Source organism: Protopterus annectens, chromosome 5.part0 (genome assembly GCF_019279795.1).
Source record: "Protopterus annectens isolate FY-2018-M chromosome 5.part0, PAN1.0, whole genome shotgun sequence".
Classification (NCBI taxonomy): domain Eukaryota; kingdom Metazoa; phylum Chordata; order Ceratodontiformes; family Protopteridae; genus Protopterus; species Protopterus annectens.
Genome location: NC_056735.1, coordinates 936676135 through 936820313, shown reverse-complemented (window position 1 = coordinate 936820313; position 144179 = coordinate 936676135).

Below are 144179 nucleotides of genomic sequence, written 5' to 3'. Positions count from 1 at the left end.
TAGTTAGGTAGGAGTTTAAATCCTGCACTTGCCAACTGTGTGTGTGTCTGCTCTCCTTGGGGAGAGTGCAACCTTTTTGGAGACTACTAACACCCGTTAAAAGTGATATACTCATCTTTGTCAAGTCTGATGATGTCACCATCCTACAAATACACCTGTGGGAAGGTAAAATCCCAGTAATGTGTATAGCATGTTGTGTAAATGCATACTGCTGTAGTATCATACTTTAGTTAGGTAGGAGTGTGAATCCCGCACTTGACAACTGTGTGTGTATCTGCCTCTTCCTGGGGAGAGAGTAACCTTTTTGGAGACTACTCACACCTCTTAAAAGTGATATACTCATCTTTGTCAAGTCTGATGATGTCACCATCCTACAAATATACCTGTGGGAAGGTGAAATCCCAGTAATGTGTATAGCACATTGTATAAATGCTTACTGCTGTAGTATCATAATGTAGTTAGGTAGGAGTTTGAATCCTGCACTTACCAACTGTGTGTGTCTGTCTCTCCTTGGGGAGAGAGCAACCTTTTTGGAGACTACTCACACCCCTTAAAAGTGATATACTCATCTTTGTCAAGTCTGATGATGTCACTATCCTACAAATATACCTGTGGGAAGATGAAATGCCAGGAAAGTGTATAGCACATTGTGTGAATGCGTACTACTATAGTATCATAATGTAGTTAGGTAGGAGTTTGAATCCCACACTTGCTAACTGCGTGTGTGTTCCAGGTGTGTGAGAGTGTGTGACACAGTTTTGTCGGTTCCAGCTTTGGTACCGCCAACCACTTCGGCACCGATCATTGTGTCAGTACAGACCATGACCTCGGCACCGATGACTTCTTTGGTGCAGACACCCGTAGCCCAGTCTCTCTTGGCACCATTGTTCTCAGAGCGGACTGGTGAGATGGGCACCAAATTTGCCTCTTCTGTGGACAGGCCTGTTTCTCCCTCAGTCTCTGTGAGGTCCACTAGAAGCCTTTCCGAACATGATGTGTTGCGGCTTGTGGATCAGGTGCTCTTGGCCAGAGGTATCCCACACCCCAGGAACTCTCCTTCCTTGGGAGGTGATCACCCGTCTCCAAAGACCCCTTCTTATTCTCCTCCTTCATTGCCTTTGAAGTCCGTGGATATAGCACAGTCTTCCCCTTTTGTAGTTCCCTTTATGGATCTCACTAAGGAACCGCAGTTGCCTTCATGGCAGGAAAGCTTTGCTACGCCTCAGGATGTCAGTTGTGACACTCATAGTTTGCTGCTTCACAGCCATCCAGGGACTCCAGGCCGGCAGGCTGAGCCACTTGGGTGACCCCTGTCCTAGACATTCACTCCTCTTCAGGTGGACTAGCCTTCTAACTGATGGAGAAGGCTTTCGCTGCTGGTGATAATGGACTGTCTATCCCTCCACCCTCCTCTGGTACACTGGTTTCACAAGACACACTGAGTGGACACCAGGTGCAAGGGCCTTAGAACATATTCCCACTGGAAACCCTTTTTCTGCTGTCTTCCCCAGCTTCTCCCACTGAGGAAGTCCACCATAAACATTTGTGTAAGAGGAAGCACATGGACTCTACAGAGGAGTCCCTCACTGAAGACACAGATTTTGATGAGGGGGAAGGATCCCCTCGGTCACCCTCTGAGGTATCCTTTGGTGATATCCTCGAAATCCTGAAACAGAGAGGTGACTGGCAGTCTTCTGATCTGACCTCTGAGGAATCTGTGTTCCTGCAGGCCTTTCGTACCTGGCCCCCTACCTCCTGGGTTACTCCACCTGCCAATGAACTTGTCTGGCTTATCGTGCAGCATGCTTGGAAGGCTCCTGACACCATCAAAGCTATTCTCCGGGGGCCAGATAAGATTTTGTCCCCTCCTGCTATGGATCTCCATTGGTCAAAAGGTCTTCCTGTGGATGCTTTGGTAGTGGCGGTCGCAACAAAAAAAGGATCTGGCAGAAGAAGAAAGCCAGACTGTCCATATGCCTAACAAAGAGTCCCAGGCCCTGGACAGGATAGGGAAGTGCACCTTTGCATCAGCGACCTTTACTATCAGGTTCCTGAATTATATGGCACACTTTACCAGGCTTCAACAGGATCTGATTTCTGAGCTCTCTGAAACCTTGGCTGGGCCTCTGATGAGGTCCGTGACAAAGTGGCCTCTCAGCTGCTACCATTGAGTCAATATCTAACTCCTCTATGTGACTGATATCTCACACATCAGAAAGAGCAACTAGAGCAGCAGGTTCAGCTGTGGTCTTGAGACGATATGCCTGGATGTGCTTGTGCAATTCCGTGGAACCCTTTAAGGCTTCCTTTCTTAACATTCCCATTGAAGCCTCCTCGTTGTTTGGACCCAAAGTAAAAAGCTCACTGGCCAGATGTGAACAGGACGGTAAGACCCTTTCTGCCATAGGTGTCCGCTATTCTTCCCATCAACGTGCTTTTTCCAGAAACCAAAAGAGTGGGAAGATATGGTTCAGGAAATCTCAGGGTCCTTTCCATGACACACAGGCCGAGTTTTCCCCTAGAGGCAGAGGGGGAAACCCACAGGGAAAATGCTCCTTTTGGGGCAGAGGGGGTCCACATAGCCAGGGTTCCAGGGATTCCTTCCCTGGCCAATCCTACCAGCACTCCTGAAAAGCGGCCCAACTCCTTTCCTCTGGAGGTAGTTGGGGGATGTTTCTCCTTGTACCCTTCTGCCTGGCTAACCATCACCACTGATTCTTGGGTACAAAGGATTATAACCAAAGGTTATCATATCCCCTTCGATCTTTGTCCTGTCCTTTCAAAAACCTTCCTGATGTTCCACCCAGTCAAAGGGAAGAAGCAGCACTAGAGATAGAAATGCTGCTAAGAAAGAGAGTCATCCAAATAGTCCCTCCAGACCAGATAGGATCCGGATTCTACTCAAGACTATTTTTGGTGCCAAAGAAAACCGGGGACTGGAGACCAATTATGGATCTCAGTGTATTGAACAAGTTTGTGAGAGTACAAAAATTCTGGATGGTCACAATACAGTCTATCCTCCCACTTTTGGAAAAAGATGATTGGATGTGCTCGATACATCTTCACGATGCGTAGTACCACATAAAAGTGGACAGGCCATCAAGAAGATTTTTGCACTTCCATGCGGCAGCCAGTCACTACCATTTCAGAGTACTGCCCTTTGGACTCTCTACAGCCCCCAGAGTGTTCACAAAGTGCATGGCACTTGTCACAGCTCACTTGCAACTTTAAGGATTCCAGGTGTTGCCATACCAAGACGACTGGCTCATTTCCATTCCCACCAGACATCTACTGGAAGAAGCCCTGGCATACTCTCTCCTCGCGGCACAAAGGCTAGGCATAACCATAAACTGGCAAAAATCCAATCTCACCCCATCTCAGTCAACAGAATTCATAGCGGTTATCTTGGACATGAAGAACTGCAGAGCTGCTATTCCAGAGCACAGAATTTTAAGGATAAAGCAACAAGTGATTCCAATCCTTTCAAGAGAGAAATCCACGGCTCACTCGGTTCTACAGCTGTTGGGTTCCATGGCAGCCTCCATCACCATTGTCCCCCTGGCCAGGTTTCACATGAGGCTTTTACAATGGCTACTGCTCACCCAATGGTATCCCTTTCAGCATCCTCTTTCAGCCATGATTTGAGTAACCCACAGGTGCAAACAGGATTTAAATTGGTGGATGACACACAATCTGTCACAATGGTCTCACCCCTTCTCCCCCCAAGGCCACAGTGACCACGGATGCTTCCCTAATAGGATGTGGGGCTATGTCAGGGACAGAGAGTCCAAGGCACTTGGTCCAAACTGGATGCCCATCTGCATATAAATGTTTTAGAGCTGAGGGCGGTGCGTCTGGTGTTGCAAGCATTCCATCCCCTGCTGCCGTCTGGGACAATTGCAATTCAATCAGACAACATGGAGGTGGTCTGGTACATCAACAAGCAAGGTGGAACCAAATCTTACCCCCTTTATCAAGAGGCCATGAGGATATGGCAATGGGTGATGGCTACCAATCGTTTTCTTCTAGCAAAGCACATTCCCGGGAGTTCCAACATGATAGCAGACAGACCCAGCAGGTGCATTCTCCAACCTCACGAATGGTCCCTGAATCCCTTGATAGTGGCGGAGATCTTCCACTGCTGGGGCCATCCTTGCTGCGATCTCTTTGCATCCGCGAACATCTACAAATGCAGCAACTACTTCACCTAGATTCCCTCTCCGGGACAGTCACCCAGGGATGCTCTAGTCCACAATTGTCCCTTGGGTCTTCTTTACGCATTCCCACCCTTTCCCCTCATTCCCCAGTTTCTGAAGAAAGCCCGTCAGTTGAAGAGCAAGGTGATCCTCATAGCACCATATTAGCCTTGACAGATTTGGTTCCCCTTTCTTTGGCCTCACCTACTAGATTGACCATGGATTCTCCATCCAACCCCGGAGTTGATGTCACATCCACAGAACCTGATCCATCCCAATTTGAACAGCCTAAAGCTCATGGCTTGGCTACTACAATTCCCTTGATTGCCAGGCAGAATGATCTTTCTTTACCAGTACGTGACATTCTCATTGCATCTCATAAGTCTTCCACTAAAATTACTTATCTGAGCAAGTGGAAAAGATTTACCTGTTGGCTGAAAGATAAACAAGTAGATCCCTTCTCAGCACCAGTGTCGATAATACTAGACTATCTGGCCAACCTTTTTCAATCGGGTCTATAGGCCTCTACAATTAGAGTTCATTTGGCTGCAATCTCTAATTTTCATGAGGGTGTCCAAGATTCCTCTCTTATGTCCCACAAACTGTGCAAAACCTTCATAAAAGGTGAGAATCATCTGAAGCCACCTTTTAGGGAACCTATTCAACCATGGGATTTATCATTAGTTCTATAAGCTCTGACAATGCCACCTTTCGAACCAGCCTCTTCTTGTGACCTCAAGCATTTGTCATGGAAAACCTTGTTTTTGTTCGCCATTACTTCTGCCAGACATATTTCTGAGCTTCAAGCTTTATGTATCAAGAGTCCATACTTGATTTTTAGAATGTCTCTGAGAACTAATCCATCATTTCTGCCAAAAGTGATCTCTGAAATGTCCATTAATCAAACCATTGAATTGGCAGTTTTCTTTCCCAATCATTCAAACAGAGGAGAATATTGCCTACATACCCTAGAAATCCACAGGCAAATCCATTTTTACTTAAACAGGACTAGGTCCCATTGCTATCCTGTCCCCTATTTCCAAACTTCTGGAAAAGTGTGTCCACCTTCAACTCCTGCCACATCTCTTAGACAACAACCTTATAACTCCTACACAGCATGGATTCAGACCAAACCACAGCACTATGACAGCCCTCTTATCCTTCCTGGAGACTGCTAACACTGCACGTGATTCCAACCACATTGTCTCTACCCTACTACTTGACCTCTCCAAGGCCTTCGACACTATCTCACACAATCTGCTCTTAACCAAATTGTCAAAACTTAATCTCTCTCCTTCTTCCATAAATTGGTTCTCTAGCTATCTATCTAATAGAAACCAAGCTGTAATATGGAAAAAGGCCACTTCCCCTTTCCTTAGTACCCCCACTGGAGTTCCTCAAGGATCTATTCTTGGTCCCCTCCTCTTTAATATATTTATAAACGATTTCCACAAATCAATTCCTTTTGCAAACATCATCCAATATGCAGATGATTCTACCATTATCTGCTCTGCCACCTCCTCCTCTCAGCTCCAATCACTTACCCAGGAAGCTTTTTCAATTACCGAACAGTGGATGAGAATAAATCACTTGGCACTCAATGTCTCCAAGACTAAACTTATGGTATTTACCCCCTCCAAATCCACGTCCTTCAATATAAACTCTTTCTCAATTACCAGCCAAAATAACTTACCCCTTGAACTAGTGACTGAAACTAAGCTACTTGGTGTACTAATTGATAATAGGCTTAGCTACAACTCCCATCTACAACTAAATATTAAAAAAACTCATCAAAAACTAGGTATGCTCTACCGTCAGAATCAGTACCTTACAAGCTCCTCCAAAATCACACTCGCTTCCTCTTTTCTCATCCCCTCCCTTCTCTATGGGGCCCCACTACTGACCAATCTTCAGTCCTCTCAAAAAAACCAGCTCTCCTCCTGCTATAACAAAATCGCCAAATTCGCAAATGGACACAGGTCCTCCACCCACCACTGTTCCTCTCTCCAAACCCTAAACTGGCTCGAACTACCTAATCATCTCACTTATATACAGCTGACTTTCGCTCAAAAGCTCATTCTTAGTCCTTCTCTTTGTCCCTCCCTGTCTTCTGCCTTCAAAATGCACCTGCCAAACAGAGTATTAAGGTCCAACAATCAAAACCTATTAGAAGTCCATAAACCATCTCATCCCCCAGGTAAACACTTATTATCCTTCAACCTTGCCCGCCTCTGGAACTCACTCCCACCATCTATTCGTACCACCTCTAACCAGTACACATTCAAAAACTCTCTCCATACATACCTGAGGTCCCAATGTGATTGCTCTTGCTCCCTCCCCTCATAAATTTATTATATCTCATCATCTTATACACTTTGATACATATCTCTAGCTAACAACCTTATCTTTCATCAGCATATCTACTATGTAAGGTTATTTGATGTCTGCTTGAATAACTCCTATAGATGTATATCACATTACTCTCTCTATTTTTCTTACCTCTCATTTAGCACACTGTATTGATTTAAATGCTTTTGAATTGTGAGCTTAAATGTTTTATGTTTTACTCTGTACAATCTTTTGTAATTTTTGTAATTTTTGTATGTACCTGATTTTGTCTGTATTGGAGCTTTTCTCCCCAGGACTCCATTGAAAACGGGTTCTTTTGGCCCAATGGACTATCCTGGTAAACCAACTGCAAATAAATAAATAAATAAAATCCGACCAGTTATTTTTGGCCTTTTCTGGACCTACATTAGGATCTGCTGTTGCTAAGGTTACATTAGCTAGATGGTTAAAGGACTGTGTGACCTTCATCTATACACAACGCAATATCTTGTTGCCTACTACCATGAATGCTCATTCAACAAGGTCGGTGGCAACTTCTGCTGCCTTCCATGCCAGAGCTTCTTTACATGACATCTGTGCAACCGCAACTTGGGCTACACCTCATACCTTCATCAATCATTACAAATTGGATTTAGCCTCCAGGGGAAGAGCATCTTTCAGTTCTATGGTGCTCAGGAATCTCCTTTAATGAGAGCCTCCCAGGAATAGAGGTAGCTGGGGACTCTGTCCCATGCATAAGGAATGAACGAGGAATAACAATATCAGATAAAGAAGTTATGTATTACCATAACGTTCCATCTGTATTGTTGATCCTCGTTCAGTCATTACGAGCCCACCTCCTGTGGTTTCTAGTGGATCTCATCATCCGGCTCTCTTAGGTTATTTGACCAGAGATAGCCTCTACCTTCCTTGACTTGCAAACTCAATCTGAGGTAACAGGGAGAGGGGGATTGTGGGTAAGAGTTTAGCTCGAGAGTTTGAAGCGGACGTGAGCTTGGAATATGGCCGGCTCGGTTCCGAGGTCATAACCAATACTCATGCGTAATGACTGAACGAGGATCAGCAATACAAATGGAATGTTATGGTAAGACATAACTTCTTTTTCCTGCTAGAATAGCTGCTTCTCTTATCACAGTCATGTAATATAATCCCACAACAACTGTTGGTCAACATCCACAGAACAAGTTGTGTGGTATGGTATTCCCAAGTTTCCTTTACATTCACTCATTCTAATGCATGATATAATTATTTAAGTACCAACGTAATGTATATCTACCATGGCATAGTGATGCTTCATGTTGTGTAGTGTGTGCAAGGTCCGGGGTTCGAGACTTACAGATGTGTTTTATTTTGTTCCTGAGCAGAAGAAGGGCCCTCACATACAGAGTGACTAAGGCACTTTTAAGCAGTTGTAAGCTGGTTTGCGTGGGTTTGAGCAATGCCTCACATAGCTTAGCCAAGCGCAAACAAGCGCAAACCCGCGCAAACCTGCTCACTACTACTTAATAGTGCTTACTCCCGCTCACCCTCGTGCTAATTTCTTTGAAAAAAAAGAAAAATGGGGAGATAGGAAAGTGGTGAAAAAGGGGCACAAAGAGGGAAAGATAGTATGGAAAATAGCTTGGGATGTGCAGGACAGGTGTAGGGAAGGTCCATAGCTGCCCATTTCTTCAACAGCAACAGCTGTGCATATGCAATACATTTGGAGCTAGCTATGAACCTTTCAACCCCTGAGAGAGGGGTGAGGACAACAAAGTATGTTGTAATGCCAATTAAACAACATTTCATGTGTCCAGTGGACATGTGTGCAAAATAGGCAGCTATGTATGGGGCGTAATTTTTTTTTTGGGAACAGATTGCCCCTTTTTTTTTTTCAGGTGAGAGTGGAATGTGGGGTAGGGGAAGTAGGTATATTTGGGAAGGTAGGCTGGGGAGGTAAACAGACAAGACAAACAAGATGCATACATGGGCGGTATATGACACATGTGGTGGGTGAACACCTTTGACGGGGAGGGATGTTTGGAAATTGCAAGCCCATGAGCCCCCAGATGGAAACAGTGGGACTGAGGTCCCCACCCATGGGCAGTCACCACTGCACCTTCACGGCCCAGAAGGTGGCTGAGCTGGGGGCTGTGTAGGAGGGGCAGGCTGACCCATGAGTTGCACCACTCAGGCCTCAAGCTGGCATAGAGGTTCTGCAACAGAACGTTCAATCTCTCTATGCACCACAGCCAGGACCTTACGAAGGGTAATAGGTGCCTCTCCGTCCACACATGCTCAGGGGGGCTGAGCCCCATCCCCTGCAGCTCTTCCACCTGGAGGTGGCACAGGGCCAATGGAGGAGGAGGTCCCGGGCTGGGCACTGGATCTGCTGGTGCCAGGTACCATGGCCAGCTGAGGTGGGACAGGTGGGTCCGCTGGGACCAGCCTTCCCATATGAACTATGATGTTCATCGTGTTACACTGCTGCAGTCATCACACTTGGGTTATCCTGCAATCAGGCGGTCCTGCAGTTGGACAGAGTTCCAAAGTCTTGGTCCGGCGTCGGTTGCTGTTGCTTCTTCCCTGACGTCAGTGTGCCAGGGGTATATAAGATGCATCTGACGCCATTTTCTTCAGTCTTTCTTGCCGCGCGGTGCCCGAAGCAGAAGCAGTCCGCAAGTGCCGGTCGGCCGACTCCTGAGATTTTCAAATCGAATTTCAGACCGAAGTCTTCAATAAACCTAAGTACCCCATTGGGGAACCTTTTCTTGCCTCATTCCGATGTCAGAAAAAGTTAACAATTGCATTTCTTGTGGGAAGCAAATACCTTATAAGGACTTTCATTCTTATTGTATTCCTTGCCTAGGCCCAGACCACGATGTCACAGGTTGTCGGTTTTGTGCTAGGTTTAATAAACAAACTATTAAACGTCGGTTTGATTTTGCCCAACATTATTTTGGTAGGAAATTTAATTATACCATGCCGTCGGAGCAACCGACGACCGGAATGCATAAAAAACGCAAAGATAAGGACAGGCAGCCGAGACCCAAGCCAGACTCTGAGGCCTCTGCTAGGCCAGTTCTCTGGTTTTCAGTGAGGGACCTACGCAGCCTCTGACGACCGCTGAGTTAGAACCCCAGACGACATCCGATTCACAAGCGGAGATTGCTAGGCCTCCACAACCTTTACCTTTAGGCCCATACAACTCCATGCCTGAAGGAGATTCCGGTGCAGTTGAAACGCCTTCAATTGCAGAAGGTGTCTTCAGACCGACTACACTCACTATTAAATCCTATGCAAAGCTGAAAACTCCTTTAAAAACAAAGAAGACTGTACAGCAGTCTCCAGTACAAGGCCCCATGCCTGACAAACAGATGCTTAAGATGGCTGAAGACTTAATTACCTTAATAAGGGGTTCCCACCCCCCTCCTGATAAAAGGCCAAGACAGGAGGAGGACTACGCTTCCTCTGACCAGGTTTCAATTTCCTCAGACTCTTCTGAGGAACAGGAATATTCCTTTCCCCCTTATGAAGACTCTGATGTTGAAGAGTCTATTCCTTCTGCATCTCCCCCAGAAGACTACTCTTTTGGGGAAACCTTACATACAATGAGGGAACATTTCCACTGGGAAGGCCAGGATTACTTTGATTCTAAGAAAAGGCTCCGACAGTTCCTTTTACTACCCCAGCAGAGACCACTTGCTATTTCACCTGTGTTAGACATTGTGGATGATGTTTATTCAGAATCTAGTCTTAACCCAGATTCACTACCTCCTGCACCAGCCAAACCAGACAGATACTACAGAGTCCCTGACTCACACAAATTCCTGTATAAAAGCCCTGCTGCTGACCCAGAAACCATTTCCCAGGATCCCAAAGGGGTTAAGGCCTCTATTGCTAAAAATCCTGTGCCCTCTGAAAGGGATTCCAGAGCACTAGACAGATGGGGAAAGAAAGTATATACCTAAACTACTCTAGCTATGAGGGCCTTAAATTATCAGTTTCACATGCTGAAATATCAACAATATTTGATGTCTCAATTAAAACAAAAAATGCTCACACATACAGAATAGCCTGATTACAAGGAAATGCAAGACTTGTTGCATGCAGCTGAACAAGTGGGAAAACATACTTTGCAATGTGGATTTTATTAATTGGAAGCTTCTTGTAGAGCAGCAGTGACAGGGTCTGTCATACGTAGGCATGCTTGGTTAAAAGAACAAACTTTACCTGATCATGTTAAAGCAAAATTATTGGATGCACCTTTACAACAGGATGTTTTATTTGGTGTAAAAGCAGAAGTTTTAAAGAAAATGGAGGATAAGGCAAAATCTATGCAGACGATCAAGGATTTTTTACAGGTTCAACCCCCTCATTTCAGCATAAATTGGCCAACCAAAAACTGGTCCTTTCCAGCTTCTGCCAAACCACAGAGGGGCAGATACAGATGCCCAAGGGGCAGAGGCCAGTCACGAGGCTCTTGCCAGCCTCGACAATGGGGTGCCACAACCCAAAAAGGAGGAGAAGACAGGTCTCAAACTACCAGAAGACAAGCACAATGACTTACCCCTCAGACTTCCAAGCAAAACCCTCTTGGCCACTCCCTTGGGGGGAAAACTAGCATTTTTTGCAGACAATTGGCACATCATCACAAAAGACAAATGGGTCCTAAATATTGTATCTCAAGGATACAGATTCCACTTTCACACTTTACCAAGGATAAAAGGAATGCCAAACATGCCACCAAATCAATAGGCAGAGGCTCAAAAGCAAATTTCAGCTCTCATGGACATGAGAGCCATTCAACAGGTTCCTACACAGGAGCAAGGACAAGGATTTTACTCAAGACTGTTTCTAGTTCCCCGAAAGGACAAAGCCTGTAGACCCATTCTGGACCTCTCAATTCTAAACACATACCTGGAAGTACCCAAATTCAAGATGCTAACACTACAGCAACTTTTTTCCATGCTGGGCAAGAAGGCTTGGCTAGTAACTTTGGACCTCAAGGAGGCATACCTGCATGTCCCTATCAGACAAAATTCCAGAAGATACCTCCGATTTATAGCAGGTTCAACCCATTACCAATTCTCTGCACTGCCCTTTGGCTTATCTACTGCGCCCAGGGTCTTCACAAATTGCCTGGCACCAGTAATTGCATACTGCAGACAAAGAGGGATTCAAATATATCCATACCTGGATGACTGCCTTATTCATGCAGAAAGCAAGGACATTCTATTAAAGCATCTGGCATTTGTCAAAAACCTACTAAGTTGCCTAGGGTACACAGTAAACGTAAAGAAGTCAAAACTAGTGCCCTCACAAGACATAATATTCCTGGGTGCCAGCTTAAATACAATGGCCCAGATGGCTTATCTCACGCCAGACAAGCAAGGACAACTGACTCAATACTTCAAAATGATGGCAACAAAGACCCAACTCCCTGCAAGAAAAATTCTGCAGGCCTTGGGATTCATGGCATCTTGCATACTACTAATACCATTTGCAAAACTGCATATGAGGAAATTACAATGGTATCTGAAAAGCATATGGACTCAACACAGCCACAGCTTGGAAACAATAATTCCACTCATACCCTGCCTTCAACAGGAGTTTCTATGGGGGGCTCAGGCATGTCAACTCAACAAGGGTCAGCCTTTTACCTTACACACAGCCAGGCAAACTATAAGAAGAGATGCATCAGATTATGCCTGGGGAGCGCACATGGCAGGACAGTGTATTCAGGGCAAATGGTCTGCAGACCAAAGGCATCTACAAATCAATCAAAAAGAGATGCTAGCTGTACAAAATGCCCTAACACCTTTCAAGGACCTCCTACATCCAGGACAACTCCTAATAAAGATGGACAACACCACAGTGATGTGGTACATAAACAAGCAAGGGGGCACACACTCCTACCCCCTATGCAGACAAGCAATGACCTTGTGGAACACAGCACTGACCTACCAAGTTCAACTACAAGCACAATTCCTGCCAGGAAAGAAAAACACATTGGCAGACGATCTAAGCAGATACATTATAGATCCTCACGAGTGGAAACTAGATCCACAAGTATTCGCAATGATAACTCAAAAATGGGGGAGCCCAGACATAGATCTGTTTGCTTCCCCCAAAACTACCAACTACGGAAATTCTGCACAAGGACATACCACACACTAGCTTGGAAAGTGGAAGCCCTCTCATTCAGTTGGAAAACATTGGCAGTGTATACCTTTCCTCCACTGTCTCTTCTGGCAAAGGTGCTGCTGAAAGCCAGATTAGAGACGCCACAAATGATACTCATTGCTCCAGACTGGCCACGCCAACAATGGTATCCAATACTAAGGAACATGGCTCAAGGCCCACCATGGATTGTACCTACAATTCCTCACCTGCTCACTCAGCAAAGCAATCAGATTCTACACAGCCAGCTCAAGACTTTAAATCTGGCTGCATGGCAAATTGCCTAAACAACCAGTCAACACTTCTGTCTAAAGCTGTGATGGATGTCATTCTGGAGGACAGGAGACCCAGCACCAGGAAAGTCTATTCAGACAAATGGAAAAGATTCTGCGCCTGGAACCAGGCTAAAGGCCAAAATCCCCTTGTACCAAATATTCCTCAGATTCTTCAATATTTAACTGAGATGTTGCACAAAGGACTTTCCTTCTCATCTATTAAGATCCACGCCTCAGCTATTTCAGCTCAATACAACATGGATCCTCCTATATTTTCACATCCATTACTAAGACAGTTCCTCAGAGGGGCTAAGAACATAAGACCGCCCCGGAGAGCACCAACACCAACTTGGGATCTCAACTTTGTTTTGGAAAATGTTACACTACCACCCTTTGAACCAGCTTTCACAGCTAATCTACAGTTCCTATCATGGAAAACTGCCCTGCTGCTAGCAATAACTTCAGCACGAAGAGTCGCAGAACTACAGGCCCTAATGGCAGTGGAGCCTTTAATCATTTTTCATCAAGACAGAGTCTCTTTACGAACTAACCCTTCCTTTATGCCAAAGGTGGTATCCAGTGTGGCCCTAAACCAAACCATTCATTTGCCTACCTTTTATCCAAACCCCCAGAACAAAGGGGAAAGGCTCCTACACTCTTTGGACATTCACAGGCAATTACGTTACTACTTGGATAAAACTAAGGCTTTCAGAAAATCTGACCAGCTCTTTGTATCCTATGCTGCAGGATCACAAGGAAAAGCTGTCTCAAAACAGACCATTTCAAAATGGATAGGACATTGTATCCATTTCTGCTACACACACCATGGGAAATCTGTGCCTGGTAACATCAGGCCCCATTCCACCAGGGCTACAGCAACATCAACAGCCTTCCTCAGAGGGGTACCAACCAAGGATATTTTGGAGGCTGCAACTTGGAGTTCAGTGCACAGCTTCACCAAGCACTATCACTTACCTCTATATTCTAAAACAACAGCTGGCTTTGCCGCTGCAGTTCTGCAGGGCCTACTAGCCTCACCAAACACTGTTTAGTTCCACCACCCATCCTTAACTTTGGGATTCAACCCAAGTGTGATGACTGCAGCAGTGTAACACGATGAACATAGTACAGTTTTGTACCTACCATAAATGTAGATGTTCGAGTGTTCACACTGCTGCAGTCCAGGTTACCCTCCCTCCATCCCCTCTGAACTAGCTGGAGTTATCTATACCTTTCTATCCTATACAACCTTTGTGGTGTATTTGCTTGTAACTGAAGGAATTGTTTTATTTTCATATATATTTTTTTATTAGTAATAGGTATTGCCTACCTATTGGGGGCACCTGACATCTGGGGCAAGAAAAACTGAAGAAAATGGAGTCGGATGCATCTTATATACCCCTGGCGCACTGACATCAGGGAAGAAATGACAGCAACCGACACCGGACCAAGACTTTGGAACTCTGGCCGACTGCGGGACCGCCTGACGGCAGGATAACCCAAGTGTGATGATTGCAGCAGTGTGAACACTCGAACATCTACATTTATGGTAGGTACAAAACTGTACTTTTTGGAGAGTTTAATAAAGATATGGGTTAGTAACAGACAACAGCATTCCCAATTAGTTATAACAGCATGCAGAAGTATTCCCATTAACCCAACACACCAGATTTTCAACAATTGAAAAGCAAGCATAACACATGCATATATAGAACAATAGTAGACATCACAACAGCATGCAGATTTAATTGATGGCAACAGGCCACCAATATTGTGGTATTTTAACAGGGCACATACATAGAAATAAATGCAAATATTTATAAACCAATAGGACATATGTCCCAACAAATGTTTTGAGATTAGACATATTGATTGAGGTGTGGAATTGTATTTTTATGCACATACAGCTGGGTGGGAAAAGATAGCTCAATTAACAACTTGTATATCCTTCTAGTTTTCACTACATTCCTATTAACTGCAGTTATATGTCCCTTACATGTATTATTACACTACTTAATGTCCTTATATTGTGGAAATTGATTTTGCTAGATCATTATATTCATGAGCTGTATCTTACATACAAACTGTCCAAGATGCAGATGTTACTGCAACATATTTTGAGAATTGCTCACACCCACTACTGCTAAGATGGTACACTGACAGCTCTACTTTCATATCATTATCTAGATATGTTCAGGTGAAAGTATCAGTTATATGTTAACAGCTCCCTACATTTCTGGCAGCACACTGATATTTCTGGAAAACACAATACCAAGCTACTCATGTGCCAGCTTAACCTGTACATGCTGGGCATGAACCAACAGTTGAGGGCTGTAAATATGCATAAAAGCTACTGGCACTCCCTTCATCCACATTATATGGGCCTACCCAAGTGTGGGTTGACACTGCTTAACACAACACTACTATTTGTAGAATGCAACAGTACAACAACATATCAATGAAAATGACACAGACGCACTCCTGGAATTATACATTTATTAAAGGATTATTACACCTTTATTTATTGGGTTAAATCACTTTTTGAAGGCTCTCTCATTTATTTTATATAACAGTAAATGCAGAATAATTACTAACCAGCCTCATGATGCAGCCTTTGCAGCCTATAGGCTTGCACATTCATAGCCCGGTCATCTGCAGCTGTGAAGTAAATGCAGTGATATTGAGATATACCTATCCATAGTATAGACAAGCATGGCAATTCATAACTACTTAATACAATGGCTACTTATTCAGTACTGGAGCATTAGGCATCCTACGGGATTCCTGGATCCACCAGTCCAGTTCATCCCCTCTATGCCGCTTCAGGTCAGAATAATGGTGCCTGACCTGCTCACCAGTCCAAGGAACACCAGTGGCACTGGTGAGATCACGGGCAAGACTGTTCCAGGCCTTTGTTTTATGTTGGGTACCCTGGTACTGGCCCTGCAGGAGTCTTTGCTCATGTTTGTGGACGAGGAGCCAAACCATAATTTTGGACTCCTGGATGCCCTCACCTACACCAGCCATGCTGACTGCAGAAGGAAGCTACAACCAGTTATAGCAAGTATTCCCGCCTGTGGAGATTAAATATTCCTCATTTCCCGCACTTATTTGTGATTGGCCAGTTTTGAAAAAGCTCAGCTGCGGGCACGCCTGCTTAGCTGATGTTGGCAATGTTTAAAATCCCTTTGATAGATATGTCACTGCTGAAAATGCATGTTTGTGAAATGCTATCATGGCTTAGTGGTTAAGTACTGTGACTATAGTGCACAGTATCTTGCGTTCGAGCCCTGTCACTGCTTTTTCTATTTTCCTGCTGGGCAGAACTGACTGGTTAAGGAACAGTAAAGCAGGTGTAAGCGTGTTTACTCGACTTTGCCCGACGTTGCGCTGGTTAGCATGGATTTGCGCGAAGGTAATCAGCAGTAACATGCGGTGAACCTGTGTTACTACTCCTTAGCATTGCGCAGCTACACGCAAATGTATTTAAATATGCTCAATACTGGTAACATGTGGTTAGCAGTGCTTTATATTGCTTAAAATAAGGTACTCATGCCTCAGAATGCATAAACTTTACACCTTCATATATATAATTCATGCACTACTAAATTTAACATTTCAATGCTTTTTGCAAAACTTATACATAATAAAATGTCAGGAAATGTTTTAGTATACGGATTTCCCACAGAGAATGGAACCTGCAGTAGTGGGACTTGACCTGGGAATGCCTCCTCTTTGTGCGAAAGCTCTAACCACTACGCTATTGCTATGTTGCTTAATTTGCATATATTTTCTTGTTATCCTCTTCTAGTGTCTAAGCTGCTGTAACTGTAGCTAAGCAATGGGCAAACCTGGGCAAACCTGTGCAAATATGCACAGCTATATCGGAAGATAAAAAAAATTATTTTTATTTTTTATTCTGTTAGTTGTTGAACATATGGAGGAGTGTAGTGGTACATTGTACACATATGAGCGAACTCGCTCATTTAAATGTGAAGTTGCGGCATTTCTTCATTGCAGGGGTGTGGATATTTAGACTGCTCGGCAGTCCGACACGCCCCCTAAACTCGACCAAGATCCGTGTAGGCTTTGGAGTTGAGGCAGCGTGCCCTCATTAATATGCACGGCGTGCTGCCATCATAATAGTACACTGGAGCTTCCGTGCAAGACTAATCTAGTCTTACATGGAAGATTAGTAAATCCGGGGGCTTATATATTTGATACTGTTTAATCTAGTACTACTGTTAGAATCACTCCTATTTTCCTTAAATGTTATGTCTAATAGTATCTGAACAAACATCTGAAAAATCTTCCCTTTTAAGATTCAAACTTTCCATAATAAATTGTTCTGATATATTAACTTTTGTTATTAATAAAAAGAGACAACAACAGAGAAACATAAACCTAAATTATTTATCAGAAGTGTCATTCCATAGACTAGTATATAAACTATCCATTTGGTAAACTGCAAGCATTCAGAACTATTTAATAACTAACTGTAGTTTACAATGCAATTCACTATCTTTTGCTTATTATCTAACTTATATTCATTGACATCTTAGCACATGATTCAAAATATTATGAGTATTTACTTTTAGATGGGAAGAAGTAACCTGGATAGTTCTTAGAATTTTCAGAACTCCCATTGCATCATATAAGTGCTAATGAGTCTTAAGTTGTTTCAAGCTGGTCTTCATGATAACAGTTTGAAAATGAACAGTCCATCAGTTAAAGTTCACACAAAAATGCTTAAAAGTGAATTCAAGCTACCTCCACACCACACATCAATCCCTTAACCCCCTCCAAACCTCCAAAATCTAACAAAAAAATCTGAAAATATTCCAACTACTAAAAAGCCATTACACTCAAAGAAATAACATTTAATGATTCAGCAAGCACTATTTATATGACATGTCTAATATGAAGCAGGCTGTATTTTTAAAGGAAATGTAGCATATGTCATTTGTAAAGGAAACAGCATATAAGCTTAAATTAAAAGAAGGACAGTTATGTGTGAGCCAGGTTTTACTTATAAATGTGTGAATGTTACTCTAATTTATTTGATATCATTCAAACAGTAACTTTTATATATATGAAAAAGCTATATTTTTTATACTTTGTTTATAACATAGCATGTCTTTCCTGGGTGCTATTGCATGTCTAGTATATCAGTAGCACACTACTGGACCATTTTAAGAACCCAGAATGCAACTTCACATGCCTCTTTATTTGCCATTTGTTGTGTCCTGTATTACATTTAATAACACATTACTCAACTATGACAAGATATCAGAAAGTGTTACACCTAACAAGTTTCATCATAAAAATTAACTTTTAATAAAATGATTAGTTTAATCTTTCAAACTCTAAATGAAAATAAGTGGCTTTAATTTCATATATACCTAAAAGAATCAAACTCTAACATTTTGAAAAGGGAACTAGTAACCATATGAAGTAAGTAAAGAAAGAAAGAAATGATTTACCTTGTATAATAAGCACCTGTTCATAGGTATCAAAGCACTTCCTTAAATTAATAAGAATTCATAACTATGAAATACAGTGATTTGCATTTGTCATTCAGGTTTTCACTGTTCTTGTCTTTTATTAATCAACCATCTCTTGTTGCATTTTTCTTCAAAGAAGAAGATAGATTTCAGTCCATTTTTTTTGTTTTTTTCTAGGATTTTAGTTTTCTATATAAAGTCCATCGCATCTTCCAATCTGTTAAAAATCTTCTTTCCTTTTGGAAGGCAAATCCTTATTTATGCTGGAAACAAGATTTGTGCTGTAATACTCCCCCGGGTTCACTATCCTTCCATGCAGGACTAGCTTAGTCCTGCACGGAAGCGGCCGTTTAGGAGCAGGACAGCAGCGTGCCATGCATATTAATGAAGGTGCGCTGCCTGAGCTCCTAATCTTACACACAGAGCATGTAAGAGTGCAGAGGGCGTGTCTGAGAGCAGAGCTCTCAGAATATACATGCCCCTGCAATGAAGAACAGCAGACAAGTTATAAAAGAATGAACGAGGCCGCTCATACGTGTTTGCATACCCCCAGCAACATCCCCCACGTGTACAAGAGCAATAGTTAAAACAACAAATATAAAGATTTTTTTTTTATCAAACAGATTAAATTTAACCATAGGTGCGCAGGTTTGCCCATCACTTAGCTACAGTTAATGCAGCTTAAATGGCAGAAGAGGATAAAAAGCAAGATATATTTAAATGAAGCAGTACAGCAATAGTGTAGTGGGCAGAGCATTTTCCTTACGAGCAGTCATTCCCAGTTCGAGTTCCTCTGCAGCACATACCATTTTCCATGTCAAATCACTTTATGACCAATATTTTTAGTTGCATAACCTACTAAATAACATATATTTGTGAACTGGAGTACTGCATTAAATGCAGATGTGAGATGTCAGTGTCATAATGTTGCAAAGTCCACAAATAATCACACGTGCCCCATACAGTATATGTACGCAGGAATCAGGGATACAAATGGAAGGTAAAATGTGTAATGAATGATAACTCCATACAGCTTCCAAATCCCCCACCTTCCCAAGAACCATTAGAGTTTACTGTCTAAATTAGTGCTGTGGTAAGCGGAAGTAAGCACTAGTAAGCAATTGTAAGCATATTTAAGCAGTAGTAAGTGGGGTAAGCATATTTAAGCAATAGTAAACGGGCTTAAGCCCATTTGCTTGGGGATAAGCAATGCGCACACAGGTTAAGCAATATTTAACCGAAGGTTAGTATAGCTTACCCTCGCGCAAACCCACTTACAAGTGCTTAAAAGTGCCTTAATCGCTATGTATGCAACAGCCGCTGTTCTGGCCAGAAACAAAATAAACACCCTTTGCAGGTCTTGAACCCAGGACCTTGTACACTATAGTCACAGTAGTTAACCACTAAGCCATCACAGCAGTATATAAAATTGAGGTATCACCAAACAAATCCTCACTATAGGAAACTCAAACTGAACATGTGAAAGGAATCTATATACAGTCTTATGTTGTATAACCTACTACATAACATAAATATGTGAACTGAAGTACTGCAGTATGCCCAGATGTGAGGTGTCATTTTAATAAAGTGTTGAAGTCCCCTAATAAACACAAGGACCCCATACAGGGTATGTATACATGAATCATGGATACCAGACACATATATAACATGTAATGAATAATAAATCAATGCCAAAAAGCAAATATAATGCAAATTAAATATTAAGCAACGCTAAGCATTGCACAGCCCAGCTTAGTAAGTGTAAGCAATGTGTAGGCCAGATAACTCAATTTGCCCGTTAAACAATGCCAACCTTAGGTAAGCAGGTTTGCCCATAGCTTAGCCTTTTCAAAGCCATCCAATCACAGCAAAGTGCGGTAAATCGGCCCTATTTAAACCCAACAAGTGGGAATACATCTCATAACTGGTTGTAGCTTCCCCTTGCAGGCACTATGTCTGGAATGGGAGAGGGTGTGCACTTTTGGGCGCAGCACTGGGGCATCCAGGAGTCCAGAGTCATGGCAGGACTCCTTGTCAAAGATGATGAGCAGAGACTGCTGCAGGGCCAGTATCAGGGTTCCCAATATAAAGTGGAACCCTGGGACCATCTCACCCGTGACCTCACCAGTGCCACTGGCATACCCCAAAATGGTGAGCAGGTCAGGCATTAATGTGCTGACCTGAAGTGACGAAAGGTGGATCTTTTGGATCAGTGGACCCAAGAGACTAGGAGGACAGGGGAGGTCCCAGTTCTGTGCAAGTATCACTCCACTACCTGTTTAATAATTGCCAGCTCATGTATATTATGGATAGGTATGGCTAAATATTCCTCTTATGCCCTTCACAGTGGCAAGTGATCGGGCTGCGAATCAGGAGGCCCATGGGTGTTGCTTGAAGAGGTTGCAACGTGAGGACGGTTAGTAATACTCTTGCATGTATTGTCATAGGAAATAAATCTAAAAGTATTAGTAAGTTAATTGCCTGTATAAAACCTGTATTGTTTAAGGCAAGTACTGCATACACCAGAGAATATGGCAGGAAGAGTCTCATATAGGTTGTATGTAAATAAAAACATAACAGCCTGACAATAAAGGTCTAACTGCTGGACTGCAAGTGTTTACTCTGCTATCATATGGTAATGTAGATTTGCAATCACTTAATAGTACTGTTGTATTAAGCACTGTTACCCACACTTGTGCAACATAAATAAAATGTGTAGGAATGTCTGTATATGACTGGTGTAATCCCCAGAGGTCATTTAGTACAACCGAGAGAGACATAGACAGAAAACAGTGAAATGAGAGACAACAAAATCCAAATAACACATGCAACTGAGATGTGAACTGTTGTATTTTTACCATACACAGCCATGGTTTGAATCCTGGGAGTGGTAGTAGGCTGCATACAGAAACATACCCCACAACTGTACAGATATGTCCAAAATTTCCAGTAAATCGCCCCATATCTGCTGCCTGTCACCTTGTCCCCCTGGGAAATCAGTGGGATGATCCCAGATGTTTAGGCAGCAAACAAGAAATACAACTAATTGTCACACATCTATAAGAACAAACCTGTCACTCTAGCAACTCCCTAAACTGTTATGAGAGTAATAAGCCAAGTATGTCCCATCTACACCCCCATGTTGTCAAGCTGTGACCACAGTGTGTACAGTAACAGAGTGAGATGTATGTGCATAATACTAATGTGGAATCTGGTAATTTGTGTGGCAACATTCGGGTAGTGCTAACAAACATTGCTCCCACAGGTCCATCAGATATGAACACTGTGCCTAGAAATAAAAGAATGATACCCTGTACTAGTGTTTACTCTGGTATTGTATGGCATTGTGAGTGTTCCAGTTGCTCTGAATAATAAGGTATTACTCATCACTGTCACCCACACTGTGCTACATAATATAACTGTCTAGGAAATCCTATATAAGTGTTGTAATACAAGGTCAGAATGTAAAACCATAGGAGAATTATAGATAGAAATCAGATAAGAGATATACAGCAATTATCTATATAGCACACACAACTGTGATGGACAGTGTTTTATTTTGAGCAGACACAGCCATGGTCCGAATCCTGGGAGTGGTGGTAGGCTGCATACAGAATCATACCCCACAACTGTACAGATATGTCCAGAATGTCCAGTATATCAGCCCATATCTGCTGTCTGTCACCCCGTCCCCCTGGGAAATCAGTGGGATGATCCCAGATGTTTAGGCAGCAAACAGGAAATACAACTAATTGTCACACATCTATAAGAACAAGCCTGTCACATTAGCAACTCCCCAAAATGTTATGGGAGTAATAAGCCAGGTATGTCCCATCTACATGTCCATGTTGTCAAGCTGTGACCAGAGTGTGTACAGTAACAGAGTGAGATGTATATGCATAATACTAATGTGGATTCTGGTCATTTGTGTAGCAATTTTCGGGTAGTGCTAACAAACATTGCTCCCACAGGTCCGTCAGATATGAACACTGTGCCTAGAAATAAAAGAATGATACCCTGTACTGGTACTGTTTACGCTGGTATTGTATGGCATTGTGAGTGTTGCAGTTGCTCTGAATAATAAGGTGTCACTCATCACTGTCACTCACATTGTGCAACATAATAGAACTGTCTAGGAAATCCTGCATAAGAGTGTTGTAAGTCAGTAAGGCTGATGAGAGCAATAGTCTAAATATGTCCCGGTTCACCTGCATATGGTCAAGAAACGGCCAGAGTCTGTGCAAAAAGAGATGGACAGGTATGTGCATAACATCAACCTGGAATCTGGGAGTATGTGTAGAAACAGTTAGCTAGTGTTAACAAACAATTCCTCCACAGGTATACCAGGTAAGAGGTGTATACTACAGGAAAAAACAGTTCATGTATATAGTTGTCGACAGCCATACCACTCTCCAAACTAAAGCAATAGGGTATTGTACTAATACTTGTAAGGTACAGATAGCAGCACTGACTAGGAAAGTAATGCGAACTGCAGGTATATGCTAGTTGTTAATTGACATCTTTCTCTCCCCCCACCATATCTGCAACAATAAACTAAATACCCAACTCGATTGGTACGTGCTGTCTTAACTGTAATGTTGGGACATATGTCCTATTCTTTGATAATTATTTAAATCTGTTTCTATGCATGTGCTATGTTGAAATACTCCAACATTGGTGGCAAGGTGCCATCAATGTACCTGCATGCTGTTGTAATTACCACTGTGGTCCCATACATGCATGTGTTCTGTTTGCTATGCAACTGTTCCATATCTGGTGTCTGGGTTAATGGGAATATCTATGCATGCTGTTATACCTAATCCTGGAATGTGTTGACTATTACTAACCCACATATGTTGATAAAACATAAACACCATAGCACGTATGGGAATGCGGGTCCCAGCGGACCCACCTGTCCCACCTCAGCAGACCATGGCACCGGGCACCAGCATGTGTGTGGCCCAACCTGGGGCCATCTCGTCCATTGGTTCTGCACCACCTGGGAGTAGGCGATGACAGGAACCTGTCACCTGTCGCCAGGTCTGGGTCCTGGTGCGTAGCGAGCTCAACTAGCAGTTTGAAGATCTGCTAAGCCAACTCAAGGGCCGTGTGTCATGATTAGAGGGTCAGCCTGGCTTGCCGACTCAGCCCCCAGCACAGCCACCTTTGGGGCTGTGAAGGCGCAGTGGTGACTGCCCATGGGTGGGGACCTCAGTCCCACTGTTTCCACTAGGGGGCTTGTGGGCTTCTGATTTCCTAACACCCCTCCCCAGCAAGGTGTTTACCCCCCACATGTGTCATATACTGCCCCTGTACACATCTTGTTTGTCTTGTCTGTTAACCTACCCAACCTACCTCCCAAAATATACCTACTAAACCTTCCCAACATCCCACTCTCACCTGAAAAAAAAATGGCAATCTGTTCACCAAAAAAAATCTCGCCCCATACATAGCTGTCCATTTCGCACACGTGTCCACTGGACACATGTAATCTGGTCTAATTGGCATCACAGCATATTATTGTTGTCCTCACCCCTCACTCAGGGGATTGAGTATCCAAATCTACCTCCAAATTCAATGTATATACACAGCTGTTTCTGTAGAAGAAATGGGCAGCTATGGACCTTCCCTACATCCTTTCTACACATCCATAGCTATTTTCCCTAGTGTCTTTCCCTCTTTGTGCCCCTTTTTCACCACTTTCCTATCAATCTTTTTTTCTTTTCTTTAAAGAAATTAGTGCAGTGGTAAGCGGGAGTAAGAACTTTGAAGCAGCAGTAAGTAGATTTAAGCCTGTTTGCGCGGGGGTAAGCAATGCCTACACAGGTTAAGCAATTGAGAAGCAAAATCAGTATAAGAAACTGGAAATGGAAGTTAGTAGTGCTTACCTCCATGCAAACCCGCTTACAAGTGCCTTAATCACTCTGTATCAAACGGCCCTTGTTCTGCCCAGCAACAAAACAAACAGCTGCTGAAAGGCTCAAACCCAGTACTCAGCACACCATAGGCAAAGTGATTTACCACTAAGCCGTACCAGCTATACATAACCCAGATGTTTTTACAAACATATCATCCAGCACACTCATTTAACAGTACAGGAAAGTATTTAAACATGTAGATGTATATGCGTGTGTGTATGTATATACATATATATATATATATATATATATATATATATATATATATATATATATATATATTTATATCTAAATAGATATATACATATCTATATATGTGTGTATATATATATATATATATATATATATATATATATATATATATATAAATACATATGCATGCATCTATAGATATATATATGTCTACAAATATATATCTATATATATATATATATATGTATGTAAGCATAAATATATATCTATATATGTATATATACAGACATATATCGATAGATATAAATGAGAACATAACAAAAATATATATGACCACATGCACCGTTAATGGGGGTGAGGGGGCCCAAGCAACATATATCTTGTACGTATAGATATTCCCTCTCTACAGCCAAACATGTCTGCCCTGCAATACAATACCAACTGTTGCAAATCCCATACCCAGGGCCTGACACAACATGGGCACAAGATGTTAACAGTACTCCATCCCACCTGTATGATGTCAGGCTGGTATCAGTAACATATCATGCAGTACAGTCTGGCTACCAAAGGGAATGTGCAATGTGGAAGCAATCAACTTTCCTAAGATACATATACACAGACACATATAAGCAGATACACACACACACACACACACATATATATATATATATATATATATATATATATATATATATATATATATATATATATATATATATATGTGTGTGTGTAACTACACATGCGCACACACAGAAATATATATAGGAAGATACATATGTAAACGGTGCACACAATACGGAACAGCCACTATGCCTACAGTTGCCACCTTACCAACTAGACACTGTATGACCCACCCATACAAATGGCAAGTGTTGCCTGTAATATATACCCACAGAGAGGTCAAAGGATATAACACCACACACAGGTTTGCGTAGATGGGAAAGCTTTATTTGTGTACTATTACAGTTGCATATGCCATGTCATATAGCTGTTTAGACTCGGAAATACATATAAACAGACTAATGCAACTGTCAAACGGACAAATTAATTCAGTATTCTGGAAAGGATTACATGTATTGCTGCCCAGGCCAAGGCCTTCAAGTAGTACAACAGCAAAGACAGACTGGTCCACAGGATAACAATCAATCAACAGTAAGTAATGCAGATGTATAGTCCAGCAGTCTCTATCTACACTCTGTACGCAATCCCTAGGGGGTAAATACCTCAGTTGACACAATGGGATGTATCTGTTACATAACAAGGCATAACTGAAACCATCACAATCACACTGACAAACAGAACAATCTGTATGGCAGGAAGCAGTAGGCCTGCACTAACCCAAAGTGAATTGTATGGTAATGTACATTCAGATACCTTAAGGCAGTTTACCCCTGATACCCCCACATGTTTTAACAGCCTAGGTTAGTTATGGTGCATTCCCCATAGACTGACATACAGGGCCATATACCACTGTTACATACACTGGCCTCTGGACTGCATAAGGGCACACATGTATTGTGCAGATGAAGTCCACACATACATGGACCCAACCCCAGAATATGTGTGGGGGCCAAACCAGGAGTGGAATGATGGCAGGAATGGCAGCATGACATACTCACAGGCCACTACATAACAACCCCTGACAGTATGTCATATGGGCAAAGCCTGGTGTGTAGGTGGAGGACAGGCCCATTAGTGAAATAATGATGTCATACACTAAGCAAGTTGCTGGTGTTACAGGATAGTCTGCAACATACCCTTAGTCAGGAATATGAAGTCAAAACACAAATGGATGTAGCCGTGTACTGATAGCACTCAACACACACACAGCCAGAGATATATTTGACACAAGACCTGTGTGGTGAACAGGCAAAACATAACACGCACACCTCTGGCCATCAAGTGGATAGGCACACAGTTAAGAGCTATGCAGACAGACTGCAGTCCGTGTTAAACTAGTATGTACACACAGACCCTGTAACACTGGTGCTATACAATGCATCCAACAACAGTACTCACACTCTCTGTTTGTAGTTCTGAAACCTCATACAAATAAGTAGCTGGCCTGAGTGTGCAAGTCCTCTTGTAAGAGGTATTGCTACCTGCTGTCTGTAACACTGCCACCCACAAACAGGAAGGGTTCCACCATACAGGAACGGTAAAGGGACCACGTCCATATGAAGTAGGGATTTATAGTAGTGTGTTGCCATGACCGTGGTAATTGGAAGTACTACACAGCTGGCTGCATGCAGGTAGCAAGTGGAGGACACTGACTGGTGCAAAGGCCATCACCTGATCATGTGCATCATCCACAAAAGCCATGCTGCAATCTATTCCAGGCAGCTCAATCCATTTACTGGAGAGAGAAAGAAAGAGAGCGACGCAGAGAAATAAAGTGAAAGAGACAAATAACCATAAACATACAACAGCTCCTGAACCACAACAACACCAGTAAGTACAACAACGGAAGCAGGAGAAGGAGTGAAATAAACTACCTTCTACAAGGATACTATCCACAACAGACCTCATCCCCACAACAGGTATGTGAAGAATATATGCATGTAATTGACTGTAGTTCCAGGTCCATAATACTGGGGTAGATGATGTTGAATGGTATACATGTGCCAACAGGTGTTGCTGTTGTAATGATCTTCAGCTGAACAACTGCTATGGAGATTAGGGTCTGTCCCTGTGGGTAGTGGGCCACCCGTCAACTGTGTAGAGCAGCACCAACTGACAAGATGTATGCCAATATAGTGTGTGGTGTGTAATGGAAGGGATGTATATTACTGTGGCCAATAGCTGGTGGTGGAAGTAATGCCATAATCATGGACATGCGGGTTCCACAGCCCACCACTTGAAGGACACTCAGGTTAACCTGTATTGTAAAATGCTGAAATGCCATAGGTGTGTAATAGGGTTACCTGCAATCTGGCCCTACATATACCCCGTAATGTTAGTTTGTGTCCATATATGGCACCTGCCTGTGTTGTAGCAAGGCAGAACAGTGCAGCTGTGCAGGAAAGAGTTTTGAGATTGCGGACTTGATGTCTAAATGTACCCCATATATAGGTATGTATATGTGTACATATGTATATATATATATATATATATATATATATATATATATATATATATATATATATCATCATCTTCTTTCGGCTGTTCCCAGTTAGGAGTCGCCACAGCGGATCATCTGTTTGCATTTCTTCCTGTCCTCTGTATCTTGCTGTGTCACACCAACCACCTACATGTCCTCTCTCACCACATCCATAAACCTTATCTTAGGCTTTCCTCTTTTCCTGTTACCTGGTAGCTTCATCCTTAACATCTTTTTCCCAATATACTCAGCATTCCTCCTCAGCACATGTCCAAACCAATGTAATCTTGCCTCTCTGGCTTTGTCTCCAAACCTTCCAACCTGGGCTGACCCTCTAATATACTTATTCATAATCTTGTCCACCCTTGTCACACTCAGTGCAAATCTTAACATCTTTAACTCTGCCACATCCAGCTCTAATGCTTGCCTTTTTGTCAGTGCCACTGTCTCCAACCTATATAACATAGCTGGTCTCACTACCCTCTTGTAGACCTTCCCTTTCACTCATACTGGTACTCGTCTGTCACAAATCACTCCAGACACTCTTCTCCACCCACTCCATCCTGCCTGTATTCTCTTATTCACCTCTCTTCCACATTCACCATTACTCTCAACTGCTGATCCCAAGTATTTAAACTCATCTATTTCGTAACCTCTACTCCTTTCATCCTCACCATTCCTCTATCCTCCCTCTCATTCACACACATATATTCTGTCTTAGTCCTGCTGACCTTCATTCCTCTTCTCTCTAGAGCATATCTCCATTGCTCCAGGGTCTCCTCCACCTGGTCCCTACTCTCACTACAGATCACAATATCATCTGCAAACATCATAGTCCACGGGGACTCCTGTCTGATCTCATCTGACAACCTGTCCATCACCATTGCAAATAAGAAAGTGCTCAGAGCTGATCCTTGATGTAATTCCACCTCCACCTTAAACGCATCTGCCACTCCCACCACAGACCTCACCACTGTCACACTACCCCCGTACATATCCTGTACTATTCTTACATACTTCTCTGACACTCCTGACTTCCTCATACAATACCACAACTCCTCTCTAGGCACCCTGTTATATGCTTTCTCTAAGTCTACAAAAACTCACTGCAACTTCTTCTGACCTTCTCTGTACTTCTCCATCAACACTCTCAGAGCAAATATCACATCTGTAGTGCTCTTTCCCAGCATGAAACCATACTGCTGATCACTAATCATCACATCCCTTCTTAACCTAGCTTCCACTACTCTTTCCCATAACTTCATGCTGTGACTGATCAATTTAGTCCCTCTGTAGTTACTACAGCTCTGCACATCACACTTATTCTTAAAAATTGGTACCAAAACACTTTTTCTCCATTCCTCAGGCATCCTCTCACTTTCCAAAATTTCATTAAACAATCTGGTTAAAAATTCCACTGCCATTTTACCTAAACACCTCCATGCTTCCACGGGTATGTCATCTGGACCAACAGCCTTTCCATTCTTCATCCTCTTCAAATCTATCCTTACTTCCTCCTTGCTAATCCATTGGACTTCATGATTCGTTATCCTCACATCATCCAACCATCTCTCCCTCTCATTCTCTTCATTCATCAACCCCTCAAAGTACTCTTTCCATCTGCTCAACACACTCTCCTCATTTGTAAGTATGTTTCCCTCATTATCCTTTATCACGTTTACCTGCTGCACATCTTTCCTAGCTCAGTCCCTCTGTCTAGCCAATCGGTACAGGTCCTTTTCTCCCTACTTAGTGTCCAACTTTTCATACAACTCTTCATATGCCTTATCCTTAGCATTCACCACTTCTCTCTTTGCCATGCACCTCATCTCCTTATACTCCTGTCTACTTTTTTCATCTCTCTGACAATCCCACTTCTTCTTTGCCAACCTCTTTCTCTGTATACTCTCCTGTACTTCCTCATTCCACCACCATGTTTCCTTGTCGTCCTTCCTCTGTCCAGATGTCATACCAAGCACCTTTCTAGCCATCTCCCTTTCTAGCTCTGCTGTAGTTACCCAGCTATTTAGTAACTCTTCACTGCCACCCAGTGCCTGTCTTAACTCTTCCCTGAACTCCACCTCACAATTGCCCTTTTTCAATTTCCACCATGTTATTCTTGGTGCTGCCCTCACACTCCTCCTCCTCTTCTTGATCACCAATGTCATCTTACAAACCACCATCCTATGCTGCCTAACTACACTTTCCCCGGTCACCACTTTACAGTCTCCAATCTCCTTCAAACTGGCCCTCCTACATAAGATATAATCCACCTGTGTGCATCTTCCTCCACTCTTGTATGTCACCCTATGCTCCTCCCTCTTGTTAAAATACGTATTCACCATAGCCATATCCATCCTTTTCGCAAAATCCACTACCATCTGACCTTCTGCATTCCTTTAACACCATACCTACCCATCACTTCCTCATTCCCACTGTTCCCTTCACCAACATGCCCATTGAAATCTGCTCCAATCACCACTCTCTCACCCTTGGGTACAGTCATCACCACTTATCCAATTCACTCCAAAATTTTTCTTTCTTGTCCATCGTACACCCAACTTGTGGAGCATATGCACTAAAAACATTCATCATTACACCATCAATTTCTAGCTTCATAAACATCACTTTATCTGACACTCTTTTCACCTCCAAAACACTCTTAGCATACTGTTCCTTTAGGATAACTGCTACTTCATTTCTCCTCCCATCCACACCATGATAAAACAATTTGAACCCACCTCCGATACACCTAGCCTTACTCCCCTTCCATCTTGTCTCTTGCACACACAATATACCAACCTTCCTTCTTTCCATCATATCAGCTAGCTCTCTCCCTATACCAGTCATACTGCCAACATTCAAAGTTCCGACCCTCACTACCACAGTCCTAGCCTTTCTCCTCTCTTTCTGCCTTCAGCCATGCCTTCCCCCTCCTCTCCTCCTTCAGCCAACAGTAGCCCAATTTCTGCCTGCATCCTGTTGGCTAACAGTACTGGTGGCAGTCATTGTTAACCTGGGCCTCGACCGATCTGGTATGTAAATATTTACTGGTGTCCGCATGAATGATTTGGCCAAGTTTTATGCTGGATCCCCTTCCTGACACAACCCTCCCCATTTATCTGGGCTTGGGAGCAGTACAAAGAAATGCACTGGCTTGTGCATCCCCAGTGGCTGGGTTTATATATATATATATATATATATATGTATATATATATATATATATATATATATATATATATATATATATATGCATGTCCACAGATATACAGATACCCATATGTAGACATATGTATATAAACACATATATGCATCATATATATCTACACATGTCTACATATATACAAACACACACATATATGTATGTAAATACACGTTCCCTATATTACCATCACAATGTTGCATGCTATGTGCGAGGGAATAGCACACATAGCAATACACATAGATATATACAGCTGACAGGGTGTGCAACATGGACGGGTATGCCACATGTGAACCCCTTGCTGGGACCACATCACCCTTCTCTGTGAAATAGGAAATGGGAATATGGGGAAGTATGGCAGGTATAGTTGTGGAGGTGGTCTGAGTTGGTAGATATAGAGGACAGCCTACAGGGGTGTTATACAACACATGTGGTGGGTAAATACCCTAGATGGTGTGTGTGGTCTGTGATGTGGAAGCCCCATAGGCCCCAATATGGACACAATGGGAACAAGCCTCCCACCCACTGCTACTCACAAAATCAGTCCATGTTCAAAAGGTGCCTGGCCTGGAGGCTGAGCAGAAGGAACATGTTGACCCTGTGAATGTGTACTGGGTGCCTCAGGGTGATGTAGTATATCTCACATGTGTCTGTGTAGCCTGCTATGGTACAGACCCTGGACCTGACCTCGGAGGACAGGATCATGTCTGTGTGTGCCCCCGGGGGGGGGACAACATCCCCTGAGGTGTTCCACCTGAAGGTAGTGCTGGACCAGTACGTGAGGAGGCCCCAGGGTGGGTCGCACATGTGTTGTGGCCTGGTAACATGGACAGATGAGTTTGGAGAGGTGGTTCTGCTGGCAAATATTCCCTAAACATATGATTGTGTCACTGTTATAGAACATATGTGGGTAGTAATAGTCTACACAATCCCAGAACATGTCCAACAGCATGCATAGATATCCCCAATAACACAAAATGTCATATGTGCAGCAATCACATAGCAAGCATACCCACAGGCATATATGGAACCATAGTGACCCTGACAATGGCATGCAGGTGAATAGTCTGTAACAGGCCAGAAATGATAGTGTCCACACAGGAAACATGACTACAAACACATAACACAAAGTGTGGTACAATACAATATCTGTCCCACTGATAGGTAAGCTGTAGCCATACATATTGAGTTGTGTGTACAGTTTGTTGTCACTGATATGGAGGGGGGGGTGACAGAGATGTGTATTAAGAACTGTGGTAACCTTGGTGTATGAGTTGCTCAGACCTGTTTCCATCTTTATGTCTTTCAGGCAAGATGTCACATGGATGGCTCCCATCTTATTCAGCTGCTGAAAATGAAATAGTGCTAACCTATCTAATCCAGCACTACCCTGTCCTGTTTGGCTGGGCCGCTCATGAGCAGCATGAGCAGACCGCCCTGTGGAATGACCTAGTCCACAGGGTCAATGATGTTGGACTGCACAACCACAGTTATGAGCAGCTTCGGCATCATTGTTCTAACCTGCTTCACAATGCCCGTTGGCATGCTGCTGCAGTCCAGGAGGATCACCTTGCAACGGAGGGGCCATGCCATCCATCCCCACCTGACATGTGTTGAGGAGCTCCTCACCAGCCTCATGGCACCTGCCAGTCCACACAGCCAATGGCCAGACACCATTGTGGAGGTGGGTGCTACTCACACACCGGCTGAAGAGCATTCAGGTAAGGCCACAGGGCACATCAGTAGACCACTGTTGCATATGCATCTACATCTGTACAGGCAGATCATGCATATATGACATCATATTTATAGTTTGTTGCTACATAGTAGTAATAAACAGATGTGCATATGTGTTAGTATTGTGGACATGTACTGTTGATGTACTTTAATGCTGTACCCACCCTGTAGCAATGCCACAGGTGTGGCCACTGACTTCACATCTCTCACCCTCTTATGTAGGTCCCTCCGGTATACCACTAAGGCAGCAGCCTGTAGCTGGTGAGTATGGTTTATGTTGATGCTTGCCAATACACCAGGCTTGTAATGGCTATGGTATATTCCATGCACACATCTAACACACCTACCCAGAATGCATGCTGCACATGTGCATGTATTGTTGCTGTTAAATGCATGGCATCACAGTGGTGACCATAATGGGGTACTGGAAGGGTATGTCAGACACCTGCAAGATAACTAACATCTTGTCATTGCGGAATGTGTCCACAGGGATTAACATAATGGTGGGAGACATGGCCTACAGTAGGGACATGTGTGAAACATCATCCATATACAGTGCAATAACAGTGTATATACCAGTAGTACAATGGCAACTGTTACAGATTTATACTATGGCATAATGTATTACTGTGGTCCACATTATTAGCTGGGACTAGGCTGTAACACGTGGTGTTCAGTGTATGGGACACTGCAAACTGACACACATGTGTAGGCCTTACTTGTCAAGCATCTGCAAAAAGTCTGAAGGTGGGGGGGGTCAGCATGACACACCAGTACACTGCAGCAGGGATCCTAAGGATGCTAAGAATGGCTGTATCTGCACACATTCAGGTTCAGGAACTGTGGCAGATGTAACCCTACCCCCACAGCAATAGTGACGGCAGTGTGTGAACACCAAGGGATGTGCACATGAGTAGACCTTGCAATCATGCAGATTTTTGGGACAGGTGTAGGGCAGACTGAACATACACTGGCAAATGCAGATGGCCCATGCTAGTATACCGCTTCCAGGAGTAGTGACTGCTGTAGTACACATAACAATAGATGCAACAAACCGTCGTGATAAGGGTGTGCACACATATGCACACACAGAGTGTATGCATCAGTCAGCATCTGCACACCTAACATATTCCATTGACACTGCATGTGAATGTACAGGACATATGTCACATATCAAGCTCCTGTACTGTTAATATATGCAGTGATGTGGTCCCATGGCAGATCAAGGAAGGGTGCGTCATATCAGTAAGGGTGTGTACACTCCCCATAGCCATGGTATGGTCTGATGGTTGCCAGTGTAATAGTACTGGATTGGTCAAAGATGGTCCACTGATGTTGAGATCTGTAAACTAGACATCATGCATTCACAAATGACATCTGTCCACATATCATCCCAGGTATGTGTTGCTGAAAAACATAGGGGCTGTGAGCATTAGAGCTGACATAACTGACACAGTACTACACATTCAGCAATGGGTTGTACACCTTTGCGATTTGGTGCACAGTACATGGCAGGGTGCAGAGCAGGTGCACAGGAATACTGTGTATATGGGTGCAGTGGTATCCAGGGGAAGGAGCATCACCTACTTACACAGCACATGCATCACACACATGTACACTGTTGCTAACATGGATTGACTATAGCTGCACTGCATGCTGTTGTGTACCATATGTTATACATGTTGACATATGGGTAATAGGAGGACTGTGTGCACTATCTTTGTGCAACCTCACGTGTGTGTGTGTGTGTGTGTGTGTGTGTGTGTGTGTGTGTGTGTGTGTGTGTGTGTGTGTGTGTGTGGATGATTATTTTGTCTGTAGGGTCACTCTGGTGAAGTGGAGGGAGGCTGATGCATGTAGGATGTGTGTGTACATGTGTGTTTGTGTGGGTGTCCATGTATGCACATGTGTGATTGTGGGGTTTTTCATACAGCAGTACTTCCCTTTGGGATCATACAGTCTATGAACATGGACTGACACATGACACACCAGGAATACCGGTCATGTATGTAATCACAGGACAGCTGATAGTATAATAAGGTCTGTAGTATGGAACATGCATTGGGAGGGAAGGTAGACACCAGGTATACCCTTAATATCGCATTCAGCAGAGAGGTGACTGACAACCCATGTATGCAGCACTACAGATGCATTGGGGAATTACTAGACAACACCAGGGAGTGTATCCATATATTACAGTTGTCACATGATAGGTTGATTGAGCAGCATATCTGGCATGTACTGAGCAATACTTACACATGACACTCCAGTGCATGATATTATGGAGTGAACATAGTAGCCCCTCACATATAGGGGCCATGTTCACGATGTCTGGACATACATAGGGTAAACACTGAATGACAGCAATGAGGCCATGTAAACACACTCCACTCAGGTCAGGGAGGTAATGGAGTAACAGGTCTTGTGCTGTGATCACTTATCTAGGCATTTAGTGGAATGATATGTTAATGAGTGGTATTACTGAGTGTATGTTACCAAGTGTGATGCAGGCTGGAAAATGCATGGGAATAAATGTGGGACTGTCTGTAAAGTCACAGACAGGTAGGTATTATGGCGGTGTGTGTGTGTGTGTGTGTGTGTGTGTGTGTGTGTGTGTGTGTGTGTGTGTGTGTGTGTGTGTGTGTGTGTGTGTCAATGGATGATTATTTTGTCTGTAGGGTCACTCTGGTGAAGTGGAGGGAGGCTGATGCATGTAGGATGTGTGTGTACATGTGTGTTTGTGTGGATGTCCATGTATGCACATGTGTGATTGTGGGGTTTTTCATACAGCAGTACTTCCCTTTGGGATCATACAGTCTATGAACATGGACTGACACATGACACACCGGGAATACTGGTCATGTATGTAATCACAGGACAGCTGATAGTATAATAAGGTCTGTAGTATGGAACATGCATTGGGAGGGAAGGTAGACACCAGGTATACCCTTAATATCGCATTCAGCAGAGAGGTGACTGACAACCCACGTATGCAGCACTACAGATGCATTGGGGAATTACTAGACAACACCAGGGAGTGTATCCATATATTAGAGTTGTCACATGATAGGTTGATTGAGCAGCATATCTGGCATGTACTGAGCAATACTTACACATGACACTCCAGTGCGTGATATTATGGAGTGAACATAGTAGCCCCTCACATATAGGGGCCAAGTTCACGATGTCCGGACATACATAGGGTAAACACTGAATGACAGCAATGAGGCCATGTAAAACCACTCCACTCAGGTCAGGGAGGTAATGGAGTAACAGGTCTTGTGCTGTGATCACTTATCTAGGCATTTAGTGGAATGATACGTTAATGAGTGGTATCACTGAGTGTATGTTACCAAGTGTGATGCAGGCTGGAAAATGCATGGGAATAAATGTGGGACTGTCTGTAAAGTCACAGACAGGTAGGTATTATGGCGGTGTGTGTGTGTGTGTGTGTGTGTGTGTGTGTGTGTGTGTGTGTGTGTGTGTGTGCGTGTGTGTGTGTGCGTGTGTGCGTGTGTGTGCACTGTTATGCAATGCTGTACAGGTCTTAAAGTGTGTTTCTTGTTTTCCCCCACAGGTGGCAAGGTGGGTCAGGGTCCCTCCTGCATGCAATCTGATGTTGGTGTCCATACAGACACCGAAGATGATGATAGTACTGTTGAGGCACAGGTGGGGTTGTAAGGGGCCAAAACAGTGCCACTGACATCCCCCTTTTAGCCACTCCAACCCCACACACAGTTTCAGTGCCTATACATACCCCATCACCAGTGGCCATAGCGGAGGAACAGCTGGCGTTTAGTGGCAGTGCACAGGAGAGTGTGGTAACCATGCCTACTGTGTCTGGTCACAGCAGGCATAGCCGGATGTCCAACAGGGTACCACATAAGCAGATGTCCCATGGTAGGGCCACTTGTCATCATGCCCCTGGCATACACGGCACAACTGGTACCAGCAGGCACATGTTTCAGGCTGTCATGGTGGCACAGGCACGTATGGAACATTACACCAAACAGGGCCAGAGGCTGCAGAGGGCTGCTCTCTCATCTGCAAGCGACAACTTCCGTGAACTGTCTGGTGCCATCCGTGCTTATACCGAACTCATGGATAGATGGTCTGGTGAGATGATAGCCCTCATCGACCGTGGTTTGTCCAGGCTTGAACATTTGGTGAGAGTGTGGCGATGGCTGTGTGGACGTAGGCCAGCAACACCAACAGCTGGCAGTCAATGTGGACATGCTAGGACACTAAGGCACTCCCGTAGTGGCAGTACCAGGCTCAGCCCGGGTGAGCTGTCCACACCACACCACAGCAGGCTACAACCATGTAGTCCTGGACAGTCCCACGAGGGACCTGGTTCCAGCGGACATCTGTCATCATCAGAGGAGAGTAGCACATCAAGGCCTGTACCTGGACATGTACATGGAACCCCTGGCAGGCAGAGTCCACGTGTCCATGGCCAGAGGCAGTGAACTGCACGCTCTGCCAGGTATGGTCTGCAGCTGTTCATAAACACCTGTGAAGGGCAGCCACATGGCAGAACTGTGTGCATGCATACCCACACTCTATACAAACACACCTAGGGCAACCCCATACCTACACACACAACATCATCATGCCGAGTTCACCTCATTGCACCCCTCACCCACACACAGTGTCACATGTATGGCCCACCCCCGGCCTCTGGCAAACCAACAACACACCCTGTGCATATGATGATACCTGTGCCACATCCCTGTCATCCATAACATCAATGCAGGGACAGGCTAATATGGTTCTGATGCACACAGTGACTGTACTACAGTGTACCAATGTACTGCAGTGTAACATGTTGTCAGGAGAAAAGTTTAACACACAGATGTCAGGTAGTGCAGCCATCCAGCAATGATGCATTATAGCTGTTAGTAACACTGGTTGATTATGGTCTCCATAATGTTATCCATTTGTGTTGTAGGTGTACATGTGCCAGCAGGAGGATGGTCTGCATTCATATTCCACAATGGGTATGGCACTGTGGTGACACCATGGCTGTGACATATCTGGGTTACAGTTGAACACATGTCACAGATTTGTATAACAGTTATTGCCTGTGCCACATGGACAGGTGACCTGCTGGGACATGTATAATCTGCAACCTGATGTAGACTCATCCACATACATGCACACTCTTACTTGGCAACACTGGGACTAGACCCCTACTTAGGTATGTAGTGCTACTGAAGTGTGTAGCTTTCATTGCACACACCACACAGCATTAGGGTGATGTGTCTTCTGGGTTACATGTTACATGCAGAACTTCCCAAGACATGTACAGTATGCTAATGCAGGATGTAATGGTTGTATATGGACAATACATAGTGTGACATACCATCATATACACATTAACAGACACATAACAGGCAGACACAAGTCTGAGAGACCTGGGCCTATTGCTGGTAACTAACTTGACCGTGTGTCCATGCATAACTGGGCTGGATTGTGGTATCAGTTACCTGTATGGTTGATGGTGACAGTGGTCAACATAAAGTGGTACATGGGACACATACCGGGTGTACCTTGGTGTAATAACAGTGTACACAGTACCCACATCCCCCAGTGGATATTGTACTCTCTGAAACTCATGATGACACTCTGACATACCCACCATCACACATTGCCCACGACTGTGAAATAACCCATTCTATATCCCAACAGTGGTACTACAGGGATATGCATCTAATGCACATGCCACAGGCATAGTAGGGTGTTGCATAGTCATGCCTCACCTATGGGCAGCAACAACACTATCTGTACTACTGTGTGGCAATGGGTATTGTAATAGGAGTATGCGGCCTCGGAATGCTGTACCCTACAGATATACGGACATACACACATATACACAATTGCCAGAACTCAATGGGTATCCCATGCCTATCGACCCATTTGTACAACACTGTTGTGCTGGTACTGCAAGGCTCATGTAGCCGGTAGGGAGAGCAGTGTAACAGGGTATATGTAATGGCCCATACAGCAGCAACCACAACTGACTATGGCAATGGGTGTTGTGGTGGTTGTGAAGGCCCTCATGGAATTCACAAGTACAGGTGTACTAACACACAGACACTGCTATCCTCAGTAATGCACATGTACACATGTGTCAGTACTGGGGTGCATCGCTGCAGGTGGTCATAGCTGTGTACCTAGCTATTGTCCATGGAGAGATGGAATGTGTAGGGGATGTGTGTACAGTGGTATCCTGCCACCTGCCATGTGGCAGCAGGCAATCTATCGACAGACACCACTATGGTGACCCTCAGGGTGAGAGTGACATGCATCACCCAATTCTCTGGGTGCCTCCTGCACATGGCCACTGAGGTGATTAAGTTGCATGTATGCAACATGTTTTACAACACATGGTTAGTGCCTGTGATGGAGACCTGTACCCAAGCATGTTCTGTTGACTGTGGTAGTGTAGTGGAGGTACCCGTAGCATGTGGTGAATACAGGGTGTTGCTTCCTATATGTGCCAGCTCTTACACAGTTGGGCAGACATGTCAGTGTCAATCAAGCATAGGTTGCCTGTAAATATCCCAGCTGGATACTTGCCATCTGTACAGGGACTGACATTCATCAGCTTGGCAAGTAGCTATGCAGTAGGATGAATGAGTGGACAGATAGAAGTTTGACAACAATATGTATGCATTAACTACATGTTGGAAGCCCACACTAACATGTGCTGTACAGACAGTAGTCTACAGTTACATTCCACATGTTGGATCATTATCCAGTAAGGGATATATACTGTGACACAGCTCACACACCAGGGACACAACAGGGAGGCCTCAGACTCCAGCTATGCCTGCAGGTGTGAATGTTGTTAGTACTACATTTAGCACTCTACTCTTCCCTGAGAAAGCACTGTCAACAGTGGTACCACCATGATACACTACATGCCAGTGTGACAGCACGTACCCTGGGCTACTACCCCTGTATGTAACACATTCACATGGATTACTGTGCTGTGCAGGCCTCATGTACATGTGTGACCCAGACATGACCCTCACACCCCTTTCTACTGTAATGACAGCACACAGGCGCATGTATTGCACATGGCATTACATACACCTATTACAGATGTGATTACCCTGCTATGTTATCAGACTGGGTGTTGATAACTGGTTACCAGGGCTAAGCCATGCTTAGCAGGTATCAACATTGCTCCAATATAACAGCTAAGCTGACTTGCACACTGGTAAGTGAAGCCTATACTGTGTAAGCACCCATACGTTTACCAGTAGCTTAGCACCACTTAGCGCAAACCCGTGCAAATGCACTTAAAGCTGCACAAAACTGCCTTAACCACCCTGTATCCGATAGCCCTTGTTCTGCCCAGCAAAAAAATGAACATCCCTTGCAGGTCTTGAACACAGGACCCTGTATACTATAGTCACAACACTTAACCATTATGCCATGACCACTGTGAAGACAGCTATTGTTTTTCCCATATATCTGTCAATATAGATATTGATTAGTATTGAACAATTGCCTTTACTTCCACAATTGTGTAGTACTTTTTCTTAATATGACTGTTGCATCACATATGTTGTTTTATCATAATGTACACATATCAGATACATACGGTGAGATACATCTGGAAAGGTATACACAACCGTGATGTTTACACATGACAGGAATATGGATATATACATATACAGATGTTGATATATGTCTACATGTACATACACATGTATAGTCATACATATGTCTGTATACGCATCTGTATAGTGCATCATATATATGGCCATGTGTAGATCTCTTTGTATATACATATATATGGTTTACATGCATATGAGTGAACAGCCGATGTCCGAACGTGAACATGTCGAAATTAGAATCCAAAGATCGCAATATGTCGAATCTACAGATGCCGAACATGGAATTACCAAATGCCGGCCAGGCTAATATTCTCCCCTCTCGACCCATGGTAGCACTTGTTGTGGCGGTTGTGCGACTGGAATTTTTAATTCGACATTTCAGGTGACATTACAAGAGTTAGTGCCTTTGAGATTTGACATTATGGTTCGGAATTACAGCGGTTCGACATTCGGTCACATGACCAAACACATGTATTCCCATATATATATATATATATATATATATATATATATATATATATATATATATATATATATATATATATATATATATATATATATATATATATATATATATATATATATATATATATGTACATAGATATATATATATATATATATATATATATAGCTATACATGTATATATAGCTATATATGTATGCACATCCTATGTGTACAGATATGCCTATTTATGTAGATATATATGTAGATATCTAAAACTATATGTGCATACATATCTATTCTGATATACCTATTACTGTCAATATATATGTAGATATCCATAAGTATATGTGCATATGTATCTATATATGTGTAGACATATATTGCTGTGTATATGTATATATCTGAGTGTTTATATGTATATATATATATATATATATATATATATATATATATATATATATGTGTGTGTGTACATTTTATATATATATATATATATATATATATATATATATATATATATATATATATATATATCCATCTATGTATGTCGATATGTATATGTGTATATAGCTATATAGATGGATCTAGGACTTCTGAGCGAAAGATCAAAAGCCCAAATCCATTACCACTGAACACACTTTAACGAAAGCGCTTTCATCAAAAAAGCGCTTTCGTTAAAGTATGTTAAAAAAAAACACAAAATCTTCTTGAATGTAGGAGGGCAAGCCCCCCCACAGCCCCCCTACTTTAATATTCTCACTCCGAGGTTGCACTACAGTGGGGAAAAGGGAATTTTCCCTAACTGCACCACAGTACAACCGGAACAACAAGCATACTTATGCGAAAGTGCTGCTTCGGTGAATAGCACTTGCGCGCAAGTATGCTCACCAAATTGGGATTCGGCGAAGGGTGCAGTCGAGTATCTGTACGGATTCCATATAGTACATAGATAAATATATATACATATATGTTCACCATATGTCCAGAACATGGAGTGGAGTCCTACCTCAGCCCCAATAAGCCCAACCTCTTAGTGCAAGGGGATGTCAGGTATGTATTGCAGGTATATATGTAGACTGTTGCTGCTGTAATAGGGGTTGTCTTAACAGGCATGTTGTGTGTGGGAGGTCACACCTGCTTTTAACATGTGCACCACTGGCTACTGACAGACATACTAAGGACATCATAGTACAGTACCACTGCTAGCACAGTAATGATCCTGTGGAGTACAGCAGAGATATTACCAATATATGTGGACAGTCTGGCACTCTGTGTTCAGTCCAGAGGTGTACACATCCCATTCATGCGAGACATGTGGACCACACCTCCCACTGTGGATGTTAATAGCCATTTTATATCACGTAAATACTGGACTACATATGCCCACACAGTTTATGCATGCACACACGCCAGTCACATAATACTTGGTGGTGCAGGGGTCACATGGCTACATACTACCCAGTAGTTAGTGACATACATCTGTACGGAATCCCACTGCTTTGTCAGAAATACACAACAGTTATGGTGGCCTGGCAGCAGTATGTCTTGCAAATAACTGGACATATCAGCACACTGGATAATTACACTAGGCTGCTAGGCATGTCACAAAGCACTGTGCAAACTATGGGCAGACTGCCACAACATTGGACTACATTTTGTATGGGGAACTACACATGTACCTGTGATTATAGCAGGCTCTACACTCATGTTACAACACAGAGTAACAGACTCCTGTGTGAAAGTGCACACCCACAACCAATGTAAATACAGCCACAGCCACATATGGAACACATGTTAAATATGACACTATATGGACTGTCTGATAAACACCATCCTCATATGTGCCACTCACACACTGACCCTACATACACTGGGTCATGGCACTGTGTGGTCCGATGGCTGTCTGTGGTATGAGACACGTGTGTGTCTGGCCCTACAGATGTGAGCCAATAAGGTACCATTCACTGGAGCAGCATGTCACATCAGATAGAACAGGACCGACAACAATGGCATCTACCACAGTCTGTGCACAGCCCAAGGTACATATGTGCAATACACATACTGTCGAAAATCACCCTAGGTACACAGACCCCAGTACTGTACATACAACCACAGAATGGCCAAGCTATGTCCTCAGAAACAACCCCTACTATACATAACAAGTCTAGCAGTCTGATATCTGACTGGCCTGTTATCAGGTATGATGTCAATAAATAGGTGTACAGGACATATGCACCTCTTACAGCAGGACATATGTACACAGGTTGACAGACTTGTGGCTGGAACTACAAACACTGCCCCAATATTGGCATGTTGTTGTGATAACCTCATACATTTACTGTTGTACCAAAGTTTCTTGTGACATATGTCCTATGAGGGATATGAAGTCAGTAACTCTCATAGCTGTCACCATGTACTGACTGCAATCCTCACACTATGCTTCTGCAGTTTTCAGATAGGTGTTCTGTGAATAACACAAGAAACAAAAGGCTCCACATACTGCCCAGTCTGCTGATGACCCTACAGATGGGGGTTTCCTCAAAAACATAGCACTGTCATTACAGGTATTAAAACATGTAGACCAGCCATATCCACACACACCCTGTTAAACTGACATTACTCCAAATGCAGAATAGCAACACTTACATTCTGTAGTCATGTCAGGCACATCCCCCTCCTGTGTGTTGGCCTCTTTCCACAGTGTATGTTGTTAGAGGTAAATCCCAAATCCCTCTGTGATGCTGTTTGCTAAACATCAGATCTAGGTCCTGCTCACAGTGAATGAAAAGGCCCAACACCAACATGATGTTCCTAGATATTTGAGTGTGTTTACATGCAATTGGCTATGGGAATGTTACCACAGTTGTTCCACATGCAGTCAGCTAGAGGAGTGCTGCAATTCATGCAGAGGCTATCAGCTGATCATGAGCATCACTTACAAAACACAAGCTGCTGCCTAAGCAAAGCCGGTGTAGTTCTCCACATCCACCAGAGAGGGGGTGAGAGAGACAGACAGAAACAAAGTAAGTCAGGGAGGGGGGTGGGAGAGTAAAACCTAAGCATGTTTGTGTCACACACCTACCAATACATGGTTTCAAACCCCTGACTGACTATGTATTGCTATCACATGTCTATGCAGTTATTGAATGCTCCACATAGCTTACATGTTGAGGAGCTGTCCAAACATATATGTGATGGTGAATGACATCTGCAACAGTGATATGGTAGTGATACGATAGGTGTAGTACACATGCCTGTCCACATGAACGAACAGGTGTCAGCGTCAACACAGCCACACTCTCTCAGGGACTCACACACACTGACACACTTGGCAGGGTCAGGAATACACTTCCTAACTAGTTAGTTTGCCACAATACAGTAATGTGCAGGTATCATATGCACCACAGGGGTTATCCGGAGGTTATATGGGCAAAGGGTATGTGAAGGTGTCTGACATCAGACAGCATGCTTCAGTATGCCAATGGGAGTTGTAGTGAGTGTGAATGTGGTCAAAAGCATCATACACCACACACACACACACACACACACACACACACACACACACACACACACACACACACATACACACACACACACAGACACAGGGTGCCAGTACTGACATGCATGCATGCATTGCTTCACAGGTGTGCAGTGGATAACTGTGCCAGAAGGCTATACAAGGCTAGGTGAAGGGCATATGTTGGCATCAGGCCACATGACAATGGTCTGCAGTGTGGCTCAGGGGTGCAGTGTCTGGATTGGCCAACACAGGTGGGTATTGTATTCACCATCCAGTCACCTGGGTAACTATTGTGTGTGTGGCCATTGCCGTGCAATGCTTGCCATGTATATGTTCTTTAGTCCATGACATGGATGCTGTCTGGGATGTGCACACATCCCACATGCATGTACAGTGACATATGGAACTGTACCGGGGGTGTCTGGCCCATGTTGTGTACACAGATTGTTATCATCAGATGTGCCAGTCCTGGTCTTATGTGATGGGAACTGGTAATGGACAGCAGGTTGACCCTGCACCTACAGTGATAGCATGATACAGGTATTCCCTGGTGTCGGTGGCATCTGTCCATACAGGGCATGTGTTTAAGGCATGGTATGTTCTTTGTGGGTCAGGTTTGATGGCACTACAGGGGAACATAGTGAAGGCACACTGTCTGTATGTATGTGCCTATTGTACTGATGGACAGGGTGCCATGCCCTCTGTAGTCCACTGCAATCACACCATGGTTACTATCTGTGGGCAATATGCAGGGTACTACCAACATAGCGTTGTTGCCTAGGCAAGTGTGTTTGTGTATGAGACATGGATTGAGAGTGTTCTCTGGGTAATATAAGGGTTGCTAACTGTTCGCCAGGCCTTGATGTCACATGTAGGGGTATGGATTGGCACCCCAGCCTCTCGGCTATTTCACATCTGTTATCCTTGCAAGGTGGACATTGTGACATATAACAGAACCACCATATAAGAAATATGCAAAACCTGCTTCACAATGAGTCCAGTTGTTACACACTTACAGCCACCTCCACACAGGATATGAATGACAAACACAGACCCATTTGCCATGTCTGGGATTAGAACTCCTACCTAACAAGTTTATTATACTACAGCATTACACAGTTAGAGGAAGCACAATGGAGATTACTGGAGTACTCCTTCCCCAAAGGTGTATTTCACTGGGAAGGACATCAGCAGGCTTGCCAACGAAAGTCAATGGAGGTTGTAGTGACTGCAAATGGCTTCAACACCATTGCACCCTACACAGACAATGAAATACACACACAAACATCCACACTTGCCATGTGTGGGAATAAAACCCCTACCAAAGTACTATATCACACTACAGCATTACACTGTTTATTTATTTATTTATTGGCATTTGTTAATCGGGTTAGTCCAGCTGGGTTTGTGGCCCATTTTCAGTGGAGACCTGAGGAGAAAAGCTCAGAGAAATAAAAAAACAATTTTAGAATAAACAGTTTAAAAATAAATGCAAGGACAGTTTTACAATTCCATAATACTTAAAGTCAAGAAAAAACTAATTCTAATACTGTAGAGTACCAAAGTATGTACAATATGTACAAAAGAGAAAAAAAATAAAAAAAAGCAATTTGGGCAGAATATATTTAGACCTACCATCTGTAATGACTGACATATGTAGATATGAGACACACTAATTCTAGTACTGTAAAATACCTGAAATATATACAATATGTACAACAGAGAAAATATTCAACAGATATGTTTAGACAAACATTGTGCAAGTAGGCGTAATACTAAGCTTAGAAGAGCTAGTATGGAAGGAAAGAAATGAAGGAGTAGGCGTTAAGTTAAGTTGGGGTTTGACAGGGACATGTTTTGGAGTTAAGTAAATGAAGTTTAAGTTTCTCCTTGAAGTGAGATGGGTGTACAATGCTACAAATATCTCTAGGAAGTTTGTTCTAAGCTTGGGCCATAGAGTACTTGTAAACAAATTTACCTACTGCTTTTTTGGGATAGTATATTTGTAGTAGTTGCTGATTTGATGTCCTAATGGTACTGGGTGGAGAGTACTTAGTAATGAAGGAAGACAGAGCAGGACATGCTAGAGGTTTATGGACTATAGTGTGTAACACTTGCATTTGGGCTAGTAACAATAGATGTGTTATAGGATGCACCACGAAGATTACCAGACTACTCCTTCTCCAAAGATATATTTCATTGGGCATGACATCAGCAGGCTTGCCAAAGTGGTTCAATAGAGGTTGTGATGACTGTGAGTGGCCTCAAAAGCATTGCACCCTACACAGACAAAGAAACATAGACACAAACATCCACACTTGCCATGTCTGGGAATAGAACCCCTACCAAACTACTATATTACACTACAGCATTACACTGTTATAGGATGCACCCTGGTGATTACTGAACTACTCCTTTCCCAAAGGTGTATTTCAAAGTGAATGACATCAGCAGCCTTGCCAAAGTAGGGCATGTGAATTGTAGTGAGTGTGACTAGCCTAAAAAGCATTGCTTTGTACACACACAGACAGACAGATAGACAGACACACACACACACACACACACACACAGACACACACACACACACACACACACACACACACACACACACACACACACACACAGAGTTGCCACATCTGGGATAAGAACTCCTACCTAACTAGTTTATCACATAACAACATTACACAGTTATTGGACACACCACAGATATTACTCGGCTACTCCTTTCTCAAAGGGGTATTTCAAAGTGAATGACATCAGCAGCCTTGCCAAAATAGGGCATGTGAATTGTAGTGAGTGTGACTAGCCTAAAAAGCATCGCTCCCTACACAGACACACAAACACACACACACACACACACACACACACACACACACACACACACACACACACACACACACACACACAAAATTGCCATGTCTGAGATTAGAACTCTTACCTAACTAGTTTATCACACTACAGCATTATGCAGTTATAGGACATGCCACAGACATTACTGGGTTGCTCCTTTCCCAAAGGTGTATTTCAAAGTGAATGACATCAGCAGCTTTGTCAAAGTAGGGCATTTGAATTGCAGTGAGTGTGACTAGCCTAAAAAGCATTGCTCCCTACCCAGACAAAGACACACACTGTTGCCATGTCTGGGATTAGAACTCCTATCTAATTAGTTAATCACATTACAGCATTATGCAGTTATAGGACACGCCATGGACATTACTGGGCTACTTCTTTCCCAAAGGTGTATTTCAAAGTGAATGACATCAGCAGGCTTGTCATAGTAGGGCTATGGAGAGGGCAGTGTGTGTGCATGGGCCATAACCCATTCATCTAGAGGTAGACACACTACACTCAGGCACACACAGGTTTATATTCTGCAGGTATGTGTATACAACTGCTAGATGACTACTGCCTTGTACAGTCATGTTGCACAGCTAGCACTTGACCATAGAGTCTGTAATGCTGAGGGATACCAGTGGCTAATTTCTACAGTGAGTGACATTTACACATCATGTGGTTGTAGCCATCTGGCTGTATGCTGAGTGGGACAGGCCTTGTGATGGAAGGCTCTCTGTCACTGTCAGTCTCTTCCACACATCTATGTATGTGTACTTTTGGCATATTATAGTAATTTGTCCTTGGACATATGTGTGTATTCCTATCCCATGTGTGTGCAAAGCATGACTGGTGCATACTAAAGAGTGTATGCACTAACATCTGCAACTGTCAGATATGTATGGTCCACTGTTGTTGGCAGACGTGGGCTTCATTTGTTTAAGTGTGTGAGCATGCCCAGTATGCCCTTCTGTATTGAATGTGTGGATTCATTCCAGATAGTTTGTACTCCAGTGCAGACCTTTGTGCTCTACACCTACAGGTAGCAAACTGTTTCTGCAGGATATCTGTAGATCAGTTGGCAATATGGGGTCAAACTGTGCAATGGATAGTGTATACTGTAGGTGATTGTGTCTGTGCTGCTTCTGCTACATGGTACTGGTGTTCGCAGAGATATTCAGACATGTGTATACTGTGACGTTTTATGTCCTCAAGTACTGTCAGGTGGACATTTTTGCTCACAGTGATATCCTGGGGAACACAGGGTGAATAAGCTGTGTCCAGTATTGCGGTCAAAAGCCTACATATTTAGGGAAAGTTATACCATTCTGGAGGGGGAGCTGCAGACACTTGCTGCTGGGTCTGTGTATCCAGTTCAGCACCTTGGTACAGTGATGGGAGAGGATCACATACCTGTACATCCATCAACATGACAGTATGGCCTTATGTTGCTGTGGCAATACCTCACAGCTATACAGATTCACACAGGTTACCCAGAGGCAGGGGTCATAAGTCAGGACATTACCCCTATTTTGTTTACGGGGAGGTTTGTAGCCACCCATTTCTGTGTTTGCAGCCATGGATAGTATGTGCACATGGCTGTGTGTCCGACCTTGCACATTCCATGCTGCCCATGCTCCCACACCCCCTCTATTATTCTATCCTCTTCCATACATTATGTATACATTCTCTGATACTTTCCCTATAGTTATCACCTTGGCACAGCTGTGTTATGGTGTTGGTCCACAGTTCATGCAGTGGGACATGGTGGACATGTTACTGTGGTTTTTCCACATGGCCTTGCATATGGCTTATGTGGAGTGTGTTATGTTGTTATTTGGGTGTCCATTACACATTGCATACATTGGCAGTACGGGTGAGATGCAGGCCTTTGGCAGTGGCCTGTAGGCCATTTGGTGGTGATGCAGGCCAGCTGTAGCAGGCCATTGCATTCTGTCAGTCCTACAGTCCCAGACTGCCATACAGTATATTCCCCTGGGGTGACAGGGTAGATGTGCTAGGTGTTCATGCCAATACTTTCTATCAGTATTGATCAGGTGGTGTGGATGCTGGCAGGGTGCTGTTTACATCTGGGGACACACCTGCATGGGACACCTGCACTGCATGCTGCATTCCTTCGCTATTGCCATGCACAGGTGGGGGTCATATTGTACCCATTCCCAACAGCAGGGATAATATATCTGTGGGTGGTGTTTGGGTGAGCTGGGTGCATGTGTGCTATGGACACTATTTGCATCTGACTCACAGATATGCATGGGGCATTCCAGTTATCCTGGCTTGTGCAGGGACATCAGCCATTTTCCAATACATCAGTCCTATCACCTTTGTGATCTGCAAGTGCTCGGCCAGACGACATTGGTATTCCCTACTACAAGCCCAAATAATGTGGTGCATATCTGTATGTACAATTCCAAGGATGTGTCCATTTCACGGTTACACATTATATACTGCATGTCTGCGGTACTTTTCCCTGTGTACCGCTTGTATATCTAGCCCAACAGTCATGCCATGTCCATCTTTCAGATGGTGACACATATTACCACCATACATTTACAATGGCTTACTGCTAGCATGTGTTATACTGGGGAGCATTGTCGTTGGCATTGCAGTTGTGAGGACTTGGCCCTGTCATCGGCAGTAGTGGGCAATGGCCACCAGGTCAAACCTCCACATGCATACATACTGACCACTCTCACACAATATAAAACACACACCAACCTAACACACCCATACCTGCATATTGTACAAATGCTACAATCTATCCTGATACTTTGGCCACTGCAGGTCATCTGTGCTCCACTGGTATTATACCTACACACACTTGTTACTACATGCCTACATTGGATTAGAGAGGGGGGGGCACACCTGACTGTTACATGTCTACATCAGATTGGGGGGGACACTAGACTGCTTCTACATATCTACACAGGATTGGGGGAGGGAGCACACCTGACTGTTTCTACATTTCTACACAGGATTGGGGGGCACACCTGACTGTTTCTACATTTCTACACAGGATTGAGGGGTACACCTGACTGTTTCTACATTTCTACACAGGATTGGGGGGGGGGGCACACCTGACTGTTTCTACATTTCTACACAGGATTGCAGGGGCACATCTGACTGTTTCTACATTTCTACACAGGATTGGGGGAGGGGTCACTCCTGACTGTTTCTATATTTCTACACATGATTGGGGGGCACACCTGACTGTTTCTACATTTCTACATAGGATTGGGGGGTGGCACACCTGACTGTTTCTACATTTCTACACAGGATTGGGGAAGGGGGCACACTTGACTGTTTCTACATTTCTACACAGGATTGGGGGGGCACACCTGACTTTTTTTACATTTCTACACAGGATTGGGGGGCACACCTGACTGTTTCTACATTTCTACACAGGACTGGGAGGGGGTACACCTGACTGTTTCTACATTTCTACACAGGATTGGGGGGCACACCTGACTTTTTTTACATTTCTACACAGGATTGGGGGGCACACCTGACTGTTTCTACATTTCTACACAGGACTGGGGGGGGGTACACCTGACTGTTTCTACATTTCTACACAGGATTGGGGGGGCACGCCTGACTGTTTCTACATTTCTACACAGGATTGGGGAAGGGGGCACACCTGACTGTTTCTATATTTCTACACAGGATTGGGGGGAGCACATCTGACTGTTTCTACATTTCTACACAGGATTGGGGGAGGGGGCACACCTGACTGTTTCTATATTTCTACACAGGATTGGGGGGCACACCTGACTGTTTCTACATTTCTACATAGGATTGGGGGGTGGCACACCTGACTGTTTCTACATTTCTACACAGGATTGGGGAAGGGGGCACACCTGACTGTTTCTACATTTCTACACAGGATTGGGGGGGCACACCTGACTTTTTTTACATTTCTACATTGGATTGGGGGGGGCACACCTGACACTTGTACACATTTGCTATGACTATACTGGTATGTCAGGTACTCCATTTCATTCTGTATTCTAACCTATCATGCTAACTAGAGGCATATCAGTGTACTACAGGTCTTAGGTTTGATTAACCTACATATCAGTTTCTGACTTCCTACCCTTCAGATCTAACATCCCACTGCCTGACCTGATGTAGTCTGTCTGTGTAGGCCTGGGGGAGGGAGGTTACCCATAGGCATCATTCAGAGGCCTTAGAACAACCTTTGTTTGTGTTCGTCTACACCTGTCCTGCTGGCTGAGACTGTGGTTGGGTATGTGAACCTCCCTGACTGGCATGTGTGTGTCATATGGACAAACATGGGGCCCAGCCCATTTCCTGCAGTGGGTTTTGTCACCATGTGTAGTACTGGCTACTATGGTGACACCAGTATTTTTTACAGATCTCATGCTGCCACTATAGGTGTCTACTATCTTCTGGCATCCTATTCAGCCACCTGATTCCCTTGCATGCTCACATCCATACCATAGATACAAGTAACAACACATACTACTCCATTCAGCAATTGGTAAGGAGAGTGACTTACCTTGTGGGTGTGCCAGTACTGAGGATGGTGCTGGCAGGCTGCCTATGTCGGATGCACATAGTACACTCCCTATACATAGTTGAGGACAGGTAGTGTCATGTGTGGCATCCCTTTTACTGTATGTGTAAGTCAGAGAGAGGTGTCATTCCCTGGGTCTCTACTGTGTCAGTGTATGCTATGCACTGCCTCTTTGCCAAGGCCAGGGCATACTGGGCATGCCTCCATCTGCCTACTGGGGCAGACTCAGGTTGTTACTCATCTGAGTCACTCTGTGCCTGTGCAGGCCTTGACATTAGTGGGGGGCTGTGTGGCCCTGTCCCATGCTGTTTCTGCTGCAGCTGTTTCCGCAGGATCATATTGTATAGCATGGCACATACGATGACAATTTGAGTACATGTAGCTGGTGAGTACTGCAAGGCTCCACTGGATGTGTCCAGACACCGGAACCGTGACTTGAGCATCCCAAACACACTCTATTATGATTCTGGTCTGTGCGTGTGCCTCATTACAGAGTTTTTGTTCAGGTGTGTGTGCATTTCTGATGGGTGTCATCAGCCATGGCTCCAGTGCGTAACCAGCATCCCCCATTAGGTGACCATAAGGGATTTCCCCATTGGCAAATCACTGGTACGGCTGCATCAGATGCCAGATGTGGGAATCATGATAGCTTCCAGGGCAGCCAGCACACACATTCGTTATAATGCCCTGGGCATCACATACGACCTGGCAGTTGATGGAGGATAAGCCCTTGCAGTTGATGTAGACCCTACCCCACTCACCGGGTGGTGCTTTGATGGGTATGCACATGCAGTTTATAGCACCCACTACCTCAGGGTATTCTGGTATTTGGTGGAAGAGACGCATTTTGCTGGCCAGCATCTCACGGGTGTTGACGAAATATACATGCTCACTGGCATGTGCTGACATGGCATACAGGAACTGATGGAATACCCTACATGCTGATGCCTGTGAGATCCCCATGATATCCCCAGTTGGCTTTTGGGAGGTACCTGTGGCTAGTATTGCTAGGTCTACACATACCTTGGTATCCACTGGGATGGGTTCCCCTCTGTTAGTTCGGTGTGTCAGGCATTGCTGGCACAGCTCAGCAATTTGCTGTAGGAGGTCCCTGTCCACCCTATAGTGCTCCACAATCTCCAGCTCATGTAGCCCCTGGTAGGTTACCCTGGGTCTGTACATCCTTCTCCATCTCCTCACTGTGGATTGGTCGATAGCATTCTCATCCTCACTACCCTCAGCTTCTTCCACATGTTGATGTCTGATAACTGCTGCAGCCCCTATCATTTTGTTGTTTTTATTAGTTAAAATTTCCCCACTTGTATACACAGGTGGTGTACAGTATGTGGGGAAAAAGCAGAGGGAAAGGTGTTTGCATAGTCTATAGTAGTGTTCTGGGCTGGGCTGGTCTGCTATCTGTGTAATTGGCTGATTCTGATACATTTCACCTGCCAGTTATGCTAGTTCTCCTAGATTACCTTCCTACTGCTGTTTTCCCTTCCCATTGCCTATCTTTTTAAGACTGGGGGTGTGCCACACAAACACAGTGCTCAAATGTGCACAGAGTTGCTATTTCTTGGTTTACTTTTTCTTTTTCCCTTTAAAACCTTGTGTACGGTGCGCACACCCGCTTAGGCAATGTAAAGAGTGCTAGGCAGCCTCAGACACACCACCTTGCTTAGCTCTGCTAAGCTAAGGGCAAACCCGAGCCACACGGCTCCAGTCTGCTTACAGTATGCCTGACACACACCTCTATGATGTCAGCTAACTCCTAGACTTGCGCCAAGCTATTCCTGCTCTTACACTGTTGCGTGCTGACTAGCATGCAGGGAAATCTGGGATTCAGTATCATTCCCCTCATTTGCATAGGATGCCTGCTGATGCATAGTTACAGGTCCCACACTGAGCATCCCCCCTTAGCAACCACTGTTCACTGGCCATGTTGTCTTCTGCCTACTATTTTGGTTAGAATGCTTATTTTAGGTTTTTTATTTTATTTTTCGCCCGATCCCATTTGCGCGCCACTGCCCTATGCTTAAACAGCCGAGATCGGCTAAAAAAATATACATATTATTTTTTTTATTTTTGCAACTATTTTTCATGCCAATGGCCATATATTTGGCTAGTGGCATGCTTTCTACATAATATCCACCCTTTATTTGGAGCTGTCATGGCTCCGTTTTGTAGTTTGCAGAAATGTATTCGGTTACTAACTGAGTACATTTCTGCAGATTACACTAGTCCTGCACGGCCGGCTTCCAGCTTCCTGGATCACAAGTTCACCTCATTTGCATGGATTTCACCTGCAAATGGGGTAGTTTGCATACAGGAGCTGAGTCTGTGCAAGACTAGTGCAGGAGCGCTCGTGCACGTCCCTACAGCTTATTCCTGGATCGCAAGGAAGACATATTGCTTGCTGGAGCTCCTGCAATAGTCCTGCACACTATGCAGGGCTTGTGAATCTGGGGGACTGTTTTTCTTTAAGCTTTTAACAAGTGGAACACATGCTTTTCTCTTTGACATCACTAATGCTGAATTGTCATTGTCAAATCTTATAGTATTTTCTTTAATTTTAACTGGCTAATTAGGCCAAGCAGCTTTTAAGACTAAATCCTTATATTGACTTGAGAAAAATCTTACAATCACTGACCTTGATGAAGGTGTCTGTTTATTTTTTTTTAAGATGAGTTAGAAAGTGATCTATGCGCTCTTTCAATGCCAAAGTAAAAAGCTTAAGCAGGTTCAAAGTTTTAGACAGTCAGGTATTAAGGAATTGAATCATACTGCATCCCTCTTATTTTTCAGGAATCCTATAAATCCTGATTTTATTCCTTGAAGATCTGTTCTCCAAGTCTTCTATTTTTTCCTGGAATGAGTTGCCTTGTTTCAGAAGACATTCAGTGTTATATTCATTTTCAAGTAATCTTCCATCAAAATCAGACATTGCCACTTCTATACTCGAGATTTGGAGGATTGTTTATGAGATTCACTCAGTGCTTCAACTTGTTTTGTACATTCCTCTTTAAAACTGCCCATTTATCTTTCTAATTTGTATATCTTTTCAGATAACTCACTGATATTAATATAGCCTGTATGTCTTTTTCCATAGTACTGTCCTGTACACTGGGCTTAGAGTGTTTCATTCTGAGACAATTAGTTCTATCTAGTTTTCTTGACGGAAAAAAAGCAAATAAAAGAGTTTCAAACTTGTTATTTTTTTGTACTAAATCTTTCAGCAGATGTTCAACTATAAATCCATTAAGTTTTGAAACGTTCGATTTGAGTTTTTTAGTAAAAATCTTGTCAGTGATGTTACAATGAAGCAGAGCTAAAAAACAGTTCTGCTAACTGCTCACTATCTTGGCCATGGCCCTCACCCTTGCTGTTTTTTGATATATGTTCTACCCATGTTTTCTCCCTCTGAATATTGCCATACTCTCCTCATCACTTCAGTCTCTATGGCAGACCTTCCAGCTTTTCATCTAAATCTAATTCTAACGGTAATTGAACTACAGATCACTGTCATTGTCACCATCATCATCATCAGTCCCCTCTTTCCCATTCTCTACATGGGGTCATGGTATTGCATCAACTGTCTCCAACTTTCTTGATTCATTGTCACTCTCTTAACTTCTTTAACAGTCATGCTTGACTGTCTCAGGTGTTCTCTCACACAGTCCATCCATCTCTTTGCTGGATACCCTTATATAATTTTCCCTTCTTCACGTCTCTCCCAAATCTCCTTCACCAAATCATCTTCTGCTTTTCTGCACATGTGCCCAAACTACCATAATTTGTTCTCATTGAACTCTCCGCAGTTGGAGCTACATTGGCTTCTGCTCTGATATCATCTTTTTTGTCTGGCCCACATTGTGCTTCCCACCTCTCATCTAAAGCACTTCATTTCTATCACCTCTCACTTCCTCAACTGCTCTGCCTTCACGGTCCAAGTTTCTGAGCCTTAGAGAATCATTCATCACACCATTGTTTTGTATACTTAACTTTTCCACTTCTTTGATATTTTTCTGTGGCAGATTTGCCCTGACACTCTATGACAATTAGCCACAGCTCCTCTGATTCTAGATGTAACCTCCTTGTTCAGACTTTCCTTCTCTACAACAATCCCTTGTAGACAAAGATGTTAGGAAGTGTACTGTCTGTATGCACTTCAGTACAGTTTTTCAAAGATGGTGTAGCAGACAGGCACTAGGACCCAGGGAGAAACCCAACCCAAACTGAAAAGAAAAAAATATATAGAAGAAAATAGTCTCATATTGCAAGAAAATGTCTTGACTGTCATTTGCAGATTATTGGAAGTGTGAATGATTTCCTTCTGTTTCACCCTGGGAAGATGAAAGGCTTTAGTTAAATAATTAACACTACCTCTAAGGTGGGGGAAGGCCTCAAGAAATCAGACTGACGTCTTAGTTCTCTGATGCAGCTTTCCCTTAATCCTTTAACCTCTACTTCTTCTGTGATTGGTAGACCAGTCTCAGTGATTACCTCAGCAGAAGGAGTTTTGCGAATTGTGGCTGTTGATATCAGCAAATTCGGAGCTTCTACAAATGTATTTAGCACTATCAACTTTTTTTACAGAGATATGATATTATGTACTGGCTGATGGAGTTGACTTGCTTCTGTATTTTCTTGTTAAACTGCTCTTGAAGATTTAGGGCAAGTTAATGTAAGCAGTGAAATGCAATTTAGAAAGCATTTAAAATTTGAAAGTTTCAGAAAAGTGTTTTTTTTTTTACAAGTTGTCAAGTGCTATGTCTGTGTAATGTATTCCAATTTAATGGAATAAATTAGGGTAACAGCCAAGACAGCAACAATGCTGTAGGTGTGTGTATAAATAAATATATGCATGTACACTTGAGTGCACACACTTGTGTGTATGAATATGTATATGTATGCACATCTTGTGATAGACCTGGCTTGTCAGGGGCAGTGTAAGTTTGTGTGTTAATCTGTGGAAAATGATACCAGCAGTTTTACCTGTAGATGCACACTGCAATGGGGGGGGGACATAAAGAACTCTTCTAGCCAATGTGGGTACTGGGGACAGTTTGGCCATTCTTTTTTTAGCTTTCCTTATTAATCAAACTCCAGAGGTGAGCACAGAAGGTCTCCCTCACTTATCTAAGGATATTGTACTGTCTAGGTGAAAGAAATTGGAATATGTCTTTGAGAGACAATCTTTTCAAGATTAACATATTTCCAATCACATCCCATACTTCCATTCCAAAACCAAAAAGTACTGCTACCTTAAACCCCCTCACATACATTATTACTTTCCTGGAAACACTTGTCCTAGGCAGGGACATCCACCCCAACTGAGGACCATCAGCATCTGCCTTTCTCAATGATACATCTCACTCCTCATGTTAGTCTCCTGTTTATTTCTTTATCTCTCTAAAGCTTTTGACACTGTCTCTCACTCGAAACTTCTAACTAAACTTTCCAACCTCCAGCTCTCCACTTCCTCCTTGAACTGGTTCTCATATTACTTCACTAATAGGCAACAATCCATTCGCTGGCAAAGTGTCTTCTCCCCCTTCCAACCTGACGACACTTGTGTTTCACAAGGATCCATCTTACGTCCTCTCTTGTTCAATATTTTCACTAACAATCTACGTTCTGTCTGTAACCTCTCAACACTCCTTCAATATGCTAATGATTCTACTCTTACTACCACTGCCCATAGCATCCCTGATCTCCTATCTCTAACTTAGAACTCCTTTTCTTCAGTCAAAGCATGGCTCTCTGACAACAAAGTCGTACTTAACCCTAAAAAGCTAAACTCCTTCTCTTCCTTCCTAAAACACTGGCACATCACAAATCCTCCTTTTCCATCATCTCCCTCAACAATACCATCATTAAACCCGAACCCCATACCAAACTACTAGGTGGTATTATTGATGATGAATTAAAATATGACGTGCACTTCAAACAGTGTATAAAAAAACACACCAGAAACTTGGTCTGCTCTATCATAATCAGAAATTCATTACACATTCTTCCAAAATATCCCTAGCCCATTCTCTTCTGTTACCTTGTCTTTTGTATGCAGTCCCCATTCTTACAAATACTCAAACTACTCTACTCTCCAAACTTGAACATACTTGCAATAAAATTGCCAGATTTGCCACTAGTCTCCCTTATAATTCCTATCACTCTCACCCTTATAGCACTCCAATGGCTCGAATCCTCTAACCAACTATTACTTCAGCAACTGTACTTTACACACTCCATTCTGAATGACCCCTCTTCCTGCCCCTCTGTCTCTAACCTTGTATATTATTACAACCCCCATTGTGACCTTTCCACTCAGCCGACAAACTCCACCTTGATATCTACAAATCTGACAAGAATATTGGAAAATTCTTCTATAAGTACTCTGTAGCCCATGCTTGGAACTCACGTCCCCTTAATATAAGACAGAGCTCCCAAAAATACCTGTTTAAACATGAACTTAAACACTATCTACTAAAGATGTGGTCCTGCCCGTGTCTAACCCCCACATGACAACTCTATGACTTTACTCATCTTTTACTCATCTAATCTATACCATAGGTTCATAGTGTGTACTAGGCTAATAGCCCTGGGAATTATACAAGCCTAGCCCATAGAAGTGCCCTGGCATTGTGCAGCCCATCATTAGTTTCCAGTGCCTCTATCAAGTAGAGCCACTGCAGTGATCCCTGGGATGAACTTTCTGTTACCCAGCCACTCATCAAGGTTTCTCTTGAAGAGGGCCAATGAGGTGCTCTGCTTGACATGAATAGGAAGATTGTTCCAGAGTATGGGCAGTCTCTGGGTGATGAACTTGTCCCTCCACCATGTTCTGTTGATTGTGGTAATGAGGTTGAGGTCTCTGGAGCATGTGGTGCGTAGGGATTGGGATTTCTTTAGATGTAGCATTTCTAACAGGGCTGGGTCAGACATGGTTTTGCAAGTCAAGCAGAGATCGCCTCTTAGTAGATAATATGAGACAGAGAATAGCTGGAGTTTTTTGAGTCTGTCCATGTAGGATGTGTTTAAGGTCTAGGATCCCCTTCATGAGATACTTTTGTGGCCTCTCCAACTGTTGCAGGTGTCTAGTGAGATAAATGCCAAATGGGGCATTATACTCTATGATTGGTCTAATGAGGGAAGAGCAGAGAGAAATGATGAGCTCTTTCTTCTTTGATGCAAAACCCTTGGTAATGAGATGTGCACATAGAAGAACTTTCTGACCACAGTGGCAATGTGGTGGTTGAAGGAGAGGTTGCTGTTGACCTGTGTCCCCAGATCTCTTATAATGCCTTCTGTGTTCAGTGGGCTACCATCGATGTGGTAATTAGTGGGAACTGAGTTTTTCCCAAAGGGGATGACTACATATTTTTTGGCATTAAGCTTAAGGCCATGGTTTCAACACCAGTCATTGGTCTCAGTGAGGCCTTTCTGTAGGATGTCTGCATCACTTGGGGAGCTAATAATGGCTCCCAGCTTGCAGTCATCTGTGAATTTGGTCAGCCAGAGTCCGCCCATGTTGGCTTGGACTTCTGAGAAGTAGATGCCAAACAGGAGATGACCCAGGACTGATCCCTGTGGGACTCCACTTGTGACTGGTTGGCAGTCTGACTTGGAGTCTGCTGCTTTCACACTGTGGGTTCTATCTGTGAGACACTTTGCAACCCACCTAATGATATAGGGGTTGATGCCTAGTTTGCTGAGTTTATCAATAATTCCTGAGTAAGGAATGGTATCAAAGGCCATGGCCAGATCGAGGTAGCCTTTATGAACTGCCTTACCTTCATCCACTGCGTTGGTGACTGACTCAGAGAAGTCAAACAGGTTGAGCAGGTATGATCTACCTTTCACAAAACAAAATTGCATGGGATTTAGAGTTTGGAGATTCCCTATATTTTTGTTAATTAGGTACATGATGATGCACGCCATAGCCTTACATATCACACTCATCAGGCTAATGGGGCGATAATTCCAGGGTCTGTAGTCACTCCTCCTTTATGAAAAGGGATGACTGTAGCAGTGCATCATTCGGTAGGGACAAAGCCTGAGGCGGGGCTGTGAGTGAAAAGAGCACACAAATGTGGTGCCAGTTTACTTTGTAATTCATGTAGAACACAGCCAGGGATATTGTCAGGTCTCCTGGAAGCTTTATTTTTGGCCTTAGACAATGGACCTTTAATCTGTGCTACAGTAATGTTGGGTGCCTGGCATTCTTCCAGTACTGAGACTAGTCTTTTGTAGGGGAGAGAGGGGTAAAGTTGGCACTGAATTTGTCGGCCAGTATGTTGGCAATATCTGTTGGCTCAGTATAGGAGGTACCATTGTGCAGTATCTCAGAGCAAATCTGGGTATTGCCATGGAGATCCTTGATATAACTATAGAAGGCTTTGTGGTTGTTTTAAGTGTTTGCCACAATTCTGCCTTCATAGCTGGCTTTGGAGGTTTTGATGAGGGATCTCAACTTTTTTTTGAGGCTAATAAGGAAATTCTTCCAGTCTTGGGACTTCACCTTTTTCTGCAATGGTTTCTTCCTTCAGTTGTAGAGTTTATTAATGGCAGGTGACCACCAGACTGGCTTCCATTTTTTGGAGGAGAGCATCTTGGTTACTACCCCTTTCTTTCTCCTCTTCTCTTTGTCTTGTAATTCTATATCATTTTCTTTCCGTATTTTAAATTCAATATATATTCCTGGATTTAAAACATAATAATTGTATCAACACCATGTCTCTTTCTGTCAGATACTTTAAGTGTAGCTCGTATCTTGTACCAATTCTGTAATCTTATTTTTACTTTTATTATTATTCTCTTCTTCAGTATGAAATGATGTCAACTGTTGCTAATATTCATAGGTTCATAGGTTCATAGGTAGGTACTAGGCTATCTGCCCGAGGGCATTTATAAACCTAGCCAGAGTGTGTCGGCTTTCACAGCCCCATTGAGTAATTAACTGATCCTCTGTCAAGCAGAGCCAATGAAGTGATCCCAGGGGTGTATTTTCTGTTACCCATCCACTCGTCAAGGTTATCTTGAAGAGTGTTAGTGAGGGGCTCCGCCTGATGAAATTTGGAATTTTGTTCCAAAGCATGGGGAGTCTCTGGGATAGGAATCTATCCCTCCAGCATGTTCTATTTATTGTTGTGGCGAGGTTTAGCTCACTAGAGCGCATGGCTCGCAGTGACTTGGATTTCTTTAGGTGGAGCATATCCATCAATTCTGAGTTGGACATGGCTTTGTAAGTCAGGCAGACATCACCTCTAAGTAAGCGATATGCCACTGAGTACAGCCGGTGTTTTTTCAGTCGGGCTGCATAGGACATATGTTTGAGACTAGTAATCCGCTTGGTGAGGTACTTTTGTGGTCTTTCCAGCTGTTGGAAGTGTCTTGTGAGGTACATCCCAAATGGGGCATTGTACTCTATGATGGTTCTAATGAGTGACGAGTAGAGGGGCACTATAACCTCTTTATTTCTAGATGTGTACCCTTTAGTAATTAGATGGGCCACATAGAAGTATTTCCTAACTACTCTGGCAATATGATTGTCAAAGGAGAGATTACTATCTACCTGGGTCCCCAGATCTCTTATTACCTTTTCTGTATTAAGGGGGCTGCCACCTATGTGGTAATTTGTGGGTGTTTTCTTTTTCCCAAATGGGATGACTATGCATTTTTTGGCATTTAGTTTGAGGCCATGACTTTGACACCAAATGTTCATCTCAGTAAGGCCCGTTTGGAGGATGTCCGTGTCAGCCAGAGAGTCAGTTATGGCTCCCAGTTTGCAGTCATCGGCAAACTTGGTTAGCCATAGTCCTCCTGTGTTTGCCTGTACTTCTGAGAAGTATATGCCAAACAGTAGGGGTCCCAGGACTGAGCCCTGTGGGACACCACTTGTGACTGGTTTAGAGTCGGACCTGGAGCCCGCTATTCTTACCATGCTGGTTAAAGGCCAGATTGCTGTCTACATATGCTCCTTACTGCTGGGTCAACTCTTAGGGGCATTTATCAATGGTACAATTAACTTTCATCTCAACAGACACTTCAAACTTTGCTTTAGAAAGAGTGACTACGGGAATAAAAGTACAGAGACTTTAGAACACAAAAGACAGACCAAAACACATACACATAAAAGATATGCTAGCTCTTATAAATGCTGTCAACTCTCTCAGTCATCTGTGGTCCCCCAAACCTCTACAATTGTTTACATACAGCACCACAATGATGTGGTATATAAACAAGGAAGGGGGATCCACATCTTACCCTCTGTTTAAACTGTACATGGCTGCCTGCAATATAGCTTCTCAGCACAATCTCACTCTACAGGCATTTTACATATGTTAGAGCAAAACTGTATGGCAAACAAGCTGAGCAGGACCAGAACAGACCCTCACAAATGGATATTAAATCCAAGACTCTGACATGATTTGATCCAACTGTGTGAGTAGCACCACAAATAGATGTTTTTGCTTCCACTCACAGCAATCAGTTGTCAAAATTCTGCTGCAGGAGTTCATGCAAGATGGCCTAGAAGACAGATGCTTATTCTTTTCTTCAGTAGGAATGTTGTATGCTTTTCCACCCTTTCCACTAATATTCAGGGTCATTCTGAAGATTCAGAGGAATCTCCAAAGATGAGCAAGGTGACTTCCATCTGGCCCAGACAAAAAGACAGGGACAATTACCACAAGCCTCCTCACAGACTGGATTTACTAACACAAGACCAGAGATGTTTGATACGGGTCTGCATTATGTTGTCGAAAGACCCGTTCAGCGAACACGTCTTCATCGACACATAAACATCGAACCCTGTAATCGCTGATTTTCCCTTTTCCTCATATTATGTCTTCTGTACAACTGTCCATTTTTGTTATGCCTCTAATTTTTATAAGATTGTGAAATAATTGGAGCTTTTCTTCTTGGGGCTCCACTGAAAATGGGCCTTTGGCTCAGTTGGATTAACCCAGTTAACAAATGTCAAATAAATAAAATAAATAATTATTATTTTTTCCACTTTCCTCTCCATCAAGCATCAGACATGTAAACAGGTGGCTGTCTTTTGTAGGTAGGGGGAATAAGGAGTCATGCTGTATTTGCACATTTTATAGCAACGAGTTGAATTATATTTCTGTCACTGAGCCAGATTCAATAAAGCCTACACTAAGTGTACACTAACCCCCAGATTTACTATTCCTCCATGCAGGACTAGCTTAGTCCTGCATGGAGGCAGCCATTTAGGAGCAGGAGGGCAGCAAGCCATGCATAGTAATGAGACATGCTGCCTGAGCTCCTAATCTTACATGGAGCATGTAAGAGTGCAGGGGGCATGTCTGTGAGCAGAACACATATAATATACATGCCCCCACAATGAATAACAGCAGAAAGGGGTAAGAAATGAGTGAGACTGTTCATAGGTGTCTGCATATCCCCACCAACAGTCCCCCTTGTGTACAACAGCAAAAGTATAGAGAAATAAAATGAACAAACCCGTTTTTTTTTTTTTTTTTAAGTCCGATTAAAGCTAACATTAGGTGTGCGGGTGTGCCCATCGCTTAGCTATGGTTAATGCAGCTTAAATGGTTAAACAGGATAACAAGGAAGATATATGCAAGTGAAGCAGCATAGCAATAGTGTAGTGGGCAGAGCATTCGCCTTGCAAGCAGCCATTCTTGGTTCAACTCCCACTGTAGCGCATTCCATTTTCCATGGCAAAGCACGTTATGACTAATATTTTTGTTGCATAACCCACTAAATAATATATATTTATGTACTGGAGTACTGCAGTAAATGCACATATGAGGTGTCAGTGTCATAATGAATAAAGCACTAGTAAGTAGGTTTAAGCACCAATAAGCAGTAGCAAGCATATTTAAGCACTAGTAAGTGAGCTGAAGCCTGTTTGCATGGCGGTAAGCAATGGGCACACAGGTTATGCAATTCTAAAGCTAAGTCTCTGTAAGCATATGTAACCAGAGGTTAGCATTGCTTACTCTTGCGCCAATCCACGCAAACCCACTTACAACTGCTCAGAAGTGCCTTAATCACTCTGTATCCAACCGCCCTTGTTCTGCCCATCAACAAAACAAACAGCCATGCAGGTTTCGAATCCAGGACCCTATACACCACAATCACAGTAGTTAACCACCAAGTCAGCACAGAAGTACAGAAGAATGAGGCATCAGCAAACAAGTCTTCACCACAGTAAAACCAAACTAAAGCTGTGAAAGGAATCAGTATAGACATATGTGCCTTAACCCACTACATAACATAACTATGTGAACTGGTGTAAAGCAGTAAGCCCAGAAGTCAGGTGTAATTGTAATAGAGCGTCAAAGTCCCCAATAAAACACAAGGGCCGCATACAGTGTACGTAGGCATGAATCCTGGATACCAGGCATACATATAAGGTATAATGAATAATAACACAATGCCAAAAAGGAATTATAATGCAAACTGTAATGTAAGCAATGCTAAGCATTGCACAGGCCAGCTTAGGAGGTGTGAGCAATGTGTAGGCCAACTAACTCAACGTGCCCAGTGTTATACCACTTTAAACAATGCCAAGCCTAGGTAAGTAGGTTTGCCCATAGCCTACCCTTTCAAAACCAGCCAATCACAGAAAAGTGCAGGAAATCAACCCTACTTAAACCCAAGAGGTGGGAATACATCTCATAACTGGTTGTAGCTTCCCCTTGCAGGCACAATAGCAGTAAGGGGAGAAGGTGTGTGCTTTCGGGCACAGCACTGGTGCATCCAGGAGTCCAGAGTAATGGCAGGATTCCTTGTCAAAGATCATGATCAGAGACTGCTACAGGGCCAGTACCAGGGCTCCCAATATAAGGCAGAGGCCTGGAACCATCTCGCCCATGACCTCACCAGTACCACTGGCATACCCCAAACTGGTGAGCAGGTCAGGCATCACTATGCTGACCTGAAGCAATGTAAGGGTGACCTCTTGGACCAGTGGACCCAAGAGGCTAGAGTGGCAGGGGATGTTCCAGTTGTATGTATCACCCCACTATGTGTGTAATAATTGCCAGCTCAGGTATATCACGGATAGGTATGGCTAAATATTTCTCTTATGTCCCCCACAGCTGCAATGGAGTGGGCCGCAAACCAGGAGGCCCAAGTCAGTCGCCTGGCGATGTTGCGATATGAGGCAGGTCAGTAATACTCAAACATTTGCTATCATAGGAATTAAAACTAAAAGTAGTAGTAAATCAATCACCTGTATAAAACCTGTATTGTTCAAGGCAAGTACTGCATACATTGGAGAATATGGCAGGAAGAGTCTCATATAGTATGTATATAAATAAAAGCGTAACAGCCTGACAATAAAGGTCTAACTGCTGGACTGCATGTGTATACTCTGGTATGATATGGTAATGTAAATTTGCAATCATGTAATAGCACTGTTGTATTAAGCACTGTTACCCACACCATGCACCATAAATTGAATGTGTAGGAATGCCTGTATATGACTTGTGTAATCCCCAGAGGCCATATAGCACAACTGAAAGACACATAGAAAACAGGGAAAATGCAGGCAACAAAACCCAAATAGCACATGCAACTGAGATGTGAACTGTTGCTTTGTTTAGCACACACAGCCATGGTTCAAATCCTGTGAGTGGTAGTAGTCTGCATACAGAATCATACCCCACAACTGTCCAGAATGTCCAGTAAAGTGGCCCATATCTGTTGCCTATCAACCTGTCCCTCTGAGAAATCAGTGGGATGACCCCAAACGTATAGGCAGCAAACTGGAAATACAACTGATTGACACACATCTATGAAAACAAAGCTGACACACTAGCAACTCCCCAAAACCTTATGAGACTAAGAAGCCACGTATATCCCATATACACCCCAACTTGTCAAGCTGTGGCCAGAGTGTGTACAGTAACAGAGTGAGATGTATGTGCATAATAGTAATGTGGAATCCGGTACTGTGTGTGGGAACATTCAGGTAGTGCTAACAAACAGTTCCCCCACAGGTTTGCCAGATGCCAGCACTGTGCCCAGAAATACAAGAATGATATCCTGTACTGGTACTATTTACATTGGTATTGTATGGCATTGCGACTGATGCAGTTGCTCTGAATAATGAGGTATTACACATCACTGTCACCCACACTATCCTACAGAATATTACTGTCTAGGAGATCTGTATAAGAGGGTTGTAATACAAGGTCAGAATGCAAAAGCACAGGGGATTAAGACAGAAAGCATATAGGAGATATACAGCAATATCTATATAGCAGACACAACTGTGATGGACAGTGTTTTAGTTGTAGCAGACACAGCCATGGTCTGAATACTGGGAGTGGATGTAGGCTGCATACAGAATCATACCCCACAACTGTACAGATGAGGCCAGAATGTCCAGTATATGGGCCCATATCTGCTGCCTATCCCCCTGGTAAGTCTGTGGGATGATCCCAGATGTTTAGCCAGCAAACAGGGAATACAAGTGATTGTCAAACATCTATGAGAACAAACCTGTCACTGTAGCAACCCCCAAAACTGTTAGAGTAATATTTCAAGTCTGTCCTATCTACACTCCCATGTTGTCAAGCTGTGACCAGAGTGTGTACAGTAACAGACTGAGATGTATGTGCATACTACTAATGTGTAATCTGGACGTTTGTGTGGCAACAGTCAGGTAGTGCTAACAAACATTGCTCTCACAGGTACATCGGATACGAACACTGTGCTGAGAAATAAAGACCATTATAACCTCTACTGGTACTGTTCACCCTGGTATTGTAGGGAATTGTGAGTGTTGCAGTTTCTCTGAATAATAAAGTATCACTGATCATTGTCACCCACACTGTGCTACATAATATAACTGTGTAGGAAAGCATGTATATGTGTGTGTCAGGTCACTAAAGGTGGAAGAGGGCAATATTCTAGATATGTCCCTGTACACCAGCATGTGGTCAAGACATGGCCAGAGTCTGTGCAGAAAGAGTTGGATAGATATGTGCACAACATCAACCCGGAATCTGGGAGTATGTGCAGAAACAGTTAGTTAGTGTTAACAAACATTCCCTCCACAGGTATACCAGGTAAGAGGTGTATACTGCAGGTAAAACAAGTTCATGTGTAATGATGACGACAGCCATATCACTGTTCAAACTAAGGCTGTAGGGTACTGTAGTAATACTTTAAGGTAAAGATAACAGCACTGACTAGGAAAGTAATGCGGACTACATTAATATACTAGTTGTTAATTGACATCTTTCTCCCCCACCACCATATCTCCAACAATAATCAACATACCCACCCCAACTGGTATATAATGAAACCTATGTTCTGATAATGTTCAATTGTTTGATAAATATTTGAATTGTTCCCATGCATGTGCCATATTGAATTATTCCAACATTGGTGGTATGGTGCCATCAATGTACCTGCATGCTGTTCTTACTACCACTGTGGTCCCATATATGCATGTGTTCTGTTTGTTATGCAACTGTTCTGAATCTGGTGTCTGGGTTAATGGGAATATCTATGCATGCTGTTATACCTAACCCTGGAATGTGTTGACTATTACTAACCCACATATGATGATGAAATCTAAACACTATAGCACTCTTGGGAAGGCCAGTCCCAGCAGACCCACCTGTCCCACCTCAGCTAGCCATAGCACCAGGCACCATCATGTCTGGGGCCCAATCTAGGACCTCCCTGTCCGTTGGTCCTGCATCACCTTCGGGTAGAACCGCCTCAGGTGATGGGGCAAACCCCCCCCCGGGAGTCGGCGCGGACAGACACCTGTCACCCGTCACCAGGCCGGGGTCATAGTGCATACAGAGATCAACCAGCAGCTTGGTGATCTTCTATGCCAGCTCGAGGGCCAATTGTCGCAACTAGAGTGTCAGTCTGGCTCTACAACTCAGCCCCCAGCTCAGCCACCATCGGGGCTGTGAAGGTGCAGTGGTGACTGCCCAAGGGTGGGGACCTCTGTTCCACTGTTTCTAATAGGGGGCTTATGGGCTTCCGATTTCCCAACACCCCTCCCCATCAAGGTGTTTACCCCCACATGTGTCATATACCACCCCTGTATGCGTCTTGTTTGTCTTGTCTGTTAACCTACCCAACCTACCACCCCAAATATACCTTCTACCCCTCCCCAAGATCCCACTCTCTCCTGAAAAAAAAAGGCAATCTGTTCCCACAAAAAAAATCTCGCCCCATACATAGCTGTCCAATTCGCACATGTGTCCATTGGACACATGTAATCTGGTCTAATTGGCATCACAACTTATTATTGTTGTCCTCAATCCCTCTGAGGGGTTTGAGTGTCCAAATCTACCTCCAAGTTCAGTGTATATGCACAGCTGTTGCTGTAGAAGAAATGGGCAGCTATGGACCTTCCCTACACCCTTCCTGCACATCACTGGCTAGTTTACCTACTGTCTTACCCTCTTTGTGCCCCTTTTCTCACCACTTTCCAATCAACCCCTTTTTCTTTTCTTTTAAAGAAATTAGTGCAGGAGTAAGCACTTTTAAGCAGCAGTAAGCGGGTTTCAGCCTGTTTGCATGGGGGTAAGCAATGCCTACACTGGCTTTTAGAAACCACTGGCAATTTAGAAGCTAACTGAATATAAGAAACTGTAACCGGAAGTCAGCAGTGCTTACCTCTGCACAAACCCACGCAAACCTACTTACAACTGCTCAAAAGTGCCTTAATCACTCTGTATCCAACGGCCCTTGTTCTGCCCAGCAACAAAATAAACAGCCTCTGCAAGGCTCGAACCCAAGACCCTGCAAACCATAGACAAAGTGATTTACTACTAAGCCGTATCAGATATACATAACCCTGATGTATTCACAAACATATCATCCAGCCCAGTCAGTCAGCAGTACAGAGAATGTATTCCAACATTTAGATGTATGTGTGTGTGTAAATATATTAATATCTAAATAGATACAACATATCTATATATGTAGATATATATATATACATATATATATATATATATATATATATATATATATATATATATATACACATATATATATATATATATATATATATATATATATATATATATATAAATGTATACACATATATACATGCAAATGCCTACATCTATAGATCTATATGTCTACATCTATATGTCTAAATATATACAGCAACTTACATATATGTAAGCAGATATATATATCTATGTAAGTATATATGGACATAGTTATATTTATGTAAGCAGATATATATATCTATATAGGTATATATAGACATACATCTGTAGATAACAATGGGAAAATTACTACAACATATATGTCCACATGCACCTTCAATGGGGTTGAGAGGCCCCAAACAATATATATCTTGTACGAATAGATATACGTCCCTCCCACAGCCAAACATGTCCACCCTGCAATACACTACCAAGTGTTGCAGACAGGGCCGGTGCTAATATTTTGGGGGCCCCCAGCAAGTTTCAAGTTGGGGGCCCTACCCAGGAGATTATAAAAAGTGTGACCATATTGCCATCACGCCTCCTTCCCTATCAAGCTCATGCAGCACCATTTAACAATCACTGTGTAGTATTATTACATTGCATCAATCACTGTGTAGTATTATTACATCGCATCAATCACTGTGTAGTATTATTACATCACATCAATCACTGTGTAGTATTATTACATCGCATCAATCACTGTGTAGTATTATTACATCGCATCAATCACTGTGTAGTATTATTACACTGCATCAATCACTGTGTAGTATTATTACATCGCATCAATCACTGTGTAGTATTATTACATCGCATCAATCACTGTGTAGTATTATTACATTGCATCAATCACTGTGTAGTATTATTACATTGCATCAATCACTGTGTAGTATTATTACTTTGCATCTGTTCTGATTTTAATCATTTCATTGATTTTTTTACTGGATTTAGCTTAAGTTCTCTACCATCTGCAGAAGGTCATATATTCTGTTGTCCTCCTGTGGTAAAATGTTGAAAATTTTAAAGATGCCAGCTCAACAAAATAAAGTACGAGGCATTTAAAATGTGGAAAATAACCAATAAGCAGTTAGTGCATTCAAAATGCTATACTACGTGATATTTATGGGTAGAAAACAATATATTTCTCATATCCTTGACTAAGTGTGGTATTAACTATGCTGCTTCGTAAAGTTAGTCTCTGTACAGTTTCCTCAACTGTGAATGATGACTCACACTTTGAGAGCTGACCTATCTCCATGCAGCAATCATTTCAAAGCCATTTAATATAGCAAACACCTATTCTATGGCTCCTTTGGAACAAATGAAAGGCAGGGTTACAGACGCCTTGCTAAAAAGGCTTTCCCAGGGCCAAATATCTGGATATTCTTAAAAATCTTGGCAGTTCAGATATTTGCCTAACGTCAACAATCAAAAGAACTGACCCAACAGACCACATATTAAGGTAAACCCAATCAGGAAGCTAGAACTTGCTTCTTGATTGCTACAGCCAATTAGGTCCCTTGCTTCACTGAAGCGGACCTGATTGAGAGCAGCTAACAAGTAAAGCAAGGGACCTGATTGGCTGCAGCCATCAAGGAAGCAAGTTCTTTCAGGGGAAGAAAAAAAAAAAGGCAGAATCGCGCGACGGCGCTGCCAAAATGAACAAGCGATTTTTGAAACCCGCGGCTGCTTCATATGGGGGCCCTCGTACGTGGGGAGATAATTGGGGGCTCCCCGCGGCCGCAGGTTTGGCATGTGCCTAACGCCGGCTATGGTTGCAGATCCCATAACCAGGACCTGACACGACATGGGCACAAGATGTTAACAGTACTACATCACACCTGTATGATGTCAGGCTGGTATTGGTAATATATCATGCAGTACAGTCTGGCTGCCATAGGAAATGTACAATGTGGAAGCTATCAACATCCCCAGGATACATATACACAGACACATATATGCAGATACAGATATATATATACATATATATATATATATATATATATATATATATATATATATATATATGGATATATATGTGACTACACATACACACACAGAGATATGTACAATAAGATACATATGTAGAAGGTGCACACAATATGGAACAGACACTATGCCTACAGTTAACACCTTAACAACTGGACACTGTATGAGTCACCCATACAAATGACAGTCATCGCCTGCAACATATACCCACAGAGAGGTCATAGGATATAACACCACACACAGTTTTGCATAAATGGAAAACTTTATTTGGGTACTATTACAGTTTTATATGCCATGTCATATAGCTGTTCAGACACTGACATTCGTATAAACAGAGTAATGCAACTGTGAAACAGTTATACTAATACAGTAGTCTGGAAAGGTTCACAAATGTTGCTGTCCAGGCCAAGCCCTTCAAATAGTGCAATAGTAAAGACAGACTAGGCCACAGGATACCAAACAATCAACAGTAAGTAATGCAGGTGTATAGTTCAGCAGCCTCTATCTACACTCTGTACACAATCACTGATGAAGGATTATTCAATCCGAAAGCTTTGTTTTGATATTTCCTTTAGTAAAAGAAGTCTGCATTTGCGTTTGTGTGGAGTTGTGGATTTGTTTTTCGTAAAGACTTCAGTTGACACAATGGGATATTACTGTTACATAACAAGGCATAACTGACACCATCACAAGCACACTGACAAACAGAACAGTCTGTATGGCAGGAGGCAGTAGGCCTGCATTAACCCAATTTATGTAACTAAATTTAAATATAGGTGAATTGTATGGTACTGTACATCCAGATAACTTAATGCAACTCATCCTTGATACCCCACATTTTGTAACAGCCTAGTTATTTATGGTGCACCCCCCCAAGACTCAATAATACGGGGCCATATACCACTGTTACATACACTGGCCTCTGGAGTGCATAAGGGCACACATGTAGTGTGTAGGTGAAGCCCACACATATATGGCCCCAGCCCCACTGTATGTGTGGGGGATACAACAGCAGTGGACTGATGGCAGGAATGGCAGCATGATACACTCACAGCCCACTACAGAACAGCCCCTGACAGCATGTCATATGTGCAAAGCTTGGTATGTAGGTGGAGGACAGAGGCTGGAACACAGGCCCATATGTGGAAAACTGTTGCCATACACTAAGCAATTCACTGGTGTTACAGGATAGTCTGCAACATACCCTTAGTCAGGGATTTGAGGTCAGAAACATAAATGGACGTAGCCATGTACTGACAGCACTCAACACACACACTGCCAGTGAAATATCTGACACAGGACCTGTGTGGTGGACAGACAAAACATGATAGGCACACCTCTGGCCATCAAGAGGATAGGCCCACAAGTGAGAGCTATGCAGACAGACTGCATTCCAAGGTAAACTAGTATGTACACACAAACCCTGTAACACCAGTACTATACAAAGCATAACACAACTCTACTCACACTCTGTCTGTAGTTTTGGAACCTTCTACAAATATGTAGCTGACCTGTGTATGCAGGTTCTCCTGTAAGAGGTATTGCTACCTGCTGTCTGTAACACTGATGCCCACACACAGGAAGGATGTCCATCACACAGGAAAGGCAAAGGGACCATGCCCACATGATGTAGGGATTTATAGTAGGTGGTTGCCATGACAGTGGTAATTAGAAGTACTACACAGCAAGCTGCATGCAGTTAGCAAGTGGAGTACACTGATTGGTGCAGAGGCCATCACCTAATCACGTGCATCACCTACTAAAGCCATGCTGCAATCTATTCAAAGCAGCTCATTCCATTTACTGGAGAGAGAGAGAGAGAGAGAGAGAGAGAGAGAGAGAGAGAAAGAGAAAGAATGAAAAAAACACTTCTAAAAACAAAAGCCTAAGGCAAAGGCATTTATTCAGCATTCATTCATCAAGACACCATTCCCACAACAGGTATGTGAAGTATATATACATGTAATAGAATGTAGTACCTGCTCCATAATAATGGGATATATGATGTGGAATGATTTATATGTGCCATCAGGTGTTGTTGTGATGATGTTCAACTGAACAACTGCTATGGACAATAGTGTCTGTCACTGTGGGTAGTGGACCACAGTCATCAACTGTGCAGGTCAGCACTGACTGACAAGATGTAAGCCATCATAGTGTGTGTTGTGTAATGGTAAGTATGTATATTACATGGCCAATAGCTGGTGGTGGAAGTAATGCCATTATGATGGACACGTGGGACCCACAGCCCACCACTGGCAGGATACTCAGGTTAATCTGTAATGTAGCATGCCAGAGAATGCCATAAGTGTGTAACAAGGTTACTTGCAATCGGGTCCTACATATACCCCCCTAATGTCAGACTGTGTCCATATGTGGCACCTGTCTGTGTTGTAGCAAGGCAGAACAGTGTAGCTGTGCAGGATGGTGTTGTGAGATTGTGGAGCTGATGTCTGAATGTATCGCACATATAGGTATGCATATGTGTACATATGTCACATATATAATATATTAAGATATCTATGTATATCAGCATGTATATCCACAAATATACAGATACCCATGTGTAGACATATATATGTGCACATATATACAACATCACATATATCTACACATATATAGATATATACCTATATGCATGGCTACATATATATACAAACACACACACAAACATATATGTTTATAAAGACATGTCCCCTATATTACAACCACAGTGATGCGTGCTATGTGCGAGACACCAGCACACATAGCAATGCACACAGAGATCCACAGATGGCAGTGTGTGCAACATGGATGGGTATGTCACATGTTAGGCCCTTATTGGGATCACATTGCCACTGTCTGTGAAGTAGGCAATGGGAATATAGGGAAGTATGTCAGGTACACTTGTGGAGGTGGTCAGGGTTGGTAGATACAGAGGGCAGTCTACAGGGGTGGTATGTGACACGTGGTGGGTAAACACCCTGGATGGTGTGTGTGGTCTGTGATGTGGATGCCCCATGGGCCCCAATATGGGCACAATGGGAACAAGCCTCCTACCCACTGCTACTCACAAAAGCAGTCCATGTCCTGAAGATGCCTGGTCTGGAGGCTGAGCAGGAGGAGCATGTTGGCCCTGTGAATGTGTACTGGGTGCCTCAGACTGATGTAGCACATCCCACATGTGTCTGTGGAGCCAGATATGGAACACACCCTAGACCTGACCTCAGGGAACAGGAACATGTCTGTGTTTGCCCTGGGGGGGGACAACATCCCCTGGGTTGGTTCCACCTGATGGTATTGCTGGACCAGTACATGAGGAGGCCCTAGGTCGGGACACACATGTGATGTGGCCAGGTATCATGGGCAGATGGGTTTGGAGAGGTGGTTCTGCTGGCCAATAGAACATATACATGTTATTGTGTCACTGTTATAGAACATAGGTTGGTAGTAATAGTCTACACAATCCCGGTACATGTCCAACAGCATGCGTAGGTATCCCCAATAACACAGAATGTCAGATGTGCAGCAATCCTAAAGCAGCCATACCACTGGCATATATGGAACCATAGTGACCCTGACAATGGCATGCAGGTGAATAGTCTGTAACAGGCCAGCAATGATAGCATCTACACAGGGGACATGGCTACGATCACATAGCAGAAAGTGTGGTACAATATAATATCTGTCCCACTGGTAGGTAAGCTGTAGCCATACCTAATGAGTTGTGTGCACAGTTTGTTGAAGCTGATATGGCGGGGGGGTGACAGAGATATGTATTACAAACTGTGGTAACCTTGCTGTATGAGTTGCTCAGACCTGTTTCCATCTTTATGTCTTTCAGCCAAGATGTCACATGCACGGTTGCCCACCTATTCACAAGCAGAGAATGATGTAGTGATATCACACTTGATCTAGCACTACCCAGTGTTGTTTAGCAGGGATGCACATGAGCAGCTGAAGCAGACCGCTCTGTGGAACGACCTAGTCCACAGGGTCAATGATGTTGGACTGCACAACCGCAGTTATGAGCAGGTCCAGCATCATTGTACTGACCTGCTTTGTAATGCCCGTCGGTATGCTGCTGCAGTCCGGGGGGATCACCTCACCACATTGGGGGGGGCCATGCCATCCACCCCCCCTGACATGTTCATAGGTAGGTACTAGGCTATCGGCCCTGGGGCCTATACAAGCTCAGCCAAAAAGGTACCCTGACTTTTGCCACCCAAGAAAATTATTTTCCTGTGCCACTGTCGAGCAGAGCCACAGAGGTGCTCCCCGGGGTGAATTTCCTATTTCCCATCCAATCATAAAAATTTTTCTTGAAGAGTGCTAATGAGGAACTTTGTTTGACATAGATAGGTAGTTTATTCCAGAGTATGGGAAGTCTCTGGGACAGGAATCTATCCCTCTGGCATGTTCTGTTTATTGTGGTGACAAGGTTTAGGTCCCTAGAGCATGTAGCTCGGAGGGACTGGGATTTCTTTAAATGGAGCATGTCCAACAGCTCTGGGTTTGACATAGCTTTGTATGTTAGGCAGAGATCACCTCTGAGTAGGCGATATGCGACGGAGTAAAGCTGGAGTTTTTTTAGACGGTCTGCGTAGGGCATCTGTTTGAGGCTGGTAATCCTCTTTGTGAGGTATTTCTGTGGCCTTTCCAGTTTTTGTAGATTTCTTGTGAGGTACATACCAAAAGGGGTGTTGTACTCTATAATGGGTCTAATACGTGATGAGTAGAGGGGAACAATGACCTTTTTTTCTGGATGAGAAACCTTTTGTGATGAGGTGTGCCATGTAGAAGGATTTCCTGACTACTGTGGTGATGTGATTATCAAAGGAGAGACTAAAGTTCACCTGTGTCCCAAGGTCTCTTATCACACTTTCAGTGTTAAGTATACTACCGCCTATGTTGTAGTTCATGGGTACAGAGTTTTTACCAAAGGGGATGACAATGCACTTTTTGGTATTGAGCTTGAGGCCATGGCTTTGACACCAGGCATTTGTCTCAGTGAAGCCCTTTTGTAGGATGTCCACATCATTAGGAGTTTCAATTATGGCTCCTAGTTTGCAGTTATCTGCGAACTTCATTAGCCAAAGACCTTCTGTGTTATCCTGTACTTCAGAGAAGTAGATACCAAACAGGAGAGGACCCAGGACTGAACCCTGTGGTACTCCACTTGTCACTGGTCTGAAGTCGGATTTGGAGTCTGCTACTTTCACAGTGTGGGTTCTGTCAGTGAGCCAGTTGGCAACCCATCTTGTGACATAGGAATTTATACCTAGTTTAGTGAATTTATCTATAATTCCAGAGTGGGGGATGGTGCCGAAAGCCTTGGCAAGATCTAGATAGGCTGTGTGAACCACCTTACCCTTGTCAACGGCTTTGGTGACTGCTTCAAAGAAGTCTGTCAGGTTTTGGAGACATGATCTGCCTTTTACAAACCCGAAATGGGTGGGGTCCAGAGTTTGGAGATTACCAATATTTTTGTTTATAAGTTCCATGATAATACATTCCATGGCCTTGCAGAACAGGCTTGTCAGGCTAATGGGGTGGTAGTACCCGGGGTCCGTGATGGCTCCCCCCTTGTGGAGTGGGATAACCATTGCTGTGCGTCATTCAGCAGGCACAAAGCCTGAGGTGAGGCTATGTTTGAACATGGTACTTAGGTGGGGTGCCAGTTCATTCTGTAGTTCATGTAGAACACAGCCTGGCATGTTGTCTGGTCCCATGGATGCTGTGTTCTTGGCTTTGGAGAGTGTGGTTTTTACCTGTGCAGCCATAATTACTGGAACTTTGCATTTTTCCGGTATAAAGATGGGCTATTTAGGGGGTGAGAGGGGGGTAAAGTTAGCACTGAACCTATCTGCCAGGATGTTGGCAATATCAGTTGGGTCTGTATATTTAGTGCCATTGTGCTGTAACTCAGAGCAGATCGGAGTGTTGCCATTGAGATTCTTGACATAGCTATAGAATGCTTTGTGGTTGTCTTTAGAATCAGTGGCAATTTTGTTTTCGTAACTAGCTTTGGAGGATTTTATCAGGGATTGCAGCTTCTTACTAAGGCTGACCAGGGAGCTCCTCCACTCATGGGATTTTACTCTCTTTTGCAACAGTTTCTTCCTTTTGTTGTACAGTTTGTTTATGGCAGGGAACCACCAGATTGGCTTCCTTTTTTTGGAGGACAGCATCTTGGTTCTGTTTGGGATAGCACGATCCATGCACTCATGTAAGTGCTTATAAAGTGCAATTGTGCAGGATTCAGTAGCCATAACTGTATTGTCCATCTGCATGGGCGTCATGAAGTTCACCATTTCTGTCTTAAGAAGCATGAAGTTGGCTTTGGAGAAATTTTTTACCATGGCTTCCTTAATTGGGGGTGGGGGCAGGATGTGGATATCTAGGGTAATTAGCTTATGGTCAGATCGGACCAATGAGGCATTGACTTCAGGTGTGGAACACCGGTCACTCATGTTGGTAATGACTAGATCTAGGATATTGTTGCCCCTGGTGGGGTTGTGGATAAGTTGATCCAGGGCATTGGAGTTTATGAATTCCAGAAAGCGTTGAGCGAAGGAGTTGGTACATGTGTAGTTTTCCCAGTTAATGGTGGGGTACTTGAAATCGTCCATTATTAAGGTGTTTGGTTGAAGCCTAATATTTTCCAGTACATCAAGAAAAGAGGAGTGGGAATCCTGGGGCATGGTGGGTGATCTGTAGCAAGCTACAATTTGGATTGCAGTTTTTCCCAGAGTTAGTTGCACTTGGATAACCTTGGCTGCATTATGCTGAGCAACTAGCCTGGAGGTGTGGATATCCTTAATGAATATGGACACCACACCTCCACATTTGGTGTTCCGGTCCGGGTTGCATGGCCGAAAAGTGTGGTATGTGATATAGCCTGGTAGTGCAGGGGTGCTCTCTGGAGCCCTGAACCAGGTCTCAGTCACTGCACAGATATTGATGTGCTCCATTTTAAGGAGTGCCTCGAGTGAGTGCATTTTGAGATTTAGACTTCTAGCATTGAGTAGCACCACCCTCAGTTTTTGCTTGCCTGTTCCTGTTACGGTGGTGAATTTGTCATTTGAACCTTGCCTAAAAAAGGCACTATAGGGGTGGCAAGAACCTTAGCCAGTATCCGGAATCCCAGGGGTGACAGGTGCAGGCCATCTCTGGCAAAGCATCGTGGTCTGTCGACCATGTCATCCCAGGCAGACAGATACTGGATCCCTTTAGAATGACTATGTGTGGATGAGCTCCTGGCCAGCCTCATGGCACCTGCCCATCCGGCCAGACATCAACCGCTGGACACCTTCATGGAGGTAGGTGTCACCCACACACCGGCCAAGGAGCATGCAGTTAAGGACATGGGCACATCAGTAGACCACTGTTGTGTATACATCTGCATTGGTACAGGTAGATCATGCATGTCTGACATGTCATAGATATATTGTTTTGCTGCATTGTAGTGATAAACAGATGTCCAGATGTGGTAGTATTGTGGGAATATACCACTGATGTATTGTAATACTGCACCCACCCTGTAGCACTGCCACAGGTGTGGCCACTGACATTGCATCTCTCACCCTCTTATATAGGTCCCTCCGGGATACCACCAAGGCAGCAGCCTGTAGCTGGTGAGTATGTTTTATGTAGATGCTTTCCAACACACCGGGCATGTAATGGTGATGGTATATTCCATGCACACATCTAACACACCTACCCTGAATGCATGCTGTACATGTGCATGTATTGTTGCTGTGAAATGCATGGTCTCACAGGGGTGATCATGATGGTGTATTGGAAGGGTATGTCAGACAGCTGCATGATAACTAACATCCTGTCATTGCAGAATGTGTCCACAGGGAGTAACATGCTGGTGGTAGACATGGCCTACAGTAGGGACATATTTGAAACAACACCCATATACAGTGCAACACCAGTGTAAATACCTGTAGGACAATGGCAACTGCTGCAGAGATACACTATGGCATAAGGCATTACAGTAGTCCATATCATCAGCTGGGTCTAGGCTGCAACATGTGGTGTTCAGTGCATGGGACACTGTGAAGTGACACACGTGTAGGGCTTTCTTGTCATGCATCTGCATAAAGGCTGAAGGAGGGGGGGGTTTCAGCATGACACACCAGTGCAGTGCAGCAGGGATCCTAGGGATGTTAGGAATGGCTCTATCTGCACATAGTCAGGTTCAGGACTTGTGGCAGCCATAACCCTACCCACACAGCAATAGTGATGGCAGTGTGTGAACACCATGGGATGTGCACATGAATAGACATTGCAATCATGCAGAATAGGGGGACGTGTAGGGCAGACTGAACATACACCAACAAATACAGATGGCCCACACTGGTATACACCTGCCAGGAGTAGTGACTGCTGTAGTACACACAACAAGAGGTGCAATAAACCATCATGATAAGTGTGTGCACACATATGCCCACACTGTGTGTATGCATTGTGGTCAGCAGCCGTACACCTAACACAATCTGTAGACACTGCATGTGAAAGTACAGGACATATGTCACATATCGGGCTTGTGTACTGCTAAGGTATGTGGTGATGTGGTCCCATGGCAGATCAAGGATGTGTGTGTCATATCAATAATGGTTTGTACACCCCCCATAGCCACGGTATGCTCTGATGGTTGTCAGTGTAAGAGTATTGGAGTGGTCATACATGGTCTGTTGATGTTGATAGCTGTAAAGCAGGCATCAGGCATTCACCAATGACAACTGTCCACATATCATCCCAGGTATGTGTTGCTGAAAAACATAGGGGATGTAAGAAGTGAAGCTGACATAACTGACACAGTACTACACATACCGCAATGGGTTGTACACCTGTGAGTTGTGGTGCACAGTACATGGCAGGGTGCAGAGCAATGCACAGCAATACTGTGTACATGGGTGCAGTGGTATCCAGGGGAAGGGGCATCACCTAGTGACACAGCACATGCATCACACACATGTATACTATTGCTAGCATGGATTGACTATAGCTGAACTGCATGCTGTTCTGTACCATATGTTCTGCATGTTGACAGATGGGTAATAGGAGGACTGTGTGTACTATCATTGTGCAACCTCACCTGTATGTGTGTGTGTGCATCCTGGTGGTTAGTTAATTTATCTGCAGGGTCACTCTGGTGAAGTGGAGGGAAGTAGATGCATGTAGGATGCGTGTGTGCATGTGTGTGCTTGTGTGGGTGGTCATGTATGCACATGTGTGATTGTGGGGTGTTCATACGGCTGTTCCTCCCTTTGGGACCATGCAGTACATGGACATGGACTGCCACATTATACACCAGGAATACCTGTTATGTGTGTAATCACAGGACAGCAAATAGTATAATATGGTCTGTAGCATGGAATAGGCATCTAGAGAGAAGGTGGACACAAGGTACACCCTTGATATCGCAGTCAGCAAAGAGGTCACCTACAATCCACGTATGCAGCACTACAGATGCATTGTGGAAGTACTAGTCAACACCAGGGAGTGTATCCAAATATTACAGTTGTCTCATGATAGGCTGAAGGAGCAGCATATCTGGCATGTACTGAGCATTACATACACATGACACACCAGTGTGAGATATTATGAATATAACATAGTAGCCCACACATATAGGGGCCATGCACATCATGACATCATGTCCGGACATACAGAGGGTGCATACTGAATGACAGCAGTGAGGTCATGTAAAACCACTATACACAGGTCAGGCAGTTAAAATAGCAACAGGCCTTGTGTTGCGGCCACTTGTGTGGGCATTTGAGGACTGAGATGTTAATGAGTGGTATCAATGTGTGTATGTTAATAAGTGTGATGCAGGATGGGGTAACACATCGACATATAAGTGGGACTGTTTGTAAAGCCATGGACAGGTAGGTATTATGGCGGGGTGTGTGTGTGTGTGTGTGTGTGTGTGTGTGTGTGTGTGTGTGTGTGTGTGTGTGTGTGTGTACTGTTAGGCAATGCTGTATAGGTTTTAAAGTGTGTTTCTTGTTTTCCCCCCATAGGTGGCGAGGTGGGTCAGGGTCTCTTCTGCATGCAATCTGATGTTGGTGTCCATACAGACACCAAAGATGACAATACTACTGTTGAGGCTCAGGTGGGATTGTCAGGGGCCAACACTGCACCAACATTTGACATCCCCCTATTAGCCACACTAACACCACACACAGTTTCAGTGCTTACATATACCCCATCACCAGTGGCCATAGCAGTGGAACAGCTGGCATTTGGTGGCAGTGCACAGGGAAGTGTGGTAACCATGCCTACTGGGTCTGGTTGCAGCAGGCATAGCCAGATGTCTGGCAGGGCACCACATAGGCGGATGTCCCAGGGTGCTCATGGTAGGGCCGCTGGACATCATGCCCCTGGCATAGGCGACATAGCTGGTACCAGCAGGTGCATGTTTCAGGCTGTTATGGTGGCGCAGGCACATATGGAATGTTGCACCAGACAGGGCCTGAGGCTGCAGAGGACTGCTCTCTCATCTGTAAGCAGCAACCTCCGTGAACTGTTGGGTGCCATCTGTGCTTATACCAAGCACACGGATAGATGACATGATGAGATCATGGCCCTCATCGGCCGTGATGTGTCTGTGCTTCAACATGTGGTGGGGATGCGGCGACACCCACGTGGACATGGGCCAGCAACATCAACAGCTGGCAGTCAACGTGGATGTGCTAAGACACCAAGGGGCTCCCATAGTGGTAGTAGCAGCCCCAGCAGTGCAGGGGGTGTGCTGTCCACACTACACCACAGCAGGCCACATGCACGTGGTCCTGGCCAGTCCCAAAAGGGACCTGGTACCAGCGGACAATTGTCATCAGCAGGTGAGAGTAGCACATCAAGGCCTGTACCTGGATGTGCCCATGGAACCCCTGGCAGGCACAGTCCACATGTCCGTGGCCGGAGGTAGTGAACTGCACCCCCTGCCAGGTATGGTCTGCAGCTGTCCATAAACATCTGTGTAGGGCAGCCACATGCACAGAACTGTGTGCATGCCTACCCACACACTATGCAAACACACCTAGGGCAACCCCATACCTACACACACCACATCACCTCACCCAGCTTTCCACAGTACACCCCTCACCCACACATGTGGTGTCAAATGTATAGCCCACCCTTGGCCTCTGGCAAACCAACATCACACCCTGTGCATATGATGATACCTGTGCCACATACCTGTCATCACATGCATAACTGGCCTGGATTGTGGTATCAGTTACCTGTATGGTTGATGGTGAAATTGGTAACCATAATGTGGTACATGGGACATATACCGGGTGTACCTTGGTGTAATAACAGTGTACACAGCACACACATCCCCCAGTAGATATTGTACTCCCTGAAACCCATGATGACACTCTGCCATATCCACCAACACACATTGGCTGCAACTGCGATACAACCCATAGTATACCCCAACAATGGTACTACAGTGTTATGCATCTCATGCACATGCCACACACGTAGTAGGGTGTTGCATTATCATGCCTCACCTATGGGCAGCAACAACACTATCTGTACTACTGTGTGGCAATGGGTATTGTAATAGGAGTATGTGGCCTCGGAATGCTGTCCCCTACAGATATATGGACATGCACACCTACACACACATGCCAGAACACAATGGGTATCCTATGCCTCTCACCCCATTTATAAAACATTGTTGTGCTGGTACTGCATGGCTTGTGCAGCCGGTATGGGGGGAGCTTAACAGGATACATGTAATGTCCCTTACAGCTGCAGCCACAACTTACTATGGCAATGGATGTTGCATTGGTTGTGCAGGCCCTCATGGAATTCCCAAGTACAGGTGTGCTAACACACAGACACTGCTATACTCAGTCATGGACATGTATACATGTGTCAGTACAAGGGTGCATTCCTGCAGGTGGTCATAGCTGTGTACCTAGCTAATGTCCAAGGGGAGATGGGTTGTGTAAGGGCTGTGTGTACAGTGTTATCCTGCCACCTGCCAGGTGGCAGTGGGCATCTATTAACAGACACTACTGTTGTGACCCTCAGGGTGTGAATGACCTGCATCAGCCAATCCTCCAGGTGCCTCTTGCACAAGGCCACTGAGGTGATCAAGTTGACATGTATGCAACATGCATTACAACACATAGTTATTGTTTGTGATGGTGACCTGTACCCAAGCATGTTCAGTTGACTGTAGTAGTGTAGTGGAGGTACCTCTGGCATGTGGTGCATACAGGGTGACATCTCCTATATGTGCCACTTCTTACACAGCTGGGTAGACATGTCAGTGTTAATCAAGCTTAGGTTACCTGTACATATCCCAGCTGGATACCTGCCATCTGCACATCTGTAGAGGGACTGAGAGTCATCAGTTTGGCAAGTAGCTGTGCAGTAGCATGAGTGTGTCGACAGATAGACATCTGACAACAATATGTATGCCATAACTACATGTCAGAAGCCCTCAGTAACATGTGCTGTACAGATGGTAGTCCACAGTTACATTCCGCACGACAGATCATTACCCAGTAAGCACCCGTATTTTTACCTATAGCTTAGCACTGCTTAGCTTTGCACAAACCCGCGCAAATACACTTAAAGATGCTCAACACTGCCTTAACCATTCTGTATCCGACAGCCCTTGTTCTGCCCAGCAACAAAATAAAAAGCCCTTGCAGGTTTTGAGCCCAGGACCCTGTACACTCAAGTCACAACACTTACCCACTATGCCATGACCACTGTGAAGACAGCTGTTGTTTTACCAATATAGCTGTCAATACACATACTGAGTAGTACTGAACAATTGCCTTTACTTCCTAAATTGTGTAGTCCTTGTTATTAATATGACTGTTGCATCACATATGTTGTTTTATCATAATGTACACATAGCAGATACATACAGTGAGATACAGCTAGGAGGGTATACACAGCTGTGAGATTTACACATGACAGGAATATGGTTATATACATATAATAGGTCTATATATGTCTACATGTAAATACGCATGTATACTCATACATATGTCTGTATACACATCTGTATAGTGCAACATATATATGGCCATGTGTACATCTCTTCGTATGTACATATATATATATATATATATATATATATATATATATATATATATATATATACATGCATACATGTATATATAGATATATGTATATATAGCTATATATGTATGCACATCCTATCTGTACAGTTATGCCTAGTTATGTTGGTATATATGTAGATATGTAGGTTCATAGGTTAGTACTAAGCTAACTGCCCTTGCGAGCCATTTTAAGCCTAGCCAATTATCCCTTGTGAGACTCAAACCCTGCACCTTGTGTTTGTAAGGTAAACACCTTAACCATTAGGCCACCCTCCCAATTACAACTATATGTGCACATATCTATCCTGATATACCTACTACTGTCAATATATATGTAGATATCCATATGTACATCTGTATATGTGTAGACATATATTGCTCTGTACACATCTGAGTGCATATGTGTATATATATATATATATATATATATATATATATATATATATATATATATGTGTGTGTGTACATATACATATCCATCTATGTATGTCGATATGTATATGTGTATATATCTATATAGATATATGGATAATTAGATATACATATATGTTCACCATATGTCCTGAACATGGAGTGGAGCCCTACCTCAGCCCCAGTAGTCCCAACTTTGTAGTGCAAGGGGATGTCAGGTATGTATTGCATGTATATTTGCAGACTATTGCTACTGTAATAGGGATTGTCTTCACAGACATGGTTTGTATGGGAGATCACAACTGCTTTTAACATGTGCACCACTACTGACAGACATCCTAAGGACATCATAGTACAGTACCACTGCTAGCACAGTAATGCTCCTGTGGACTAAAACAGAGATATGGCCAATATATGTGGACAGTCTGACACACTCTGGACAGTCCAGAGGTATACACAGAACCTCTTAGTGCAAGACATGTGGACCAAGCCTGACAATGTGGATGTTAACAACCATGTAAATGGGTATAACACATAACTACTGGTATACATTTGCCCCCATAGGTTATGCATTCACACACCCCTGTTTGTCCTGATACATAATAACCACTGGTACAGAGGTGCCATGGCCACATACTACCCACGAGTTATTGACATACATCTGTACAGCATCCCACTGCTTTGTCTGACATACATGACTGTTATGGTGGCCTGGCAGCAGTACATCTGGCAAGCATCTGGACATGACATCTCACTGGGTAAGTACACAAAGCTGCTAGGCATGTAACAAAGCACTGTGCAGGCTACAGGCAGACTGGCTCAAGACTGGCCTACATTTTCATATGGGGGAATACACATGTACCTGCATATATAGCAGGCTCTACAGGCATGTCACAGCACAGAGTAACAGACACCTGTGTGAAAGTGCATAACCACAACCAGTGTGAACACAGCCACAACCACATATGGTAAGCTAGAGTAATATTACAGCATATGGACTATCTGTTCAAGACCATCCTCATATGTACCTCTCACACACTACCCCTACATATACTGGGCCACTACACAGTGTGGTCCGATGCCTGTCTGTGGTATGGGACACGTGTGTGTTTGGCTCTACAAACATGTAAGCCGATAGGGTAACATACAGTGGAGCAGCATGTAACATCATATAGAACAGGACCAACAGCAATGACATCTACCACAGTCTGTACACAGGCCAAGGTACATATTAACAATATACAGACTGTCAACAATCACCGTAAGTACACAGACCTCAGTACTGTACACACAACCACAGAATGTCCAGGTTATGTCATCAAATATAACCCCTACTATACATAACATGTGTAGCAGTCTGATATCTTACTGGCTTATCAGATATGATGTCAATAAATATGGCGTACAGCACATATCAACCTCTTACTGCATGACATATGACTAAGGTTGACAGAGCTGTGGCTGGAGGCACAAACACAGGGCTAATAGTGACATGTTGCTGTGATAACCTCATACATTTACTGTTGCAACAGGGTTTGTTGCAACATATGTCCTATGAGGGATATGAAGTCAGTAACTCTCACAGCTGTCACCATCTACAGACTGCAATCCTCAAACTACCTTCTGCAGTTCACAGATAGTTGCTCTGTGGGTAACACAAGAAACAGAAGGCACCACACACTGCCCAGTCTGCAGATGACCCTACAAATGTTTTTTTTCATAAGCATAGCTATGACATGACAGGTATTAAAACATGTAGGACAGCCATAACCACACACACCCTGTAAAACCAACATTACTCCAATTCCAGTATAGCAGCACTTACAGTCTGTAGTCACATCAGGCACATCCCCCTCCTGTGTGTTGACCTGTTTCCACAGTGTATGTTGTTAGAGGTAAATCCCCAATCCATCTGTGATGCTTTTTGCCAAATAACAGATCTAGTTCCTGCTCACAGTGCATGAAAAGGCCCAACACCAACATGATGTTCCTAGATATTGGAGTGTGTTTCCATGCAATTGGCTATGGGAATGTTACTACAGCTGTTCCACATGCAATCAGCTAGAGGAGGGCTGCAATTCGTGCAGACGCCATCAGCTGATCATAAGCATCACTTACAATACACATGCTGCTGCCTAAGCAAAGCAGGTGTAGATCTCCACATCCACCAGAGAGGGAGTGAGAGAGGCAGACAAAAGTAAAGTAAAGTTAGGGAGGGGTGGGAGAGTAAAACTTAAGCATGTGTGTGTCACACACCTACAGGCATAGTGTATCAAACCCCTGATGACTATGTAGTGCTATCACATTTCTATGCAGTTATTGGATGCACCACATAGGTTACATGTTGAGGAGCCCCCAAAACATATATGTGATGGTGAGTGTCATCTGCAACAGGGATATGGTAGCTATATGGTAGGTGTAGTACATGTGCCTGTCCACATGAACAGGTGTCAGTATCAACACAGCCACACTCTCACAGGGATGCACACACATTTACACACATGGCAGGGCCAGGAATACAACTCATCACTAGTGAGATTGCCATAACACATTACTGTGCAGGTATCACATGCACCACAGGGGTCATACAGAGGTTATATGGGCAAAGGGTATGTGGAGGTGTCTGGCATTGGACAGCATGCTTCAGTATGCCAATGGGGGTTATAGTGAGTGTGAATTTGATCATACAACACACACACACACACACACACAAACACACACATAGGGGGCCAGTACTGAGATGCATGGGTGCATTGCTTCATGGGTGTGTAGTGGTCAGCTGTGCCAGACAGCTATACAAGGCTAGGTGATGGGTATAACTTGGCATCATCCCACATGACAATGGTCTGCATTGTGGCTCAAGGGTGTAGTTTCTGTGTTTGCACACACAGGTGGGTATTGTATTCACCATCCAGTCACCTGGGTGACTATTGTGTGTGGCCAGTGCTGTGCATTGCTTGCCATGTATGTGTTCCTTAGTCCATGACATGAACGGTGTCTGGGATGTGCACACCTCCCACGTGTATGTACAGTGATATGTGGAACTGTACCTGGGGTGTCTGGTCCATGTTGTGTACACAGATTATCATCAGATGTGCCATCCTGGCCTCATGTGGCGGGAACTGGTAATGGACAGCAGGTTTACCCTGCACCTACATTGATAGCATGATGCCGGCATTCCATGCTGTCAGTGGCATCCGTCCATACAGGGCATGTTTTCTGGCATGGTATGTCCTTTGTGGGTCACATTTGATGGCACCACAGGTGTTGCAGGTGTCCAGTGGGGAACATGGAGAAGGTGCACTGTTGGCTTGTATGTGCCTATTGGACAGATGGACAGGGTGCCATGCCCTCTGTAACACACTGCAATCACACCATAGTTACTATCAGTGGGCAATATGCAGGGTACTACCAACATAGCGGCTGTTGCCTAGGCAAGTGTGTGTGTGTATGAGACATGGGTTGGCAGTGTTAACTGGGTAATACTATGGTTGCTAACTTTGTTTGCCTGGCCTTGATGCCACATGTATGGGTATGGATTCGCACCCCTGCCTCTCGGCTATTTCACATCTGTTTTCCCTGTATGGTGGACATTGTGATACATACTAGGGCCACCATATAAGAAATTTGCAAAACCCGCTCCACATTGAGCACAGTTGTCACACACTCACAGCCACCTCCACACAGGATATGAGTTACACACACACACACACACACACACACACACACACACACACACACACACACACACACACACACACACACACACACACACACCTCTGTCATGTCTGGGATTAGAACTCCTAACTAATTAGTTAATTATACTACACAGTTATAGGACATGCCACGGAGATTACTGGAGTACTCCTTCCCCAAAGGTGTATTTCACATTGGATGACATCAGCAGGATTGGCAAAGTAGGGCATTCAAATAGTAGTGAGTGTGGCTAGGCTAAAATGCATTGCTCCCTACACAGACATTGAAACACACACAAAATATCCACAGCAGACATGTGTGGGAATAGAACCCCTACCAGGGTTCTACATCACACTACAGCATGAAGCTGTTATAGGACTCACCACAGGGATTACTGGAGTATTCCTTCCCCAAAGCTGTATCTCACAATGAATGACATCAGCAGGATTGTCAAAGTAGGGCATTTGAATTGTAGTGAGTGTGGCTAGGCTAAAATGCATTGCTACCAACACAGACATTGAAACACACACAAAACATCCATAACCAACATGTGTGGGAATAAAACCCCTACCAGAGGTCTATATAACACTACAGCATGAAGCTGTTATAGGACACACCACAGAGATTACTGGAGTACTCCTTCCCCAAAGGTGTATTTCACAATGAATGACATCAGCAGGATTGCCAAAGTGGGGCATTTTAATTGTAGTGAGTGTGGCTAGGCTAAAATGCATTGCTCCCTACACTGACATTGAAACACGCATTTGCTATGTGTGGGATTAGAATTCCTACCTAACTAGTTAATCACACTACAACAATACACAGTTGTAGAAAGTGCCATGGAGATTACTGCCCTACATGTTTCACAAGGGTGTATTTCAAAGTGGATGACCTCAGCAGGCTTGTCATAGTATGGCTATGGGAAGGGTGGTATGTGTGCTTGGGCCATAACCCATTCATCTAGTGGTTGACACATCACATGCAGGCACATGCAGGGTTATATTCCACAGGTACATGTATACAACTGCTAGATGACTACTTCCTTGTACAGTCATGTTGCACAGCTAGCACTTGCACCACATAGTCCATTATGCTGACAGATACAAGTGGCTAAGGTCTACAGTGAGTGACATTTGAACCTCATGTGGTTGTAGCTATTTGGCTGTGTGCTGGGTGGAACAGCCCTCATAATGGATGGCCCCTTGTGACAGTCACTCTCTTCCACACATCTGTGTACATCTACTTTTGGCTTATTATAGTGTGTTGTCCTTGGATATATGCCTGTATTCCTATGTGTGTGTGGAAAGCATGAGTGCTGCATACTGAGGAGTGTTGCACTAACATCTACAAATGCCAGATATGTCTGGTCCACTGCTGTTTGCAGACATGGCCTTCATTTGTTTGTGTGTGAGCATGCCCAGTATGACCTTTTGGTATGTTGTTGGCTGACATTGTCTTCATTTCTCTAAGTGTGTAAGCATGCCCAGTATGCCCTTCTGTACTGAATGTGTGGATTGATTCCAGGTAGTTTGTACTGCAGTGCAGACCTTTGTGTTGTACACCTACAGGTAGCATACTGTTTCTGCAGGGTATCCGTCGATCATTTGGCTATATGGGGACAAACTGTGCAGGGGATAGTGTGTACTGTAGGTGTCTGTGTCTGTGCTGCTTCAGCTGCATGGTACTGCTGTTAGCAGAGATATTCAGACATGTGTACTCTTATACACTGTGATGTTTTCTGTCCTCATGTACTGTCAGGTGGACATTCTTGCTCACAGTGATGACTTTGGGGACAAAGGTGACTGCAGCTGTGTCTGGTATTGTGGGAAGACACCTACGTATTCATGGAAAGTTATGGCATTCTGAAGGGGGAGCTGCAGACACTTGGTACTGGGTTTGTGTATCCAGTTCAGCACCTTGGTACAGTGCTAGCAGAGGACCCCATACTTGTCTGCCCATCAACATGGCAGTTTGGCCTTATCTTTCTGTGGCAATGCCTCACAGCTGTATAGATTTGTACATGTTAGCCAGAGGCAGGGACCATGGCTCAAAACATTTACCCTATTGTGGTGTACAGGCAGGTGTGTAGCCCCCCATTTATGTGTTTGCAGCCAGGGATAGTGTGTACACAGCTTGGTGTCAGACTCTGCACATTCCATGCTGCCCATGCTCCCACACCCCCTTCTGTTATTCTAACCTCTTCCATACATTATGCATACATTCTCTGATATTTTCCCTAAGGGTATAACCACATCGCAGGTGTGTGATAGTGTTGGTCCACAGTCCATGCAGTGGGACATGGTGGACATGTTACTGTGGTTTGTCCACATGGCCTTGCATATGGCTTAAATGGAGTGTGTTATGTTGCTATTTGGGTGTCCATGACATAACATGCACTGGCAGCACATGTGAGACACAGGCTTTTGGCAGGTGCCTGTGAGGCATTAGGTGTTGATGCAGCCCAGATGTGGCAGGCCATTGCATTCTGTCAGTCCTACAGTCCCAGACTACCATACAGTATATTCCCCTGGGGTGACAGGGTAGATGTGATAGTTGTTCATGCCAATACCTTCTATCAGTCTTGATCAGGTGGTGTGGATGCTGGCAGGATGCTACCTACAACTAGAGACACACCTGCATGCGACACCTGCACTACATGCTGAAGTCTTCCACTATTGCCATATACAGGAGGGGTCGTACTGTACCCATTTCCCACAGCAGGGATATTGCCAGAGAGGTGCCTGTGGGTTGTGCTTGCATGGCTGGGTGCATGTGTGCTATGGACACTACTTACTTCTCACACACATATCTGCATGGGGCATTACAGTTATGCTGTCATGTGCAGGTACATCAGCTGATTTCCAATACATCAGTCCTACCTCCGTTGTGATCTACAGGTGTTCAGGCAGACATCACCGGTATCCCCTACTAGAGGTCCTGTTACTGTGATGCATACCTATATGTACATATCCAAGGGTGTCACCATTTCACAGTGACACAATATAAACTGTATGTCTGGGGTACTTTCCCCTGTGTACTGCTTGTATATCTAGCCCAACAGTCATGCCATGTCAGTCTTTCAGATGGTGACACATATTACCACCATACATTTACAATGGCTTACTGCTAGCATGTGTTATACTGGTGGGGATTGTCTTTGGTACTGCAATCATTAAAGTTTGCCCCTGTTATTAGCAGTAGTGGGCAATGGCCACCAGGTCTTACCTCAAGATGCATACATACTGACCACTCTCACACATTATGAAACACACACCATCCTAACACACACAGACCTGCATATTGTGCAAATGCTACAACATATCCTGCTACCTTGGCCACCTTTGGCCATCTGTGCTCCACTCGTATTTACCTACTCATACATGTTACATTTCTACACAGGATGGGGGGGCACACCTTGAGTGTCACTACATTTCTACACTGGATTGGGGGAAGAGGCAGACCTGTCTGTTTCCACATGTCTGCATAGGCATTGGGGGGCACACCTGACTGTTACTACATTTCTACACATGAATGGGGGCACACTTGACTGTTACTACATTTCTACACAGGATTGGGGGGCACGCCTGACTATTTCTACATGTCTACATGAGAGTGGGGGGGCATACCTGACTGTTTCTACATGTCTACATGAGAGTGGGGGGCACACCTGAGTGTTTTTACATTTCTACACAGGATTGGGGGGCACACCTGACTGTTACTACATTTCTACACAGGATTGGGGGGCACACCTGACTGTTTCTACATGTCTATATGACAGTGTGGGGAGACACATCTGACTGTTACTGCATTTCTACATAGGGTTGTGGGGGGAAACACCTGACTGTTTTTACATTTCTACACAGGATTGGGGGGCACACCTGACTGTTACTACATTTCTACACAGGACTAGGGGGGCACACATGGCACTTGCACACATTTGCTATGACTGTGCTGTGCTGGTATGTCAGGTTCTCCATTTCATTCTGTACTCTAGTTTCACCACAAACCACAATAAATGAATAAAATATGACCAGCCACAGAATCCACAGCAGATTTATTACTCAATACAAAAATACTTCTCTCTCTGACGTCTCGGCTGAAAAAGCCTTCAAGGAGTGAAGAAACATCATAAAAGAACTTGCCTAAATACTAAAAAACATGACAATAAAACAATTAAACAATTAAATCAACAATCTCCAATTTAACTCTTCATTCAATCCGTGTGGGTATAAAGTATCAAACTTAAGAATATATACTACTTCCTTAAACAGAAGCAGTTTTTTGAGATTACTTATATCATATAATGACACATTTATTTTTTCTAAAATAGTGCCTTGCAGCCCTTCATTATTACTGTTATGAAACTGTTGAAATGATTATAAATATCTCTTGCATGCTCCAACAGTCTAACTTTAAATGCCTTCTTTGTTTCCCCAATATAAAATAAATTACAGGGGCATTTAAGAGCATATACCACACCTACAGTATCACAAGAAAAAATGCTCCAAGTTTGGAATGAAATATTATTAATACTAGGAAAACTTTAAATTATAAATTTACAGGCTTTACATTTGTTACAACAGGTAGTCCCTGTAGAATGTAAACTATGTGGTACATTAATATATGGTAAACAAAATCTACCCTTAACTAAGAAATTATAAATATTTCTCCACCTTCTATATGAAATACCAAGAGTGGCATTCAACCAGGAAGAGACATTTTTTAAAGAGCACAAATATTTCCAATGATATTTTACCTGCTCTATAACTATATTACTTCAACATCCAAAAGTTGTAACAAAATAAATCATGTCCTTATTATTTCTATTACTAGATTTAAAAGGGGCCAGGAAAATATCTATCATTAATATGATGCCCTGTAGTCGAAACATTACACAATTTATTCCAACTCTGTTCCAGTAAACTATTACTATAGCCTCTGTTGCCAAACATATCTACAGTTATTCCTAATTCCTGTCTGAAATCACAAATATTATTACATAATCTAGAAATCCTAAGCATCTCACCAAATGGGAGTGCTGCAATAGTATGTGGAGGGTGGCAACTATCACCATGTACATACTGTGTGCCACATTCAAATTTTCTATGTACAGAAGTGAATAATTCAGTACCATGTTTAATACTAATAACCACATCCAGAAAGGGAATACACGTACCTAACTTAAGGCCATCAAATTGCAAACCATACCTATTATTATGCAACATTTCAACAAAATGAGATATAATTTCTAAACCACCTTCAGCTATAAAAATTAAATCATCAATATATCGGAAATACCTGATGACATGATCACAAAAAAATGTATTTCTATAAATATATTCACTCTCAAAAAGACTCATGCATAAATTGGCATACATGGGGGCAAAAGCAGCCCCCATAGCTGTGCCTTTTTTCTGCCTTTAAAGGTCATTGCTAAATTCAAAAAAATTATGAGTAAGACAAAAATAAACCAATTCAACTATATATTCTGTTACTGGTGAACTACCCAAAAATAATCTTAAGGCTTCCAAGCCAAAATTATGGCTAATATTCGTATAGAGACTTTTAACATCAATAGTGAAAAAATACATATTGTCATTCCATTTAACATCACTTATTTTAGCCAAAAAGTCAAATACATCACAAATATAGGATGGCAAGGTGTAAACTACAGGTGCTAGATAACTGCAAAAATGAACCCAACTTGTGCGTAAAATAATCACAACCTGAAACTCTAGGCCTCCCCGGAGGCTTAGCTAAATTTTTATGTATCTTGGGGAGGCAATGAAAGTGGGCCATTTTGCATACATCTAGTTTAAACTTCTTTTTTACATCTGCATCTGAAAAATATTCAAGTCTATGGCCTTTATGTAATAACTCAATATATTCAACCAAGGCTTGTTGATAAATGGACACATCAATCTTATCATATGTCTCATCATCCTCTAAATGTTCCATGCACATATATAAATATCGAGTATAATGCTTGACAACCAACTTGTTTCCCTTATCAGAGGGTTTAAAAGCAATCTCCCTCATTTTACTTAAAATCTGTAGAGCTTCCCATTCCATAGCAGTTAAGTTATAGTTAACTAGATGTCTATTCCTATTAAAGTCAGAAAGCACATCCTCTATCACATAATTTAACATATTAGAGCAATGGGCTACTTCTTCATTCAAAAAAGGTGGTAGAAAATCACTATTTATACAAACATTATGTGTATCTAATTTACAATAGGCATTAGGCAAGCTATTCAGAGTCACATGTATAAAAACTTTTGCACGAAGTATTCATACTTTCATCACAGTTAATTGAATCAACTTCTGTATGAGAATCTCTAAAAAAATACTTTAAATGTAATTTCCTACTGAATTTAAATACATCACGCTTAATATCATGATTTCTATTCATTCTGTATTCTAACCTATCATACTGACTAGAGGCATATCAGTGTACTACAGGTCTTAGCTTTGGTTGCCCTACATATTAGTATCTGACTTCCTACCCTTCAGAACTAACATCCCACTGCCTGACCTGCTGTAGTCTGTCTGTGTAGGCCTGGGGGGGGGAGGTTACCCATAGGCATCATTCAGAGGCCATAGCACAGGCTCTGTCTGGGTTTGTCTATACCTGTCCTGCTGGCTGAGACTGTTGTTGGGTATGTGAACCTCCCTAACTAGCATGTGTGAGTCATATGGACACACATGTCGCCCAGCACATTTTTTGCAGTGGGTTTTGTCACCCTGTGTAGCACTGGCTACAATGGTGACTCCAGTATGTGTTACAGATGTCATTGTGCTACTATGGGTGTCTACTATCTGTCGCCATAGCATTCAGCCACCCAGTTCCATTGCATGCTCACATCCATACCATAGATACAGGTAATGACACATTCTACTCCATTTGGCAATTGGTAGGCTGACTGACTTACCTTGTGGGTGTGGCAGGATTGAGGATGGTGCTGGAGGGCTGCCTATGTTGGATGCACATAGTACATTCCATATACATGGTTGAGCACAGGTAGTGTCATGTTTGGCATCCCTTTTACTCTATGTGCGAGTCAGAGAGAGGTGTCATTCCCTGGGTCCCTGCTGTTTCAGTGTATGTGCTATACGTTGTCACTTTGCCATGGCCAGGGCATACTGGGCATGCCTCCATCTGCCTACTGGGGCAGGCTCAGGTTGTTCCTCTTCCGATTCACTCTGTGCCTGTGCAGGCCTTGGCATTGGTGGGGGGCTGTGTGGCCCTGCCCCATGCTGTTCCTGCTGTAGCTGTTTCCGCAGGATCATATTGTGTAGCATGGCACATACCATAACAATTTGAGTACATATAACTGGTGAGTACTGCAAGGCTCCACCAGATGTGTCCAGACACCGGAACCATGACTTGAGCATCCCAAACGCATGCCCTATTATCAGTCTGGTCTGTGTGTGTGCCTCATTATGGCGTTCTTGTTCAGGTGTGTGTGCATTTCTGATGGGTGTCATCAGCAATGGCTCCAGTGTGTAACCAGCATTCCCCACTAGGTGACCGTAGGGGATGTCCCCATTGGCAAATCTCTGGTACAGCTGCATCAGATGCCAAATGTGGCAATCGTGATAGCTTCCAGGGCAGCCAGCACACACATTCATTATAATGCCCTGGGAATCACACACGACCTAGCAGATGATGGAGGGGAGGAACCCTGCAATTGATGTAGGCTCTACCCTGATCACCAAGTGATGCTCTGATGCATATGTGCATGCAGTCTATAGCACCCACTGCCTCAGGGTATTCTTCTATTTGGTGGAAGAGATGCATATTGCTAGCCAACACCTCATGGGTGTTGAGGAAATATACGTGCTCACTGGCATGTGCTGACATGGCATACAGGAACTGGTGAATACTCTGGATGCTGATGCCTGTGTGATCCCCATGATATCCCCAGTTGAGTTTTGGGTGGTACCTGTGGCTAGTATTCCTATGCCTACACATACTTTTGTATCCACTGAGATGGGTTCCCTTCAGTCTGTTCGGTGTGTCAGGCGTGGCCGGCACAGCTCAACAATTTACTGTAGGAGGTCCCTGTCCACAATATAGTGTTCCACTATCTCAAGCTCATGTAGCCCTTGGTAGGTTACCCTGGGTCTGTACACTCTTCTCCGTCATCTCGCTGTGGGTTGATTGGCAGCATTCACATCCTCAACACCTTCAGCCTCTTGCGCATGTTGTTCTATGTTGCCTGCTGCAGCCCCTCTCATTTTGTAGTTTTGTTGGTTAAAAGCTCCCCGCTTGTATACACAGGTGGTGTAGAGTGTGGGAAAAACCAGAGGGGAAGGTGTTTGCATAGTTTATAGTAGTGTTCTGGGCTGGGCTGGTCTACTGCCTGTGTAATTGGCTGATTCTGATACATTTCACCTGCCAGCTAAGCTAGCTCTCCTTGATTACCTTCCTTCTGCTGTTTTCCCTTCCCATTGCCTTCCCGTTTAAGCCCAGGGGTGTGCTGCACAAACAGAGTGCTCAAATGTGCACAGTGCTGCTATTTCCAGGTTTAACTTTTTTTTTCTTCCTTTAAAACCCAGTGCATGGCCCACACACCCGCTTAGTCAATGTAAAGAGTGCTAGGCAGATTCAGACACACCCCCTAGCTTAGCTGTGCTAAGCTAGGAGCAAACCCAAGCCACAGGGTTCCAATCCACTTACAGTATGCCTGACACACCCCCATGATGTCAGCTAACTCCAAGGCTTGCAACAAGCTATTCCTTCTCTTAGACTGTTGGGACCTGACTAGCATGCTGGGAAAAACTGGGATTCACTATCATTCCCCTCATTTGCATAGGATTGCCTGCTAATGCATAGTTGCATGTCTCACACTGAGTTTATCCCCTTAGCAACCACTACTCACTGGCCATGTTTTCTTCTGCCTGCCATTGACTTTCATGGCAGAATAGTGATTTTAGTTAGAATGCTTATTTCAGGTTTATTTTATTATTTCCCCAATCCCGTTTGCTCATCGCTGCCCTATGCTTAAACAGCCGAGATCGGCAAAAGAAAAAATAAAAGTTGATTTTTTTATTTTTTAGGTTATTTGCAATGCCAATGGCCTTATATTTGGCCATTGGCATGCTTCCTGACTGATATGCAGCCTTTATTTGGAGCTGTAACGGCTCCATTTTAGATTTTGCAGAAATGTACTCGGTTGTTAATAGAGTACATTTCTGCAGATTGCACTAGTCCTGCACGGCCAGTTTCAAGCTTCCTGGATTGCAAATTCACCTCATTTGCATGGATTTCTCCTGCAAATGGGCTGATTTGCATACAGGGGCTTAGTCCTTGCAGAACTAGTGCAGGAGCGCTCGTGCACACCCCTGCAGGCTGTTCCTGGATCGCATGGCAGACATATTACCTGCTAGAGCTCCTGCACTAATCCCACACGCCGTGCAAGGCATGGGGGGTAAGTGTATACTGTTCTGAGTGAATAGACAACACAGATATAACACACACCTTCTTTCTCCTAATTTTAGTTTTCCTACTGATATTCTTGCAGCTTTAAATATTGACAGGGATTCATCAGGTTACCACAAAGTGCAGAGTGCATGTACACTTAATGTAATCTTCCTGAGTAACTAGAAAGCACAAAAAATGTGATAAGAGTTTTACTGAATACATATTGTGTATGCATAGTGTGCACTTAGTGTACACTTAGCATAGGGTTTATTGAATCCGGCCCAGGTTTGTTCTTTCACTTTTGTCACAGTCTAACAGCAGAGAGGTACACAGAAGATTGCTGGCTTTCAGGGAATAGGAGAGAAGAGGTAGGCTGCTGCTGTGGCAAATGTGTGACTGTGAAATTGGTGCGTGTGTGTGTGTGTGTGTGTGTGTGTGTGTGTGTGTGTGTGTGTGTGTGTGTAGATAAATATATATATATATATATATATATATATATATATATATATATATATATATATATAGGTCTACCTGAAAACACCGACACGCCAAAACACAGACGATGAGAACACCGAGACCGGAAAATCGACAGCGGAGATGACTGACAGTTGAAAAGCCCGATGCTGAGAACACTGACATGTTAAGGTAAGTGTGCGATAGTGACAGACTTTAGGGTTAGGGGTGGGTTAAGTGAGTTAGGGTTAGGGTGCGGGTAAGGTAAGTGTGCGATAGTGACAGACTTTAGGGTTAGGGGCAGGTAAAGTGAGTTAGAGTTAGGGCACGAATTAGGTGAGTGTGCGATAGTGACGGACCTTAGGGTTAAGGTTTGGGTTAAGGTTAGTGCATAGATAGTTGTGTATATAAGGTTTAGTGTAGGTTTGTAAGGTTTTTGGTGTGCTTGTGTTGTGTGTGTGTTTTTCAGAAAAGGTATTTGTTTTGTTTTGTTGATTGTCAGAATTGTGGTTTGTCGGGCATGTGAAGTTTCGTGCTTTTGAACTTTCGGCTTTGTGGTGTCGGTTATCACGTTGTCTGTGTTTTGGAGTGTCAATGTTTTCAGGTAGACCTATATATATATATATATATATATGGTTCCCTATCAGAAGCCTGAAACACTATCAGCTTGAAAATCAAAATCCTGAAACCAAAAGCCTGAAAATTCAAAATCCCGAAAACCCAAAATCCTGAAACTCAAAATCCTGAAAACACAAAATGGACATACTGACGTCATTGTGGCTTTGCTATTGTTAGCCCTGTGGTGTTAGGTCATGCGTTGGGTTCAGGTGAGTGTGCGGTTGGTTTTATGTTAGGGTTAGGGGCGGTTTAAGTGAGTTAGGGTTAGGGCGCAGGTTAGGCATGTATGCAATAGTTACAAATATTGGGGTTAGGGGTGGTTTAAGTGAGTTAGGGATAGGGCGCGGGTCAGGTGAGTGTAAGATATTGACGGACCTTAGGGTTAGGGTTAGGGTCAGGGTCAGTTGGTAGATATTAGTGTCTTTATAGTGGCATATTAGCATTATTTGTGTTTTCAGGATTTTGAGTTTCAGGATTTTGGGTTTTCGGGATTTTGAATTTTCAGGCTTTTGCTTTCAGGATTTTGATTTTCAAGCTTATAGTGTTTCAGGCTTCTGATAGGGAACTATATATATATATATATATATATATATATATATATATATATATATATATATATATAATTAAGAGTATAAGGGGCAAAGCCTCTGTGTTGGAGGTGTTTTGGTGCAAAAATGTGTGTGTGTGTGTGTGTGTGTGTGTGTGTGTGTGTGTGTGTGTGTGTGTGTGTGTGTGTGTGTGTGTGTGTGTGTGTATCTTTGCTCATGACTGGCATTGGTAAATTTTGTATATTGGCGAAAGCAGTTATTGACTGCAGGTATCATCAAAATATTATGTTATCAGACTGAAATTGAAGGTTTTGGTAAATTCTGCACTGACAATGTGAAGGGAATCAGTGCTTCTGCATGTTTTATGAGATAGTTTGTCCTCCACTAATGCAGAACCATAGAGTTAGTATATACAAGTAAAGGGGGTGTTGGAGGTTCAAGAGAACAAACCTCCATCTAACAAAATTACTTGCTTTTTGATTTTTTGGATATTTCTGAGACAGGAGTGGTGTCAGTAATATGTACTAGTAAGACAGCATTCATATTAAAAGTTGAATTGTGTAGCTGTTGTTGAGTTGCAGTCAGTTTAAATGAGGTATAGGTATGTGAGCTGCATAAATCTTAAAATCCTAGTACCACCTAGTGTCCGAGATTACAGAACTAGACGATAGGCTTCAAGTGAACCATACTTTAGCAATGGAAAATAATATCATAGATAAGCAAAGGGAATTATTCAACCTATATCAATCTAACTACTCCCTACAAGAACTAAGGTTTATCACAAAATATTCTGAATGGATACAAACAGATACAAACTCCCTCCAAGGCACTAGCTAGGCTAATTGACAACAAACAGGTGTCACCCAGGATAGCCCTTATCTATCATCAAGGTACACTCTATAAATCAGACTCCCAAATTACTCACCTAGTTCATCAATTATATTCAGGAATTTATGCTAGTAATGACCATCAAACCCCAATCTCAGAGATAAAAGATTATCTCAACAACATCATATTTCTAAAGCTAAATGAAGAACAGAAAGGAATCTTATCTGTCCCATTGAGTCAACTAGAAGTTGTAAAAGCCATCGGAAACCTCAAGTTAGGGAAAGCTCCAGGTCCAGATGGATACTCCCCAGACTTCTATAAAACCTTTAAAGATACCCTAGCTCCCATTCTACTTAAGCTATTTAACTGTATATCTACTAATGACATATCAGACCTTTACATTAACTACTCAAAGACCATTCTAATCCCCAAAAATAACCTGGATAAATCAAATCTTAATAACTACAGTCCAGTTTCCCTAAATTTTATCATCTGTATTAGCTGAAAGACTTAAAAAAGTAATGCCTTCCCTTATATCTAAAGAACAAGCAGGTTTCATGTCCAACAGACACACCTGGGATAATGCTTTAATTATGGAAACCATGATTAACCTTACCAAGAAAGACAAAAATCCAAGATATGCTATGATTCTGGCCACATGTAAGGCATTCAATAGGGTCAACTGGAACTTTTTGCTCACAATACTATCTTATTTTGATATACCCTACCCCCCAGAGTTCATCAATATTATCAAAATTCTATACAGTAGTTCTTACATGTGCCTATATATCAATAAGAAATTCTTGCAACCAATACAAATCTCAAATGGAACCAAACAAGGGTGCCCCCTCTCCCCCCTTCTTATTAACTTATACCTAGAACCTTTCTTCTTATCCTTATTGCAAAGAAAACACCATTCAATTCCCAAAATATTACATACCACAATAAGCTTGACTGCATTTGCAGATGACCTGAATCTATATTTTGAACACCCCTTGTCAGATACCAAGAAATTATTCACTACCTTATATACGTTTGCACATATTTAGGACTATAAAGTCAATCAAGACAAATCCTATATTTTCTCAATTAGTCCTACAGCCCATAGACAAAACCTCTTTCCAGATTCTCCCTTCCATATGGTATACTCCTTTAAATATCTAGGGATTTGTTATGACCACTCTTCACCCTCCACATTACACTCCAACTTAACTAAGATGTGGTCGATACTATGCCAAGACATGTCCAGATGGCAACAGATGAAACTGCCCATGCTATCTAAAACTTCTATCATTAAAATGAACATTCTCCTGAAGCTTCTCTATCACTTTCATTCATCTCTCTCCTTCATCCCCAGTGCATTTTTCACTAAAATCCACAAAGCCTTTGCTAAGTTCATCTGGTACCCAAAATCCGTAAGAGTGTTGTATCAGAGACTTACACTTCCAATAGCTAGGGGAGGCCTAGGTATGCCGGACTTGCAACTCTATTATAGAATTCTACATGCAAATAGATTAATTAGAATTGCTAACTACCATCCAACCAACCTAATACAGACTGTCCTTTGGGTAAAAATGTAGTTTAATCATGCTTTAAGCAATGATTTTAACCCCAAAGCTCTCCCTTTCTTAGGCCCATTAATTTTTAGGAAATTAAAGCTGTATCATATCTTAAATGATAAAATTAAATCTTTTCAAGAACTATTTAAATCCTTGAAATTAGAAAAAGCTCTTCTGTTATTCCAACCCATCCATCTAAACCCTAATCTCAAATTGAATAGGAACATGATTAATCTGGTTGACTACCCTCTAATCAAAGAATACACGCTATGGGATATTCATAAGCATAGAGACTCGTCACTCACAGAATTGTGGGATATTCTGAATTTATCTAAAAAATACATCATAATCCTGCAACAAATAAGGGAACGTATTGCATCTCTACCTCATGATCTCAATATTCATGAATCTGACTTCAATCAGGTCTCTAAATTAGTGGAAAGTCTAGCCAATAACAAGTGTATGCTGTCCCTCGCTTATAAACTTATAAGTATAATTCTACGCCAAGATAAATTGGTATACACGGACTACTGGAACCACCAGGGCGCAAAACTATCAGAAGAACAAAAATTATCTGCCATTAAATCCACTCTCCTATTCTCTCGGTTTAAGAAACTCACTTATACACAATTCATGATAACCAACAACCTATACCTCACACCCGTCCATTTAAATAAATTTAACCTGAATGTCTTGACTGCATGACCCTGCTGTTCCTACCCCCAGGCCAACATCCTACATATATATGGCTTTGTAGATACTCTCACAGTATTTGGTGTTCTCTCAAGGTGAGACTTGACAAGATGGGGTACCACAAATCATCTCTCTCATGAGAGATGGCATTATTACATATCACTAATATTAATACATCAAAATTAAGATCTCACATCTTAATAATGCTCCGTTTATTAGTCAAATTATACATTACCAAACATTGGCTAGATCATATTAAGATGTCCTGGAGTGGATTCAGGAACATGGCTGTTAAATACATTACTTCACAAAAACTTTTAATAACAAACCCCCAGAAACGTATTTACTTTCAGAAATTCTGGAATACTTTATTTGAGAATCTGACAACTAAAGTATTCATGAACGGAGGTGGTCCAGAACTCCTAAAGGCCCTTCCTCTATATGCTTCCTTAATGCTCCTCTTCCCTTTTTTCCTTGTCCCACTTGTTGTGTGGCTCAAGATACGTATTCAATTTTCTCCTCTATTTGATCTTTATGGTGCAAATCAAGGGTAATACATTATGTTCAGTTGCAGTATCTACCGGCTTGCATATATGTTTCTCAGTAAGTTTATTCTAGGGGTCATATCCCTAGCAGCACTATTGTACATATTGTATATAATTAGTAAGTGTATGTTCTCCTTTATATTACTGCTCATTGTTAATCTGCAATTATTTGTGATGTATATGTAATGCAAAATCAATAACATTTCTATTTGAAAAAAAATAAATAAATCTTAAAATCCTCACTACACCCTAACTAGGAAATGTTTCAATGTTAGGATACATATCTGTGGAGCAGTACTATAGGCTTTATATAGAAACATGGTAGAAAATTCACTCTTACATGTCATTTGTGAAAGAAAAGTGTTTGTTTGAATCCCTGAGTCAGCAGTCATTCTTGTTACTACTAGGTTACCTTTAAAAGGTTCATCATTTTAGACTACTGTGTGAGTTAATGCTTTTTTTCAGTAGGTTGCATTTTTCTTGTATGTTGATGATTGGTCCTTTACACAGTACTTTAGTTGGTATAGCTTTGTATTATTCATAATTTATATGTTAAGGTGCATGTTTTGTTAGGTGCTGTCATTGTTGTGATGTATAGAAATGTTTAATTAGTGTTCAGTGTTGATGTGTAGGCCATTTTTTTATTGTGTACAACTCTATTGCTGTATTTGAAATATCAATTTTTATGTTATCATGTATGGAAGTATTTGATGTTTTGTGTGTGTGTGAGTGTGTGTGTGTGTGTGTGTGTGTGTGTGTGTGTGTGTGTGTGTGTGTGTGTGTGTGTGTGTGTGTGTGCAGGTTAATTTTTTTTCCTGTGTGTATTCACAACATATTTCATTGTTAGTAGTACTGGACTATTTCAGAGTACCTGTATGTTTATTTTATCTAATTATTTAGATTTCTGTACCAACATGGAGTAGTGATCCATGTGGACCTATTTCAGGCTAATCCTAGATGTGAAAACAAAACAGTGACAGAAGGAGAATTTGCAATGAAAATTTATAAGCAGAGATTGAAAGGGCAAATATAGCTTCAAAATAAATTCACAAAGTGCAGGTATGTCAACATTAAAACATGTACAGTCGTAAAGAGATATTTACAATGCACAGGCATATACAATGTAACAAGCACATATGCACACACATATACAATATAACAAGCACACATCCACAGGCATATACAATGTAACAAACACACATGCATCAGATATACAGCATAACAAGCACACATGCACAGGCATATACAATGTAGCAAATACACATGCACATGCATATACAATGTAACGTACACATATTTCTGTTACAGGCTTTGTATACATAGTGCATGAATACAGGTGGTGAGGAGATGAATGGGGTTAAGGGAAGACACAGGGGTTTGTTGGTGGAGTCTGACAAAGAAGATGGTCTTGACTGTTATGTAAAGAGGTGATGCATACAGGTTTAAAACTCTTCCTTCCAACGATACATTAAACCAGGGTACCATGTCTTTGTATTGGTGGTAGCTCAGGTGTAGGTAAAACATCCTACAGCACCTATCAAAAAGATTAGGGAGAGTTACCTGTTGCCCTGGCCAAATTTCCCCTAGTAGTATAAATACCACATCAGGTCTCCCCTAAAAAGACACCATTAGCCTAGTGGGACTAACCCAGTCAACAAAGGACAGGTAGAGAGACAGACAGATAGAGAGAAATAGCTAGATGGATGGATGACTGCACATTGAGTATGGGGGTGACAGTGGCTGTTAATAGAAGTGCAAGTGGTGGGAAAGGACAGAGAGAAAGTAAGAAGGAAAGAAGCAGTCAGCTTAACAGTGAAAACTGGTTATTGATGCTATCTACTAAAAAAATTAAGTACTGAGCGCTAGCTGTGAGGGTGAGAAGAACACAAGCAGGGCACTGGGAAGGGAGTGTGATGATGAAGGGAGGAGGGTTAAGGGGATGGTGGAAAGTTGGAGCAGCTGGAGGAAGAAAATGGAACAGAGCTTCTAGATAGCATGCATTTAGGTGTTCAAGCCAATGCTAGCTAGGGACAACATATGCATTGTTAAAGAAACTGAGTAGCAGCTGGAATATGTTATGTTATGTTATGTTATGTTATGTTATGTTATGTTATGTTACGTTACGTTGTGTTATGTTATGTTATGTTACATTACATTACGTTGTGTTATGTTATGTTATGTTATGTTGTGTTATGTTATGTTATGTTATGTTGTGTTATGTTATGTTACATTACGTTACGTTGTGTTATGTTACGTTACGTTGTGTTATGTTATGTTATGTTATGTTATGTTATGTTATGTTATGTTACGTTACGTTGTGTTATGTTATGTTATGTTGTGTTATGTTATGTTATGTTATGTTATGTTATGTTATGTTATGTTTGGAAAGCAGTAGCATTCTGCTAATTGTTAGGTAACATTTGAGAACTTTCCTGAATTGCAGTAGAGTAGATGAGCTTTTACAACTGGTGGTATTGTTTTCCAGAATTTGGGGCCTAATGTGGAGAAGGTGTGGTTACTGCATTTTCTAGTGGGAAAGGTGATGTGGAGAGAGTAGGCATGACAGGTTGAGAAATGAGGGTGTAAGTTTTTTCCCCTGTTTGAATCTTTCTGTTAGGTAAGAGAAGGAGTTTTGGTTTAGCAGTTTAAATCAAAGGAGCCCAGTACTAGACCTGCTCTTTTCTCAGCTGGCAGCCAGTTTACTTTCTAAAGGAGTGAGCAGTGGTGAGATGGTATATTTTGCTGTCAGTTGCAGGTTGTCAGATAAGTCTTTTCTTTGAGGCAGAGGTGATTACTGGGAGAACATATTCAAGCTGGGCAATAAGATTACCTTTCCCTATGGCTTCCCTACCTGGTGTAGTTATAAAGTGTATCATCATCTATACCCACAAAAAAGGTTTGCTGTATTTTTGCTTTGGTTCTGTGAATGTGAAGTTGGAACTTTGAAATGTATTTGAATAAGGTGGTGGTGTTGAGGGAGGTGTGCTTTTTGTCATGAATAATGAAACAGAAACTGATGATCTGAGTTTTGTGGGGTCCCAGATAGCATGCATTTTGTTGTATTGGGGTTTAGTAGTAGTTTTCTTGAGTTTAGCCATCTGGAAAAGGAAGATGAGGTCTTGTTGAAGTTGAATGTTAATGTTATGAGGGGTTTGATGAAATCTATAGATGACCACATTGTCGGCACAGAGAAGGACATATATTTGTGAGTTCTGCTGGGAGTCTCTTCGTATAAATGAAGAAATACAAGGGTGATAAAACAGAAACCCAAGGGACTCCTTTGAGAAAAGAGCTTTAGTTGTAGAGGAAGAGCCTGTTTTTAATTATGAAATTGTGGTGGGAAAAAAGATAAGAAACAATTGGGAAGCTTAAGTGTTGATACAGTGGACTTGAATGGCCGTGTGAAAGAGTGGATGGTTTACTATGTCAACTGCTTTGGTTAGGTTTAAAAATATTGCTGCTGTGACTTGCTGTTTGTGTTTGCCCATTAGGATACACAAAAAGTAGAAGAACAGTGCAAAACCAAAACTAATAATCAAACAAGAAGCACTGTTTCGAGGAGGAACCAAGCACCGGACAGCTCCTGAGTAAAACCAATGGATTTATTGAAACAAAAACACAGACCCAATGTAAAATGCTTGACAAAACACCGTGTTTTTCATCCTTATAACAGACTTCATCAGACAACAGGAAACAGCTAAAAAACATATATATAAGCTGGCAAAAATTTGAATCATCCAATAAAATTACATCTCATGAATATATAACATAATTATATGATATACAATGACAACTAACTTAATGGTTGAAACGTGTTCCTGTTATTCTCATAAACCAACCTTGAATCAATAATGAAAATCACATACTTTAAAATACAAGATAATATATAAACAATGGACACAAATAAAAACCATTGTTAAATATATATAAACGTGTTAAAATCCAAAAAGGAAGTGAGCTCTCAAACAGCCAAAGTTCCTAAACTTTACACGACACAAAATGTAAAATGACATGTAAAATGACATGAAGATATACACAATAAATAACTGTAAAAATGATGTGTATAAAAATGGTGTGTAGATAAATATATATGAATGAATGAGAATCAATGAAATTGTTTTTTAGCTGTTTCCTGTTGTCTGATGAAGTCTGTTATAAGGATGAAAAATGCGGTGTTTCGTCAAGCATTTTACGTCGGGTCTGTGTTTTTGTTTCAATAAATAAATTGGTTTTACCCAAGAGCTGTCCGGTGCTTGGTTCCTCCTCGAAACAGTGCTTCTTGTTTGATTGTTTGCCCATTAGGATGTCATCAGTTATTATCTAGACAGCTGTCTTTGTGCTCCATTAGGGCCAGAATTCATGTTAGATGGGAGACAGAGAGTTGGCATAATTGTTAAAGTGGTCATCTCATAGATAAGAGGTGTGGGGTTTGATTCTCACCAGGAGAAACTGGGTAAGCGCAAAAATGGCCCAGATGGGCAGCTAGCCTAGTATTTACCTATGGACCTGGTCAGCAATACATTTAGATGGTTGGTCATGGTCTATTTTTTCTGGCACTTAACTACACTGGGAGTATTGAAATGGATGTGAAGCCTAAGCAGGTCTGTGGGTTGGTTTCACTAATGGTACCTTTCTATATTTTAAGGTCCGCAGTGGTGGTGCTGTGGTAGCGTTGTCGCCTCACAGTAAGATGCTGTCCGGTTCGATTCTCAGCTAGAGCGTCTTCTACATGGAGACATGCGTGGGTGGGCATACCTTCATTGAAGGTTGTGCATCAGGGCTGGTAACTCAGCACATAAAAATCAACTACCAATCATTAGCGGACCGGAGTTCCACTGTGGCGACCCCTAACCGGGAAAAGCCGAAAGACACAAACATGGAAGATAGTGACATGGAAGCAAAGTAAATGAAAAAGTTCTGCAATGGTCTTTATAAACTGCAGGTGCAGGTCATCAGACCCTAGCAGGTTGTGACTGGAATTTTTCTGATTATGTTTTCAGCGCCAGTAGTAGAAACATCTTTGAAGTAGAACAATGTAAACAACTTGGGGGTGGGGAGTGAGCCTGGTGATGAAGGCTGAAGATGATGGCTGAATTCAGAGAACCAGCATTCATGACAGAATGATCCTTTGATGGTTATTTGAGTGTTGCTAGTGAAGATGCTCTTCTTTTCTGTTCTTTGGAAATATGATTTTAGGCAGTGCAGTGAGTTTAGCTATTTAGTGAATTTGTGCCAAAGAACTGTGGGAAGAATCTGCTTAAGTAAAAGTAGATGTTGCCCTGTCGCCTGGCCATATTCCCCCTAGTGAGTATGCATACCACCTGGGATCTCTTCTGTAAAGAGCCACTGACCTAGAAGGACAAACCTGATCAATGATAGATAAATAGGTAGATGGATAGCTAGATAAATACATTTGGCTTTCATAGTTAACTGGAAATAACTTTTTACTGGATATTTATGTTTGCCATGTGGAGTAAACCACACAAAAAAATATTGTTCAGGCAATACTCCTGTATTCAATATTTTTATGTCACAATAAGCACTGGGTACATTTTTCTGTCACTGGTAATTATAGTTATTATGGTTTATTGTACAAATTGCATGTGCCTGTGGGACTCTGGAGTTTGTTTTGCATATGACATTCTATAGGGCAGCCATGGTGGTGCAGTGGTTAGCACTGTCACCTCGCAGCAAGAGTTTCTCTGGTTCAACTCTTGACTGAGGTGCCTTCTGTGCAAAGTCTGCATGTCCTCCCTGTGGTCATGTGGGTTTGCTCTGGTTTCCTCCCACATTCCAAATGCATGCAGTAGATGGATTGGACATTCTAAATAGGCACTAGGTGTGAGTGAGTGGCACAGATGAACCACTGTGGCAGGGCTAGAAATCTGGCAGTTTAAACCTTGGCTTGAGATGATTGGCACTGTTGATATGACACCCTGACCACATGTGTAAAATGTAAAAAAGGAGTCCAGAATGGATTTCACAGTTAGTTGCTGGTGTTTACTTATGGTTGGGAGTACATGGATAAAGTGCTGGTGTTTGTCTTTACCAGGTTTAGTTTTATGGTGTGTTTGCGAGTGTGTGTGTGTGTGTTGGGGGGGGGGTGAATGGACCTCTGTGTGACTGGCTAGCTTGACATGGTACAAAGACTACTTGTGGGGCAAAACTGTGACTTCTCACAAAGCAACAGTACTACAAAAGATCAGTCATGTGAACACTTGCATGCTAGATGTCTAAGGGCAGTGTCACACTGTGTTAAAATGCACTCATGAGTTGTCATCCGGGTACAAGTGCACTGTGGTAAAGTCGCCATAATGTAAATGAGAAGCTACTTTATGTGCTTTTCCACACATTGACTGAAATTTCCATTTTTGTTTTATTGTTTCAGCATATAAATGATTAGCATCTTGGTGTATATTTGCCAGAGGTGGGAGAGACATTAGCATTGTGAAGAGAGTGTGGCTTGGAGAGCAGTTTATAAGGAGTGTAGGCAGAGCTCAATGTGCTGATGTGGGTGTGGCTTAGTGGGGGACAGCAGGTTGGGAGCTTTGAATAGAAATCTTAAAATCCTAGCTACACCACTGCTCCCAGATACCTGCAGCTATTAACCTCTTCCACTACTTTCCATTCTATATCAATTTTTGGCTTCTTCTGATTTCCACCATTTGCTGCCAAGGCAACCTTTTTGTCTGCACTCAGTTTCATCACATGTGAATTCAGCTATGCATTCCATTGCCACATTATTTTCTGAAGATCAACATTGTCTGCATATAGCAGCTTTGCTGATCCATCCCCTCCAACCTTTTTACTAATGTTGTCCATCACCAAGATGAATGGCAGTGAGCTTAGGAAGAACCATGATGCACCCACAATCCTACTGTTAACCCCTCTGAAAATCCAAACAGTTTATATTAGTGTCATTGGGTTCTTCTACATAGCCATCACTAATTCTATCAATGTTTCCAGGACTTAGAATCATTGTAGGTTTTCTTGTGGTCTTTTTATATGCTATCTCCAAGTCAAGGAATTCCCAGTTAGACTATTTCCTCAACTCTAGCTTTTATTGTCTGTCTCACTTCAGACATTGTCAGTTGTGCTACATCATGATCTGAATCCAAACTACTCATATCCCATCTTACTTTCTAATTCTGTTCATTTATCAATCAGTCTCTCTAGCACTTTTAGCTGGATACCTTTAACCTGCCAACTGTTGTGAATGTCCTCATTGCTCTTTAACACTGGCACTTTAATGCTTGTTCTCCAGTCATTTCGGATACATCTTTCTCTCCATACTGCTATGAAACAATGCTAATTTCATGAACCTTAATTGTACTTTGACTTAGGAATGGGGTCCACTCCTGCATGGAATTAGAAACCAAAAAGATTTGGAGAAATTAAAAGGAAGTGTGCATACCCTCAGAAGCAATTTCTCCCCTAATTCACCCAAAATCCTGATCTTATCTGCAGTGATCTTCATTTACTTTAGTGCTATTCTTACTTCTTCTAGGGTGGGCTGTTCTTCCTCTGTAATTATAGGCTGTGTCTGGAGCAGTTCAACCTCTGTGGGTTTTCTTTACTCAGCAGCTGCTGGCAATACTCCTTCCATCCAGTGACAGCTGGTGACTTCAAATCAAAGGGGGGCTGCAGGAGACAGCTGAATGGTTGGGGTCAATGGGAATGGGTGTGACCAACTAGAAAGGGGAGGAGCTATGCTCAAAACCACAAAAACTTTAATTAAATGCGATGCCCTGGGTGCCAAACCATCATTATGGGAGTCCAATCAAGACAAAATGAAGTGCAGAAGAAAAAAAAATATTTCAATCAATTGGCTGCATGACAGCTTACTTAATGTCTAGATGGAAACAAAAAGGATGTGAGGCATGAAAAAATAAAATACTTTTTAAACACATTACTGGAATGCCAGTCAAAATCAAGTATAAGAAAAACAAGCAGCACTTAACTCAAATCATTTCTCCTCGCACTCCAGTTCTAATTATAATTTATATTCAGCTTTATTAAAGTACCAAGTAACATGCTGAAAGTAGCAATCTCTGTGATACCCCCACGTGTAAAAATGTTTCTTATCCAAAAAAGACCTGCTGCCTGACAACTATCTACTTGTTTCATGGTGAAAACATGATCAAAGTAAAAAATGAAAAGCAAACAAGAAACAAGCTCAACATATATTGCTTAAAGGATTACTGCACAGGATATGGACCACACATGATAGATTGGCATTCTGTTTAGTTTGCAGGTAAAGCCTGTAATGAGATTAACATAATCTAATCCTGGCCTTTATTACAAATACTGTCATACGCCTCACAGTAAGACGCTGTCCGGTTCGATTCTCAGCTAAAACATCTTCTGTGTGGAGGCATGCATGAATGGGCGTACCTTCGTTGAAGGTTGTGCATCAGGGCTGGTAACTCGGCACGTAAAAATCAACTACCAATCATTAGCTGACCAGAGTTCCTAACCGGGAAAAGCCGAAAGAAACAACAACAACAATTGTCATATGCATTTCAATACCCAAGGCTTATACATTATCTAGTTATGTAAGTATTCTCTGTATGGCAACAACAGAAAGGCTTTCAATGTTGGCAATACTGCTCATTAAAACTTACTTGCATCTTACAATATCAGACATTCTTACCTGAGAGTCATTAAAGTACTGCTACTTAAACACAGAGCAAAAGGCACTTTCTGAATAATAATAAGCATATATCAACAGTATAAAAATATGACAGAAACCAGAACATTCTGCAAAATCAATGACAGATGAAAAGCCACTGTAGTACTTGTGTTTACCTTGGATGGGGGGGGGTGATAGTCTGCACATTTACACTGCATAACTGCCCCTTGCCTTGCTTGGACACACTACATGGGGGAGTGGGGTGCAACAATTATGTCACAATTTGAAATGTCTCTGGCTGACTGCAATGGCCCTGACACATTTGTCATACCTCTCAACCTCAGAGCAAGAAATCTAGACAAAGCCATACATAGAAGTGGGACAAAGGCCCAAAAATAAGGACAATTTTTAAATATTGCTCTTATAAACTTAGAAAGATAATAGAGTAGTAGGTCTTGCATTAGTATGAATTTTCTGAAAGGTACGAAATCTGAAACTCAAATGTCTTTCATTATTTTCTAACTTCAGAGCAAGAAATCTAGACAAAGCCATACATAGAAGTGGGACAAAGGCCCAAAAATAAGGACAATTTTTAAATATTGCTCTTATAAACTTAGAAAGATAATAGAGTAGTAGGTCTTGCATTAGTATGAATTTTCTGAAAGGTACGAAATCTGAAACTCAAATGTCTTTCATTATTTTCTAACTTCAGTCTTTAATGATTTGCCACTAATTTGCCAAAAAAACACAATTTTATGAAAAATGGACCAAAAATGTGATGCAAAAATATAAAATAGCCACACAAAACAGCTGGGAACCTGTCAAAGAAGGGACACTTTTAATATTAGTACTGCTAACTTGAGCAGCTGACAAAATAAAAGAATCTACATGCATTTCTGAAATAAAGTAATCTATAACTGATTATTACAGTTATTTATTAATTGTAAACCCTCCATGTTTTCTTCCAAAATTACCATTTTGCAGAGGGATTATTAAGGGAAGAGCAACATTTTGAGCCAAATTCGGGGACAGTTGAGAGGTTTGTATATGCCTAATTCTATAAAGCAATTTTATTTGCATGTACCTCGCAACCTGTTAATGTAGGAAATCTGGACAAGGCCAAATATATTGGGGGAACATACAAACACTACTAAAAATTGCTCTTGTATAAACTTAAGACAGTTGATAGAATAACAGGTCTTGCTTTAGCATGCATTTTTCTGAAGGTTATGATGTAAAACTCAATGTCTGTCATTTAGTGACTTCATTCCCAAATGATTTGCCAGAAAACCACACATTTTATGAGGAACAAACCAAAAATAAGAAGCAAATATCTATTCATTCTGCAAAAATATGGACAGCTGAGAGGTATAGTTCAACCAGGGCTGTCTGAGTTTGCTGCCCTTCCCCTCTCAAAATCATGGTTGATTGGAGCCTCCCTGCTGCAACCATTCCAGTGTCCCATTTCCTGGTTATTTTGCCCCATTTACCATAAACACTGTAATGTGCATACTGCTTTACTTCTGCGATGATTTGGATTTCATTTGAAAGTTTTATTTTGCATTTTTACAGCACAAACCCCAATAGATATCTGCTAAACAAAGCAATACAGTCTCACAATGAAAACAGACTTAGCATTAACACTTCTCTGCCCTTGAAACTCACATGCATTGAAACAGCATTGAAACCCACATTCAAAGAAAATACATTTTGCCAGTGGCAGATAAAGATTAACTTTGGGCTGTTTTCAAATCATAGGCCCCTTTTGGGCTGTTTTCAAATCATAGGCCCCTTGAACACGAAACATACACATGCTCTTTGATACACCTTCCCGATCGTATTAAATTGTATTCCTTGTACAATACATTACAGATGTTAGAGGGCATTTTAAATTTATTGTTTTGAACATTAGTAAACAATGAAACAAAATGTATGCACCAATGACAAAACTACCCAATTCAGAACATTTCCATCATAAAAGTCTACTCAACCTTCTACAGTCCACCAGTATCAGTAAATATGCACAATCTCTGAAGTGTAAAAGTCATCTAAATAATTCCACATTAAAGAAATCTGTAACAATGAAGAGGATGCTGCTAGCAAACAATTTTATATGTCATTGTTTATTCATCTACAAATAAAGTGCTTGTTGCCCTTGAGGAATAAATTGCCTATGTTGCATGCATTAAAAAAAAATGATAAGCTAGTAATATCGCAATAGGGACTGTATGGCAAACTGATAACAGGTTCATAGTTACTACTCTAGGTATCTTTGCAAAAAGGACTGCAGCATCCACCCACTTTACAACACAGTACAGTATCAGCAATGCCTCTATCTACTGTAGGAGTAGAACCCACAACCTTCTGCATCAAAAGCAATACACTACATGTTGTGCTATTAACAATGCAAGCAGACTTAGAATAAGCAGCATTAAAGTTTTGTTCCACTGCAGCCCTCAGCTCCTTGTAAAATCTACCTGACACACAGTTGTATCTCTGAACTTTGCAGCACAAGAAATCTGGAAAAAGCCGAAATTTATTGGGGGGGGGGTGAACAAAAGCCCAAAAACCAGGGACACATTTTAAACATTGCTTGTACAATGTTGGAAAGTTGCTAGAATAAAATGCTGTGTTACCACCATACACATCTTTAACCCAGGGGACCCTGTGCAAAACAGTCAGAGAAACATACCACTATGCCAAATCAGCTGTTCTGTGAAAGAGAGGAAGACAAACTTAAATGGCTACCATTTAGTGAATTCAGTTCTCACCATAGCTGTCAATCTCTTGACATAAAACACCTGAACAAAGCCAATAATGGGGGAATACAGCCCCCAAACATATTCAGTAAATTCAGTTCTCACCATAGCTCTCAACCTCTTAGCAAAAAACATGTGGACAAAGCCAGTAGTGGGGGGGAATACAGCCCCCAAACATTCAATGAATTTAGTTCTCACCATAGATAGCTCTCAACCTTAGCACAAAATACCTGGACAAAGCCAATAATGGGGGTATACAGTCCCAAAAATAGGGAAAAATTTAAAATATCCATGTTATAAACCTAGACATCTGCTAGAATAAACAGGTTTGTGTTACCATGTACTATGTGAAGAATATGAAGTCTGAAATTCAAATGCCTGTTATTTTTAAACATTTAACCAGGAAACTACTCTAACTTGGAACAAAAGACAATTTTCAGCAGAGCAGGGAGAAACACCAGACACATCTTTGTAAGATGGGAGGACATGCAGACTCCACACAGAAGGCACCCCAGCCAAGAGTCAAACCAGAGAACCTGTAGCTGTCAGGCAGCAATGCTACCAGTGCACCACTGCACTACAGACTTTGCAAGGAAAAATGTAGATACAGAAACCACAGATTGTATGTAGAACAGAACAAATATGAGGTAAAAATCTGCAAATTTTTTTAGAAATGGTGGTGGATAGGGAATTCAGGTCCTTGCCACCTGCATCCAAGGTACAGGCTTCAAGCCTGAGTATCTATACCCACCACCATTTGTTCTCTTTAGCCACCAGTATATAGCAACTGGGGCATTTCACACACACACACTACTTGTTTCATGTAAGAAGCCTTCACCTACCTGCTTCACGAACATATTCCATGTGTACAAAGCCCATCTAGCCAGTGACCATTTGTTCAGCAGTATAATCCACTCATGAAGCCTGTGCAGTGAAATCCCCATGAGAGCTTTCAGCTCACCCCTCATTGGCCCTGCCTGCAGGGGAAGCAGTCTGGAGCTCCTTTGTCCTGTGTGGTCATCACCACACAGATTCCTGGGTATCTCACAGCACAGACTGCTGGGTACCTCTTTGTCTGCATTCAGACTGCTGATAAAGGCAGTCTGAGTTCCCCAATGTGTCTGTGCATGCGCAGAGGAGTCGGGACTCGATTTTTTGTCTCACAGATTTTTTTTTTCTTTTGTTTTTTCTAGGTGGGAGGGCTGCAGTCCGGCAGTCTGATAGCACGAGCCGCCCCTGCTTTCATCTGCCTTTGATGTCCTGTAGACTGGTGAGGAGGTTGATGTTCACATCCCTTATGAATTGTATCTGATGAGTATCTTCCTTAACTTTCTGTCTTTGCTTTGCAACCTAATAAAATTTCTTTGTGCCATTTGCTGATTCACTTTCCAGAAGTTGGTAGAGTTCCTCTGATGCTTTGTTCTTTGCTGTTGCAGCTGCTCTCTTAGCCTCTTTGTTAGCCAACGGCATTCCCTCTTAGCCCGGTCTGTCTTTTTATCGCACACCTTTTCCTGCACTTCTTCTTGGACTTCTGTATTCCACCACTAGCTTTTCTTATGCACCTTATTTCCATATCTGGCTCAGCTGCATAGTCTTTGCACATGCCGTTTTGAGACACCACCATTTTTCTTTGACTCATCCTATTTCCTCTTCTTCATAAGGTGCCACAGCCCTGAATATTTCCTTGAATTATTTCACTCCAGTCAACTTCCAGGTTTTCAGCCTATTCTCTGTAGGCCTCATTGCCTTCTCTGACCACTATTTGCAGCTGATTATAGTTACCAGTGGTTTATGCTGTGGGCCACCTGTTTCTCTCAGAATGGCTTTGCAATCTCTGATTCTACCTCAATATCCTTTACTTGTTAAAAGGAAGTCTACCTGAGTTGCATGTTAGTCACGCCTGCATGTGATCTTGTTACTGTCTCTCTTGCTGAACTATGTTTTGGCCACCATCAAGCCATTTGACAGAGAGGAGTCTAGAATGACTTTTCCTTCTTTATTCCAGTTGCTCCACCATGTGGACCTAAACAGTTCTTATATACAGTTCTATTATCCCAGTATGACAATTCAGATCCCCATTATCACCACCAACTCATAATGTTGACCTGATTTATCTACTAGGTCCTGCATCTGCTGCCTGAATTAATTATTTTTTTCACCATCACAATCCTGTTGTGGGGCATAGGCTGAGATTATAAATACTGCACTTTCTTTGCACTGGAATCTGATTGCTATGAGTCTGCTAATAATCATGATGACATCCCTCACTGTCTTCAAAAAAACCTCCCTCACCACAATTCACACACTATGGAACTGAACTACAGATTAGAAATACACAATTTAACCAAGATATAAGAAAGTATATTTCATAGAGAGGATGCTGGTCTAGTGGAATCAACTGCCAGAATAGGTAGCAAAGGTAGCTAAAAATATGTGAGACCTTTATAGAAGTTTAAAACTCCTGGAAAGATAACATGGAAGTTATAAGCTCAGCTACATTATACTAGCTACAACATTCAAGAGCACTAAATAGACTCACCACCTCCTGTCAACTTCTATCAATTTGTTAAATGGGTAAGTGGGTAAATGAATGAGTTTTAAACATGACCTGGGTGGGCCACAAGGGAGATCGAAAGTAAAATACATACGGGCACTTCACAGTAGCATATCCTACAGTATGGTTGTTTGGGAAATGAGGGAAACCTGAATACCTTAAGAAATTCCATGCAGACATGAGGAGTATGTGCGGACACCACATTGACAATGACTGCAGACTGGGATTGTACACCTGACTCTGGAGTTGTGAGGGGTTGATCTTATCAAATGAGCCATCATGCTACTCCAAATATATAAATATAAATAAATATGCAATGAAATGCAAAGAAAACTCAGTTCAGCAATGCCTGGGTTATCAGTTGCTAATGTTCATGTGAAGCAAAAAAAATGTAAATTGTTTGTTGCTTAAGACCATCTCCATAACACTGAAGGAACTGGTACTGTGCATTCCTACTTTAAGTTTGCTTTGTCCTCTCCTGATTGATGACAAAATATTAACTATCTTCTAACACCTTTGTCTGACTTAAAGCACACATATTCTAGTGCAGCATATGGAGTGGAGCAGTGCACACCTATCAAGAGTCCCATTTGTTGGGGTGAGTCCTGTTTTTGCATGTCCCCTAATTTTCCACCTTCTAGCCCCAGTAGGAGATGCCATTTTTGTGCAGGGAATTTTTACTTCCCAGATGACTGGCTTAGTGATGAACATCTACTCAAATGTGTTAAAGTCAAGGCTGTGCTCCGTGGAAGAAAACATGGGCATTGACAGGGCATCATTTCTTAATATCCAAACTCCTGCAGAAGAGAACACTGAAGCATTCCCTTGCTCCTGGTAACCTGAGACTACTCCAGAATGCTTCATTTTATCAGAGTTAGCTAATTATGTGCTCTCCAAGACAAACACGAAACTAGGGATATTATGTAGAGTTAAGGATTCCTTATTCCTGACCTCAGAGATCATGACCTTAATTTCTTCCTGCTTCTAAGCTTTATTTCCTGTGAGCGTCATACCGATACCTTTATGGCAGCATGGCCATGACATGCTAGTATCAGCCAGTGGTAGGACTGTCAAATTTACTGTGGGTGATAATTAGTTGAAAGACCATTGTGTCTTCACTGAAACATTTATTTAGTCCAAGTGCTGTTGTTTCACATCAGCAATAAACAATTTTAACTGCTTTACAATCTATTTTGCCACTTTACCAGCCTCCTAAATGTTTGCAAACCATACAAAAAGTTCAAGTCCTATAGTGATCCCTTGCTGAACATTACAAGGACACAGTTTATTTATATGTTTGTTTTTATTTGTTTGTTTGTTTGTTTGTAGAATTTACAAGGAATTCATAGTGAATGCTGTGGGAAAATCTCTATTATCAGATAGCATAATGGTTCATAGGTTCATAGGTAGGTACTAGGCTATTAGCCCTAGGGCCTATATAAGCCTAATAGCAACCCTGGCTTTCGCCACCCAAGAAATTATTTTCATGTGCCCCTGTCGAGCAGAGCCACAGAAGTGATCCCTGGGGTGAATTTCCTATTTCCCATCCAATCATCAAGATTTTTCTTGAAGAGTACTAATGAGGAGCTCTGTTTGACATAGATAGGTAGTCTGTTCCAGAGTAAGGGAAGTCTCTGGGACAGGAATCTATCCCTCCAGCATGTTCTGTTTATTGTGGTGACAAGGTTTAGGTCCCTAGAACGTGTAGCTCAGAGGGATTGGGATTTCTTTAAGTAGAGCATGTCCAACAGCTTTGGGTTTGACATAGCTTTGTATGTTAGGCAGAGATCGCCTCTGAGTAGGCGATATGCGATGGAGTAAAGCTGGAGTTTTTTGAGACAGTCTGGTAGGAGATAAACTAAGTTTCATATATTTATACAGAGTTGAAGTTCCATCATAATGCAGAGGTGAAAATAAAACACATCAAAATGGAAATATAGATACATATTGAAATTATAGCTGAGTAGGGATAATATTCACAAAAATACTCAAAATTCAAATTAAAAAAAACAGAAGTAGAATATGTGTGAGACTGCTAAGAACTAAAATAGTCTGAGTTTATCTGAGTTTATATTACAGGACATAAAGCTACCCTTTATTTATTTATTATTTATTGGCATTTGTTTACTTGGATAGTCCACTGGGCCGATGAGATCCCATTTTCAGTGAAGGCCAGAGGAGAAATGTTTCCCAAAAACATCACAAAGACATACATACAAACACAGAATAGTATTCAACTTATGTAAAGTTCCAGTAAAACAAGCACATGAAGAAATAACTAATAATTAGTAAATGTAAGGGTCAAGTAGGATTTGGCAATTAATTGCAATAAAAACAAACTTATGGTACAAATTGAGACAGGTCATATGTAAGAAGGCTAACACTATATGACACTTCAGCATAGAAGTAGTGGATACTTAAAACATAGGATAGTCCGTGGTCAGTAAAGACAGGTAAGATGAATATATAGTGACTAAGAGAAGAGGATTAAGTATATATCTGAGAATGGGGGTAGTCATGTTTAAAAGGTGGGGGATTGGTGCAGATCCAGTTAGAAGAGAGAGAATCTTGTAAAGAACTTTTGAATGCTGTAAGGGTTTGATTAGATCTAATTGCTAATGGTAGAGCATTCCAGGCTTTGGCTACAGAACAATTATAGAGAAGCTGGCTGGCAGGTAGGTTAGGTTTGTGCACATGCAAAAGATTTTGATTTTATATCTGAGCGACCTTTTGTGCAGATAATAGCTAAATAATGAGGTGAGTCCAGGACAAGCTAGAGATTTATAGATTAATTTATGCGCAGTTGTGAGTTGCAAGTAAGAGAGATATTGTGGGAGTTCAAGCCACCAAGGGAGTGTAAAGCTGTACAGTGATGGGTAGAATGTTTAGCATTTGTAGCAGACTTGACTTTGTTATAATACATTTCAAGCTTAGTTTTAGGAGGATGGTAGGTTAGTAAGTAATGGAACACTGTAAACAACAGAGAGGAGTAGATAAGTGGCAGCAAGGGTTTTGTTTAGTGGAAGGACTAAGAAAGTGTTTGTGTCTATAAAGAATGCCTAGCTTTTGGTGCGTTTTGTTAACATTATGCTGCATGTCAAATTTTAGCTGTTCATCTATAATTACTCCCAATAGTTTAGTGTAAGTAACAACTTCAATTATTGTTTTGCTTTGAGAGAGAATGGTAATCTGGGCCTTGTCTGTGAGGCTTTTTTCCTGGGGTAAATAGAATTTGTTTGGTTTTATTTGGATTAAATGACATATAATTGCTACTGAGCCAGGTCTCTAGGGAGGTAAATGCCAGTTGAGTTATACGATGGAGATCAGACATGGAATCAGCAGAGCAGATAATAGCAGAGTCATCAGCGTATTGTATTAAAGAGCACTGACTGAATGAAGAGTGTAGATTGTTAATAAAGACACTGAAAAGACGGGGTCCTGATATGGAGCCTTGAGGGACACCAGTAGGGTTGTTAAGGTAAGAAGAGAGGGAATTCTTCCATTTGACTGCCTGTTGTCTGTCTGATAGGTAACTTGAGAACCAATTAAGAGAGGCAGGGGAAACCCCAATATTTTAGAGCTGATTTAGAAGTAATGGATGAGAGACTGTATCAAAAGCCTTTGATAAGTCTAGAAATAGGGAAGAAACTATTTTGCTCAAGTTTCAGACTTTGTTGACTACGTCCATGAAAGATATCAAGGCAGTCATAGTACTATGACCAGGTCAAAAGCCATGTTGTGTAGGAGGTTCTGCTTATGATTAGTTTGGAGAGTTAGGTAATATTTTTTTATCTTTGATCAATTGTCTTTTTACTTGGTTGCAAAGCTGCTTAAATTACAAGAGGTCTGGTAGATTTTTATTTTTAGCCACTGTTTCCAGGTTCTGTCCTTATCTAGCATTAGTTGTTTTGTTCATTTAGTTAGCCATGGGGCATGGTTTTAAAAGAGTTTACCTTCATAGCTAATTTGATGAAAAACAAAAATTATGTTAATATACTATACAGAAGAGATGAAAGGATAAGTGTAAGTTTATAAAGAATGAAACAAAGAATAGAAAAGGTTGAAAAGATACTCATACGATATGGAAAAGAATCTGGAAAGAATATATTTACTAACATTGCAGATGATCTGCAAAGTTATAAGCAGTGACTGGGTAGTGGAGGAATATAAAAGGGGTAAAGGATTTGGTAATACCAAAAAATTGTAGATTCAGAGTAGTTTTTTTGAGAAGGGAGAGATAAAAATGCTATAGTGCTAAAGGAAGATGACTAGAAAAGAAGGTGACGTAAGCTAGATCTAAGAGGAGGGAGAGGGCAAAGTACTGGTAGAAAGCATGAAAAGTGGATATTTTACACAGGAAATAATTTTAAGGAGTGCAGAGCAGCAATACTTTTTTACTGAGATACACAATAGAAATAAGAATTGTATTTAGGGAGAAAATTAATAATTGCAGACTACTAGTACTAGATGAGGGATGTTCTAAATTTTAACCACTAAGAAGAACTACATTGCATCTGTGTGGTTTTACTAAGTTGGTATCATTTCCCAAGTGTAAAAATGTATCAGTACAGATGTCCTAAACATTGCAAGTGGAGGACACTTATGAAGGATTATAACTATGGGCTATTTCTGTTTGGGTGATTATTGCTGTCTTGTCAACAGAATTTAACAACATTTTGGAAATCTAGTGCTGAAGTAAGGTGCCTGCACTATTTGGAAGGTGTATTTCTGTAAACTGATAAATACTGATAGTCTAAAAAAGAGTTTAATCTAGTATGTAGATAGTACTGACTGTATTTTCCCAAGGATGCTCTGGATCTTTCTTTCTTCTAGTGCCAAAATCAGTACCTCATGTTTCATATATCCATCCTCAACTCCTTTTCCCATTTTTGCACATGGGGTCAGGGTGTCACTTCCGCAGTGACAATCATATCTGGCCAAGGTTTATACCACTGGGTGGCTAGCCCTGCCATGGAAAATCAGTACCTCATATACATCTTTTAAATCAAGCCTAAGGTTGTATGTAATCAAAGCAAATATGCAGCTGGGATACTTCACTGGCACCACTACCATGAAGGTGGCAGCCAGATGTCATCTACTGATCTCAAGATGGATGGCACAGATGGGCTTTGTATCCCAGCACTGCCAATCAAGGCTGAAGTAATAGGAAGACAGTGCCCATAAATCTGTTGCAATAATCAGTCTACACAGCATAACCTGGCCACAAGAGCAACAAGGAAATATACGCTACTGTCCTGAGTATAAGCTTTTAACTCAGTCCCTAAGTGAACTGCATGCAAGCCACTTTCAGAGCTCAGTCTTTGGCCAAGCACCCTGATTCCACAGTCTCTCCACTCTCTATGTGAGCCAGTTTCTTCCAGTACCCCTTTAACCACAGTAATTTCTTTTCACACAATTATTTACACACACACACACACACACACACACACACACACATACATATTCAATTCCTAGAGAAGGCTGGTAAAAATCTCAAGTTCCCTTCCGATTTTTTCCTGGTGTGGTAGTATTGCCACCATTCTGAGTTTAGAGCAGACACCTTCAGTTATGTGGTCTCTCAAATTAAACCTGATATGAGTAGTAGGTCTAAGCAGTCTAATGTGAGACTTATGTCACATATCTTGTCAACCAACACTGGGAATAATGATTACCTTCTTCTTAAATAAATAGCAGTCCACAAAAAATAATAAATAGATAAATGCCAGCCACAGCAGCTTCAAGGTTAATAAGTGGGCATTACTTAAATAATAATAAAAAATAAAACAGTGTACATACAAATTAAATTATAAGTAGGTTGGCGTACACAGAGAACTACAATAAAATGTATTAAAATACACTGGATGCATACAGAAGAACCTAAGAAGCAGGAATATATGCTCCCTGGCTAGAGCTTGCTATAGAAATACTAGCGCTAACCATTCTGTGTTAATAACTGCTACTCACAGGTCCATACAAACAAGGCATCAATATCTAGCATTTCTTGCATAGCATGGTATGCCCATTTATACACAGTTTTCCTCCAGCTTCTGATGTTCATCACATGCCTTCGCCTTCCTAACACTGAAGATAAAACAAATAGCAGAACTAGTTTTTCATGTCCTAGTGAGAATATACTTGCCAATACACATCCAAGTCTATTTCCTTCCCTTTAAATCTACCCTGGTGACTTAATGATATGCAAGACATTAAGTCCATCAGATATTATATCAGTTACATCTCAGCAGAAAGACAGTTCCTGATCTTTTAAACATTGCTATATTCACAAGATACGACAGCAAGCATGGAGAGCCAAAAGACTTCAAAAGACATTCTGTGTTCTTTTAAATTCGAATAAAGGCAATAGTCATACCTTCCTTTAGCCTTAAGAGCAACAGACTTCTTTCAGATTAACAAGAAAGAAAGAGAGAGAAAAGAAAGAGAAAGAAAGAAAATGCATCACAATTTTAACTATTTAATTTAGCCTGGCATTACCCCTAGCATCACAGTCTATACCAGAATATAACCCATCCCTGTACTTTTCACAAGTTTACCCCCGTACATTAATAGATGTAAGGCATCTGTCCGATGACTCATTGCTCCTGTTTTATTTACTCTTTGTGCTAGTAATGCTCTGTACTGGCCTATTTGTATTGTCCTACTATGATGAATGTGAAGGCTTTCCCCTATCTGCTGTTTAAGGCATTAATAACTGCATATAGATTCATTGCCACTGCTGAAGGAGCAGATTTTTAGGGAAACCAACGCCATAAATTCTGTAATGCTGTAATTGCTTTTCCCAATGCCTTACCATGATCATGGATTCTCCCCATCACCACTTCACAGGGAAGAGAGCTGAAGGCAAAACAGGCCAGGGAAGGGTGAAAACAAGTATGTCACTCTAAGGATGAAACTCTTTTGCAACAGTCCTGCCTGCATCAGTAGGTTATATGCAGACTGATGTAGGGAATTAATGCTGCTTTGTTCTATGCAGTATTTCATCAGCAATACTGCATAGAATGGTGGCATGTTGATAATCATTTTTAAATACTATGCTGTCCTCCTACTAGACTCATGAAGGAATTACTACACACTGCAATTTTCTGATGGACAGCTAAGAATTGTATTAGCTCAGATCTGATTTTCCCTCAGTGTAAATGTAAAGGATTTGCATTAGTTGATATTTAGTGCTACAAGCTGGGGATTTGCTGCCCTTTTTGTAATTCTTCAGCACCTATCACAGTATGTTTTTCCCTAGATGCGTTCTTCAAGTACACAGTAATGAATTGCAGACTTGGGAAGTGAGCTTGACGAACTAGAGGATGGTGCAGTTTTCACTTGCCAGCAAAAGAGAAGCTAGCGGTGGAAATCTTGAATGGTTCAGAGTAGCCCCAACAATTATAGTACTATGTGAAGGAAGTCAAAGGTAGTAGGTACTGCTGAACAACGAATACAGCATTTGTTTATAAGGAAGGTGAGTGATACCACTAGACAATAAATCATGTATTTATTCTATTTCTGGCATCATTTCCAGCTATTGCTTTTCCCTTGTTATAAAAAGTTGTCATGTATAGTGCATATTGCCACACATGCATCAAAACTGACCTGATGGTACAGCCTAGTCGAGTAATCAAATGGAAATCGGATTGATTCCCATAATTGTATCTACCCTTCTAGTCATTGAGAAAAGTATTTAGAAACTGATAGTGCCTTGTTCTACCCCAGAAACATTCACTTATTATTCTGAGATATAATATGGTTAACAAAACAATTTTAAAATTTAATCTCTGTGTGATTACATTCACAGAAACTCAAGGGTACAAGCCAGACAGAGTGAGTTGTTACTAGAAATAAACACAGAATATCATAACATAAGTTAAAAACTGATAAAGATGTACACAAAATATAAAATGTTTGTCTAGTTGACTTCAGCTTTGCCACAAACAGCTATCTTTCATTTCCTTGGTTCCTGTCTATTTGCTGTTGGTAGTTTTGGTTTACGTAATAAAGGTCAAAGTATGTTCAGCAAAACTACTTTCAATAGAGGTGGAGTTTTGCCTGTTTTTCCACATTGTGCAACCTCAGATTTTATATATATATATATATATATATATATATATATATATATATATATATACACACACACACACACACACACACACACACACACACACACACACACACACACACACACACATTTTATTCATGATTAGGGAATGTAGCGGTCCTCCACATGGGGATGAATTGGTGTTTGCCTCATTGAAATAAATGGTTCCCTGCGTACTCACTGAAATTTCCGCAAATATTTTCTGATTATTTGACATTCACTGAAACTGCTTTTGATGAGTCGAAAATAATAATTTTACTTTCTGTTTGAGTAAGAACTACAGATAAAATGACTAAAAAATAAAGTACAGTTTAAACTCTATGCTGCTTAGACATTAAAATCAGCTTAAAGTTCTTCAGGACAAATAAATATTTTCTTAGACAGTAAATACTAACCTGTATTTCTTACTTTTTTACTGCAGCTAAAAATGTGATATTCTTGAGATAAAGGAAGAGTAATCAGATAAACCACTTCTGCAGTTTAATTGAATTTAGCTTAATGAGTACCTAAATTTGATTGTTCTTTTTGTTCTGAACATTTTGTGAATTATGATGCAGTCTGAATGGCAGTGGATGTCTGTTTACTGTGAGTTCTGTTGCCAAACAAATGAAAATAGATTGAAGCTTGAATTACTAAAACATGCAAAACTAACAAAATAATTACCTAGAATGAGGGAGCTTTCAATTATGGTAGACAGTCACTTGAATTCCTTGAACTTTTTGAACTGTTGCCGTCTGAAAATTGATATTTGTGGGAAAACTCAAGCAAAAGGCATAGCTGTTTAAGAAATGAAATATAACATGGCTATCATTTTCACTTGGAAACTTATTTTGTTTTCAACAACTATTTTCCATTATTTGTTACTTTTTAAATCTTCTATACGTTGTCATATAACTGAATTAATGCACAGTGTCTACATAACACATTCTCTTATGATTTTCAGAAAAATAAAAAAAATCGGTTGAATTATTTATAGTTTCAGGGGTATGCAAAAAAGATTAATAGGTACTCAGCTTCAAATTACAGATCACTTTTATATAAGTTAAAGTGTTACACAATATAAAAAAACTTTGGTTATAAATGAGAATAAGTGAATGTGCCAGAAAAAGCTGACTGTTTAGCCTTGTATTTTTGCCTACTAAATAGGTGGTATCAAATAAGGATATTACAATTGAATCCAAAAACAGGCATTTGTGACTGATAGTGTCATAGGCCTTAGGCAGTTCCAGGAACAATCTGTCCAGTGCTAATGTCTTCATAGATACTTGGAGACAGACAACATGGCAGTACTGAGAGTAACATTTATGGAACCATGCTGTAATTTACTGAGCACAGAGTTAGACTCAATATACAATGAGAGCTGAACCCAAATCACTCATTTCAAGACCTTAGGCAATGTATCCAGTACTTGAAGAAGTAGAACTTCTTCCTACAAGAGAGAAATACAACTCTGATTATTTATTGATTGATTGATTGATTACTGCCTTGAAAAAATTAGGAAGATTAAGACTGGGGTCTTCTCACCCAGTTCTTTTCACTTTAGCCATCAGTTTTCTCATGTAATAAATAAAAGATACCCTCGAGGAATTAACTGTGCTGAGCACAAAAAAGTAGTAAACTGAAAAAAAATGTGGTAGCACAGAAACAATAGGCAATAAATGAAACCAAGGTCTTCTTTATTCATAAAACATAGGTAAGTGCATTCACACTACTCAGAGTGCTTCTTCACACCATAAAACAAACTTAGAACCAATGGTTTTAAATACACAAACCCCCGGATTCAGTAAACTTCCATGCAGGAATAGCTTATTGGGACATATGTCCTATTGTGCAACAAATATTGAAATGTGTTTCTATTAGTGTTCCATGTTGAAATACTATCATTGGTGGCCTGTTGCTATCAATGTAGCCTGCATGCCATTGTAATGGCCACTGTGGTTCCATATATGCATATGTTCTGTTTGCAATGCAACTGTTCCAAATCAGTTGTTTTGAGTTAATGGGAATATCTATGCATGCTGTTATAACTAATCCTGGATTGTGTTGACTATTACTAACCCACATATGTTCTAAAACTGCAACACCATAGCACGTTTGAGAAGGCCGGTCCCAGTGGACCCACCTCTCCCACCTCATCTGGCCATGGCATGGGGGCCCAGCATGTCTGGGACCCACCCTGGAACCTCCTCATCTGCTGGTCCTGCACCACCTTCACGTGTAACCACCTCAGGGGATGGGGCTCATCTCCCGCTGAGAGCTGGCATGGACAGGATACTGTCACCTGAAGCCAGGTCCGGGGATTGGTGTGTAGCAAGCTCCAAAAAGAGTTTGGAGATCTGCTATGCCAGCTTGAGGGCCGCGTGGCACAATTAGAGGGTCAGCCTGCCCCTCCTGCTCAGCCCCCAGCACAGCCACCTTTGGGGCCATGAAGGTGCAGTAGTGACTGCCCATGGGTGGGAACCTCAATTCCACTGTTTCCATTTCAGGGCTCATGGGCTTCTGATTTCCAAACATCCCTCCCCGTCTAAGGTGTTTACCCCCCACATGTGTCATATACCACCCCTGTATGCTGTCTTGTCTGTCTTGTCTGTCTTGTTACACAACCTACCTCCCCAAATATGCCTAATATCCTTTCCCAATATCCCACTCTCACCTTAAAAAAAAGGTAAACGGTTCCCCAATAAAAGTCTCGCCCCATACATAGCTGTCCATTTCGCACATGTGTCCACGGGACACATGTAATCTGGTCTAATTGACTTCACAACACATTATTGTTGTCCTCATCCCTCTCTCAGGGGTTTGAGTGTCCAAATAAACCTTCAAATTCAGTATGTATGCACAGCTGTTGCTGTAGAAGAAATGGACAGCTATGGACCTTCCCTACACCCATCCTGCACATCCCTAGCTACTTTCCATATTGTCTTTCCCTCTGCATGCCCCCTTTTTCACCACTTTCCTATCACTCCTTTTTTTCTTTTCTTTTAAAGAAATTAGCATGGGGGGGGGGGTAACCGGGAGTAAGCTGTTTTAAGCAGTAGTAAGCAGGATTAAGCCTGTTTGCATGATGCTAAGCAATGCTAACACAGATTAAGTACTTTTAAGGCTAACTGTGTGTAAGCATATTTAACCGGACATTACCATTGCTTACCGCCACACAAACCCACATAACCCTGCTTACAACTGCTTAAAAGTGAGTGCCTTAATCACTCTGTATCTAACAGCCCTTGTTCTGCCCAGCAACAAAATAATCAGCTCTTGTAAGGCTTGAACGCAGGACCCTACCCACCACAGCCACAGCAATTTACCCCTAAGCCATCTGAGCTGTAGAAATGTCTGATGTTTTTTCAAGCATATCATGCAGCACAGTCATTCAACAGTAGGGAAAATGTATTTATGTAAAATGTATATATATATATATATATATATATATATATATATATATATATGTATGTATTTATATATTTAAAATGTATTTATATCTCTCTCCCCACAAGTGAAGTGCTGAGTGAATGTGTTCTTACATGCTGTATTCCATTTCCATTCTAGGCATCTGTGTGTCACCAGGATGTGGCCCTGCAGCAAGGCCATGGAGTATGGCAGTGTGGTAACACATCCACTATATCATAGGCATGGTACAGTATGTGCACGGTAATTCCCGGTCTGTAACACAGTGATTGCATATGCCTCACAGATTATAGGGCTGAGGGTTGTACATAGGTATATGTTGATTTACATCATCTGTTTTAGAATGGAGAATGGTACATGTTCTGGTCTGGACACACCTCTGATTGCTAATAACCACAGCCACAGGGGATATTCATCAGCCAAACATACTGGGATTACTATTCACACACACACACACACACACACACACACACACACACACACACACACACGCACATGCACACACACACACACACACACACACACACACACACACACACACACACACACACACACACACACACACACACATTTGCCAGTACTGAGATCCATAGGTTCATTGCTTCATAGGTGTGTAGTAGGTGAATGGGCCTGAAGGCTGTACAAGGCTAGCCCAAGGGAATACCCTGGCATCAGATCAAATGAAAATAGTCCCCAGTGTGGCTCAGGAGTATAGTCACTGGAGTGGTCAACAGGGGTGGGTATTGTATTGCCCATCCATTCATCCAGATTTCTATTGTGGGTAACCAGTGATGTGCACTGCTTCCCATGTATGTGATTTATATTCCATAACATGGACAGTGTCTGGGTTGTGCACATGTCCCACATGCATGTTCTTTGAAGTGTGTAAGGGTGCTTGAGGTCTCTGCGGCATGTTGTGTGGACAGATTGGTGTCTTCTGATGTAGCATTCCTGGCCTCATTTGGTGAGACCTGGCTATGCAACTGAGGTAGTGATTGCACCTACATTGACAGCATGATATGGGTATTCATTGGAGTTATTGGCATCTGTCCATACAGGGCATATGTATAAGGCATGGTATTCCCTTTGTGTGGTATATTTGCAGACTCTACAGCTGTTGCAGGCATCCAGTGGGGAACATGGCAAAAGGGCCACTGTACACATTGGGCTACTGAGGGTGCCATGTCCTTTTACTTGTTGGATAACACACACTCAGTCAGGAGATGTAACACATCAAAGTACTTTCTGTTGTCAGTGACACTGTTGTAGTCAACAGCCATGTAGTCCACTGCAATCACACCATCTGTGAGTCAATATGCAGGGGAACTACCAATATAGTGGTTGTTACCTAGCCAAGTGTATTTGTGTATGATTCGTGGGTGGAGAGTGGTCTCTGAGTATCAGAAGGGTTGCCTATATTTTTCACTAATCCATACTGTCACATAGTCATTGCACATGGCACTAGGCATTTAGGGCTGGGAATTATTTACACCAACCTCTATGGTGTTTGACAACTGTTGGCCTTGTAATATGAACATTGGGACATATACTAGGTCCTCAACTTAATAATTTAGCAAAACCCACCCCCCAATGGTTCCTGTTATTACACAATCACACCAACCCCCACACATGATATTGATGATACACACTCACACACACACCCTTGTTACTACTGAGTCTCAAACCCCTACCTAGCTATACATTGCTATTACAATGCTATGCATTTATCGCACGTGCCACAGAATTTATAGAATGGATGTTGTCCCAAGGTACTTCTAAGGTGAGGAACATCACCAGCCCTTGTAAATACTGGCATTGGGTGATGTAGTGGGTGAGAGATTCCACAAAATATTCTACCCTACACACACTTTTACATTTGCCAGGGGTGAGGTTCAAACCTCTATCTAACTCTCTTTTTGGACCATTACATTATGCATTTACCATATGCACCACTGACCTTACATGGGTTAGGGTTGCCAACAGGTACTTCTAAGGTGGATGATATCTGCAGGACTGCTAAAGTCAGGCACTGAGATATGTACTGGGTGTAAATGGGGCCAAAATCTTTGAGGTACGGACATATATATGTAAAGATATATACACACACAAACACTTGCCATGAATGAGATTCAAACCCCTATTTATGTAGTTATTGCTACTACATTGTTCCACATTTATCACATGCACCACAGAGCTTACATGTTGGAGAGCTGTGCAAAGGTATCTTTGAAGGTGAGTGACATCAGCAGTAGTGCTAAAGGAGGGGTAAGGGAAGTGTTGTAAGTGTGAATGACTACAAAATCAGATCTCTGCAAGGATATAAACACTCTCTCACACAAACACAGTTGCCAGGATCAGGATTGGAATGCCTACCTAACTAATTTGCTACATTATAGTATGTCACTTATCACAAGCGCTACAGAACTTATATGTTGGAAAATTGTGCAAAGGTATCCTTGAAGGTGAGTGACATCAGCAGCAGTGCTAAAGGAGAAAAAGGGAAGTGTTGTAAGTGCGAATGGCCACAAAATCAGGTCTTTACAAGGATATACACACGCTCTCTCACATTTACACAGTTGCCAGGATCAAGACTGGAACTCCTACCTAACTAGTTTGCTACACTATAGCACCACGGAGCTTATATGCTAAAGAGCTGTCCAAAGGTATCTTTGAAGGTGAGTGACATCAGCAGCAGTGCTGAGGGAAGGGAAAGGGAGGTTTAGTGAGTGTGAATGGCCTCAACCACATTCATCTAGAAACACACACACACTCACACACATCTTTACATTTGACAAGACTGAGATTACAACTGCTACATGGATACCTATTTGTACTGTAGTGTTACACAGTTATCACAAGCAACACTGACACTATAGGGATGAGGGCTAACCAAAGGTATTTCTACAGTGAATGACATCAGCATATCATGTGATATAGGTCTATGGGATGTGTAGTGGGTGGGACAGGCCTCATAATGGGATTCTCTCTATTGCTGTCTGTCTTTCTCTTCCCCACATCTCTGTGCGTGTATGTTTGACATATTATATTAAGTTGGTCTTAGATATGTGTGTGTATTCCTATCCAATTTGTGTGTGTGAAGTATCAATGGTGTACAAATAGGTGTGTGTGCACAGACAGCTGCGAATAACCGATATCTGTAGTCCACTGTGTTGTGAGACATGGGCTTTATTTCTCTTAGTGTAGGAGCATGCCTAATATGACCTTCTATATCGAGTGTGTGCATCCATTCCAGGGAAGGTTGGACTCCAGTTCAGGGTTTTGTGTGCTACAGCTACATCTAGCAAACTGTTTCTGCAGGATATCTGTAGTTAGGTTGCCAATATGGAGTTACAATGGGCTTAACATACAGAGATACTGTAACTATTGCTGTCTGTGCTGCTTGTGTGACTTGTTTGGTTGTTGAATAGATTTTCTGACATATGTACTGTTTTACACTGTAATGTGTCATGTCATCAACTACTGACAGTTATCATTCTTTGCTCACAGTTATTTACCGGGAAATACAAGATGAATGAAGCTGAGACCAATATTCTGAGGCATATAGACTACACATTCTGGCACGCACCTGCCATTGTGGAGGGGAAGCTACAGACAATAGACTGTTGGTTCTGTGTAAATGGTGCAGCACCTTGTTAGTATGCTGGCTGGGGTTCCCCTCCTTGTGCTTTTCTCAACTTCATGGAATGGCCATATCCTGCTGGGGCAATACCTCTCAGCTATACAAATACACCCAGATTATCCAGAGGCAGGACTCGTATATCTGGTCAGTTTACCTTCACATTGTGGTTTACCAGCAGTTTTGTGGCTATTCATTCATGGGTTTGTAATTGGGAGTAGTATGGGCAGACATTAGAGTTTCAGACTTCACACACTCCATGACATCCATGCTTCTACACCCCCCCCCCCCGTTATTCTCTCCTCCACCTAGCATTATGTAAGCAGTATCTCAGAGGTATCCCTATAGTTGGGCCTTTACCCCAGTAGTATTTATGGCCTGATCCACAGTCCTTGCAGTAGGACATGGGGAGTCATGCTACTGGCATTTGTCAACATGGCCTTGCATTTGTTTTCTTTTTACTGTGTTAAGTTTTTAGCTGGGGCCCCCTGACATTCCATACCTTGGCACTATGGGTGAGGCATGGGCCTTTGCCAGAGGACTGTAGGCCATTTGAGAGTGCTGCAGGGCATCTGTTACTGCATTTATACATGGGATTCTGGGGGGGGGGGTGCACACCTGCAGACTTTAACATTTGAAATGACTGTACTGGTATTTCGGTTACTCTGTTGGCTTCCATTTCATATTGTATTGTGACCTATCATGCAGACAGGAGGCATATCAGTAGAGTACACGTGTTAGATCTTAATGGCATATATTTCAGTTTCAGACTTCCTACCCTTCAGAAGTAGAATGCAACTGCCAGACCTATATGTCTATGTAGATCTGTTGGGGGGGTTGTTCACAATTGCCATCATTTGGGGGCCTTAGCCTGGCCTTTCTTCATGGTCATCTACACCTGTCCTGCTGGGTGAGGCTGGTGGTGGATATGTGACCCTCATTGACATCCATGTGTGTGACTTACTGACACCCACACTTCTTTGGGCCATCACATGTACTGCAGTGGGGGTTGTCACCTTGTGTAGTGCTGCCTAGTACGTTGACACCATTATTTGTTATGAATTTCCTGCTGTCCCATATAGCTGTCTGCTGCTATCCCAGTCAGCCACCCAATTCCCTCACATGCCTGCATCCATATCATACATACAAGTATGAGAACATACTACTCCATTCAGCAATTGACAGGAAGAGTGACTTACCTTGTTGCTGGGCCAGTATTGAGGACAGTGCTGGAGGGCTGACTATGTTGGATGCACATAGTACATTCCCTATACATGGTAAAGCTCAGGTAGTGTCATGTTTGGCATCCTTTTTACTGCAGGTCGGAGAGAGGTATCAGTCCCTGGGTCCCTACAGTGTCAGTGTGTGTGTAATGCGTTGCCTCTTTGACAAGGCCTGGGCATACAGTGCACGCCTCCTTCTGCCTACAGGGGCAGGCTCAGGATGTTCCTCCTCTGAGCCCCTCTGTGGCTGTGCTGGCCTTGGCAATGGTGGGGGGCTGTGTGGCCCTGCCCTATGCTGTTCCTGCTGCAGCTGTTTCCACAGGATCATATTGTGTAGCATGGCACATACTATGAACATTTGTGTACATGTAGCTGGAGAGTACTGCAAGGCTTAACCGGGTATGTCAAGGCAGTGGAACCATGACTTGAGCATCCCAAACACTCGCTCTACAATGATCCTGGTTTGTGCATGTGCCTCATTATGGTGCTCTTGTTCAGGTGTGTGTGCATTTCTGATGGGTGTCATCAGCCTTGGCTCCAGTGCATAGCCAGCACCCACCACTAGATGGTCATATGGGATGTCCCCCCTGGCAAATGCCTGATACAGCTGTGAGCAATGCCAGATGTGGGAGTTATGATAGCTTCCAGGGCTGGCAGCACACACATTTATGATAATGCCCTGGGCATCACACATGACCTGGCAGTTGATGGAGGGGAAGCCTTTGTGGTTCATGTAGACCCTGCCCCACTCACCAAGTGGTGCTTTGATGTGGATGTGCATGCAGTCTGTAGCACCAACTACCTCAGGGTATTCTGCTATACAGTGGAAGAGACACATACGTGTGGTCAGCACCTCACAGGCAGTGGGGAAATGTATGTGCTCATTGGCATGTTGTGTCATGGCATCAGGAACTGGTGGATTACCCTGGATGCTGATGCCTGTGAGACCCCCATGATATCCCTAGTTGGTCTTTGGAAGGTACCTGTGGTTAGTATTCTTAAGCCTAGACATATCTTGGTATCCACTGGGATGGGTTCCCCTCTATTAGTTCCGTGTGTAAGGCGTGACCGGCACAGCTCAACGATTTGCTGTAGAATGTCCCTGTCCACCCTGTAGTGCTCTACTATCTCCAGCTCATGTAGGCCCCAGTAGGTTTCCCCTGGGTCTGTACACTCTTCTCTTCCTCCTCACTGTGGGTCAGTTGTCAGAATTCTCCTCCTCACCACCATCAATCTCTAGCACATATTGATGGAGTAAAGCAGCAGCAGCCTCTAACATTTTTAGTTAGTTTTGCCAATTGAAAATCTCCTGTCTTTGCACACCGGTGGTGTAGAGTTTGTGGGAAAAAAGAGTCTGTAGGGTGTTTGCATAGTTTATATTAGTGTACTGGGCTGCTGCATGTGCAATTGGCTGATTCTGATACATTCCACCTGCCAGCTATGCTAGTTCTCCTTGATTGCCTTCCTAGTGCTGTTTCCCCTTCCCAGTTCCTCCCTATTTAAGCCATGAGGCTTGCCTTGCATACCCAGTGCTCAAATGTAAACAGTGCTGCCATTTCCTCTTTTTTTTTCTTTTTTTTTTTTTGTTTAAATCCCAGTGCATGGCGCGCACACCCATTTAGTCTGTATACACAGTGATCAGGCACATCTGACACATCCCCCTCCATTAGCTGTGCTTAGCTAAGGGCAAACACGGGCCACAGAGCTCCAATGCGCTTGCAGGAAGCATGACATACCCCCTTATGAATTAATTCACCTCTTACACTTGCACTGTTGTATTGCTGCACCTACACGGTTAGGTACAAGCTGACAGTTTCAGGAAATCTGTGATTTAGTATAACTCCCCTCCTTTGCATAACCCAGTGTGTAAGTCATTAGTTACTACACTTAAATGGACCCTTTCTCCTTGACAGCAAGTGCTCCCTGGTATTGCTTACATTCTGCATGCCATTGACTATAATGGCAAAATGCAGAATTAACTTAAAATTGTTTTCTCTTTTTTTTTTTTTATTTTCGGCATGATCCCATTTGCGCGCCGCAGCCCTACGCTTAAATGGCCATGTTCGGCTAAAACAAAAAAAAAAGATTAATTAAAAAAAACTGTTAATAATGCCAATGGCTTTATATTTGGCCATTGGCATGTGTGTTTGATTGTAATACATGTTTTCCATGAGCTGTCCTGCCTCTGTTTGTTCAGATGCAGAAATGTATTCATTTACTAACTGAATACATTTCTGCTCTGACACTGTTCTGGCACAGAGTCCTGCCAGCTTCATGGATCGCAAAATCACCTCATTTGCATGGTTTTTACCAGCAGATGAGGTGATTTGCATCCTGCATGGCTTTCCGTACAGGAAAAGTGTAGGGCCGGTCGTGCAAGTGAAAACGGCATTTTCCTGGATCGCTCGGCGGCCATTTTCCATGCAGGAGTTCCTACACTGTTCCTGCATGGAAATCAGCCATTCGTGAATCCTGGGAAAAGAGTAAAACCATTCAACCAATCATCATCCATAATATATTAAACTTCATTAATTGACATTAACATCATTTAAATAGATCCCTAGCTTTCAAAACTGGTTTTAAAGAGACCTTCCTATTCAATCCAGGTGTTTCGTCAGCTTGCAACATAATTATCCAATGTAACGCCCAGCTCTCTGTAAAATTCTTATAATCCTCCATTCTAATCCCTCTAGTGATTTTCTCAACTACCATAAAAATCAAACATATGCATATCATAAAAATCTAGGACATGTTTAGCAAGTGCACTCCTATTCTCTCTTGTGCATATGCAATAAACGCTCTCTAATCCATTCCCTCAAGGAACAGTTCATTTTTCCAACATAAAAACCTTGACAGGCTTGACATCTTGCTAAATAGACTATGTCCATAGTCTTACAATCAGCCAATACTCTAAACCTGAAGGTTTTTCCTGTCCATGGATGGATGACTATATTAGATCTATTAATATAAGCACAAAAGTTACACACTTGGTAGCAATGCATGCCTGACACACCAATAACCTCAGAATCAATCTGTTGGCTGTTCCTGTAACAAAGCTACCTCTTTAAGGATTTCTTATTTCTCATGTACATATTGTTATTTTATTCAGGCTGAAATTAGTGTAAGGAATAGGCCCAGCCTCACAAGAGCTGATATTGTACTGAGCTGTGAGTGAAGGGCAGCCTAAGGATTTAGTTACGTAAGAGTCAGGTTATCCTGAAGGGGGGGGTTAGATGTAGAAGATGTTTAATCCCATTCCAGAAACTATTTGACTAAACACCAAATGTATTTCATTACTAGAGGAAAGATAGTATGTGATGTTCCAGTTAATACACTATAATAGATGGGTGACGTATTTGGTCCAGCTTTGTTACGTTTCTGGATTTTAAATGTCTATGAGTAGATGCAGCCAAGGACTGCAACCAAATAATAAAAATGGCATAACAGACAACAGACCTGAGGCCTTTATATTCCCAGGGCATAATCAGTTATGGACTTAAAGAAACCTTAAATAAAGTTGAAGGGACTACACCTATCTTTGCATATAGCCAAACAGTAAATAAATAAATAAGTAAATATATTTAAAATTTGATTATACAACAATAAAACTATTCCTTAGAGGAATAAAACTATTCCATAGAGAGATGGAAAAAATTCATAAGAAAAAAAACTACCCCATACACTTTATGAAGTATTGGTTTCACAGTCCATAATTGATTGGTTGAATTCATGTTTTAAATATTCAGTTGTTTAATGGTTAATTAATTGTTGAACTATAATTTCAGGAAGTGGCATTGATCTACTAGTTTTGATGAATTATTAAGTTTTAGACAAAAATGCTGTGAAGCTTTTGTGGTGTTAAACATGTGTTTTACTTTTTAATAAAAGCTTCTGCTTCTACAGTTTTAAATTTTGGTTTATCCTCGATAATTTCCACTACACTTATTTTGTCTTTTTAAGTTTTTGTTGTGTGCATGGCTACCTTTTGTTATTAAATTAATATTGCTACTTTATAACTATTGTTTATAGGCATGTATGAGAAATAGGTGCACAAAAAAGCTAATAGAAATAATTTATCTGCTTTCAGATAATGATGTTAGACAAGTCATAAACAACAGTGACTGTACTGGTTTAACTACAACGGCACAAGCAGTTACAAGGATTCGGACTTTCTAACTGCAAGTCGGTACTAAGTATAGTATGGGCTTAGCACTACCAGTATTAGACAATAGGCAGAATTATTTTTTATTAATGGTGATTGTCATAGAAAGAGAATTAATGCTTAATTCTCAAAGCTAGATGACTCTGCTCGACAGTTCCCCTTAGTCACAGAGCCTAGTAGTCTAGGACTAACCCCTGTAACAAGAAAAAGAAGCAACTTTTGAGTGTCTTTCTTAGGCAATTATTGTAAAATAAGACAAAAAAAAATCCAGCACTTAAGGTCTTTGGATCTAGTGGTTCTGATGTTTTTGTCTTACGGATGCGCAGAACTTTCACCAGAGTAGGGTCCAAGGATGCCTTGTATGCCAACCATAGGTCATTGCTCAACAGTCTGTATGAGACCGAAAACAGAGATAAGGCTTTGAGGTAATTCACACAGGACAGTGCGTTTACTCCTTGTATTTTTTGTAAGGAACCTTTGTGGCCATTCCAGTTGCTGCATGTGTCTGGTCAGTTACATACCAAAGGAGGCATTATACTGTATGATGGGTCTGATGAGGGCTGAGTACAATGATATGATGACTTTCCCAGAAGTAGATACCATGCCCTTACTTATACGTTGAGAAACATAGAAGGATTTTCATACTACCTTGGATACATGTTGGTCAAATGCTTGGTTACTATCTATATGAGTTACCAAATCCCAGACTAGACAGTCACTCTTAGGGATGTTTTATTGATTACGTAGTTTTCCTGGGGTAGCTGACTTCCCAAAAAGTACTACAATGCATTTCTTGGCTTGGGATTTTAAGCTGTGACTTTGGCACCCATCATTTGTTTCTATTAGACCTTCCTGTAGGGTGTTTTCATCTTGGGGGATTCAATGTCTGCTCCCAGTTTGCAAAGATCTCAAACTTGGTCATCCAGAGGCCTTTGATATTGGTTTTGACCTCTAAGAATTAGATGCCAAAGAGAAGTGGCCCAGCACACATCCCTGAGGGACTCCAGTGATGACTGGCCTCTTTGTGGAAGTGGTCTCACTGACCCTAACCTCCTGTGTCATATCCATGAGCCAGCTGGCTATCCAGAGGGTTATAAAAGGGTTTGCCTTGATGACCTGTTTAAAAAAGCCCACCAGGTTCAGTAGTATAACCTTCCTTTGACAAAGCCAAACTAGGATAGATCCAATGTTTGGTGGTCTCCTATGTCTTTCTTGATGACAATTCTTTCCATGGCTTTGCAAATAAGGCTAGTCAGACTAATGGGCCTGTAGTCTCTGGGACCTGTTTATGGCCCTTCCTTATGAAGGGGGATGACTGTTGCAGTCCTCCATTTTCATGGCACAAAACCTGATTTGAGACTATAGTTAAATAGTAACTCCAGTGGTCCTGGCAATTTTAGGCTGTACAGGAGGCATCCCAGGATGTTACTGGGGCCCATTGAGGCTGTGTTCTTGATCTTAGTGAGCACAGCCAGGACATGCTCTCTTGTTATAGTTGGAAGGGTTATGTTTGATGGTATTTCTTGGGGGTGGCTAGCAGGAATAGGGGCTAAAGTTGAAAATCAATTTGTCAGTCAACAGATTTGCTATATCACCAGGCTCAGGTGACTGTAGCACCATTAACCACCAGTTCAGCACACTGCTGTGTACTGCCTTTAAAGTTTCTGACATAGCTGAAGAAGGTCTTATGGTTGTCTTTTGCCTGGGAGGCTATTTTATCCTTGAAGTTGGTTTTATTTGACCTAATAAGCCTTCTTAGGTAACTGTTTACCTTGATGAGAACATTCTTATCTTTATGAGAGTGACACTTTCTGGGTTTTGCCATGATTTTTTCCTTTTGTTGTGCATTCTGTTTAATTTGGGATGCCACTAAGGCAGTTAGTTTTTGGATTTAGTTATGGGTTTACCTCTGGTAGGTACAGCAGCCTCTATACATCCATTAACATAGTTGTTCCAAGTTTCTGTAAAAAATTCTGCATACGCTGCTGTGTTACCTGGGTTCAGAGGGGCATTGCATTTTGACAAACTATCACTTAATAAAAAGTAGTTGCTTTAGTACAGTTCCTGTTACTGGGTTTACTGGGATTACTGAGTGGATTTTCATTTCGAAGAAGACAGCTTCATGGCTGGACTTTACCAGGGTGGATATGACATTGGAGGGGTACATATTTATGAGTACCAGGTCCAGTAAGGTGGAGCCTTTAGTGGGTATATTCAGTAATTGGTCAAGGGTGTTTCTATTTACGAAGTCCAGGAATCTCTGTGCCAGCAGATTTGAGGATATATAGATTCCCAGTCTATACAGGGGTGATTAAAATCGCCCATGAGTAGGGTGTTAGGTTGGATGGTGTAGATCATTATATGTAATGTTCCTATTGAACCACTGTAGCTCGATAGTATGCGCATATAAGTACTGAGCATGTGTGAGAACAATGCCATTTTGTACAGTCAACCAGAGTGAATGCAGGCATGAATGGAAATGCACATGCAAGTGTGTTTGAAGTAATGTGTGAACCAATTAGCTTGAATATATATTCCAGTTACAGTTCATGACAATGTTCATGTATAATAAATATCTTGAACCCATACACCCCTTTATCATCTCTTTTGAATGCATGAGACAAGCAACATGGTGTCAGAAGTGGCATGTCTAAAATGACATGATGCCAGAAGGGTTCCAAAGTTGAAGCAACACACAAGCAATGAGGCACATGATTACAAGTAGATGAATATTCTGGAGTGAACATGCAGACAGGTCAGTGGTTATTCTAAGGTACTTAAATTGATTTAAATAATTTTTCAGTCACTGAATAAGAGTCAAAGCATTTAAAATGTTTGAAATAATTACCAAGATAAACGAAATGTCCAAAATTGCAATATACTGCTAAAAGTATTCGAAATAGATACAAAAGTGTTCAAAATAACTTCTGAAATGCTTAAGATGTATGAAAGGGCTAAAATGTATTACTTTTTCGGAGTAACAAGTTATTCAAAGTGTCTGAGGTTTCTGGAATGTTCACAGTGTTTGCAGTGTCAAAGTAAAGCCTTTTCAAAGAGATTGCTGCACATTTGTGCATAATTACAAGTACCTGGTCTGTGCTTATGTTTAAACATATTTTGTTGATATGGCAGAGGGATTTCACAGACCTGAACCGCTGGTGTTTGATAATAATATTGCTGAAAATTGAAGAGCATATGAGCAAGAAAAGGCTTTTTCTGATAAAGGCACACATACAAAGGCATTCATACTTCTTAATTTAGCAGGCTCAAAAGGCATTGAGAGAGAACGCTCATTTGTGTATGCACCTGCCATGTATGCAGGGGAGAGGGAGAACCACCATATTGTGATACAGGCTTAAACACAGGAAGACCCTGAGTTCTTAAACTGTAAATTTAGAGAAATGTGTAGCCCTCAAATGAATATTACAATGGAAAAGCATATGTTTTATACAATAAATAAAAAGCCTGGTGAAACTATAGCAGCATGTATTACTGACTTGAGAAATAAAGCAAAAATGTGTAGATTTAGTGATTTGTGAGATGAGCTTATAAAGGACAGACTTGTGTCTGGTTTTAATAATGATGCATTGAGAAAGATTTTCCTTCGAGATAGTGATTTAACATTGAGCAAAGCCATAGAGATTTGTCAAATATATGAGCTTACAGAAAAGCACATGAATATACTTACGAATGAGAAGAATATGCATGCAGTGTCTACCAGTGTGAATGTTGATAGTGTAGAACAGAAAGCTAAGATAAAAAAGACATATAAGCCGAATAATGTGGCAGTACCCAATATTAACCATAAATCAAATGGGGCAGCTACAAGTAATCTTTAATATTAACTGTCGTAATTGTGGAGGCAACCATGAGCCTAAACGAGAAAAGTGCTTAGCTTTTGGTCAACAATGTCACAAATATAAAAAGTGGAACCATTTCAAAAGGCTTTGCAAGTCTAAAATACCACAACCTTTTAATAAAAGAGAGCATCCAAAGAAACAAGTAGATCAGTTAGAAAGCCACAAGCAAACTTTCTATGCTGATGTTGTCCCTGTGATTAATGAAACAATTAATACAGTGAACTATCAGCCAACTGGTACTCTGGCAGCAAAGAGTGAAGTATTTTGTACCATTCGGATTAATGGAAAACCTGTAGAGCTTAAAATAGACACTGAGTCCAAATGCAATGTTATATCATCACAAATGTTTGCCAGAGTAAGAGGTGGTGAGAAACTTGATTCAGCAAAGTGTGCAAAACTTGTTTATGGCAGTGAAGAGATTTAAACTGATGGCACAGTAGTTCTCGCATGCCATTCTGCTGGGAACAGCTATGACTTGCAGTTTTATGTAGTCAAAAGACACATTCAGTCACTGTCAGTCCTCAAAGATAGTTTGAGAATGGGACTGACTTAATTTAATAAGGTAGTTCACAATCTAAGTCTGAACAACCACAATAGATTTACACAGAATATTTTTCATGAATATGCTGATATTTTCAAAGATGAGCTTCCAGGCTACTAGTTACATATTCTATGAGGTTAAACCATGAAGAATGCCTACTTGTCTGAGCAGCAAGGAAAGTTCCAGTAGCAATGCAAAGCAAAGTAAAAACAGCACTAGACAAAATGGTGAATTTGGGTGTAATAACTCCAGTAAAAGAACTAACTGAATGGGTTCCCCCCTTGGCCGTAGCTCATAAGAAAAGCTCAGATGATATTTGAATATGCATTGATCCGAGAGATTTAAACAAAGTGCTTAAACATCCTCATCATCCGATGCACAGAGTAGAAGAAGTAGCAGCTCTCATGCTTAATGCCACAATTGTTTTAGTCTTCGATGCAAAAAGTTTCTTTTGACAGGTTTAGTTGGATCACAAATCTTCATTGTTAACTACTTTCAGTACACCATTTGGAAGGCACAGATTTTTGAGAATCGCATTTGGGATAAATTCTGCCAGTAAAGTCTTTCAGCATGTGATGGAACAATTTTTTTCAGGTTATCTATGTGCTATCATAGTAGACGACATTATTGTATGGGGCAATGTTGAAGACAAACATGATGGAAACCTCAAGAAAGTTCTTGACCATGCACATGAAGTGAATCTTAAACTGGATCCTTGGAAATGTAAATTCAAGCTGAGAGAAGTTACTTATGTGGGCAATTTATTTACTAGTTATGGCTTACAACCAGATCAACCTAAGCAAGCTGCAATTCTTGAGATGACAATTCCAGACAAAGTCACCACTTTGCACCGTTTTCTTGCTATGGTCAACTATTTAGGAAAGTTTACCCCAGACCTGAGTGAGCTTTCAGCACTGTTATTTGTGTTAACATACAAAAATGTAAACTGGTCTTGGTTAGAACAACAACAAGGAGCTTTTGATATTCTGAAACAGAAAATTGCCGGTCCACCCACGTTGAGATATTATAATGTTCACAAACCAGTAACTCTTTCATGCAATGCTTACAATTATGGTCTTGGTGCAGCATGTCTTTAAGAAGGCATACCAATAGCCTATGCATCCAGAACTTTAACCCACACTGAGATGCAATATGCACAAATTGAAAAAGAGCTTTTGGCAGTAATATTCACATGTTCGAAGTTCCATGATTATATTTATGGCAAATCTATTCAAACAGAGACTGATTACCAACCTCTAGTGACAACTCTGAGAAAAAAACAATACATTCAGCCCAAGCACACCTGCAGCGCATGATGTTAAAATTACAAAAGTACAATTTCAACATTGTCTACATGAAGGACAAATATTTAGACCTTGCAGATGCTTTGTTAAAAGCATGCAGACAAACAATAGAACAGCATGACAATGAGAAACCAGACTTGCAAGTCATGGAAGTCAAAATTTTTTCCTCAGCACATCTTGATGAACTTAGAAATCACACAGCTTTAGACCCTGTTCTCAGAAGCTGACATATGTTATTAGCAAAGGATGGCCAGTGGGACAAACCAGTCTACCACTTGACATCCAGAAGCATTTTCCTTACCGGGACAAGTTCATGATGGAAGATGGAATCATCAGGAAAGGTCCTAAAGTAGTTATTCCTTCAGAGTTACAACAGGAACATATCAAGATTTTACATCATGGACACCCGGGTACTGATTCTACCAAAAGAAGGGAAAGAGGCACAGTATTTTGGCCTTCTATTTCAAAAGATATAGAGAAGGAAACTCTAGGGGTACTAATCCACACCAACTAAAAGAGCCACATCAGCTAAACCAGATTCCTGAACTACCATGGTTGACGGTTGCTACTGATATTTTCAAATGGAATGGTCAACATTACTTAGTGTTAATAGACTCTTACTCAAATTGGTTTGTAATTGACCTTCTTCCAAATCTAATGTCCAGCACTGTCATTAATAAATTGAAGAGACATTTTTCTGTGCATGGTAGTCCACACAAAGTTGTATCTGACAATAGTACGCAGTTTACTAGTAAGCAGTTCAAGAAATTTGCTGAGGCTTGGGACTTTGTCCATGTTACTAGTAATTCTGAGTACCCCCAGTCCAATGGATTAGCGGAGCATGCAGTTCAAAGTGTAAAATGTTTGTTAGAAAAATCTAAGAGAGATGAAACCAATGTTTTCCTCAACCTTCTCAATTTCAGAAACATTCCGCTTGATAACTTACTTGGTTCACCCGCTCAAAGATTAATGTCTAGACAAATGAGAACAACATTACCGATCAGTAAACTACTGATTCCAAATGCAAAGAACAACAAAAGTTATCAAAACCCAACTTTTCAAGAAACGTCAGTCACAAAAGTTGTACTACGATAAATCTAGTAGACCTCTTAGATCACTAAAAGAAGAAATCGTAATGATGCAAACAACCAAAGGTTACAACTGAGTGAGTATTATGAAAAATGTTTGTGAGGAACCAAGATCTTATATTGTTCAATCGGATGGAATGGAATTTAGAAGAAACCAAAAACATACTTCCAGTTTCGGAACTGGTGACACAGCAGATTGCCTGTGCTAAAGACTATTTCTTAGAGCGACCTTACACTAGTTCCAATTTCAGAGGACAGTGTACTATCCTCAAATAATCCTAATGTTATCCCTAAAGTTCCTATTGAGAAGAATTCCCCAGAGACTGTTCCTGTTGCTATATCCAGTCACGGTTTTTATATAATGAGATCGGGTAGAGTTTCCAGACCCAATCCAAAATACACAGCGACTTGGACTTGAGTTTGATTTGTTATTACTATTAAAACATTATCTAGCATAT